This window comes from Aegilops tauschii, chromosome 1, assembly GCF_002575655.3.
Source record: "Aegilops tauschii subsp. strangulata cultivar AL8/78 chromosome 1, Aet v6.0, whole genome shotgun sequence".
Lineage (NCBI taxonomy): Eukaryota > Viridiplantae > Streptophyta > Magnoliopsida > Poales > Poaceae > Aegilops > Aegilops tauschii.
Genome location: NC_053035.3, coordinates 36313604 through 36456436, shown reverse-complemented (window position 1 = coordinate 36456436; position 142833 = coordinate 36313604). Strand labels below are relative to the sequence as shown.

At 47.4% G+C, this 142833-nt stretch overlaps 5 protein-coding genes, 2 long non-coding RNA genes and 1 other non-coding gene across 17 annotated transcripts; 5 read left to right on the top strand and 3 right to left on the bottom strand.

The window, feature by feature from the left end:
* Positions 1–37589: 37589 nt before the first annotated feature.
* LOC120966486 (uncharacterized) lies at positions 37590–41437 on the bottom strand. Of its 3 annotated transcripts, XM_073507148.1 has the most exons (7): positions 41344–41437; positions 41101–41256; positions 40457–41029; positions 39066–39741; positions 38702–38957; positions 38349–38491; positions 37590–38101 (listed from the first exon to the last, which is right to left on the bottom strand). In XM_073507148.1, the coding sequence occupies exons 1-3, from the start codon at positions 41412–41414 to the stop codon at positions 40936–40938; spliced, it is 321 nt and encodes a 106-aa protein (XP_073363249.1). In that variant the 5' UTR covers positions 41415–41437; the 3' UTR covers positions 37590–38101; positions 38349–38491; positions 38702–38957; positions 39066–39741; positions 40457–40935. The 3 variants fall into 3 exon arrangements, 2 of the variants coding, with proteins under 2 accessions (XP_073363249.1, XP_073363244.1); XR_006665788.2 differs by having other exon boundaries at positions 39066–40986; XM_073507143.1 differs by having other exon boundaries at positions 39066–41029.
* A 165-nt stretch (positions 41438–41602) lies between these two features.
* On the bottom strand, positions 41603–45320 carry LOC109783761 (uncharacterized). 5 transcript variants are annotated; one of them, XR_012201515.1, is made up of 5 exons: positions 44762–45320; positions 44480–44538; positions 44233–44328; positions 41948–44096; positions 41603–41760 (listed from the first exon to the last, which is right to left on the bottom strand). It is a non-coding gene; the product is annotated as an uncharacterized lncRNA (long non-coding RNA). The 5 variants fall into 5 exon arrangements; XR_012201514.1 differs by lacking the exon at positions 44480–44538 and having other exon boundaries at positions 41605–41760; positions 44762–44879; positions 44951–45319; XR_012201513.1 differs by lacking the exon at positions 44480–44538 and having other exon boundaries at positions 41604–41760; positions 44718–45320.
* A 5935-nt stretch (positions 45321–51255) lies between these two features.
* Positions 51256–69288, top strand: LOC109783751 (uncharacterized). Of its 2 annotated transcripts, XM_020342348.4 has the most exons (12): positions 51257–51397; positions 51475–51546; positions 51860–52033; positions 52156–52287; positions 53112–53251; positions 53799–53882; positions 54003–54128; positions 54535–54687; positions 55366–55467; positions 68301–68471; positions 68559–68638; positions 68847–69288. In XM_020342348.4, the coding sequence occupies exons 1-12, from the start codon at positions 51343–51345 to the stop codon at positions 68869–68871; spliced, it is 1314 nt and encodes a 437-aa protein (XP_020197937.1). In that variant the 5' UTR covers positions 51257–51342; the 3' UTR covers positions 68872–69288. The 2 variants fall into 2 exon arrangements, with proteins under 2 accessions (XP_073363234.1, XP_020197937.1); XM_073507133.1 differs by lacking the exons at positions 68301–68471; positions 68559–68638 and having other exon boundaries at positions 51256–51397.
* Positions 69289–69939: 651 nt separating this feature from the next.
* On the top strand, positions 69940–84438 carry LOC141020557 (putative F-box/FBD/LRR-repeat protein At5g56810). Of its 3 annotated transcripts, none has more exons than XM_020342349.4 (5): positions 69940–70320; positions 80555–80750; positions 80945–82167; positions 82258–82386; positions 83663–84438. In XM_020342349.4, exons 2-5 carry the CDS (start codon positions 80666–80668, stop codon positions 84056–84058), a joined length of 1833 nt encoding a protein of 610 aa, XP_020197938.3. In that variant the 5' UTR covers positions 69940–70320; positions 80555–80665; the 3' UTR covers positions 84059–84438. The 3 variants fall into 3 exon arrangements, with proteins under 3 accessions (XP_020197938.3, XP_073363217.1, XP_073363218.1); XM_073507116.1 differs by having other exon boundaries at positions 69952–70280; XM_073507117.1 differs by having other exon boundaries at positions 69953–70268.
* LOC109783762 (uncharacterized) lies at positions 70636–71155 on the top strand. Its single transcript, XR_002237753.4, has 3 exons — positions 70636–70734; positions 70829–70902; positions 70983–71155. It is a non-coding gene; the product is annotated as an uncharacterized lncRNA (long non-coding RNA).
* Positions 84439–85128: 690 nt separating the features above from the next.
* LOC109783752 (uncharacterized) lies at positions 85129–86058 on the top strand. The gene is made up of 4 exons (XR_012201511.1): positions 85129–85406; positions 85530–85624; positions 85736–85796; positions 85929–86058. It is a non-coding gene; the product is annotated as an uncharacterized protein (transcript).
* Positions 86059–86492: 434 nt separating this feature from the next.
* Positions 86493–88688, top strand: LOC123494493 (uncharacterized). The gene is made up of 2 exons (XM_073507120.1): positions 86493–87601; positions 87831–88688. The coding sequence occupies exon 2, from the start codon at positions 87918–87920 to the stop codon at positions 88413–88415; it is 498 nt and encodes a 165-aa protein (XP_073363221.1). The 5' UTR covers positions 86493–87601; positions 87831–87917; the 3' UTR covers positions 88416–88688.
* Positions 88689–123222: 34534 nt separating this feature from the next.
* Positions 123223–140454, bottom strand: LOC109783755 (cytochrome P450 84A1-like). The gene is made up of 4 exons (XM_045230435.2): positions 139941–140454; positions 129503–129506; positions 128627–129118; positions 123223–124910 (listed from the first exon to the last, which is right to left on the bottom strand). The coding sequence occupies exons 1-4, from the start codon at positions 140360–140362 to the stop codon at positions 124221–124223; spliced, it is 1608 nt and encodes a 535-aa protein (XP_045086370.1). The 5' UTR covers positions 140363–140454; the 3' UTR covers positions 123223–124220.
* Positions 140455–142833: the final 2379 nt, after the last annotated feature.

Below are 142833 nucleotides of genomic sequence, written 5' to 3'. Positions count from 1 at the left end.
AGTTTGCAGCACCCACCGGAGTACTCCACCATCGCCCGAACCTCCGTCCGCCGGAGATAGTGTCGCCGTCGACGTGGTGCTCTCCGACGGCCAAGTCCACCACCCACCGACGCGGAAGAACACCCTGAACCTCTTGGTACCCTCCGATCTCTCTGCCTCGCCGTGGTTCAACGCCGGCGACCACCGCAGCCTTCGGGCGCCGGCGAGCTCCGTTGGGAGTTTTAAACCTGACGGGTGGGACCCCCCCCCCCCCCCGTCAGCCTCTCTTCTTTCCCCCCCCCCCCTCGAACCGTTTTCTGATAGCGCCTTCGGGCAAAATGCGTTTTCTATTTGGGCTGGCGCATTTCATTCCGAACCGTTTTCCGTTTTCTCAAACAAGTCCCTGGATCTTTTCTGTTTCATCACAGATCAGTCCTTGGACTAAAACCCTTATATCTTTTTAATAAAAGATGATTTTTGATTGATTCTTTTTCTGTCAGTCTTATATTTTTGTCTAGTTTTTTATAGTATTTATTTGGAAAAAATTTGGAACAATTTGTATGCACGCAACGATTTTCACGTTAGTATACGGTTTCGTTATACCGTAGGTTTCGGAGGAGGTGACGGAGCCGCGAACTTCGCCGAGCTAGACTCCGACTTCTCCGAACCAGGCAAGCATGTTTGAACCTTTGATATGATAGGTGTTTTACATGTTTGCTTGAATGGTTTGTGCATGGCATATGAGCATCGGTGAGTTTTACGTTGCATGCAAGGCAACTAACCGTGTGTTTCAAAGTTGCTATGATCTCTGATGAAAGATGACCTGATCATGTGGTGACATGAAAGGTAGTAAGATGGTATTGTTGTAGCATGCCAGTCTTACGTCATCCGTTAAACTCCGACGTTAACGTGGACTGAGCCACGTTACCGTTCCTCCCCTTTCGTGCTACCACATGTTTTCTGCAAAGAATACGGTTTAGTAAGTTGCTAACCTCTTTCCTTGTACACACCAAATAGAGGGGCCGGGATGAGGGTTCCATGGCCCTGGATTAAAGCCAATCATCCGGTCAGGGGGCATGGGTGTTTCCGGTTAGGACCGAGAGGGGGGCACCCCTTAGAGCGTGCGGTATAAATTTGATCCCATGCTACGTGAGGTTGTAGCCTCCCCGTCTCAAAGTTTTTCTTGAACGTTGCCGAGGGTGATTCCTGGCATCGGAATGTTGAATGGGTGTGTACTGGTTAGATGTGTTTCTCCTAAAACACCGTAAACGGAACTAGTCCCTTGTGACTACTGAAATCCGTTGGCTGTGGTTAAATAGTGCAAACTCTGCAGAGTCAAATCCTTCCGAGTCATCGTGTCCATGGTCAAGGACCGTGGCCAACTTATCCATATCCATGTCAGTTCCTATGTCAGTCTCCGTGGTAAATCCCCGGTGAACAAGTTTGAGTGGTAAACCCGGTTAAATTATTACTCTGTGGATGGACTAACCTTTTATTTATCTCGTACCTGAATATTCCCTTGAATGATTTAAATTCATGAGCTGCCGAAATATCAAGTTATGAAATATAAGCCCTTTTATGTGATGTCGCTCAGACGTCCGACTGTGGCACTCTTGTCATTTACTTTTGATATAAGCCCTTTATGTGATGTCGCTCAGACGTCCGACTATGGCACTCTTGTCATTTACTTTTGATATAAGCCCTTTATGTGATGTCGCTCAGACGTCCGACTGTGGCACGCTCGTTATTTACTTTTGATATAAGCCCTTTATGTGATGTCGCTCAGACGTCCGACTGTGGCACGCACTGTCATTTATTTTCCACTATAAGCCCTTTATGTGGTGTCGCCTTGACGCCCGACTGCGGCATTGTTATTTCATTTGTATCCTTTCGAGGGGTCATTCAGACACTCGATTGGCCCTCAGTACTACATTGGGATTTCGGGAGGACTACCGCCCGACTTCCCTTTTTATTTCCCATGCATGGCTATCTCTTTGTCTGAGTGCGGTCTATTACTCTATTCATATGCATCATGTTTACATTTGTTCTATCATATGTCCGAACTATCTTGCGAGTACTTTCATAGTACTCACCTGGCTTGTTGATTTGGCCAGATGTTGACGAAGGCGATCTCATGGATGAAGAGTTTGATAGTGAGTCCGACGCCTAGAGGAGTCCCAGTTAGTCCCGTGCGATCCTGGATATTGGTCACTTGTATTATATACGCTTTCGCCACCCACAATAAGAATCCTCGAGCCTCACTCCGACGCTCGAAGAGCTGTTAGATTCAGGAGTCATGTCACCCACTTCACTGTGATATAACCACAACCGTTTTTTTTTTGTGAGCCAGTAGTTATGCCACCCTATCCGCCTTTATGTGTAATATCGGCGTGCTTGTAATAAATTGTTGAGCAGTCTCCGCTCAACCTTGTATTATATTTAGTACTCCTGGTCTTTCTTCTGTGATCAAGAAATTGTCTACCAGTAAGAAGGATTCTTCTCTACTGGTCCGTAAAAGGGTTCGGTTTCTCAATAAATATTTTTATTGGAAAACCGGTCGTGACACAGCACCAATTCAGCATTTTTAAATGTTATCCTATTTATGAAAAATACCAAATGAATTCTTCTGGTCTCCAAAATATTTGTGGCACTGTATAATATCACCAGGGAATAAAAGGGGTACTTCCCATATTTTTCCAAAGAAAATGGCATGCCCAATATTTTCTTACCCATCTTTGTTTATTAAAAAAACAGAAAAGCAAAGTTGTTTAAATAAAAGAGAAAACCTCCCCTGTATCCCCCACTGGGCCTTGGACTAACAGGCCGGCCCAGCCATCCCACTTCCCCCGGTTGCCTTCTCCTGTTCCCCTTGTTGGAAATATGCCCTAGAGGCAATAATAAATGGTTATTATCATATTTCTGTGTTCATGGTAATTGTCTATTATTCATGCTATAATTGTGTTATCCGGAAATCGTAATACATGTGTGAATACATAGACCACAACGTGTCCCTAGTAAGCCTCTAGTTGACTAGCTCGTTGATCAACTGATAGTCATGGTTTCCTGACTATGGACATTGGATGTCATTGATAACAGGATCACATCATTAGGAGAATGATGTGATGGACACGACCCAATCCTAAGCATAGCTCAAAAATCGTGTAGTTCGTTTGCTAGAGCTTTTCCAATGTCAAGTATCTTCTCCTTAGACCATGAGATCGTGTAACTCCCGGATACCGTAGGAGTACTTTGGGTGTGCCAAACGTCACAACGTAACTGGGTGACTATAAAGGTACACTACGGGTATCTCCGAAAGTGTCTGTTGGGTTGGCACGGATCGAGACTGGGATTTGTCACTCCGTATGACGGAGAGGTATCTCTGGGCCCACTCGGTAATGCATCATCATAATGAGCTCAGTGTGACTAAGGAGTTAGTCACGGGATCATGCATTACGGTACGAGTAAAGAGACTTGCCGGTAACGAGATTGAATAAGGTATTGGGATACCGACGATCGAATCTCGGGCAAGTAACATACCGATTGACAAAGGGAATTGTATACGGGATTGATTGAATCCTCGACATCGTGGTTCATCCGATGAGATCATCGTGGAACATGTGGGAGCCAACATGGGTATCCAGATCCTGCTGTTGGTTATTGACCGGAGAGGCGTCTCGGTCATGTCTGCATGTCTCCCGAACCCGTAGGGTCTACACACTTAAGGTCCGGTGACGCTAGGGTTGTAGAGATATGAATATGCGGAAACCCGAAAGTTGTTCGGAGTCCCGGGTGAGATCCCGGACGTCACGAGGAGTTCCGGAATGGTCCGGAGGTGAAGAATTATATATAGGAAGTAAAGTTTCGGCCACCGGGAAAGTTTCGGGGGTCACCGGTATTGTACCGGGACCACCGGAAGGGTCCCGGGGGTCCACCGGGTGGGGCCACCTATCCCGGAGGGCCCCATGGGCTGAAGTGGGAAGGGAACCAGCCCTTAGTGGGCTGGGGCGCCCCCCATGGGCCTCCTCCCTGCGCCTAGGGTTGGAAACCCTAGGGTGGGGGGCGCCCCACTTGCCTTGGGGGGCAAGTCTCCCCCCTGGCCGCCGCCCCCCTCCAGATGGGTCTTGGCCGGCCCCCCCCCCCTCCCAGGGGGCCTATATAAAAGGGGGGAGGGCAGCAACACAACATCCTTGGGCGCCTCCCTCCTCCCCTACAACACCTCTCCCTCTCGCAGAAGCTCGGCGAAGCCCTGCCGAGACCCCGCTACATCCACCACCATGCCGTCGTGCTGCTGGATCTCCATCAACCTCTCCTTCCCCCTTGCTGGATCAAGAAGGAGGAGACGTCGCTGCTCCGTACGTGTGTTGAACGCGGAGGTGCCGTCCGTTCGGCACTCGGTCATCGGTGATTTGGATCACGGCGAGTACGAATCCATCAACCTCGTTCATTGGAACGCTTCCGCTCGCGATCTACAAGGGTATGTAGATGCACTCCCTTCCCCTCGTTGCTAGTATACTCCATAGATGGATCTTGGTGAGCGTAGGAAAATTTTAAAATTCTGCTACGATACCCAACAGTGGCATCATGAGCCAGGCCTATGCGTAGTTACTATGCACGAGTAGAACACAAAGCAGTTGTGGGCGTAGATGTTGCCAATTCTTCTTGCCGCTACTAGTCTTATCTTGTTTCGGCGGTATTGTGGGATGAAGCGGCCCGGACCGACCTTACACGTACGCTTATGTGAGACAGGTTCCACCGACTGACATGCACTAGTTGCATAAGGTGGCTAGCGGGTGTCTGTCTCTCCCACTTTAGTCGGAACGGATTCAATGAAAAGGGTCCTTATGAAGGGTAAATAGAAATTGGCATATCACGTTGTGGTCATACGTAGGTAAGAAACGTTCTTGCTAGAAACCTACAAGCCACGTAAAAACTTGCAACAACAATTAGAGGACGTCTAACTTGTTTTTGCAACATGTGCTATGTGATGTGATATGGCCAGAAGATGTGATGAATGATATATGTGATGTATGAGATTGATCATATTCTTGTAATAGGAATCACGACTTGCATGTCGATGAGTATGACAACCGGCAGGAGCCATAGGAGTTGTCTTTATTATTTTGTATGACCTGCGTGTCATTGAATAACGCCATGTAAATTGCTTTACTTTATTGCTAAACGCGTTAGCCATGTAAGTAGAAGTAATCGTTGGCGTGACAACTTCATGAAGACACAATGATGGAGATCATGATGATGGAGATCATGGTGTCATGCCGGTGACGAAGATGATCATGGTGCCCCGAAGATGGAGATCAAAGGAGCAAAATGATATTGGCCATATCATGTCACTATTTGATTGCATATGATGTTATCATGTTTTGCATCTTATTTGCTTAGAACAACGGTAGTAAGTAAGATGATCCCTTATAATAATTTCAAGAAAGTGTTCACCCTAACTGTGCACCGTTGCGAAGGTTCGTTGTTTCGAAGCACCACGTGATGATCGGGTGTGATAGATTCTAACGTTCGCATACAACGGGTGTTGACGAGCCTAGCATGTACAGACATGGCCTCGGAACACACGCAATACACTTAGGTTGACTTGACGAGCCTAGCATGTACAGACATGGCCTCGGAACACGGAGGACCGAAAGGTCGAGCATGAGTCGTATAGAAGATACGATCAACATGGAGATGTTCACCGATCTTGACTAGTCCGTCTCACGTGATGATCGGACACGGCCTAGTTAACTCGGATCATGTTTCACTTAGATGACTAGAGGGATGTCTATCTGAGTGGGAGTTCATTGAATAATTTGATTATATGAACTTAATTATCATGAACTTAGTCTAAAATCTTTACAATATGTCTTGTAGATCAAATGGCCCACGTTGTCCTCAACTTCAATGCGTTCCTAGAGAAAACCAAGCTGAAAGATGATGGCAGCAACTATACGGACTGGGTCCGGAACCTGAGGATCATCCTCATAGCAGCCAAGAAAGATTATGTCTTAGAAGCACCGCTAGGTGAAGCACCAATCCCAGAGAACCAAGACGTTATGAACGCTTGGCAATCACGTGCTGATGATTACTCCCTCGTTCAGTGCGGCATGCTTTACAGTTTAGAACCAGGGCTCCAAAAGTGTTTTGAGAAGCATGGAGCATATGAGATGTTCGAAGAGCTGAAAATGGTTTTCCAAGCGCATGCCTGGGTCGAGAGATATGAAGTCTCCGACAAGTTCTTCAGCTGTAAAATGGAGGAGAATAGTTCTGTTAGTGAGCACATACTTAGAATGTCTGGGTTGCACAACCGCTTGTCTCAGCTGGGAGTTAATCTCCCGGATGACGCGGTCATTGACAGAATCCTTCAGTCGCTTCCACCAAGCTACAAGAGCTTTGTGATGAACTTCAATATGCAGGGGATGGAAAAGACCATTCCCGAGGTATATTCAATGCTGAAATCAGCGGAGGTGGAGATCAGAAAAGAACATCAAGTGTTGATGGTGAATAAAACCACTAAGTTCAAGAAGGGCAAGGGTAAGAAGAACTTCAAGAAGGACGGCAAGGGAGTTGCCGCGCCCGGTAAGCCAGTTGCCGGGAAGAAGTCAAAGAATGGACCCAAGCCTGAGACTGAGTGCTTTTATTGCAAGGGAAGTGGTCACTGGTAGCGTAACTGCCCCAAATACTTAGCGGACAAGAAGGCCGGCAACACCAAAGGTATATGTGATATACATGTAATTGATGTGTACCTTACCAGTACTCGTAGTAGCTCCTGGGTATTTGATACCGGTGCGGTTGCTCATATTTGTAACTCAAAACAGGAACTACAGAATAAACGGAGACTGGCGAAGGACGAGGTGACGATGCGCGTCGGGAATGGTTCCAAGGTCGATGTGATCACCGTCGGCACGCTACCTCTGCATCTACCTACGGGATTAGTTTTAAACCTCAATAATTGTTATTTAGTGCCAGCTTTGAGCATGAACATTGTATCTGGATCTCGTTTAATTCGAGATGGCTACTCATTTAAATCCGAGAATAATGGTTGTTCTATTTATATGAGAGATATGTTTTATGGTCATGCCCCGCTGGTCAATGGTTTATTCTTGATGAATCTCGAACGTGATGTTACACATATTCATAGTGTGAATACCAAAAGATGTAAAGTTGATAACGATAGTCCCACATACTTTTGGCACTGCCGCCTTGGTCACATTGGTGTCAAGCGCATGAAGAAGCTCCATGCAGATGGACTTTTGGAGTCTCTTGATTATGAATCATTTGACACGTGTGAACCATGCCTCATGGGTAAGATGACCAAGACTCGTTCTCCAGAACAATGGAGCGAGCAACCAACTTATTGGAAATCATACATACCGATGTGTGCGGTCCAATGAGTGTTGAGGCTCGTGGAGGATATCGTTATGTTCTCACTCTCACTGATGACTTAAGTAGATATGGGTATGTCTACCTAATGAAACACAAGTCTGAAACCTTTGAAAAGTTCAAGGAATTTTAGAGTGAGGTTGAGAATCAACGTGACAGGAAAATAAAATTCTTACGATCAGATCGTGGTGGAGAATATTTAAGTCATGAATTTGGTGCGCACTTAAGGAAATGTGGAATCGTTTCACAACTCACGCCGCCTGGAACACCTCAGCGAAACGGTGTGTCCGAACGTCGTAATCGCACTCTATTGGATATGGTGCGATCTATGATGTCTCTTACCGATTTACCGCTCTCATTTTGGGGCTATGCTTTAGAGACTGCCGCATTCACTTTAAATAGGGCTCCGTCTAAATCCGTTGAGACGACACCGTATGAATTATGGTTTGGGAAGAAACCTAAGCTGTCGTTTCTAAAAGTTTGGGGATGCGATGCTTATGTCAAGAAACTTTAACCTGAAAAGCTCGAACCCAAGTCGGAGAAATGCGTCTTCATAGGATACCCTAAGGAAACTATTGGGTATACCTTCTACCTCAGATCCGAAGGCAAGATCTTCGTTGCCAAGAACGGGTCCTTTCTGGAGAAAGAGTTTCTCTCGAAAGAATTGAGTGGGAGGAAAGTGGAACTTGATGAGGTGATAGTCACCCCTTCCGTACCGGAAAGTAGCGCAGCACGGGAAGATGTTCCTGTGGTGCCTACACCGACTAGGGAGGAAGTTAATGATGATGATCATGAAGCTTCGGATCAAGTTACTGCTGAACTTCGTAGGTCCACAAGGACACGTTCCGCACCAGAGTGGTATGGCAACCCTGTCCTGGAAATCATGTTGTTGGACAACGGTGAACCTTCGAACTATGAAGAAGCGATGGCGGGCCCGGATTCCGACAAATGGCTAGAAGCCATGAAATCCGAGATAGGATCCATGTATGAAAATGAAGTATGGACTTTGACTAACTTGCCCGATGATCGGCGAGCCATAGAAAATAAATGGATCTTTAAGAAGAAGACAGACGCAGATGGTAATGTGACCATCTATAAGGCTCGACTTGTCGCTAAGGGTTTTCGACAAGTTCAAGGGGTTGACTACGATGAGACTTTCTCACCCGTAGCGAAGCTGAAGTCCGTCCGAATCATGTTAGCAATTGCCGCATACTATGATTATGAGATATGGCAGATGGACGTCAAAACGGCATTCCTTAACGGCTTCCTTAAGGAAGAATTGTATATGATGCAGCCGGAAGGTTTTGTCGATCCTAAGAATGCTAACAAAGTATGCAAGCTCCAGCGCTCAATCTATGGGCTGGTGCAAGCATCTCGGAGTTGGAACATTCGTTTTGATGAGATGATCAAAGCGTTTGGGTTTACACAGACTTATGGAGAAGCCTGTGTTTACAAGAAAGTGAGTGGGAGCTCTGTAGCATTTCTCATATTATATGTGGATGACATACTATTGATGGGAAATGATACAGAATTCTTGGAAAGTATAAAGGCCTATTTGAATAAGTGTTTTTTAATGAAGGACCTTGGAGAAGCTGCTTACATATTAGGCATCAAGATCTATAGAGATAGATCAAGACGCCTCATTGGTCTTTCACAGAGTACATACCTTGACAAGATATTGAAGAAGTTCAATATGGATCAGTCCAAGAAGGGGTTCTTGCCTGTATTGCAAGGTGTGCAATTGAGCATGGCTCAATGCCCGACCACGGCAGAAGATAGAGAAAAGATGAGTGTCATCCCCTATGCCTCGGCCATAGGGTCTATTATGTATGCCATGCTGTGTACCAGACCTGATGTAAACCTTGCCGTAAGTTTGGTAGGAAGGTACCAAAGTAATCCCGGCATGGAACACTGGACAGCGGTCAAGAATATCCTAAAGTACCTGAAGAGGACTAAGGATATGTTTCTCATTTATGGAGGTGACGAAGAGCTCGTCGTAAAGGGTTACGTCGACGCTAGCTTCGACACAGATATGGATGACTCGAAGTCACAAACCGGATACGTGTATATTTTGAATGGAGGAGCAGTAAGCTGGTGCAGTTGCAAGCAAAGCGTCGTGGCGGGATCTACATGTGAAGCGGAGTACATGGCAGCCTCAGAGGCAGCACAGGAATCAGTCTGGATGAAGGAGTTCATCACCGACATAGGGGTGATTCCCAATGCGTCGGGCCCGATGACTCTCTTCTGTGACAATACTGGAGCTATTGCCCTTGCGAAGGAGCCCAGGTTTCACAGGTAGACCAGGCATATCAAGCGTCGCTTCAACTCCATTCGTGAAAGTGTTCAAAATGGAGACATAGATATTTGTAAAGTACATACGGACCTGAATGTAGCAGATCCGTAGACTAAACCTCTCCCTAGAGCAAAACATGATCAACACCAGGACGCAATGGGTGTTCGATTCATCACAATGTAACTAGATTATTGACTCTAGTGCAAGTGGGAGACTGTTGGAAATATGCCCTAGAGGCAATAATAAATGGTTATTATCATATTTCTGTGTTCATGGTAATTGTCTATTATTCATGCTATAATTGTGTTATTACCACAACGTGTCCCTAGTAAGCCTCTAGTTGACTAGCTCGTTGATCAACTGATAGTCATGGTTTCCTGACTATGGACATTGGATGTCATTGATAACGGGATCACATCATTAGGAGAATGATGTGATGGACAAGACCCAATCCTAAGCATAGCTCAAAGATCGTGTAGTTCGTTTGCTAGAGCTTTTCCAATGTCAAGTATCTTCTCCTTAGACCATGAGATCGTGCAACTCCCGGATACCGTAGGAGTACTTTGGGTGTGCCAAACGTCACAACGTAACTGGGTGACTATAAAGGTACACTACGGGTATCTCCGAAAGTGTTTGTTGGGTTGGCACGGATCGAGACTGGGATTTGTCACTCCGTATGACGGAGAGGTATCTCTGGGCCCACTCGGTAATGCATCATCATAATGAGCTCAATGTGACTAAGGAGTTAGTCACGGGATCATGCATTACGGTACGAGTAAAGAGACTTTCCGGTAACGAGATTGAACAAGGTATTGGGATATCGACGATCGAATCTCGGGCAAGTAACATACCGATTGACAAAGGGAATTGTATACGGGATTGATTGAATCCTCGACATCGTGGTTCATCCGATGAGATCATCGTGGAACATGTGGGAGCCAACATGGGTATCCAGATCCCGCTGTTGGTTATTGACCGGAGAGGCGTCTCGGTCATGTCTGCATGTCTCCCGAACCCGTAGGGTCTACACACTTAAGGTTCGGTGACGCTAGGGTTGTAGAGATATGAATATGCGGAAACCCGAAAGTTGGTCGGAGTCCCGGATGAGATCCTGGACGTCACGAGGAGTTCCGGAATGGTCCGGAGGTGAAGAATTATATATAGGAAGTCAAGTTTCGGCCATCGGGAAAGTTTCGGGGGTCACCGGTATTGTACCGGGACCACCGGAAGGGTCTCGGGGGTCCACCGGGTGGGGTCACCTATCCCGGAGGGCCCCATGGGCTGAAGTGGGAAGGGAACCAGCCCTTAGTGGGCTGGGGCGCCCCCCATGGGCCTCCCCCTTGCGCCTAGGGTTGGAAACCCTAGGGTGGGGGGGCGCCCCACTTGCCTTGGGGGGCAAGTCTCCCCCTGGCCGCCGCCCCCCCTTCCAGATGGGTCTTGGCCGGCGCCCCCCCCCCTCCCAGGGGGCCTATATAAAAGGGGGGGGAGGGAGGGCAGCAACACAACAGCCTTGGGCGCCTCCCTCCTCCCCTGCAACACCTCTCCCTCTCGCAGAAGCTCGGTGAAGCCCTGCAGAGACCCCTCTACATCCACCACCACGCCGTCGTGCTGCTGGATCTCCATCAACCTCTCCTTCTCCCTTGCTGGATCAAGAAGGAGGAGACGTCGCTGCTCCGTATGTGTGTTGAACGCGGAGGTGCCGTCCGTTCGGCACTCGGTCATCGGTGATTTGGATCACGGCGAGTACGACTCCATCAACCTCGTTCATTGGAACGCTTCCGGTCGCGGTCTACAAGGGTATGTAGATGCACTCCCTTCCCCTCGTTGCTAGTATACTCCATAGATGGATCTTGGTGAGTGTAGGAAAATTTTAAAATTCTGCTACGATACCCAACACCCCTGGCACCGTCGCTACAGGGGCGCGGTCGCCCCGGACCACCTCGCCGTCGACGACGAGGGAGGGGATCAGAGCGCCCCCTCCGGCTCCTCGAGTCCTCCCCACCTACCTCCACCCACTCCTCCCCCCTCTCCTCGCAGCCCCTCCTCTCAGATCATCTTTCCTCTGGCCTCTCCCTCTCGCTCAGATGCCCACCCAAGCATAGCCGCCGCGGCCTCCCTTCGTTGTCTTCGCGGCCACCATGCCTCCTAGGCGGCCTGGCCGTGCTCGTCGGCACCGCCATGGACCGCCACGACCTCTGGTGCTGCTGGTTGGAGCCGGGAAGCTCCACATCGAGCAGATCGAGCCGCCCTCTCTCTTCTCGGGCTCCGACGATCTTCTCCATCTCCGGCGACCTCTGCTGCTCCTAAACTATCGCCGGCATTTTGTTGCCACTCGGTGAGCCTCCGCCTCCCTTTCCCCTGTCTTCTAGCCGTCGTATTCGAGATCTAGCGCACGCTGCCACTTGGACCGAACGCTCCACCGCCTCGCTGTTCGCCGGAGCTACTCCGGTGACCTTTGGACCACCTGTGTGTGTCCACCGAACTCGCCCGCTCGGCGCTCGCGTAGATCACCCCCACGCTTTTAGTTCGAGCTAACACGCACGGCTTCGTCGATTCCGCCGTCGCCCGAAAACCACTGCCGCGAAACATCGACGCCGGCAATGTTCCGGCCATTCCCAGGCCCAAACGTTGGTACCATTCGACGCGCGAGATCGTCAGCTTCCGAACGTGCCCGACCACGGATCAAATGATGCACCATAGCGCGATTCCGGCCATCTCCAGCATTCGGCCGCCGCGGATGGCCTCGCCGGCGTTGCTCCCGCGCCGGCGCTAACCTGGCACCGGCAGGGCCCGCCTCTGGGTCGTTGCCCGTGGGCCCCCTGGACCCAGTTGACCATGTTGACCGTGGTCAACTATGCTGACTGGGCACTCAGTGCCACTAACACACGGGCCCCCCCGCCTAGTTAACCTAATTAAAACATTTTCCTAAATAAAAATAATTAGCTAAACTAATGAGTCACTGACTGGTGGGGTCCACTCACTAATTACTCTGTTTAAATTAAAATGAACTGCTGTTAGCCCACTGCCAATGACAGGTGGGCCCTACTGGTCAGGTTTGACCTGGTCAGTGCGGCTGTTGACTGTTGACGTCACTATGACGTCATGTTGGTGCAATATTTCTTTTCTGTTAAGTCAAATAATTTCTAAAAATACTTAAACTTTGAAAACTCGTAGAAATTAAACCGTAGCTCGGATGAAAATGTTTTCTACATGAAAGTTGCTCAGAACTATGAGACGAATCCGGAAACGCAGTCCGTTTACCTGTCAGATGCCTCTAACTATCTGAACATGGAAAATTCGCCCTCCAGTCATCTGTTTGACACAGGTCCGGAACCGGGAAAACGTTCCCGGTTGATTTCCCCCTTCACCTTTATCGTGTAGCCATACGTTAGGTCACACCCGGCACATCATATTGCCATGTTATGCTTTGTGATGCTTTGTTTGCTTTATATTTACTGTTTCTTCCCCCTCTTCTCTCCAGTAGACCCCGAGACCGATGCTGCCCCTGTGATCGACTATGTCAACAACGAAACTTCTTCCTTTTCAGCAGAGCTTCCAGGCAATCCCCCCCCCTTTGATCATCCCGATATCGCCCATTTCCATTCTCCCATGCTTGCATTAGATTTTGCTACTGTTATTGTTTGCTCCTATTCTGATGCATAGCCTGCTTTTGTAACCTGCTTATTGTTACCTTACCTGCTTATCCTAAACTGCTTAGTATAGGTTGGTTAGTGATCCATCAGTGACCCCCACCTGGTCCTTGTTGCCCCTGCTTCATCATCGACGACTCGATCAACGTGATCGACGACCAGAGCCCGACACCTCGCATCACATCACGCCCCTTTTGTTGCTCGAATCTACAGAGTTACCATCGAGTGACGAGGGTGGAACCTCATACAACCCTCCTGATGAGATCTCTGTAGTGTAGCTATTCGGTCGTGGTCAACGAGGGTGATTTCCTCCTTAACCACTTTCGATACGACTCTGTCGTGCAACCCCTCAAGTGTGAACCTCGAGGGTGGTTCCTCTTACGTTCACCTTGATGATTACATCGAGTGGAATTCACCGGGGGTGATTCCTCGGGTTTTCCCCTTGATGTTTGGACAGACGGATACTTGGACTTTCAATTGTTACTTGGAAAGGCGGGTCGACCCTGAGGGGTACCCGCGAGTGATGTGGAGACGGGTTGACCTGGAGGGTACCCGAGAGTTGAATACGAGGCGTGGCCGGGCATTCTTAGCCCTTGCCGCAAGTCCTCGAGACGGGGCAACGGCGTCACATCTTTCATGAGTCTCTGCTCGTGACCGCACTACCAACACACTAACGGTTTGAATATTTGATCCAAGGGGCCTCTGGCCTGATAGCACTAACCATCACATGGGCATCGTATGGGTGTTCTACGTCGTATGCATCAGCCGAAGCTTAATAGACGTCATGCGACTGAGCGGCGCACGCCGGGTTGGACTGGTAAGCACCTTGTGAGGGAGTCCTGGATTAGGGGGTCCTCGGACGGCCGGACTATATACCTTAGCCGGACTGTTGGACTATGAAGATACAAGATTGAAGACTTCGTCCCGTGTCCGGATGGGACTCTCCTTGGCGTGGAAGGCAAGCTTGGCAATACGGATATGTAGATCTCCTCCCTTGTAACCGACTCTGTGTAACCCTAGCCCCCTCCGGTGTCTATATAAACCGGAGGGTTTAGTCCGTAGGACAACAACAATCATACCATATGCTAGCTTCTAGGGTTTAGCCTCTACGATCTCCTGGTAGATCAACTCTTGTAATACTCATATCATCAAGATCAATCAAGCAGGAAGTAGGGTATTACCTCCATCGAGAGGGCCTGAACCTGGGTAAACATCGTGTCCCCCGCCTCCTGTTACCATCCGCCTTAGACGCACAGTTCGGGACCCCCTACCCGAGATACGCCGGTTTTCACACTGACATTGGTGCTTTCATTGAGAGTTCCACTGTGCCGTCACCGTAAGGCTTGATGGCTCCTTCGATCATCGGCAACGATGTGATTTCGAGTGAGGTTTTCCTCCCTGGACAGATCTTCGTATTCGGCGGCTTCGTACTGCGGGCCAACTCGCTTGGCCATCTGGAGCAGATCGATAGCTACGCCCCTGCCATCAGGTCAGGTTTGGAAACTTGAACTATACTGCCGACATCCGCGGAGACTTGATCTTCGACGGATTCGAGCCCATAACGATCACGACGAGCATGATTTAGCTCTGCCGTCGGACTGTGTTTGGGAGATCACACCTGTAACTACTCCGGCCTTCAATCCGGAACAAATCGCGCCATCTATGGACGGATGGATGGACCCCGCCCCAGAGGCCGCACACTCAGCGGCGATAGCGCCGAATACTGACTTCACCTCGTACGGAACCTGTGTCGCCGGATCCTCGGATTCATCCCCGGCCACAGGCCCCAAACCGCCTGCGTCCATGCCTATCGAACCTGATTGGGCGCCGATCATGGAGTTCACCTCCGCGGATATCTTTCAGCACTCGCCTTTTGGCGATGTGCTAAATTCATTAAGGTCTCTCTCCTTGTCGGGAGAACCTTGGTCGAACTATGTCCGGCTAGAATGGGATGCGGACGGCGAAGAAATTCGCTCCCCACCCACCACCCACTTAGTAGCCACTGTCGACGATTTAACCGACATGCTCGATTTCGGCTCCGAAGACATCGACGGTATGGACGGCGATGCAGGAGACGAACAGGAACCACCGCCCACAGGGCGCTGGACTGCCACCTCATCATATGATGTATACATGGTAGACACCCCCAAAGAAGGCGATGGCGATAAGACAACGGAGGATAATCCCTCCAAAAAGCAACCCAAGCACCGACGTTAGCGGCACCGCTCCAAGTCTCGCCATAGCAAAAGCAGCGATACCGGCACAAGAGACAATAACGCTCCGGATAGTGCCGAAGACGACGATAATCCCCTCCAGCCAGACTTCGAGCGAGAGGATGAACAAGCTAGCCCTCCGGAACAGGCAGCAAACGAAGAATCAGAGGATGACAATTACATGCCTCTCTCCAAAGACAAAGTGAGCCTCGGCAACGAAGAATTTATCGTGCCTGAGGATCCCGTCGAGCAGGAGCGCTTCAAGCGCCGGCTTATAGCCACAGCAAACAGCCTGAGGAAAAAGCAACAACAGCTTCGAGCTGACCAAGATCTGCTAGCGGATAGATGGACTGAAGTCCTGGCAGCCGAGGAATACGAACTCGAGCGCCCAACCAAGAGTTACCCAAAGCGCAGGTTGCTACCCCAACTCGAGGAGGAAGCATTGAAACCTACATCACCAGCGTATGACGCGGCTGATCGGCCACCTCGTGACCGAGACAGAGAGGCATTTCAGCCTGAAAACCAGCCCGCACCCCGCCGCCGCCCAAACAAAAATACCAAGGCCCGGGGCAACACGCGGGACCTGCGAGATGTATTGGAAAACAAGGCAAAACATGCAAGATTGATCTATGGACCACGGGGGCGCGCACCAACACGTGACGATGATCGTCACGCCGGACACACTAAAAGCAAATCCGGCCGAGCCGAACACGGCAGACAAAACTCGTATGAACTGTGTCGTGATATAGCCCGGCACAGAGGCACCGCACACCCCCTATGCTTCACTGATGAAGCAATGGATCACGAATTCCCAGAAGGGTTTAAACACATAAACATTGAATCATATGATGGTACTACGGACCCCGCGGTATGGATAGAAGACTTCTTCCTCCACATTCACATGGCCCGCGGGGATGACCTACATGCCATCAAGTATCTCCCGCTAAAACTCAAAGGGCCGGCTCGGCATTGGCTCAGTAGCTTGCCGGCAAACTCCATCGGAAGTTGGGAGAGCCTGGCAGATGCATTCCTGGACAATTTCCAGGGCACTTATGTGCGACCGCCGGACGCTGACGATCTAAGTCATATAACTCAGCAGCCAGGGGAATCGGCCAGGAAATTCCGGACCCGGTTCCTAACCAAGAAGAACCAAATTGTTGACTGTCCGGATGCAGAGGCCTTAGCGGCATTTAAGCATAATATCCGTGACGAATGGCTCGCTCGACACCTCGGCCAAGAGAAGCCAAAATCCATGGCAGCCCTCACGACACTTATGACCCGCTTTTGTGCGGGCGAAGATAGCTGATTGGCTTGTAGTACCAATACTGCAAGCAAACCTGGCATATCAGAAGCCAGGGATAGCAATGGCAAACCACGACGCAACAAACACAAGCGCCGCAAATATGGTGAAAACGCCAAAAATACGGCAGTTAATGCCGGGTTCAAGGGCTCAGAGCCCGGTCAGCTGAAAGGGCCACCCAAAAATAAAAATCCGGGTCCATCCAGTCTGGACCGCATACTCGATCGCCAATGCCAAATTCATGGCACCCCAGAAACGCCAGCCACCCATACCAACAGAGAATGCTGGGTCTTCAAACAAGCCGGCAGGGCAGGCGCCAAAGATGAAGGGGGGTCTCAAAGCGACGAAGAGCCCAGATCACTGAACACAGGAGGGCAAAAGAAATTCCCCCCGCATATTCAATCGGTGAATGTGGTAAATACCACCCAAATTACCAACTCGGACCGGATATGCACCCTTAGGGATGGCGACTCAACGGAACTAGTCGTCCCACAATATAAACTAGGGCCGGTCACCTTCAACCGCACAAATCGTCCGGTTAACGCCAATCAGGGCAATCCAGCCGCACTAGTCCTCGACCCAATAATAGACGGGTTCCACCTCACTCGAGTCCTTATGGACGAAGGTAGTAGTCTAAATCTGCTTTACCAGGACACAGTGCGGAAGATGGGCATCGATCATTCGGCGATCAAACCCACTAAAGCCACTTTCAGAGGCATTATTCCAGGTGTGGAAGTTAGCTGTACAGGCTCCATTGCCCTTGAGGTAGTCTTCGGATCACCAGAAAATTACTGTATCGAAGAGTTAATCTTCAAAATCGTCCCTTTCCGTAGTGAGTATCAAGCACTGCTCGGACGAACCGCGTTCGCTCGATTCAACGCGGTGCCACATTATGCCTACCGTAAGCTCAAGATGCCCGGTCCACGCGGCGTCATCACGGTTAATGGCAAGGCCGAACCTTCCCTCGGCACCGACAAATACACCACTGCCTTAGCAGCAGAATCAACGAGCAGCACCTTGCAGCCGAACCTCGAGTCGACGTCCAGGCTCCCGGACACCGTCAAGGGACTCTGAACTACTTCGCGGAAGTATAGCCCGGCTCGCCCAGAGCTCAACTAAACACTCCGGCGAAGGCCAGGACAGGCCGAACTCAGCGGCTCAACCGCCCTCTGGCACGTAAATATTTCTTACATTTCCTTCGCAGGTTCACCTTTGCGCCGACCAGGATGGGCTACACGGAGGCAGCCTGAACGCGTAAGGGAATCCTTAGACATTCCCCGCAGTGACCATCCGGCTATATTACGGATCCGCACTCAGCCTCTTCCCCCTGGTCTCAGCAGGTTCCGCAATCATATTCCTTTTTTATCACATTCCTTGTACCCATATGCCTAGACGTACTATTCACATACAACATGTGGATTTATATGACGTTTACCTGCTGTTATTTCTTATTAAATCATTTTGTCAAGTGGCATCCGTACACAGCGATATGCCTTAAATATGCCAGGGGCTTCGTTTTACCCATAACACGGCAATAAAGTCCGAACACCTTCATGGAAGTTCGGCACCCCGAACCTATAGCATTATATGCATCAGCTCTGAATCATGTCTTGGGTCAATAGTTGGGTTTGCCCGGCTCCCATGTTTTGGTACCTTACGTTCCGCTATATAGGCTAAGGTAGCACTGGGAGAACTACTGCGATTGTGTCCCGGTTCTTCCGGACGAGCACCTCAGTAGAGAAAGCCGAAAACTGACTGTCATGATATGGCGAGAGCTGGTCAGCTGTTCGAGAGGTCACAAAATCTTTAAGGATTTCTCCCGCATAATGCCATAACCAATGCAGCGTGCGATGGATCGGTTTTTTCTCCGATCAGGTGCTTATAGAGCCCCTAGTACGGTCTTCCGAACACCAGGGGTTGCGCCTACCATACTAAAGCTCCTATGGCTAAGTAAGAGTGATAAAGCCCTATAGCCCGATTGCCTGGTTTGTTGTGCTGAGCACCTCCTTCGAAGGACCCAAAACTGGGATAAAGAGTGCTCAGGTTTATCCCGAATACCCCCGTACTTCTTACGTGGGGGCAGAAGCCGACGACTGGCCAACTCTCAGGTTTAACATATAAAACGGCCGCACAGGAGGGTAAACTTTTATATAACAGGCGACAAATAAATGACCTTGTTCAAACATTACAAAGGACAACATGATTGGCATTCATGGAAATATAATGTCCTTGGTGCATAGCTCCGTTGCAAGGTAGGATCCTTTCAGGACACTCTCATAATATAATTCGGGCTTGCGGTGCTCCTTCCCCTCTGGCGGTCCTTCGGTCATCAGCTTTTCGGCATCCATCTTCCCCCAGTGCACCTTTGCGCAGGCGAAGGCCATTCGCGCACCTTCTATACAGACCGACTGCTTGATGACGTCAAGTCGAGGGCAAGCGCTTACGAGCCGCTTCACGAGCCCGAAGTAGCTGCTTGGAATCGGCTCAGCAGGCCATAGCCGGATAACCAAATCTTTCATTGCTAGTTCCACCGCCTTATGCAGTTCGATCAGCTGTTTCAGCTGATCGGTAAAAGGCACCGGATAATTCGGTGCCAAATACTGCGACCAGAAGAGCTTATCTGCAGTTTTCCTTTCTTCGGCTCGGTAGAATTGGGCGGCATCTGATATGCTGCGAGGTAGCTCGGCAAATACCCCTGAGAAATCTAGATTCAAAATTAGAAACATAGTTTCCCCCCCCCCCCAAATACTTGCTCTACATGGAAAAAGCCTTACCAGCCGCGATCTTTCTCGCCTCTTGGATCCCCTGCAGGGTGCTTTGGGTTTCCCCCCGGGCATCGCTCGTGGCCTGATGCGCCTTGGTGAGTTCGGATTCTTTCTCCGTTCAACTCTGCTCCAAGGTCTCGCATTTCCTCACGGCCTCTTGCAGCTCCTGCTCAGCTTTAATAACCCTGGCCTCGTGCTTCTCACGAAGAGCCTGCTCAGTGGCTGCCTTTTTCTCGGCCTCGGCCACAGCCTTCTTAAGGGCTTCGACTTCGGTCACAATCCCTAGCGCAAATCATGAAGCTCAGTTCATACTGAAAATTCATTCGCAATAAATGCGAACAAGACTTGTGCATACCTAGTTTATCTCTCAACTGCATTTTCAATTGGCCAAGTTCTTCTGTGGCCCGCTCCAGACTTTGATTCAGCCCGGAGATCTCCGCAGTATGAGAAGTAGCAGCCGCTACAGACACCTGCTTATAACAGAAGAGAAATAGATGCCATTCAATGAGTCTTCCTGCGAACATAAAATTCGATCCTCTGTCCGGTTCTTTCTTTCACCGAACAGTGTATCAGGGGCTACTATCTATGCTATGACACTCTTCGACAACTCATAAAACATATCTCAAAGCCTCTTATAAGGCTAATACAGGCTTCGTTCAGTCCACTCTCAGTCGACTGAATCTTCTCAATCACCGCACCCATAAGGGCACGGTGTTCATCAACGATGAAGGCGTTTTTTAATGCCACCAACAAAGCATCCGACACTTCTAGATGGACAAAGGTCGCCGATGGAACAGGCACGCCCCCTCCAGCCGAGGGAGGCTGCCTGCTTGATTCTGGGGCCGTATAGGTCTCTGGAATCGCATCCGGCTGGGAGCCGAACTCAAGATCGCCCCCTCCGTCAGCTCCCATGGGAATCTTTTCCCCCACGTGTCCGGCCCCTGAGGTTTGACCTCCAGGCGCCGCCTTCACGGTTTTTCCCTTTCCTCCTTGGCCGGGGTCCTTCTGGGACGAAGCCTCGGTGTTATGCACCTGTTTGGGGGAAGGGGCCTTTTGGGGCGTCCCGCTCTCCATAGCATCTGAGCTCAGCGAATCCTCTGATGAGGATTGTTTGGTACGGGACCTCGCCGGACTACAAAAATATGGCTTAGGTTAAAATACTATGCCATGATGAGTCTGGACGCCTAAAAATGTACTCACATTTTATACTTACGAGTTCACCAGGGGCTGGGCCCTGGGATCCCATGCCGGGCCGCTGTCGGCGGCGGCGTTGGACTCCTCTGGAAGAGGAGCCTTTCCCCTTTTGGGTAGCTCGGCCTCCAAATGTACGGAGGTCGTCCTCTTCTTCCCCCCCCCCCCCCCCCGCAGGTGATTCATCTTCCTCCTCCTCCTCCTCTTTGGAGGCGGAATGGGCATCAGAGCCTTCGGATATTGTGTCCGAAGTGCCGCGGCGATGAAGGCCGCCCCGGGTCTTTTTGGCCTCCTTCTCGGCCGTCTTCTTCGGCACCTTGTAAGGCGCCGGGACCAGCATCTTCGTCAGAAGTGGGATGGCCGGTTCTTCGGGTAGCGGGGACGGACAATGGATCCGCTCCGCCTTCTTCGTCCAGCCCTGGGAGAGTTGTATAAAACACGTTAAGCGCTTCCTTTGGGTTATGCGGATAGAAAAGTTTGATAAACTCACCGAACTTGCAGGGCGGGACAGTTGGTACCCGCGGTCCTCGGCGGAGTCCGGCCACGATTTGCCGGACTTCAAAAGCACCTTCCAGATGTCCTTGTGCGAAGAGCCGAAGAGCTCTCGCAGGGTTTGGGGCCTGGCCGGATCGAATCCCCGTAGATTGCAAGTCCGGTGCTGACAAGGCAGGATCCGGCGAACTAGCATCACCTGGACCACATTGACAAGTTCAATGTTCTCGTCTCCCATATCTTTAACGCGCGTCTGGAGCACCGACAGTTCGTCGGACAAAGACCAGTCCAGGCCTTTCTTGACCCAGGATGTAAGCCGCAGGGGGGCACCGGATCGGAACTCGGGAGAGGCGGCCCATTCCGTGCCGCGCGGCTCAGTGACATAAGACCACTGCCGTTGCCACTCCTTGACAGAATCATTAAAGGTTCCCGTTGGCCATATGACGTTGGGCATCTTGCTCATCATGGCACCCCCGCACTCGGCGTGCTAGCCGCCCACCACCTTGGGCTTCACGTTAAAAATCTTCAGCCATAAACCAAAGTGCGGCGAAATGCGGAGAAAAGCCTTGCACACGACAATGAATGTCGAGATGTTGAGGAAGGAATTAGGGTACAGATCGTGAAGATCGATCCCGTAATAATACATGATGCCGCGAACGAACGGGTGGAGGGGAAACCCTAGCCCGCGGACAAAGTGAGGGAGGAATACAACCCTCTCGTGGGGTTCCAGAGTAGGGACGGTCTGTCCTGCCGTCGGGAGACGGTGGCTGATTTTCTTGGCCAGGTACCCGGCCTCCCGAAGCTTTTTGATATCCTTCTCTCGGACGGTAGAGGCCATCCATTTGCCTCTTGCTCCGGATCCGGACATCTTCGGAAGACCTTTTGTGGGCAGAGAAGATGAACGCTTGGGCGCTGGAGCTTGAGCAGAAGGGAATGAATCGGGAAGTAGAAAGCGTGGGTGCGAAAGGGAGTTCTTATCCCCTTATAAAGGCAGCAGGGATTCTGTGCCTCCCCACTTGCCTGGTAAAACCTCTTATTCCCCAAGCGCCGTAATTGATGGCACGGTTGGGTTACCCACACCCGTATTGATGAGAATCCCGTGATAAGGGGACACGATCTCTGCTTCGACAAGACGTGCCAAGGAAACCGCCTCGCGAGATGTGCAGTGGCTGGTTCTGAAAAACGGTTCGAATAACGACCGGGCCGTGGTGTGATGTCATGCTGCAAAATGCGTCAGCAGATTAGATTTGTGGAAATATTATTCTCTCTATGGTGGTATGTGGAATTTGTTTTGCAGAGCCGGACACTATCCTTGTGTTCAAAATCTTCTATGGAGTATTCGGAGGAGGAACCCGCCTTGCAATGCCGAAGACAATCTGTGCGCCGGACTCATCATCATTGAAGCCAGGTTCAGGGGCTACTGAGGGAGTCCTGGATTAGGGGGTCCTCGGACGGCCGGACTATATACCTTAGCCGAACTGTTGGACTATGAAGATACAAGATTGAAGACTTCGTCCCATGTCCGGATGGGACTCTCCTTGGCGTGGAAGGCAAGCTTGGCAATACGGATATGTAGATCTCCTCCCTTGTAACCGACTCTGTGTAACCCTAGCCCCCTCCGGTGTCTATATAAACCGGAGGGTTTAGTCCGTAGGACAACAACAATCATACCATAGGCTAGCTTCTAGGGTTTAGCCTCTACGATCTCGTGGTAGATCAACTTTTGTAATACTCATATCATCAAGATAAATCAAGCAGGAAGTAGGGTATTACCTCCATCGAGAGGGCCCGAACCTGGGTAAACATCGTGTCCCCCGCCTCCTGTTACCATCCGCCTTAGACGCACAGTTCGGGACCCCCTACCCGAGATCCGCCGGTTTTGACACCGACACCTGCCTTTTTAAGGAGCTAGCTAGGTCTGCTCACCGGCCGCCCACGCAACATGCAGGAGTCCCCAGGGCGATGGCCTAAGACCCGTGGGGGCATAGGTTTAGTCCGGCATGCTGACCTCTCTATTAAGCCTAGGTCGGGTTGCGGCGTATTGTTTGGCCAAGGCCGGGCATGACCCAGGAAAGTGTGTCCGGCCGGAGTTAGTCGAGCGTGGTGGTTAAGTTGGTGCACCCCTGCAGGGAAGAAAACATCTATCAATAGCCTGTCCTACGATAACGGGCGCTCGGAGTTGTATCCCGGTCGATACAACTAGAACTAGATACTTGAGGTGATAACTGGATAGTATGGCTCTGGGATTGCTTTCTCGCAGGGAGTCGAGAAAGGATCTCTGGCCGAGGTTGATAACACTACTACTACTTTACTTTATGCTACTCTTATCTCTTCCGATGCTGCAAGATGCTTGGAGCTGCTTGAAGATGCTAGTCTTCGATAGGCTAGGCTTTCCCCTTCTCTTTTGGCATTCTGTAGTCCAGTCCACAGATACAGCTCATTTCATTGATACTGATGCATATGTAGTGTAGATCCTTGCTTGCGAGTACTTTGGATGAGTACTCACGGTTGCTTTGCTCCCCCTTTTCCCCCTTTCTTCTTCTTTCCAGTTGATGCAACTAGATGTCGGAGCCCAGGAGCAAGATGCCACCGCCGATGCCTACTACTACGTGGAGACCGCCGACGACCATGAGTAGTTAGGAGGCTCCCAGGCAGGAGGTCTTGCCTTTTCAATCGTAGATACTTTTGTGTTGGCCTTCTTAAGGCAAACTTGTTCAACTTATGTCTGGACTCAGATATTGTTGCTTCCGCTGACTCTTGTGTTTTCGAGCTTATGTATTCGAGCCCTCGAGGCCCCTGGCTTGTAATATAGAGCTTGTATTATTTTAATTTGTGTCTAGAGTTGTGTTGTGATATCTTCCCGTGAGTCCCTGATCTTGATCGTACATAATTGCATGTATGATTAGTGTACGATTGAATCGGGGGCGTCACAGTTACCGATAGACGAAGACGAAAGAGGGGATGCCTTCCGGGCATCCCCAAGCTTAGGCTCTTGGTTGTCCTTGAATATTACCTTGGGGCGCCTTGGGCATCCCCAAGCTTAGGCTCTTGCCACTCCTAATTCCATAGTCCATCAAATCCTTACCGAAAACTTGAAAACTTCACAACACAAAACTCAACAGAAAATCTTATGAGACCTCTCAGTATAAGAAAATAAATCACCACTTTTGGTACTGTTGTGGACTCATTCTTCATTTATATTGGTGTAATATCTACTGTATTCCAACTTCTCCATTGTTCACACCCCCCGATACAACCCATAGATTCATCAAAACAAGCAAACAACACAAGAAAAACAGAATCTGTCAAAAACAGAACATTGTGTAGCAATCTAAATACTTCGAATACTTCTGTAACTCCAAAATTCTGAAAATTTAGGAAAACCTGGGCAATTTGTATATGAATCTTGTGTAAAAAAACTCAGATCAAAATCACGCTTTTTTGAATTATGAAAATTATTTTTCTGGGCGCAAAAGTTTCTGTTTTTCAGCAAGATCAAATCAACTATCACCGTGAGCCATCCCAAAGGTCTTACTTGGCACAAACACTAACTAAAACAAAAAAACACATCTAACCAGAGGCTAGATGAATATTTATTAAGAAACAGAACCAAAAAAGCAAAAATATAATAAAATTGGGTTGCCTCCCAACAAGCGCTATTGTTTAACGCCCTTAGCTAGGCATAAAACATAGATCTAGGTATTGTCATCTTTGGTCTTTATCTTTTTAGTGGAGTTAAGCTCCAAACCAGGAGGTTCTTTGCGTTTCTCCTCAAATTCAGAAATCTTTATATCTAGAGCATCCAACCGCTTATTGCACAGAGTGATCAACATATTCATGTGGTGGATATCACCACTAACATTCTTGAGAGGCTCAAGAGACTTTTGCAAAATTTTCAATACTTCACACAATTTCACAAAAACTTGAGTTCCCTCTTGGGCAGGGTGTAATCCCTTTTGTGGGGGTGATATTCCTACCACTCCTTATATTACCTCATAAGCAATATTGGCATCAATCTCAATGAAATTTCCTTTAGCAGCGAAATCCAAAAGTTGCCTATGGGACATGCATGGTGAGTCCAACATAAAAATTACGAAGAAGAATTTTAATATCCCCATCTTTAGTGCAGTTGTGATAAGACTCTAACATCCTATACCAAGCATCTTTTAAATTTTCTACTTGTCTCTGTTTGAAGTGAAGAACTTCAAAGTCAGGAGAAAAGGAGGGGTAAAAGCGCTAGTCATAGCGAGGCAAGCAATCTAACACACGAACGAACAAAAAGCAAACGAAAAGACGATGGAAGAAGGGCGAAGAAAAGGGCGAATCTTTTCGAAAATGGTTTTAGAAGTGGGGGAGACGAAAACGAGAGGCTAATGGCGAATAATGTAATGCAAGAGATGAGAGTTTTATGATGGTTACTTGGTATGTCTTGACTTGGCGTCAATCTCCCTGGCAACGGCGCCAGAAATTCTTCCTGCTACTTCTCGAGCTTGCGTTAGTTTTTCCCTTGAAGAGGAAAGGGTGATGCAACAAAGTAGAGATAAGTATTTCCATCAGTTTGAGAACCAAGGTATCAATCCAGTAGGAGAAGAACGCCCAAATCACCAATACCTGCACAAACAATCAAACAACTTGCACCCAACGCGATAAAGGGGATGTCAATCCCTTCACGGTTACTTGCAAAAGTGAGATCTGATAGAGACAGATAAACAAAAGATAAAATATTTTTGGGTTTTTGGTTTATAGATCTGAAAATAAAAGATTGCAAAATAGTAGATCGGAAACTAATATGATGAAAAATAGTAGATCGGAAACTAATATGATGGAAAATAGACCCGGGGGCCATAGGTTTCCCTAGCACTACAGGAAACAGGTAATTTGTCGTCTATGGATCACAGACGGCAAAGACCCAAATCCAGACGGCAAAGAGTTTGCCGTCAGGAAGCAGACAGCAAAGATAAGTCGGCAAAGAATACTTTGTCGTCAGCCTTTTGTCGAGATGACGACAAAGATTTTGCCGTCAGTCAATACAGTTTTGCCGTGTGCCGCAAAAATAACGGACGGCAAAAAACATGTTCTTTGTCGTCAGTCAAAACGTGTGCTTTGCCGTCATCCAGACTAAAGTACAAACGGAAAAGATTGTTTTTCATTTTATTTAAAAGAGTGATGTCCAAGCAGGACACAGGAACAACAAACCAAAACAGGTTCTGCTCACGGAGATTTTGGATTTGACACGGTAGTGCTGTCTTGCATTCATCGTCGGTGGAGTTACAGAGAAGTTACAGAGCTGTCTTGAAAATTTACACAAGGACCCCTAGAAACTAAAAAGGAAAAGCAATCAAGTCCTCCATCGGAGCAACAAGTACTTCACCGTCGGCCGTCCTTCTTCTCGCCGGGGACAATACCACAGGGACACCACTGTCGCCGCCTCGTCCTGCTCACCGCGCCGCTCGCCCGGCCCTACTCGCCGTGCCACCGGATAGCCACGCTCGCCCGCGCCGCTCGCCCGACCCTGGTATCCGCAGCTCCGCCCGGCCGTGCTCGCTGGTTCCTGGAGAGAGAGAGAGAGAGAGGGGGGGCACCGCCGCGCGCTAGTGCAGCGTTGGGAGGCTGACGCTAGAGGGAGTAGCTCCTCTGTAGTGGCCGTCACGTGCCATGCTCGAGGGAATAGGCCATCTCACACCCGAGGGAGTGAGCCGCCACCGCGAGGCATGCTCACCGCCCGTGCGTCTAGCATGCGCGTCCGACATGCTCGTCGCCTGCGCGTCCGGGGGCGACGGGTGACGGGGCCGGGGCCGAAGGCCCGCAGGGGCGACGGTGGACGGGGCCGAGGCCAGCGGTCGGTGGGAGCGACGGGGGACTGGCGCCGAGGTCGGTCGAGGCGACGGGGGCCGAGGGTCGGCGGGGGCGATGGGGTCGAGGACGGCGAGCAAGGTCGTGGCCGACGAGGCAGAGGCCGGGAGAAGAGGTGGCGGTGGGTGCTGGTGTTCTCTAGATCGAGAAGGAGAGAGACGTACGAGAGGCAATAGTGGTGGGGCGTGGGGGTGTCGGGAGGATAAGGTGGAGAGAGGGCGTGGGACGTGGGGCTGGTGGGTTTTGCCTCGTGGGGATGTGCGGAGGAGATTCAGCCATGTCAGTGATCCACGTGATCGATTCGTGGACTTGTGTTTTCTCTTTGCCGTCTGTGGTTTTATTAACAGACGGCAAAGTAAGCAGAAGGCAAAGTTCTTTGCCGTTTGCGTTTTATATTAGAGACGGCAAAGTGAGCTCTTTGCCATCTATAACCAAAATGGCAGATGGCAAAGATCTTTGTCGTCTGTATTTATTTTCACAGACGGAAAAAATTTCTCTTTGTCATCTGTAATATAAAAGGCAGACGGCAACGTCTATTTTGCCGTTACTTTTTCTTTGCCCGCTACTGACGACGGCAAACCCTTTCTCTGCCCCGACGAAATGCTGACGGCAAAGAAAGTACTGATGGCAAATCTCCTGTTTCCCGTAGTGAAATAATACGGTGGGTGAACAAATTACTATCGAGCAATTGATAGAAAAGCGCGAAGTTATGACAATATCCAAGGCAATGATTATGCAATATATATAGGCATCACGTCCATGTCAAGTAGACCCAAACGATTCCGCATCTACTACTATTACTCCACACATCGACCGACTCCTACCTGCATCTAGAGTATTAAGTTCATAAGGAACAGAGTAACGCATTAAGTAAGATGACATGATGTAGAGGAATTAACTCAAGCTATATGATGAAAACCCCATCTTTTTATCCGCGATGGCAACAATGCTATACGTGCCTCGCTACCCCTACTTTGTCACTGGGTAAAGACAGCGCAAGATTGAACCCAAAGCTAAGCACCTCTCCCATTGCAAGAAAAACTAATCTAGTTGGCCAAACCAAACTGATAATTAGAAGAGAAATACAAAGATACCAAATCATGCATATAAAAATTCAGAGGAGATTCAAATAATATTCATAGATAAGCTGATCATAAATCCACAATTCATCGGATCTCGACAAACACACCGCAAAAGAAGATTACATAGGATAGATCTCCAAGAACATTGAGGAGAACATGGTATTGAGAATCAAAGAGAAAGAGAAGAAGCCATCTAGCTACTAGCTATGGACCCATAGGTCTGTGGTGGACTACTCACGCTTCATCGGAAGGGCAATAGAGTTGATGTAGATGCCCTCTGTGATCGAATCCCCCTTCGGCACGGTGCCGGAAAAGGTCCCTAGATGGGATCTCACGGGAACAGAAGGTTGCGATGGTGGAAAAGTGTTTTCGTGGATGCTTCTGGTGGTTTGGGAATATTTGCAAATATATAGGAGGAAGATCTAGGTCAGGGGGTCACCAAGGGGCCCACAAGGTAGGGGCACGCCCTACCCCCCTGGGCGTGCCCTCCACCCTTGTCGCCGCCTCGTGGCTCTTCTGACTTGCACTCCAAGTGTCCTGGGTGTCTTCTGGTCCAAGAAAAATCATCGTGAAGTTTAATTCCGTTTGGACTCCGTTTAGTATTCCTTTTCTGCGAAGCTCAAAAACAAGGAAAAAACAGAAACTGCCACTGGGCTCTAGGTTAATAGGTTAGTCCCAAAAATAATATAAAAGTAGCATATTAATGCATATAAAACATCCAAAACAGATAATATAATAGCATGGAACAATAAAAAATTATAGATACGTTGGAGACGCATTAGCACCGTGTGTCAAATCCGTCCGGCCGCTCCTATGACATTTGAACTTCTTGCAGCGGCACCAGCTTCCTGCAGGGGCATGGCGGGAGGAGACCTGCATGGTACGGGCGAGGCGGGGATCAGGAGTAGCTCGAGGATGGAAAGGGAGGTAAAGGTGGAGAAGGTCAGGGGGCGAAGGGTCACTGGGGGTGACGCACTGGTGCGAGAAGGCACGGCGCGGCGCTCGGACGGTCGTGGCTGCCGAAAGGCATCTGGTGTTCGGCAGCAGCGAGGCATCTGGTGACGACCACAACTGGGCGGGGGGTCGCGGAGAGGCTCTCGTTGGCGATTGGATCCCGGTGGTGGCACGGCGACGCGGGGGTCCGGGGAGGGCGGGCTGCGGCGGGGCATCCGGGGAGGGCGCACGGCGGCAGGGGGCTCGTGGCGGCGGGGGTTCCGGCGAGGGCGCGCGCGGCGGCGGGTTCCGGCGAGGGCGCGCGCGGCGGCGGGTTCCGGGGAGGGCGTGTGCGGCGGCGGGATCCGAGGGCGGCGGCGGGATGAGGCGCTCGGGGGAGGAGAGGTTGCGGGAGGGTTGGGGAAGCGGGTTGGGGCAGGGGTGTTTCTTTTCTTTTCCCTGACGATTCGAGAGTTCGGGAGGATGTCGTCGCAGCTATTTAAGGCGCACCGTGATCCAAGTAGTTATTCTAATCCTGGGATTAGAATAGTGCTAATATATATACCTGAACTTCCCTGTGTAGGAACCCGACCTTCGGGCTATCTTCTCAACCGTGTCTCCCCGCGCGAATTCTTTTGGTCAGTCATGTTTTATGTGATGTAAGTGTAATCTACAAACGGTTTTAGCAACTAAATGCCCGTTTTAAATAGGAATCTCGCTCATTGGCGGATTTGCTCTCGGGTCGTGATGAAACAAGCCTCTATTGCAATTTTACTGCCTGAGTTGGTCGACCTGAACTTCCCCCTGTGCTAGGTTGAACTTCAGCCAACATTGCCCAAATGGGGCTTGCGATATACCGTTGGAAAGCTATGGACATCAGTATCATGACCCAAGTTAAATTTTTGGCAAAATGTAAGCGGATTAAGAGCAGTTTTGAAAATCGTTTTCTCTTCCTACAAAAAACATGAATCATATTTTCGATCGTATTTCTAAACAGTTTATCGGAATGAGGCAAATAATATGGCATTGGAAAGCAGCTGCAAAAACGCTTCTTCCATATGTTGAAAGTTTTCTCTAATTCCCTATGGTTAAAGAGGAATTTAGAAAATCGTAAAATTTTACAAACCGAATAGCCGAGTTCGTATTTTCGATTTCATTTTTAAATGGCTAATCCAATTAAGGCAAATGATATGGCGTTGGAAAGCTTATGAAAATGCGCTACTTTTTCATGTTTAAAGTTTTTTCTAATTTTGAACGGTTTAAAAGTAATTTAGAAAACGGTCAAGTTGCACCGAGTTTGTATTTTCAAGCCAATTTTTTTAACCGTACGTCCGAATGCAGCAAACGATATGGCATTTGAAAGCTTGAGTAAATGCGAAACTTTTCCGTATATATTATTTCTCCCAATTCCTTATTGTTTTAAGTCATTTTTAAAATGGTTAAAACGTATTTTTGCTGTACTTTCTACAAACTTTACCAGAATGGGGCAAATAATATACCGTTGAAAAGCTACGAAAAATGCGAAACTTTTTCATGTTGATCATTTTCTCTGATTCCTAGCCGTTTTCATGGAATTTCGAAAACGGCGGGATCATTTGTTCTGCCTTTATCGCGAAACAAATTCTTCAAAAATGCACCGCATGAAGAACTTGAACTTCTCGGCATGCGTACCTGAACTTCACTCTGTTTTTCACGTGCTTTTTTTGCCCGTAGATCTCCATCCACTCACCGGAACACTCACCGGAATTGAGCAAGTGATATACCGGTGGAAAGCTGCTGTAAACATGTAACTTTCCCGTGTTGATCGTTTTTTCATACTGGCGATGATATTAAAAGTATTTTCATCTAAAATTCATTTACTGTACTAGTTGAACTTCCTGCTGTTTTCACGTTGAACTTCTGTGACGTATTTTCGTTTGTAATTTTCTCATCCATTCGTTAGTGTTACACAAATGATATTCCTTTTGTACAAACCACTCTCATAATAAATTTTTTAACTTTCTCCGACGGAGGACTTGAACTTATAACAAAAAAATAGTCTTTCCTTTTTTTGTTCATTTTTTAATACAAATGCACACCGTGTAGTATGTGAACTTCTGAACTTTTCTCGATTACGTGGAAATATCTGAGTTTTTTATGATTTTTTAATCTGATTTTCTTAATCCTTTTTTTATGAAATTTTGAAGCGCTCTATTTTTAAAAGTTGAACTTCTTGTTTTTTTATTTTTGAACTTCTTGTTTCCATTCTTTAATAACGAGGAAAATCTGAGTTTTCTATAATGATCGAACTTCTCCCTCTTTTTATTATGGACTTCCTAGTTTTATTTCTTAATCATTTTTTTATAAAATTTTGAAGCGCTCTATTTTTAAAAGTTGAATTCCTTGTTTTTTATTTTTGAACTTCTTGTTTCCATTTTTTAATAACAAGGAAAATCTGAGTTTTCTATAATCATTAAAGTGCTCCATCTTGTTAATTTGGACTTCTTGGTTTGCTATTTTTAATTTGAAGTTCCTGTTTTTTAAGAAGCGGTGAAGTTCAATTTTTCTATAAACATTGAACTCCTTGATTATTATAATTTGAACTTCTTGGTTGAAAATCTTTTTGACACGTGAAAAATAACGGTTTTTAAATAGACTCAAATTCTTCTTTTTTTTACTTGAACTTCTTGGTCTTTATTTTAAGAATATGAGAATTTTCATGGACAAACATTTTTTCACTATTACATTTTTTAACTTATTGCTTATCTCATATATGAGACCTTCTTTTTTTCCTTTTTACATATGAATAAAATAAAAGGAAGCACACATCACACAAGCACACACAGAAACACGCGCGCGCGCACACGCACACACAACTACCACATACTTTTGACGTAGAAACCATCTTTCCTACAACCATAAATACAAAACATCATACTAGTTTTTAACGACCATATACTAGCTTGATCGATGCCCTCAATATTAAGTTCTCGTTTGCGCAAAACTGATTTCTCCCTGGTTTTAAGGTAAGCCACGTTTGGGCACCGTAACTAATCCATGTGTTAGAGAAATTGTTGCATAAACTCACAATTTCGCGTTTATGGGAAAACCACTAATGGTCGTTTTTGCACATACTCGTTTTCCGTGAACCAGAGTAACTCGTCGTCGCGCCAGCTCTTCGAATTGTTCATCCACTTCAATTCAACCTAAGCAATCTCTCCCTTGAGCCAGCGAACAATCTGTGCTTCATCCGTGCAGAAGCTGGTACCGGCGTTCATGGCGGCTAGGCGCCGGAGGCGCGTAAGCACGCGTTTGGCCGCAGCGCGCTCTATGGCCTCACACTCAACGAGGAGAGCTCATCTGATGAAACCATCGGTGTGCGCCACGCATCACAGGCTGACGGAGCGCAGCACGACGGGGTGTATGGTGGTGGTGGCGTTGTTGACGACGGGGTTGTGGCCGCTGACGAACACAGCCTAGTCGAACGCGAGGAACAACGCGGCCGGGCGCGACACCTTCCAAAGTGCCCTATGGAAGCTGGCGGATGGAGGATAATTTATCGGAACGGGGCGAATGATATAGCATTGGAAAGCTATCAAAACCGTGAAACTTTTTCATGTAGAGAGTTTGCTCTAATTCCAAGCCGTTCTGAAGAATTTTTTAAAACGGCGAGATCATGCGGGATGCCTCATCGCGGAAACAGAGTTTTCAAAAAATGCACTGTATGAAGAAGTTGAACTTCTGGGCATGTCTATTCGAACTTCTCCATGTTTCCTTTCCGTAATGTGGACTTCTTTGTTTTATTCTTATGTACGCGAGAAATCTGAGTTTTTAATAATTTTTGAACTGCCCCCCTTTTTAAAATTGAACTTCTTGGTTTTATTATTTATTTATGAGGAAAATCTGAGTTTTTTTATATAGGTCGAACTACTTCGTTTTTCACATTTGAACTTCATTTTTTAATTCTTTAGTAACAAGGAAAATCTTAGTTTTTTTATAAACATTAAATTGCTCCATCTTTTAATTTGGACTTCTTGTTTTATTTTTCCATTAATGGCAAAAATCCAAGTTTTGTAAGAAATGAAAAACATTGAACCACTCCCTTATTTTGATTTGACCTTCTAGGTTTTTTTAGAAACAGGGATCATCCTTTTTTATAACTTCAAACTTAAAACAGAAAAATCCTTTTTGTAGAAACGAGGGAGATCAGTGGACTTGAACGGCCTGGTTTCACAGTGTTGAATGGCCTGGGTTCACCAATTTGAACTTCAAGAAAAATTGAAAAATAATTATTTACTCGCCTTGTTGCAAATGAGGGATATCTGGACGTACATCAACTCAATTTTTTCATAAGCCAAATACAGAAACAACGGATCAAGAAAAAAAACACATCTTTAGTTATTCTCTCGGCTTGTTGCCATACCAACAAAGACATGTTGTATCTCTCATTTCTCACCACACTCAACAAAAAAAACCGTAGAAAAACACACTTTTGGGGGGATGGTCGGTGCTCCCTCAAGCTGGGGGAAATAACTATAGGAGAACCAAAACTGATTTTTTTTATGTTGGCACTTCAGCGAACGAAACCACATGCTCCTTTTTTTTCATCAAGTAGGATAACACAACGGACATCGATGGGTGTATGTGCTCATCTTTTTTTCTAGTTTTTGGTGATGTTCGATTTTTGGCCTGCAGATTTGTAGTAGCATAGTAGTGCAAGCATCAACAACCATATTGCGGGGGCGTCGATGACCAAAAGTATGAAATCAAAACTATGAGGCCAAGATCTCGTCAGAGCATGGCAGCAGTGTGGTTCCTGGGGCGCTACAGATGTGAACCTCCAGTGGCGGCATAGTTGAACGGCCCAGAGGTGGCGCCCGTCATGCTGCAGCGGTGGCGCCGATGAAATGAACTTTTTTTACTCTCACATCCATGTTCAGAACACATCTAGAATCAAGCACGAATAAGAGGAACACACCACTAAAATATTCCATGCCCAACGTCCAAGGGCATGAGCATTATGCACTTTACGAGATTATGGTTTACTACTAACTAGCACAACCAGAGCAACTTTAATCCTTCAAGAAGAAAAGAGCAGCTTTACGTACTCAGCAACCTAGTTACCTGAACTTCTGAAGAACAAAAACAAGAACGATGTAGTGTCAGATTTTCAGAGCGGCAAGTTCCTCCAAATTGCCAAACAAGAATCACTTGTGAAGATAGATTGGTAGTCGCCTTAGTACAAACATGCAGAAGTGGTGGCATCGCAACAAGCAAGGCAGCAGAGGGAGAGGAGCACCAGGAACGCCACGCCATTATCATCGATGCTGCCGCGGCTGCACCATTGCATTACCTGAACTTCTCTGTGATTTGTCTCGCGTGCACACTCGTATGAAGGTATTGCGTTCTGCTTCTAGCTTGGTTTCTGTTAACACCGCATGTGGCTCCCGTGTGCACGCGATCACCACACACGCTACGCCCATGAACCGGACACAAGCACGCATGCGCCGTTGGACTGCACAGGCTCACCGGCCGAACTTCATAGGCTGGATGGAGATCCTTCTTCCTTCCAGCTTTGGCGGGGATCCTCCTAAACCACTGTACAACAGCGGCTGCAGCACGGCCACACGATGGTGGGTGAAAGGTGCAGGCCGGGGAGCGACGCACTGGCCAGCATCATCGCGGGCAGAGGAATCTCTTGACCTGCCAAGTTGTACTGCCCGAACTGCACATCTTCAGTCTTCAGGCGCCCACTACCTCCTGCCACGTCCTCCGATCCTCTCTGCAACCTGGGCGATGATGCATAGAGGGGGTGCACCAGCGCACCAGAAGTAGGCGGGGCAGTCCGGTTGAAGCAGAGGCGTCCAGGAGATCCGGTGGGGCGAGCGTCGGTGCGTGGTGGCTACAGGCGGCGTCGGGATCGGTCTCTGGGTGGATCCGTCGGAGGGGGTGGCGCAGCGGCCGTATCCGGCAGGCGAAGGCGGAGCGACGGCCGGATCCAGAGGCCGGCGGCGGGAGGCACGTCGGGGACCGGGGAGACAGCGACAGGAGGCGCGTCGGAGCCGGGGGACGACGGCGGGCGGCGCGTCGGGGCTGAGGGACCGGCGGACGGTCGTGGCGGCGGGAGAAGGTCACGGGCCATGGCGGCGTGCCGGGAGGAGGCCGCGGCAGGATCGGGAGAAGGTCGTGGGGTGGATCGGGGGAAGGCCGTGGGGAGGAGGTGGGCAGGTGGGTCGGGCCGTCGGGGGATCTGTCGGGGCGAGTTGGGTTTTTTAGTTCGGGAAAACCTAATCGGGCTTTATATAAGGGTTATAAAGGGGCTGTGATCCAAATAGTTATTCTAATACCATGATTATAATAGTGTTGTCCTATATATATAGAGAGAAAAAGAGAGCGCGCCACATGCTCATGTTGGGATATGGTCCACTTCCTTTCCCTCTAAACATTTTCATCATTTTGGTTGTGTGAAGTTTATTTCCTCTTTTAGATGAATCTGGACCACTTTCTCATGTGCATTGGCATTAGGCCCAGCCCGTAGCCTGGCATGCCTGCACCGTGTCATGTGTCAGTGTTCAAGCCGCCAGCAAAGAGTCCCAGCCCACGAAAGGTTCTCAACATGCGATCAGTTCCTTGCGTAGGTAAGGTTTGTGCATTTTCTTTATGGTTTATATTTTCGGCTGTGCTATGCTAAGGTTGTGGGCTGGGCTATTTCCGTCTCGTTTCTCTCTCCCTCACTCAGTCCTTCTCCACTAAAAAAAGCATGTCCCTCTCTCTGCCTCATTCTCCATCTTGTATATAGATGTTCTCAGAAAAATAAAGAAATCTTGATCTAGATCCCACCGCCCCAATCCTCTCCCTTCTCCTTCAAGCTTTGTTTGGTAGAAGTGGATTGGGAAGGTTTGGGGAGGGGGGATTTCAGAGGATTGGGTGAATCCCTTCCTTTCACCCAATCATCTTAAAACCCCTCTTAAACACCCAAACCCCTCCAGGCACAATTCCCTTCATATGAAAAACTTGTTTGGCAGACATGGATTGACATATTTAGATAAGATAGTGCAAACGTCTAAAAATGCAATCTTTCCAAGTAAAACGACATCAAATTATGCAAGGAAGGGCAGTGGCACATATCAAGTGAATAAAAATAACATATAACCGGAAAATTCGTTTTTGAGCTCGAGCTCAGATACTCCTGAAATCCAGGCCTTCTACTCTTCTTGAGATCAGCGCTGTATGGTGTATTATGTGTTGTATCTCTTCCGTATGTTCATTGGAAATGAATTTGGGCCAGCACATCTATTACTGGTTGGTATCGTCATGTGCCTTCCGGTCCATTGGACCGACCGACGGCCCAACAATTTTCCTGAGCCGTGTCGTGCCGTCAGGCACTACCGCCCCGATCCCCAATTCAGGCCTTCTCCATGGCTGCCTCTGGATCCTCGTCCTCCGCCGCCCCCCGGAACCAGGAGGTCCTCTTCGTACCGGAATGGGAGCCTCAGGACCGGCGAACTCCGAAACCCACCGTGCAGGTGCAGGTGTATGTGTATCCACGCGGCGCGTACCTCCGGTGGTGAGTGACGTGAGGCAAAACGGATTTGCTGCCGTGGCGAGCAAGGTCTGACATGTGCGACGATCACTGGACGCCGTCTCCGTCGTTCAAGTCGACCAGGTGGACGTCCGGGTCGTCCGTGGTGGCCTCCAGGATGGCTTGGTTGGCGGTGAAGTGCGCGAGCTTGACGAACGGCGCCAGCTTTTGCAGCATCTAGTACGCTCTGTTGGCCGGCGCCGGCCAGGGCTATCCTGCACCGCAGGCCCAGGCGATGCAACAGGACAGGCGATCGAATGAGCTCCCTGTTGCACCGTATCTTCCAGAAGGTCTGCTATCGAGGATGTCGTCAACCTTGGCCATGATCGCCTAGGCGTGTATCAAGTCCCAGCCGCAACTTCTATGGCGCCGGCCAGGACGATGTCTCCTAAGCTGCTCTCCTCGGGAACTTCTCCTGGGCTACCACCACCAGGTTGCCATCGGAGAAATCATCTTGAAGCAAAACATCAGCATCTTGGACGACTTCCATTATCGCCAAGAACTTGTGAGGATTGCCCTGGTGCATAGTGGCATTATCATGGGGTGATACTAACTGAGGAGGCCATACGAGACAGATGTTTTTTTGCATGTTGTGTGGATAAAGAGAGAAGAGGAGAGCAAGGATATGACAGCGCCTCCATTTCTGTCGGTGTTGATTGCCCTGGTCTGTGTGGTTTTCACAATGCTTATGCAGTGCTAGTACCATTCCTCATGTGATGGGAGAGTCTCATGTAAGCTAATTTATCTGACCTAAGCTTCAATGGGAATATTCATCTATTTATTTTTCTGCACAGTTACATGTCCACAAAAACTAGAACAAGACACTGTCATTTTTGCTCAAATAGCAAAAATCAAAGAAAAATCAAGATGCAATCCCATGAAGAAACTACATTAGATCCGTTTAAGCGTTAACTAATTCCGGCGGAGGGAGTATATGTAATCATGTGCACAAGACACTGTTCCGTTGCCATTTCATAACTCAGAACCAGAAAACATGTTCAAGACTGAATATTCACTCAAAACCAGGCCAACTACAGTCATCCTTCCTTTGTGGTAAGTAAGTAAAGTCTGATCCGTCCCTTCAATCTTTGAAAGACCTCCAATGTCTTCCTCACATCATCATCAGCCTGCAGCGACTTATCTTGCCGCAAATGTTCTTCACGGTCCTCTTTGTGAACAGTACCTTCTCCATTTATCCAATTTCTTTTGCAATGATGTTGTACACTTTACCAAGATTGACATTATTTTTCCCACAACTTCTTAATCAAATCCTTGTACACATCTATATACTTGTGTGATGGCCAATGAACTTTCTCCCCATTGTTAATCAGCCGCGCGCAGCAACTGTATCAATGCTGGGCACTCAGATATGTAGACCCACTGTTCTCCACATCCAGCTTCCACTACATTGCACAAATCATATCAGGTCACCAGCTAAGAATTCTTGCAATCCCCACTTCCCCGGAACAGAAAGGTTAAGAAGACAAATTGCTATCATTAAAGCAAATTACTCATCGAACACCCACATACAAATACAATCTCCTGCATGGATTTTGTGCTGTCCGCATTGAGCATGCTCTTACCATATCTAATACGAAAGCCTATCTCCCACGAATATACATGCAAATTATTAAAAGTTGTACGCCTCACCTAGTGAGTCGAAGGTTGTACCAAGCTCAAGCTTAATTACACTCTTAGTTGGTTCCTCAGCAAACTTTCAGATTGACTACTCCAGAGCGCTCATCCTCAAAGCACAGGGAGTTCTGTCCGGTGGTGCACTGCCCAGTCTCGGCCTGAAAGAATATACCGCCGTATTTATACAGCAAATCGTTCAAAAAGCACACTCACTGCATTATCAACAAATCTACTATGTACTAAATATCGAATCCTCCCATTTCCCAATAAAAAACGATGCAATACCAATTTGGGGACAAATTCATCACCAGAAACTTGTTAATAAGAACACAGCCAAATTCAGATGAAACTACAATGGAGCAGATTACCTGTTTGTCCATCCTGGCGCCTCAGGATTAACTTTCCCTGTTGACTGAATCGACTGCGTCGGCGAGGCATTCTTCTGTCGCCGCACTTCCTCTCTGCTCCTTGGAGGGCCGCGCTCACCAACTAGTTCAGCTCATCCAGATGCACCATTAGATTCGTCCCGCACCGGCCTTTCCACATCTCTCGGCGTCAGCAACATCAGCGCCACCGGTTCTTGGTGGTTCAGGCTGTCCACAAAATTCCTCCCGCAGCTAGAACCTGTGGGCAGAAGGGGGATTGTCGCCGGCGAAAAACAACATCAGTCAACCGAGGGTCGAGTTCACGCAAGGATTAGCTGTAGTACAACACCGGCAGGCAAAATCTCACCTGTCCACCGAATCCAGCAGAAACTCCAGCGGACCAGCCCCTTCCTTCATCCGCGCTCGCCAGAGTCAGCAAACACCTGGTTGGAATGAACTGCTCCGCTCGAGAACCACCGTCGTTCTCAGCAATTTTTCCAAGTCCGACCCCCACAAGCCACTGTCTGAGTCTGACGGCTCGGGGACATCCAAAACGTACTGTACCGAGGCTCTGGAACTAGCCGTCACGGCGCGCATCGGAATCAATTCGAAACGACGAACCGCGGAACAAAAATGGCCAAGCGTATCGCACTGTTCTCCCTGGTATTCCTACCGTATCATCTTTTTCCACGGGCAAACACTGCCGAGTCAGAATTGCTTTCCAGCATCCCAATGCACCAGTGAACGCCCATGATTTCGAGTGCAGCTGAGCACGGGCACCAAATCGCCCCTTCCCATATAACCTCACTTGTACTTGCTCCTAGAATATGCAAAGTAGCAAAACTAATGGCGTCACCTACAAAACAACAGGTCCTCACAATATTGATACTAGCTAGTGCTATATTGGCCAAAACAACAGGTCCTCATCACAATATTCTGTTACAACCAAGTTTAACAGAGGGTGGTATTGTCGTTGGCAATTGAGATCTTTCCATGCTAGCATCTAACTCCAACCAGGAAAGCAACAAATACTCGTAATAACTCTGCAAGAAAACATTGATCTTGAGTCCACATAAAAAAGAGCCAAAATAACAACATCATCAGCACACACATCTGCAAGTTGGAAACTGCACGGCTCACATTAAGCCCCAACAAAATACATGGGATTTCTTATTGTATATCCTGGCCCAAATACACATAATTCAATGTCTATTCTTGTGTGAAAGAATTTTGTATGTGATAAATTCTACTATAATATCTACTGTTCAGTGTGTAGGAAGTTAACTGATGACTGAAATGAGCATCAGCAAGATGCATTAGTCAGCATAGTAACAAGGTGCTTTGAGTAAGTCACTTCGAGTAATTGAATAGAAGAAAAGGTGCAAATCTCCATGAGACATGCCCAAGATTACTGTAACTACAATATGACCATTTAAATACTTTAGGCAACAGTCCTACTGAAACTAAATCACTTGAGCATCAACCACACACATTATACAGGAAGGACTAATAAATATGACATGAAATAGAACCCAAGCCTCATACATGACCTCATCAGGCCACCCTAGTTTGGTTTGATGACCAGAATATACAGAGTCGAAGTGACGTCGTCAGGCCACCCTAGTTTGGTTTGATGTACAACACTCGCTAATTGCAACCAAATACACTCTATGAGACTGATCCCATCAGCCAATTGAAGCAGGATTTGAGGAATAGGGAATACCAAAAGAAGATGCTAATAGGAACAAGGTAGCTTACCTTAGATACGTTGAGGCAACTCTACCATTTCGCTCTGAAGAAACACGACAGCACTCTCTTCAGCTTCAGCGGCAGAATTGAGAAAGATCTACTCAGCATTTTTGAACACTTTGTAGGCAGTGGCTCTTTCGCCGCGTTGCTTGTTTTCCATCTTGTGCAGAACAGCAATGCACTTGCTGATGGAACTCTTGGGCATTTTTTGACCCTGGCAACAAAGCAGACTCCTCCTCCGCTTGCTTTCATTTGATCTCCACATACTGTGCCATCACTTCCACCATTGGATCATCACGCTTCTTACCCTTCTTTAATTCCTTCACAGGCTTCTTATTTGAAGCAGCACCACCTCTTTGTGTAGCATCTCTTGGCTCTTCACTTTGCACACCATCTCTTGCACCATCACTTTGTGTAGCATCTCTTGAAGTTGATGGTATCAATATCCTTTGCAGATTGTCCCTAGGACCAAAGGCTAGCTATCTTTCTTACAGGCTGCCCTCAAAATCCCAATGTCTTCCATTTCCGTTGAGATAACCCTTATGAATTGTCAGATGATCCAATTGAGGTGATATTGACAAACTACAAAGTGTTAATTTCATTAAAAAAATGCAACTTACTGCAGGAACCAAATTGCAGTACCAAACTCTCACCTGGATTCGAGATCGTTACATGAGAACCTCGCCCGGTGGTCACAACTCACAAGAGCCCCGGCATCCCCATCACTGGTATCATCTTCCTCTTCCGGGTGGTCTTCCTCCTCGACCCGCATCACAAAGGCCTTCTCCCCCATGTTGCCACCGCTAGCCCTAGATAAAAACAAAACAACAAAACAAGTACAGTCAAATGCATCCGCAAATCAACCAAGCGTAAACTGCGAGAGTGACGCGAGATACCACTCCGGCGGCTGCTTGAGGGGCGTGGGCGGCGCGGAGCGGCGGGTGGCTTCGAGTGCGTCGCCGAGCATCCAGCTCGGGCGGGGGTCGAGCGCCCTGGGGTACCGCAGCTCCAGGCCCGCGAATGCCCTGCAAGGAGGGGCGGCAGGGAGGAGGGTCAGTCCCGAGGAACACCGGCCAGATGGACGCGGCGCGGGTGAGGAAAACGGGGATGCGGGGATTACATGGTGGCGGTCGTCGCCAGCGAGAAGGGCGCTCCGCCTATAAGGCCGGCGTCGTCTTCCTCGCGCGGAGCTGCCGGCGCTGGCTTCCTCGCGTGGGATGGCCAGGCCAGGCCAGGCGGCCGCTCGGCGGCCTTCCTTCCTCGGCGGCGCCCTGCTCAACCCTTTGCCCCAGATTTAACAGAGAAATTCCTCTCTGCAATCGAGCGAGAGGAGGAGTTAGCACCGTGCCCCTGCAGTCAGCCGCGTCCCCTCGTGCTCAGGCCACCGCCGACCCACAGGCCCACGGGCCCACCGCGCGCCGTTGCAGAAGAGAGAGGGCGGGAGAAACGGGAGGTCGGGGAGAGAGAGAGCGCGGGATGAGACAAATGAGGAGGAGCTACCTGGGTCGCCGCAGCCACCGCCGTCGTCGACTCGTCGCCCTAGGTCCGGCCCGCCGCCGCCTACACGGTCTGAAAATTTGGTTTTCTTTTTTTTGGGACAAGTCTGAAAATTTCGTGCAGAACTGTGCACAGTGCCCCGCGTCGTGTGTGTTTGGCATCGGTGTGTTCTTTTGTCGGCCCGTTTCGCGTCGGGCGGGGTTTGTCATGTTTTATGGGCCTTTGGGTATGTGGGCTGCGTTCTGGATTTCAACTGTTTTATGTGACTAGTAAGCTTGCACGTGCAATGCACGTCTGAAATATGACTAAGAGAACTTCATAGAAATTAAACGAATACACAATGTTTTTATTCTTGAACAAATACAAGCAAAAAAACTGTGTATGACGATAAATGAGTAGGAGGGGGTTATGGATCTTGCTATCTTCTCTCATGTTCCTTGTGATCTCTGTTGCGGCCGTGGTGGTCGGGATGTGATTTATATACTGTAGTCACCAAAAAATGTGGAAAATGATGAATTGACGACCGTGACTGATGTTTAATTATTTTCTTGTCACACAAACATGTTGGAAAACAGCAGTATACAAATGCAGCCACAACAACACCACGGATATTCGTCTAGAAATATGAGTTTGCTGCAAAATTGACTGATCTTCACCACTGTCAATTACTGCTACAAATATAATGAACATGCACAATGAGAATCAAAAGTTCACCTTATCACGTATAGAAGTGGCACTTGGATTAAGAATCTGAAACATATGCATGCATGGTACCAATAACGATTGGCAGACAACGTATACGAACAAATCTTGCTTACTTTATTCAAGATATTCAGAGAAGCATGTACTGAATTTTAGGTGCATTTTCCATGGATTGTCAAAGAGATTCTGCACAGTTCTTCCATTCAAATGGTCTAGAAACTAAAAAAAAATGCAGTAATCCATTGGCATAAATGCCCTACATACAATCTCCTCAAATCTTGCTTGGATTCAATCCAGCATATTTGGCATCTTTCATGCTTTGTAAAAACAAATCTTGGCCTATCGATGGATGTAGGAATAGCTACAACAATTGACATATCCAGCAGAAAATATTGATTGGCATCTTTCATGCTTTCTAATTATTTTTCTTGGGTGTAGGAAGAGGAGATAGGGCAAATTATAACATATAAAAATCCAATACCAATTGGCAGGCCAACATTCAGAGAAGCATGTACTAATTTAGCTTGTAGAAATTCAGAGAAGCATGTATTGAAGAAGCTAGCTCACGGGAAAGCATGTCGCATGATTTGATGCAGCAATTGCAGAAGAAATAACCAGTTAATCACTGACTCAATTTAGATTAAATGGGAACTATACTGTATTAAGTTGGCGAGGGGGAAAAACAATAGAGTTAGTCACTTTCAGTGTACATGAACAGTGCAGATATGCTACATCAATGTATTGATTCTATCTCTTGCTAACATCAGTATAAGTGTGCATCGGAACATGTCATGGATTTCCATATTCTGATTAGCCCCATAATAGTATTCTCCAGTTATTAATACACTTCAGAAATATATAATAGGCATTACATTTATACAGAATGTATGATAATTCAATCTGCATTGAGTTACAAAATTACAGTTGATTTTGTTTGTTTAGAAATAAAGGTACAATCAACTGTAATTAAGCATTATATGAAACACAAAAACTGGCATTGTACTGACACGGTGGCACGCTAAGGACATGCTACTTGCAAAACAAAGTAAATGAAAGTAAATCAGAACTAAAATAATCTCAAGCGGAGAGCTGAACGACAAAGTCAATACACTTGACCACGCTATAGTTCTCGAATGACCAAACTAAATTGAGATGTTTGAAACAACAAAACAGCCAGAACGGTGAGCAACACACCTAAAGCACATCACAACATGAGATCGGTCATCTGCCAATTCTCAGCTTTTTGCTTCCCGAAGAGCTATGGTAGCATGTTGCTGGAGATCCAACAGCAGTATCATCACTCTGTTGGCTGAGACATGCAGCAACATCCAACACGCCTATCAGGCTTTGCTGCACAGAGAACTTTGATGATCCAGCTGACTTTAGGACAATGGTTCCCATTGCTATCTTGTCTTAAATCAATTCGTTGATGCAACCAAACCTTGTCAATCTGCAATACATCATATTAGCCCTCTTGATTGATGCAACCAAACAAACTACAATACACCATAAATTGACTGCAACTCCAAATAAGAAAATGTTCAGATAGAAAAAGACAACAATGAACTTGAGATCAACGTTCTTGCCTACACTTTGTCAATCTCCTTCGGGTCTTGTTGACGCCTTCGAGAATTCTAGGCACTTCACGCGGAGGAAAGCAACATTCAGGCAAATCTCCATCGCTACAACAGTACATCCACCAAGTTAAAAAAAAAGGTTCCCAACTCGCCTCCACTGCTCTACAGCAAACTCAAAAGGAAAATAATGGATTCACACAGCTTTAAAGTAGGCTATTGTGAAAGGAAATCAAAATTGAATTAGAACACAACTTACAAAATTAAGGTAACTGGGAGATATGACAAAAATCCTGAAATTCTCATAACATTTGTACTCTGAATGACAACAAAAAAAGAAAAAAAATCTGAATAACAACAGTAATTGGAAGGATAGAACAACATTAGCTTTAAATAGAATTAGCTAGTTGAGGCTGCAAGAACAACATACAAAGCTAGCATGGCTCTAGCAACTAACAAAGTACATTTTATGCAAGCACGCCTGACCAGCTACGGACCATTTAATCGCTGGTGCTGAAAGAGATAACTCTGAAACGCAGACCTGCACGTCTCCTTGCATCCTTGGCTATCCGTGTACCTCCCCTTTGTCTGGATGGTCTTCTTCATGTTGCAGGGGCCACCGCCCTTGGGGCTCACTGACTGTCCATTAGCTCCTGCTCCTGCTACACGACATCTCCAACCATGTTAAAAAAATGCAAATGATTCAAGATCGAATTAGTCAAGGAGTGACCTGATTCTTATGGAATCAATCTACAAATATGATCCCTCTTTGCAGATGCAAATAACATCTTTCCGCATTGTACAATTCTTCTTCTACAAGCACTCATGAGAGTTAAAAAATGCATCCATGCACCGTCTCTTTGCAGCATTGTGACAACAGTGGCACTTGCAGCAGGAAAACATATGCAGTTTTAAGAACTATACAGTATGACAATTTTATAATATGATAAAATCAATGTAAAAAATGAACAGACACTATAATTAAACTGAATCTAAATGAATTTGATCAGACTTTAGATAAATTTTCTTGATAATCTATTCCGAACGTGTAGAGAACGTCCTAATACAAGTACATTAGCGGGGTAAATCCCAAGCTTTCATAGAGCACTCGCATCGGTGTGTTCTTTTGTCGGCCCGTTTCGCGTCGGGCGGTGTTTGTCCTGTTTTATGGGCCTCTATTTTGGGTATGTGGGCTGCGTTCTGGATTTCATCTGTTTTATGTGATGAAGTGTGTACGAACTGTTTCATTTTCAGTTCTTTTTAATGGTATATATTGTCTCAAAAAGAAAGTTATTTTTAATGGTACTCCCTTCGTCCTTGAAAAAATGTATTTCCAACTTTGTTGGAGAGTTAAACTATCTCAAAGTTTGACCGAGTTTGTGCAGAAATATATCAATGTTTGTGAAACCAAATAGGTATATGATGAAAATATATTCTATCATGAATGTAATGCTACTAATTTGATGGCATAAATTTTGATGTATTATTGTATAAATACGGTCAAACATAAAAAAATTAACTTTTCAACAAAGTTGGAAGTACACTCTTTCAAGGACGGAGAGAGTATGTCTCAAAAAAGTTCTTTTTAACGGTGACCATCTTGAGGATTTTAAACCGACCTGTGGGATTAGTCACGGAGATCCCATCTTGCCATATCTCTTTTTACTTGCAGCAGAAGGATTGTCATCATTGTTGAAGTTGAAAGGAAATAACACAGATTTAACTGGGGTGAAGGTTGCTTGTTAGTCATCGATGGCGGTCTTCTACTTATGAAGGCTAGTACAGTTGCGGCTCATGAGGTGATGCAGGTGTTGGATCTTTATTGCAAAGCTTTAGAGCAGCCCATAAAACCTTGACATATCCTCTCTATATTTCAGCAAGGGAGTATCGGGTGAATTGAAGGAGGCAGTCAAGCTTGCTCTTAACGTACAATCTAAAACTCGAAATGAGAAGTACTTACTTGGGCATGCCCACATATGTTGGGAAATCCATGAATGGCGTTTTTAAGTATTTGAAAGATTGAACGTGGAAGAGGGTACAAAGATGGATTGAGATGATCCTATCAATGGTTGGGAAGGAAGTTATGATAGTTTGTTGCACAAGCATTACCCACTCACTCGATGGGGTGTTTCAAATTACCCAGGGACTTTGTGATAAATTGTCAAGGCAATTTTGGTTGGGTGCAAAAGAGGGCAAAAGGAAAATAGCGTGGGTATCTTGAAATGATGTGACGCAACCGAAGTGTAGGGGGGAGGGGGGGATTGGGCTTCAGAAAGATGGAGCTATTTCTAATTTCGCCTTGCTAGCTAAACAAGGGTGGAGATTGATTCAGGATCCTTCAAATCTTTGTGCCCAAATTTTGAAGGCGATGTAGCTATCCCAATGACGATTTTTTTTAACTGCTCAGCTAGAGGCGAGACCATTAAAAATTTGGCGGTCAATTCAGACGAGTAGAGAAGTACCAAAACAGGGCCTGGTTGGAAAGGACAAGTGCTGGACAGTCTACACACATATGGATAGATAACTGGATCCCAAGAGAGTCCATGATGAAACCTATAGTACACTTAAAACCGGACCAGTTATGGTGGCCGAGCTGATCGATCTGGTGAACGTAGTGTGGAGGAAAAAGGTGTTAAATGAGCATATGATGAAGCTTGATGCAGACAATGTTTGACACATTCCTTTGGCCACTATAGTTTTATGCAGGCTGTTGGGCATGGAGTCATGAGAAAACTGGGATTTTTTCTGTGCGCTGAACGTACATAATGTTCATACATACAAAAAAGAGAAGGGAAGCGTGTTTAGATGGATTGTTGGGAAACTCAAATATGGCCAAATGTGACGCCCGGATAATTAAGCTACAGTAATTCCCTGCAAATGAGGCCACGTCACCGCGATTACTGTTGCTAATCTCATGATGATTCAAATCTCGTTCAAAGTCAAATTCAAAAACAAGTCAAACAAATAAAGTTTCCAAAAGTTAAAACTAAAATGTTCAAGATGGGTCAAATAAATCATGAGTAATTATGGTGGAGAAACCACATTTTGGTAAAATAGTTAGATGCTCAAAAATAAACAAAACAATAACAAAAACAAATAAATAAATGCCTTTTTCAATTAATAAAATATTAACTAAGTTATTTAATTTCCCAAAACTATTGGGGCAGTGGCATGTTTATTAAAACTAAATTAGGTACAACTTTGGTATTTTACAAAACTATAATAAAATAAAATAAATAAAAGAAAACAGAAAAGAAATAAAAGGAAAATAGAAACCAAAGAAAAGAAAGGCAAAGCCCCCTCCCCCTGGGCCATTCGGCCCAACTGGGCATCCAGGCCACCAGGAGGCCCACCCCATTCCCCCTTATCTCCCCGAGCGACCGAACCCTAGCCCAACCACCCCTACGATCCCCCACTCTCCCTCGTCTCTCCCCCACCTCTCGATCCCGATCTGGATCGGGAAGGGGGGGATCGAACCCGGCGACCCCGACGCCATCGCCCCGGCGCCTCGCCGCCCTACGTCGCCACCTCACCGGCGCCGCTCCCCTGTCGCTGGACCTCGTCTCCTCGTTCTCGACCTCCTCCCCACGCCCCATTGCCCGTGCCCTACTCCTCCTCTGTGAGCTCCCCCACCCTCCTCTCTCTGCCGTGGCTGCGCCCTCTCCCCCGCGCTCGGCTCCGCCACCTAACTTCGCCCGCGGACAGCCGCACCCGGCCAACCCCGCGGCGCTCGCGCCCTCACTGCCCCGCCGCTTGCCGCGCGCGCCCACGTTCGGCCACCGCACGCATAGCCGCGCCCGCGCGTGACCGCGCCCCTCTGCTCCTGCCACGCGCGCGTCGTCGCCGCTCGTCGCGTGCCGCGTCGCCAGCTCCGCCCTCCAGCTGCTCGCGCTCCGGCCGCCACCCGTGCTCACCGCCGCATGGCCGCGCTCACGCGCACCCCTGGCCGCACACGCCCCGCACCGCCGTCAACCACCTGGCCCCGCGCCCGCTCGCTCCTGCTTCTGCTACTCTGCTACTGCTGCCGCTGCGTTTCCCTGGCGCCTGCCTCGCCGTGGCTTCCACTGGGCCACTTCCCCGCGGCCATCCGCCGCGCTTCACCCACTGCTGCCGCTCGCCGCCGCCCAGCCTCACCCGCTCCGGCCGCCGTAGCTCCTCTCGCCTGCGCCCGCCAGCGCCCCGCCGTGGCCGCGGCCATCGCTCGATTCCGCCCCGACGGGCGCCCCCGCCAGCGCCCAGACGGGCTGGCGCCCGTGGCCCGTTAGTCGTCGCCCGCTAAGCTCCCCAGGCCCACTGACCAGGGGCCCCACGCCCCTTTTCTATACAGAAAGGATTTACAAAAAAAAGAAAGAAATAAATAAATTTAATTAATTATTTAACTTAATTAACACCGTTTAATGAACCTAATCACTTAATTAAACAAACTAGTTCTGATTAGGTAAACTGAGTCAATGACAATTGGGACCCACACGTCAGTTTGATCAGTCAACGGTCACAGTTGACTGCTGACGTCATGCTGACGTCAGCAAACACTATTCTGGATAATGTTGAATTAAAATGATTAAATAAATGCTAAAAATGATTTAAATCCTTTAAAATCAATATAAAATAAACAGTAGCTCGGATGGAAAAACATTGTACATTAAAGTTGCTCAGAACGACGAGACGAATCCGAATACGCAGTCCGTTCGTCTGCCACACATCCCTAGCATAGCAAACACGCAACTTTCCCCCTCCGGTTCATTTGTCCAAAAACGCAAAACACCGGGAATACTTTCCCGGATGTTTCCCCACTTCGCGGGTATCACCCACTACTGCGTTAGGTCACCTCTAGCACCGCGTATTGCCATGCTACGCTTTGTGATGCTTTGATTGCTCTGTTATTTATTGTGTTCCCCCTCCGTTATTTCTTTCCGGTAGACCCCGAGACTGCCGGCGACCCCCAGTTCGACTACGGTGTTGACGATCCCTCCTTCATGCCAGAGCAACCAGGCAAGCCCCCCCCTTGATCACCAGATATCGCCTATTCTTCTCTATACTGCTTGCATTAGAGTAGTGTAGCATGTTACTGCTTTCCGTTAATCCTATCCTGATGCATAGCCTGTCATTGTTGCTACAGTTGTTACCCTTACCTGCTATCCTACTGCTTAGTATAGGATGCTAGTGTTCCATCAGTGGCCCTACACTCTTGTCCGTCTGCCATGCTATACTACTGGGCCGTGATCACTTCGGGAGGTGATCACGGGTATATACTATATACATTATATACATGACACATGTGGTGACTAAAGTCGGGTCGGCTCGAGGAGTACCCGCAAGTGATTCTGATGAGGGGGCTGAAAGGACAGGTGGCTCCACCCCGGTAGAGGTGGGCCTGGGTTCCTGACGGCCCCCGACTGTTACTTGTGGCGGAGCGACAGGGCAGGTTGAGACCACCTAGGAGAGAGGTGGGCCTGGCCCTGGTCGGCGTTCGCAGATACTTAACACGCTTAACGAGATCTTGGTATTTGATCTGAGTCTGGCCATTTGGTCTATACGCACTAACCAGCTACGCGGGAACAGTTATGGGCACTCGACGTCGTGGTATCAGCCGAAGCTCTTCTTGACGTCAGCGACGGAGCGGCGCGCGCCGGATTGGACTGGAACGCCTGCTAGGCTAGGTCTACTTCCGGCCGCCCTCGCAACGTGCAGGTGTGCAATGGGCGATGGGCCCAGACCCCTGCGCGCATAGGATTTAGACCGGCGTGCTGACCTCTCTGTTGAGCCTAGGTGGGGCTGCGACGTGTTGATCTTCCGAGGCCGGGCATGACCCAGAAAAGTGTGTCCGGCCAAATGGGATCGAGCGTGTTGGGTTATGTGGTGCACCCCTGCAGGGAAGTTTATCTATTTGAATAGCCGTGTTCCTCGGTAAAAGGACGACCCGGAGTTGTACCTTGACCTTATGACAACTAGAACCGGATACTTAATAAAATACACCCTTCCAAGTGCCAGATACAACCCGGTGATCGCTCTCTAACAGGGCGACGAGGAGGGGATCGCCGGGTAGGATTATGCTATGCGATGCTACTTGGAGGACTTCAATCTACTCTCTTCTACATGCTGCAAGATGGAGGCTGCCAGAAGCGTAGTCTTCGACAGAATTAGCTATCCCCCTCTTATTCTGGCATTCTGCAGTTCAGCCCACTGATATGACCCTTTACACATATACCCATGCATATGTAGTGTAGCTCCTTGCTTGCGAGTACTTTGTATAAGTACTCACGGTTGCCTCTCTCCCTCTTTTCCCCCTTTCCTTTCTACCTGGTTGTCGCCACCAGATGCTGGAGCCCAGGAGCCAGACGCCACCGTCGACGACGACTCCTACGACACTGGAGGTGCCTACTACTACGTGCAGGCCGCTGACGACGACCAGGAGTAGTTAGGAGGATCCCAGGCAGGAGGCCTGCGCCTCTTTCGATCTGTATCCCAGTTTGTGCTAGCCTTCTTAAGGCAAACTTGTTTAACTTATGTCTTTACTCAGATATTGTTGCTTCCGATGACTCGTCTATGATCGAGCACTTGTATTCGAGTCCTCGAGGCCCCTGCCTTGTATTATGATGCTTGTATGACTTATTTATGTTGTAGAGTTGTGTTGTGATATCTTTCCGTGAGTCCCTGATCTTAATCGTACACATTTGCGTGCATGATTAGTATACGGTCAAATCGGGGGAGTCACACCAAAGAGGAAAAAATCGTGGACAAGTATGTGGAGAGTTTTCCAGACGCCACACAAAAACTTTGAGCTTCTATGGTGGACCATATCCAACGTCGCATTGATCAAACGACAATGATCTAGATTTTGGCTGCGCCGATGTTGTCAAACATGTTGATAAAATTAACTTAATCATCACTGAAGAAGAGGTCGATAGAGCAAGTTCAAATCCGGAATTCATATTTCGAATGAAGTCAGAAGCAAGGCCGTGGGCCCGTGGCCGTCCCTCGGCTTTCGGGTGTGGGCCTCCTACTGGGTCTCACTCTCACCCGCCCATTTCCCGCCCTTTTCACCCCCGGCACATTCCAGAAGCTTCTTCCCTGCCACCACCACCGCCGCCGCCGCCGCCGCCGGCGAGGAGAGGGACGAGGATGGGGACCCGTGCCCTTCCGCTCCCTTGCCAATTCGAGCTCCTCCTCGGCGAAGGTACGTAACCCAACCCACTCGAATCTGCTACACCTCTCCCTCCGCCGGCCTTCCAACCCTTGGATTTGCTCGCGCAGACCGCGACAGGTGGCCGCCGGAGGCCAGGTTCATCGAGGCCGCCCACCTCGGCGACGTCCGCGGCATCAAGGGTAAGGCCCTCACCTCCTGCGTCAGTTCGCTCCCTCGCTACATTCGGGGGCTTAGGGTTTTGTCATCGTGAGGTGAGGCTTCCGATCTGGCCGCGGAACACCGGCTCCCGGATGTCGATTTCGTCCGTGATTTAGGCTCGAACGCACGCCCGGGCTTGATGATTCCTCGGGGGATTTTTCTCGTTGCGACTTGTGGCTGAAATTGGCAGTTCTCAAGAAGTATCAGTGACGATTTCTTCCGGATTTGGGGGTAAAATTGGCCCCTTTCTTCCAAAATAAGACTGTACTGTACACTTCTTTGTGTGAACTTCAGAGATTGCAAAGGAGCTGGACGTGCACGGGAACGGGATCCCGGTGACGGTGGCCAGCACGAGCTACATGGGCATGAACGCGCTCCACGCCGCCGCCGGCCGCGGCAGGCTGCCCGCGTACCAGTACCTCGTCGAGGAGGTCAAGATGGACATTAACAAGCCTGACACCTCCCAGGGTACGCAATTTGTTTGTTTTCAGTTCACGCCTGTCTGGTTCTAAACCCGTAGTTTCGTGACTCGATCATCATCAGTTATAACCGGGCTGTCTGCAATGTGCTTGTGTGGATTTTATTGCTAGATTATTCACCCGTGGAGCATGCCGTTACCTACGGCAACCTTCCTGCCGTCAGGTACCTTCTTGATCAAGGCGCCGATGTGCATCAACAACGTTCAGGAAACATCAGTCTTCTTCATTCAGCTGCAGCTCATGGTATAAACACAAGGATCCTCCCTTCATTGTTACTTTCCTCTGTCGCAAGACTATGCCTTAGCTTCATGCTCAGGTTGCCTTGCTCCCTTGTTTTGTGCTGGACCTTTTTATGTTCGAGCATTGTCTTGTGTTATACAGATCATGCATGTAGCATCAGATGTTATGTTGGAGAACCTTTAGCTGAATCTGGAGGGAATGCTATCACGATAAATATAAATTGATTTATTTTACCAAGCCCAGCCAACCTAATATAAACAATTTTCTTGTTGCCGTAGATAAATTAAAACATGGCTGTTTTTTTTTTAGGAATATGGCTGATATTATTTGCTTCTCATGTCCAGCGGCTTCTGAATAGCGATTAGCTTTATGAAACTCTAAGCATAGTTGTCATATTAGTTTGGATTTTCTGCTCACATTTGTGTAAAAAGTACATGTGGCATCGTGTTGTGACCAATTTATTTTGGCACTGCACTATTTATCCTTATAGTCTGTGGAGCTTCTCTCGGGATATCTACTTCATATGGTATTTTGTTTTAGCCATTGAAACTAGTTTCCCAAGAAATGCCTGCTTACGTAGTATGATATGCAAGTTTCCTGGGTATCTGTTTCATACACTATTTTCCTCACAAATGGTGTTCATTTAGTATGATTACCTGCTTCTTATGATATCTGTTTATGGCAACTCCTTCCATGTGTCTGTCAGCGAAATGTGAACCAACAAAGTTGCTTCCCACCAATAGTAATTGAAACTTTGTTGCTCAAAAACGTTTTTGGTCATATACTGTTCATAGTGTTATGACCTTCCTTTTCTTTTCTTTTTTCAGGGCACTGTGAAATAGTAAAGTATCTTCTCTCTAGAGGAGTGGATATTGATGCACAATCAATTATTGGGACACCACTCGCTTTTGCTGCTCAGAAAGGACATGCTACTGTTGTGAAGATACTTTTGCAGCACAATGCAGATGTAATGTTCAAATCTTCATTTATCTGTTGTTGGCTTTCAACTTCATTTCTCTCTTTTGCTAAAGTTTTGCTACATTCTCAAATTGTTCCCACCTGTACTTGAGGCCATTATTCGTTGGTGACTAACCATGGCATGCCAAAAGTTAGGAACGTGTGACTTAGTTGGTTATACGTTTGGTTCGCTGGCAAGAATCCTTTCCTACAGCTGTGGTCCTATGTGTCACTGGCTCACAAATGCATGGAGGGTTCCCGTTGGCTTGGCGTAGTATGGCACTTCGTAGGCATGATTAGTAAATATTGGCAACCTTCATAAATCAACCAAATAGGCCCTGCTCATAGCTGTTAATGTGTTAGCCACACGAGGCATGCTAGGACCGCTGACCCACACAACAATTCTGAGGAATCAGTGGGAGCAAAGGGACATATAACTTTTATAAGCTACACTCTCAGAAAAGAAGTATCGAATCAGCTTTTTTCCCTTGCAAATTCAATCTTTCTTTTGGAACTGTCATATTTTGGCATGAAATTGAATCTCTAATTTTTTTCAGCCCAACAAGGGTACTCGTATTCTTGGACCTTTAGACATGGCGTTACACAAATCTAATGTGTCTTGTGCGAAGCTATTGATTCAGGTATTGTATCCTCTTTTTGCTGCAGTAGGAATGTAGATTTCTATAAACTGATGTTCGATTTAGTCATTTTTGTATTCACAACTAAACAAATGATTGGCTTTTCATTCTTGCATCTGATAGGGTGGAGCTAATGTGAGCGGTGCTGGTCCTTGTTATAATCCCTTGGTAACGGCTGCAGAGAAGGGCTTAACTGAAGCTATCAAGTGCTTGTTGGAAGCTGGTGCAAATCCAAATGTTCTTGACCAGGTCAGAATGCTCATTTTGTCACATATTCTTGTGTCTTGCTTGGCTTTGTAGTGATATGCAACAACTATACGAGTTATGCGAGTACACCTACATGATGCTATATGTAATATAAAAATAAAAGGCTGTGCTAAGTTAGCTTTCTTACATAAGCGTGCTACTGTTTCGACTTGTCTTATACTGATATGCAACGACCGTAACTGTAGGAGTTATGATGCAAGTAGACCTACTTTATGCTATCTGCAGTATAAAAATAAAAGGCTGTGCTAAGTGAACTTTTCTGAATAAGCTTGTTACAGTTTCACCACTTCTCCTTTATGCCATCTCTTTGTAAGTTTGTGCATGAACATTTGCTTATTTCTTAATGTTGAATATTAATTTTTGTAAAGCTTCCGTTGTTCCTCAACAGTTTGGTAGATTGCCAATAGAATTGGCTGCTGAGTATGGTACACGGGAAGACGTTGAGATGCTCTTTCCTTCCACCTTGCCAATTTCAACTGTGACAAATTGGAGCGTTGACGGTATCATTAGTCATGTGAAGATGGAAATCAAGCAGCTTGAGGTATGTCACGCTAGCAAATTTTCTTTGCACTCACAACAATTTTGTCCCATGTTAACTCTCTACGCAATGTTGGCATCGATGTTTAGCTAAAACTTCATAGATCAAGAACTAGTCAATGCGCCCGTGTTTTTTATGTGCCTGCTTTGCGGTCTAAGATCCGTTCCTGAAAACTCATCTGATGTGAATGATGCTTTATTGGATAACTTATTTTGCTTGCAGTTAATTCATTAACAGGTGTACCAATTAATTTTCTTAGAAAGCTCTCTTACTTCATTTCCAGTCTGTAGCAAGTGACAACTAGGATTTCAAATCTCTCATTGATGAAAACTGTCTCTTGTCTTTTTCGTTGAGGTTGAAACTGTTAACCTGTATATTATACACGTTATATCTGTACCTGTAATCATTTGTAATCCTAGTCTTTAGGCTAGTCCTATTCCTTAGGATCCACTACCGAGTCATGCTACATGCCTTTCTCCACGGTAGTTAGTTAGACCAGCTCTATACATGTAACGGGACATGTAGTGTAAACATTACACACTGAATATACAAGTTAGCTTCAACTGTTTCTTGAATTCATTCACTTAACCTTAATGTCCTTTCTAGAGCATTGTTTCTTCCTGACACACATTAGACCTCTTATTAATATGTATACCTGACCAAGTTATTATGTTTGCCCAGGATGGCAATTTTGTCACAACGATGGTGTCTGACCTGAAACAACAAGGGGATGACGCATTTAAGAAGCAGGATTATCTGAATGCATCGGTGTTCTACACACAGGTATATTCTCGGGCCTTTTATTCCTGTGTAAACTGTAGGTACAGGCGTACAGCCGGGAAACATGTTCCTCCATTAGAATTGAGTTGATTTATAATTAATATTAATTGACCTTGGCAATGTCTAAAACTTGACAGTTACCTCGATCGTAATGCTAACGCATGAACCTGTTGAAAGACTAGTCACTAGTTGTAACACCCCGAGACCGACGCTCCAGACGCCTTCCATGTTTTCGTTGTAGCTGCTTTAATTATTTTTGCTTGTTGCATTTCATCATGTCATCATGTGCATTGCATCCACATGTTTTCATAAAAATCGTAGTCGTTCGTGGTTGCCGCTTCTCCTTTTGTCTCAGTTGACCTTTTGTCAGGCCTCTTTGTCATTGTCGACCTCTCCCAGACCCCTCGCGCGTGTCCGAAAACCTGCCTGAACCTGAACCGTTCAGTCGTGACCGATGGGTCCGGATCATCCCCAAACATCCCTAAAATATCTTTGGTTTCTTATTTGGACTCCCCCAACCTTAAATTTCTTGGCCATTTGATTACAATCGTAGGGACGAGATAGCCCTACCCTAATTCCGTGCTATATATAACGGGTCCAACCCTAGATCCTAGGACGACTGTCCCATCCATTCCTCCTCCCTGCCGCCACTCTTCCTGTCTCTTCCTCCTCGGGTTCATCCCCAATCCAAAATCCTCCCTCATTTTCAGTACCAGACCAACCCAACGCCTCCTCTGCCTTGATCCCCTCCTCCCGAGCCACCTCTCCCGTCCATCCCATCGGAGTCGCAACTCCCGTGCCCCAGTTCATCCCCTCGAGCAGCAACCAGGAGCCCGAGCTCCTTCCACGCTCGCGCTACCAAGTCCCTCGACGGGCCCGAGCCGGAGCTCGCCTCTGCCGGCAGCAGCAGCTGCACCCCCACCCCGTGACCTCCTCCTTCCCCGAAGACCAGCCAGCGGGCCGCCCCTTGCAGGTCATCCCCGCCCTGTGTAGGAGATATGCCCTAGAGGCAGTAATAACAGTTATTTTGTATCTCCAAAGTTTGTAATGAATGTTTAGCTTCCATGCTATAACTGCAATGATTCCCGAGTCTGCAATATCCACGAGGCTCGGAGGGAAACTCATGTGCACGTGTGGTATACTAAACGGTAAAATGTATTCCTAGTCTTGCCTCTAAGACTGGCTCATGTATTGCATGATGATCCTGTTTTCCTGATCATGGGCATGTCTATGCTGGCAATTCTGAGGGCGCGATGTTGGTAGAACACTTGTGTTGAATCGACCCAAATTGATGTTAAGCTATGAGATACCTTCGTCACAAGTTTATGGTTAATATCATTGAGATAGTTAATGTTTGCATAATTCCTTAGACCATGAGAGTATCAAGTTCCTTCGTGCTTGCTTCGTGAACTTTGGGGTTTGTTAAACGTCATCCGTAACTTGGTGGCTATTACGGCAGCTTTCGGGTTCACGGAAAAGTATAGGAAGTAACAAGATAGCTCAAGATTGGGATTTGCTCCTCCGACGATGGAGAGATATACTCGGGCCCTCTCGGTGTAACGGTATCCATCATCGTCTGGCCAGACACATTGCGATTTGATCACTGGGATGCCGGAACACGGAAACGAGAAAAGAGAACAAAACCGGTAACGAGGTAACTTGCATGGTTGACAAATTGTTCGTCCATGGGCATGCAATAAATCTCACCTCGGGTGTTTGTGACATATCGCGAAGCAACAGGAATAGCTCACTGCAACTGGAGGTTCACTCGAATATTCATTCGTGTGGGTATAGGGGTCAATATGGGTGTCCACGGCTCCGATGTTGATCATTGATCGGAAGGGGTTCCAGGTCATGTCTATACTTCACCGAACCTATAGGGTCACACGCTTAAGGGTCATCTATCTGCTGAATACTAGACAGGGAGTCTGAGAGAAAATCACCGAAAAAGTTTCGGACACCGAAAAGTTTCGGACAGCGGAATCGTACCGCAGAGAGAGGTCACCGGATAAGTTTCGATGATACCGAAAAGTTGTTTCGGGATACACCATTAAGTCAAATTGGTTTCGGCACATGCCTGATAATTCTTGGAGGATGCCAGAATCATTCTGGAAGCTTTTTGGAATTTTCTGAGATAAAAACCGGAAATGTTCCGGAGCTGCCGGAGCCACTTCAGATGCGTTTCGCAGATGAAAATCACTAAAACCGGAATTGTTTCGGAACGCGTTGAAAATCATTTTAGTGGGTACTGGAAATGTTCTTAGCCCACATAAATATTTTCAGTTCGATCAGACGCTGAAAAATGTCGTCGTGAATAGTGAAAATCAGCTTTATGGTTACTTTATGGAAAGCCACCTTTTGGGGCTTTGCTCCAAAAGATCTTGGGGATGACATGGATGGATAGGACCCATTTTTTGGGCCCCTCATGGGGGTGTGGCCGGCCACATGGGGTATCCCCCCTTGGGGACCCTTTTGTTCATTGGTTTCACTTCTAGGTCCTTGTGGAAGGACTTCATTCATGTGCATTTTGGGTTTTTGTGTGAAACTACCCTACCCCTTGGGATTTCCTATAAATAGAGGTGGAGGGGCAGCCCTCCACACTCATCCCTTGCTCTCATACACATGCCATGCATTATCTGGCTTCCTCTCTCCCTCCCACGAAAAGAGTTTCGTAGAGCCGTAAGGCTGTCTGGGTTCCGGCAGGAACTAGTTCTGGACGGCGAAGCCTTGCCGGATAGCTGACACCGTATGTGTGCAACCCCGTAGAGAGATTGTAGTTTCGATCTTTTTCCCGAGGGGCTGTTCGAGTGTCCTCCCGAAGGGCTATCCGAGTCTCCGTCCGAGTTTCGAGGGTCCTCCCGAAGGGCTGTCCGCGACATTGTCCGGGGGACTGTCCGACCGCCTCCCGAAGGGCTGTCCGGAGAGGGAGTACATCCTCGCGGTTGGGAGGTTGTAAATCCTAGCTGCGGGGATCTACACCGACGATCTACACCGACTCTTCTTCCGCTGCGCTTCGAGTCGGTACGGATCAGATCAAACCTTGTATGCAGTCTCCATAGTGGTCCTGGGCGTGCTCGCTATACCGAAAATTTTCGTTTTCTGTCGCGTTCCCCTACAGTGGCATCAAGAGCCGTGCTATGCGTAGATGCAGGTTATGATCTAGAATACATGGAGATGTATGGGTATTGCATAATATAATTTTGGAGTAGATGAGATCTATTGCTGAAAATTGTTTATGCGGGTGACAGATGAAATCTGTTACCCGACGTTCTTGCTGCTTCCCTAGAATTTGCGTTTGCTCAATCTCGAGACAGCATGGTGGAATTTGACAAAGTTCTGGCAATCCGTGATCCTGATTGATCATGGAAGTGCTATCAGTTCTTTGGGTTCTGCCATAGTCAAAAGAAAGATGAAATTCGCAGATGAAAGGGCATTGCAGATATGATCTGCACGGGGGTCATGCGTATGACGAAGTTTAGTATGGGGCTTGAGATTTAATTATCTCGTGTTTCATACACCCCGAGATGTTAATCTAGCAACTTGAATAATCATACTTGATGATAAAACGTTGGTAGCTGCGGTTTAAGTCAAAACCTTAGAAGCCACGTAAAATAAAATTTTGCATAAACCGATTAGAGGCGTCTAACTTGGTTTTGCAGGATGTGCATGTGATGTGGTATAGCAATGCTCATATTCTATTTGATTATGTATGAGATGACTATATGATGTAACTAACATGACCTGCGTGTCATGATTCTGCATGATGGCTGGAGCCATATGATTGCACTTTAATGACCTGCGTGTCAACCTTAAGTAACGCACTTATTTTATTAGCTATAGAGATAGCAATATTATCTGGTGCATCGACAAGGTGGTGGCAATCTTCGCGAAGGTGAACACCGACGCAAATGCCGAAGACGAAGAATTGAAAGACTTCTCCGTCAGAAAGAGGCTATACCATATCATGCTATTATGAATTGCCTGAGATGTTTATCCCTCTTGATGCACCCTTCTTGATTGTGCGGTAGTCGCTTTTATTAGGGTGATCTCTCACTTCAAATATCAAGTAGTTAGTGTTCTCCCAAGTGCAGCACCGTCACAACATCTATCCTTTCGGGGTGCACCATGGATGCATGGGTACGAACGATTGGAGAAATGTAAGGCGGGTGAGGTCAGACCTCGCAGCAAGATCACTTGGTTTTCTTGACGTTCATGGCAGGATCGTCCTGAGCTCGGAACACACACATCGAAAGATGAACAAGAGTCACATAGAGATGTGATCGGCAAGTTGGCCTACCAATTGAAATCCTCGTCATGAGATGATGATTCTATGACGTTGAATTGATATTTGGATCTTGAATCACTCAAAATCAATTTTGAGAGATATTGATTTGAGTGAGAGCACACTTTAGAATAAAAATGTTTATTCACTAGTGCAAATTTCATTATAAACAAAAGTCTAAGTGAAACTTGTGTTTTCCGTTGTAGATCAAATGGCTCGCAACATCGCGTTCAACTTAGGCCCGATGTTAGAGAAAGAGAAGTTAGCTACGACTGGAAACAACTATGCGGACTGGGTCCGTAACCTGAGGATTGTCCTCAGGAGCGCTAAGAAATTGTACGTGCTTGAAACTGCTCTTCCAGCTAAACCGGCGGCAGATGCACCGGTAGATGAACAAAATGTCTGGGCCACTAAGGACGATGATCACAACTTAGTGCAGTGCCTCATGCTAGCTTGCATGACTCCAGGGCTTCAAAAACGTTTTGAATTCCATAAAGCCCGTGATATGATCCGGGAATTGGATGCTCTGTACAAGGAAACCGCAAAGTCTGAGCGATATGATATCATGAAGGCTTTGATGGATTGCAAGATGGCTGAGGGTAGTTCAGTTGGTGAACACGAGGTCAAAATGATTGGCTATTCTGAAAGGCTTAAGGCCCTTCTACTTCCACCTGGCCATATGATGGACATGTTGCTTTCTTCACTCCCCCCCGTCTTACGACGGTTTTGTCATGAACTACAACATGACAGGGATGGAGAAGACACCGGAAGAGGTGCTCGCCATGCTGAAAACTACAGAAGGAGGACTGCGGAAAAATCGCAAGCAAGTGTTGCTTGTGAATAAAACCGCCAGTTTCAAAAAGAAGAAAGGCAAGCCAAAGAAGGGCAAGGGCGCCGGTAAGACCGGCTCCCAAAGCAACTCTAAGGGCGGAGCCAAGAATGAAACTGAGTGCTTCTACTGCAAGGGCACAGGACACTGGAAGAGAAACTGCAAGAAGTATCTGGAAGATAAGAAGACCGGGAAAACCGGGAAAGGTATAATTGTTATACAGGTTAATGTCATTGACGTTTTGCTTCCTAGCAAAAATTCTAAGTCTTGGGTATTTGATACCGGATCGGTTGCTCACATTTGCAACTCGATACAGGGGCTTCAGAAGGTGCGCAAGCTGGCAAAGAATGAAGTCGTAATGCGCGTCGGGAACGGCACTGGGATCGCCGCTCAAGCCGTCGGCATTATGCCTCTACGTCTCCCTTCAGGATTTATCTTAGAACTAAGTAACTGTTATTTTGTTCCACTGTTGTGTAGAAACATTATCTCCGGATCATGTTTAGTACACGATGGGTATTCGTACAAGTCTGAGAACAATGGTTGTTCACTTTATTGTAAGGATATGTTTTATGGATTTGCACCCATTGTTGGGGGCCTTTTCATACTAAATCTTGAATGTGAAAATGATGTCTTTAACGTGAATGCCAAACGCCTTAAGAAGGCTGATACCACCACCACTTACTTGTGGCACTGTCGGCTTGGCCACATCGGAAAGAAACGTATGCAAAGACTCCAGAGAGATGGAGTTTTACCGTCCTTTGATTTTGAATCATTTGACAGATGCGAAGCTTGTCTGATGGGGAAAATGACCAAGACGCCGTTCACGGGTCATCCTGAACGGGCGGGTGAATTATTGGAAATAATACATAGTGATGTATGTGGTCCAATGAGCACAGCCGCACGGGGTGGGTATTTCTACTTCGTGACTTTTACTGATGATTTAAGTCGGTATGGCTATATCTACTTAATGAAGCATAAGTCGGAAACCTTTGAAAAGTTCAAAGAATTTCAGAATGAGGTAGAAAATCATCGTAACAAAAAGATTAAGTTTCTGCGGTCTGATCGCGGAGGCGAATATCTTAGTCATGAGTTTGGCCAACATCTGAGTGACCGTGGAATCGTTTCACAGCTTACGCCTCCCGGAACTCCACAGAGAAACGGAGTATCGGAAAGACGTAACCGAACCCTGTTGGACATGGTAAGGTCGATGATGTCTCTTATAGATCTGCCGATATCTTTTTGGGGTCATGCACTAGAAACTGCCGCTCACACACTAAACAGAGCACCGTCTAAGTCTGTTAAGACGACACCACATCAGATGTGGAATGGGAAGAAACCCAGTTTGTCGCATCTTAAAATTTGGGGATGTGAGGTACATGTAAAACGTTTACAACCTACCAAACTCGATCCCAGATCAGACAAGTGTAACTTTGTAGGTTATCCAAAAGAAACAATTGGGTATTCCTTCTACCTACCCTCCGAGCACAAAGTGTTTGTAGCTAAAAGCGGAGTCTTTCTTGAGAAAGAATTTCTCGTCAAAGAATTAAGTGGGAGGACAGTACAACTTGATGAGATTAGTGAATCTTCGGTAACTGTTGATATGGCTAAGGAACCGGAAGAAATTCCGCTCATTATCCCTGCAACTGAGCCGGAAGTTGTCGCATATGATGCGGAGACTTCAGACAATGTTGTAACTGAACCGCGCAGATCAGGTAGGGCTATCCAGCCACCTGAATGGTTTCATAATGAAATCTTCATTCTTGAAGACGATGAACCTGCGCACTACAAGGAAGCGATGGCGGGGCCCAGCTCAAAGGAATGGCACAAGGCCATGAAATCCGAAATGGAATCCATGTACGAAAACCAAGTTTGGAACTTGGAAGAACTTCCTGAAGGCGTAAAGCCGATTGGTTGTAAATGGATTTTCAAAAGGAAGACAGACGCGGATGCTAACATTACTATCCACAAAGCTAGACTTGTCGCGAAAGGGTTTACACAAGTTCCAGGAGTGGACTACGACGAGACTTTCTCGCCGGTAGCTATGCTTAGGTCTGTTCGGATATTACTAGCAATTGCTGCTTATTTCGATTATGAAATATGGCAGATGGATGTCAAAACGGCTTTCCTAAATGGAAACCTCAAAGAGGATGTATACATGATATAGCCAGAAGGTTTTGTCGTTCATAAGGATGCTGGAAAGGTATGCAAACTTCAGAAAGCCATTTATGGTCTGAAGCAAGCGTCAAGGAGCTGGAACATTCGTTTTGATGAAGTGGTCAAAGAATTTGGCTTCATCAGAAATGACGAAGAATCTTGTGTTTACAAGAAATTTAGTGGGAGCGCAAAAGCATTTCTAATCTTGTATGTGGATGACAATATTATTGATTGGAAATGACGTGAATTTTCTTAGCGACATAAAAGACTCATTGAAGAAAAGTTTTTCAATGAAAGACTTAGGCGAAGCGGCATATGTATTGGGCATCAGAATCTATAGAGATAGATCAAAACGCCTGATAGCGCTTAGCCAAAGCACGTACATTGACAAGGTGTTGAAAAGGTTCAACATGGGGAACTCCAAGAAAGGCCTACTCCCCATGTCACCTGGCACAGTGCTTTGCAAAAATCAGAGTCCTCGGACTCTGGATGAGCGAGTACAAATGAATGATGTTCCATATGCCTCGGCAGTTGGTTCTATTATGTATGCCATGCTATGTACAAGACCAGATGTTTCCTATGCGCTAAGTGTTAGCAGCCGGTACCAAAGTGATCCAGGGTTGGAACACTGGGCCGCAGTCAAGGGTATTCTTAAGTACCTCAGAAGGACCAAGGATTTACTCCTTGTGTACGGAGGTGATGAAGAGCTCATTGTAAGTGGTTACACTGATGCAGGCTTCATGACTGACCCAATGACTTCAAATCTCAATCAGGCTATGTTTTCATATTGAACGGCGGCGCAGTTGATTGGAAAAGTTCCAAACAAAAGACTGTGGCGGATTCTACGACGGAGGCGGAGTATGTTGCCGCTTCAGAAGCCTCCAAGGAGGCGGTATGGATCAAGCAATTTCTTGAAGACCTTGGTGTGGTTCCAAGTGCTCTGGACCCGGTGGAAATCTATTGTGATAATAGTGGCGCCGTGGCTCAGGCAAGGGAGCCAAGTTCGCACCATAAGACAAGACATATTCAACGCAAATATAAACTCATTCGACATCATGTTGAAGAGGGTTTAGTGAAAGTACGCAAAGTTCACACGGATCTGAACGTGTCAGACCCGATGACAAAGCCTCTACCCCGAGCAAAGCATGAGCAGCATCGGATAGCCATTGGTGTTAGGGAAGCCATGTAACTGGATTATGACTCTAGTGCAAGTGGGAGTCTGTAGGAGATATGCCCTAGAAGCAGTAATAACAGTTATTTTGTATCTCCAAAGTTTGTAATGAATGTTTAGCTTCCATGCTATAATTGCAATGATTCCCGAGTCTGCAATATCCACGAGGCTCGGAGGGAAACTCATGTGCACGTGTGGTATACTAAACGGTAAAATGTATTCCTAGTCTTGCCTCTAAGACTGGCTCATGTATTGCATGATGATCCTGTTTTCCTGATCATGGGCATGTCTATGCTGGCAATTCTGAGGGCGCGATGTTGGTAGAACACTTGTGTTGACTCGACCCAAATTGATGTTAAGCTATGAGATACCTTCGTCACAAGTTTATGGTTAATATCATTGAGATAGTTAATGTTTGCATAATTCCTTAGACCATGAGAGTATCAAGTTCCTTCGTGCTTGCTTCGTGAACTTTGGGGTTTGTTAAACGTCATCCGTAACTGGGTGGCTATTACGGCAGCTTTCGGGTTCACGGAAAAGTATAGGAAGTAACAAGATAGCTCAAGATTGGGATTTGCTCCTCCGACGATGGAGAGATATACTCGGGCCCTCTCGGTGTAACGGTATCCATCATCATCTGGCCAGACACATTGTGATTTGATCACTGGGATGCCGGAACACGGAAACGAGAAAAGAGAACAAAACCGGTAACGAGGTAACTTGCATGGTTGACAAATTGTTCGTCCATGGGCATGCAATAAATCTCACCTCGGGTGTTTGTGACATATCGCGAAGCAACAGGAATAGCTCACTGCAACTGGAGGTTCACTCGAATATTCATTCGTGTGGGTATAGGGGTCAATATGGGTGTCCACGGCTCCGATGTTGATCATTGATCGGAAGGGGTTCCAGGTCATGTCTATACTTCACCGAACCTATAGGGTCACACGCTTAAGGGTCATCTATCTGCTGAATACTAGACAGGGAGTCTGAGAGAAAATCACCGAAAAAGTTTCGGACACCGAAAAGTTTCGGACAGCGGAATCGTACCGCAGAGAGAGGTCACCGGATAAGTTTCGATGATATCGAAAAGTTGTTTCGGGATACACCATTAAGTCAAATTGGTTTCGGCACATGCCTGATAATTCTTGGAGGATGCCAGAATCATTCTGGAAGCTTTTTGGAATTTTCTGAGATAAAAACCGGAAATGTTTCGGAGCTGCCGGAGCCACTTCAGATGCGTTTCGCAGATGAAACTCACTGAAACCGGAATTGTTTCGGAACGCGTTGAAAATCATTTTAGTGGGTACTGGAAATGTTCTTAGCCCACATAAATATTTTCAGTTCGATCAGACGCTGAAAAATGTCGTTGTGAATAGTGAAAATCAGCTTTATGGTTACTTTATGGAAAGCCACCTTTTGGGGCTTTGCTCCAAAAGATCTTGGGGATGACATGGATGGATAGGACCCATTTTTTGGGCCCCTCATGGGGGTGTGGCCGGCCACATGGGGTATCCCCCCTTGGGGACCCTTTTGTTCATTGGTTTCACTTCTAGGTCCTTATGGAAGGACTTCATTCATGTGCATTTTGGGTTTTTGTGTGAAACTACCCTACCCCTTGGGATTTCCTATAAATAGAGGTGGAGGGGCAGCCCTCCACACTCATCCCTTGCTCTCATACACATGCCATGCATTATCTGGCTTCCTCTCTCCCTCCCACGAAAAGAGTTTCGTAGAGCCGTAAGGCTGTCTGGGTTCCGGCAGGAACTAGTTCTGGACGGCGAAGCCCTGCCGGATAGCTGACACCGTATGTGTGCAACCCCGTAGAGAGATTGTAGTTTCGATCTTTTTCCCGAGGGGCTGTTCGAGTGTCCTCCTGAAGGGCTGTCCGAGTCTCCGTCCGAGTTTCGAGGGTCCTCCCGAAGGGCTGTCCGCGACATTGTCCGGGGGACTGTCCGACCGCCTCCCGAAGGGCTGCCCGGAGAGGGAGTACATCCTCGCGGTTGGGAGGTTGTAAATCCTAGCTGCGGGGATCTGCACCGACGATCTACACCGACTCTTCTTCCGCTGCGCTTCGAGTCTGTACGGATCAGATCAAACCTTGTATGCAGTCTCCATAGTGGTCCTGGGCGTGCTCGCTATACCGAAAATTTTCGTTTTCTGTCGCGTTCCCCTACACCCTGCTCTCCCTTCTGCTTCCCCTGCCCCGCTCTTCTCCCGGTGCCCTCTCTCTGACCCTCGCTTTCTCTCCTGTCGTTCACAGGAGGCCGTCGCCATGGGAACCGTGGTCGAGTTATCCGCCGAGCCCTCCACCAACCACGCCGCCGCTGCCGGGAACATGGTCCCCACGGCCGGATCCGTCCCTCCCCGCCATCTTCACGGCACCACACCTCTGCACCTCCGCCATGGTTCCTGCCCGAGCTTCCAAGTCCCCGCGTCCGCTCCATCCCCTGCCGCATGCTGCGTGGGTCTCGACCTGGAGGCCTGCCAAGCCGCCGCTCCTCTGCCAGCTGACCCTCGCCGTCTTCCGCGCCAAGTCCCGACGCAAGCGCAGCGGCTCGCGGCGCCCTGCCTCACATCGTCGTCGTCTAGAGCCACGAACACGACGACCGCCCCGCCCCCGTTGACCGTGCCTTGAACCGCCCTGGGCCGCCTCTGCAGTCGCCTTTGTCGAGCCGCGCCTTACACGGGCCGAAACTAAAAGTGGATCAGGCCCAACAGAAGGAAAAAATGAGGCGTTGTGGGTGGCCTCACCATGGGCCAAGGCCCGGCTGGACAGAGGTGGCCGACTGCAGAGGCGGCCCCGGGCGGTTCAAGGCGCGGTCAACGGGAGCGGGGCGGTCGTCGTGTTCGTTGCTCTGGACGACGAGGATGTGAGGCAGGGCGCCACGAGCCGCTGCACTTGCGTCGGGACTTGGCGCGGAAGACGGCGAGGGTCAGCTGGTAGAGCAGCGGCGGCTTGGCAGGCCTCCAGGTCGAGACCATGCGGCAGGGGATGGAGCGGACTCGGGGACTTGGAGCTCGGGGAGGAACCATGGCGGAGGAGCAGAGGTGTGGCACCGTGAAGATGGTGGGGAGGGCGTGGGGACCCTGTTCCCGGCGGCGGCGTGGTTGGTGGAGGGCTCGGCGGATAACTTGACCACGGTTCCCATGGCGACGGCCTCCTATGAACGACAGGAGAAAGAGCGAGGGTCGGAGAGAGGGCATTGAGAGAAGAGCAGGGCAGGGGAAGCAGAAGGAAGAGCAGGGCGGGGATGACCTGCGAGGGGCGGCCCGCTGGCTGGTCTTCGTGGAAGGAGGAGGTCACGGGGCGGGGGGGGGGGGGGGGGGGAGGGGGTTCAGCTGTTGCTGATGGTCGCCGGCGGAGGCGAGCTCCGGCCCGGGCCCGTCGAGGGACTTGGTTGCGCGGGCGTGGAATAAGGAGCTCGGACTCCTGGTTGCTGCTCAAGGGGATGAACTGGGGCACGGGAGTTGCTGCTCCGATGGGATGGACGGCAGAGGTGGCTCGGGAGGAGGGGATTGAGGCAGAGGAGGCGTTGGGTTGGTCTGGTGCTGAAAACGAGGGAGGATTTTGTATCGGGGATGAATCCGAGGAGGAAGAGACAGGAAGAGTGGCGGCGGGGAGGAGGAATGGATGGGACCGTCGTCCTAGGATCTAGGGTTGGACCCGTTATATATAGTAGAGGAATTAGGGTAGGGCTATCTCGTCCCTACGATTGTAATCAGATGGCCGAGAAAATAAAGGCTAGGGAAGTCCAAATAAGAAACCAAAGATGTTTTAGGGATGTTTGGGGATGATCCTGACCCATCGGTGACGACTGAACGGTTCAGGTTCAGGCAGGTTTTCGGACACGCGCGAGGGGTCTAAGAGAGGTCGACAAAGACAAAGAGGCCTGACAAAAGGTCAACGGAGACAAAGGGAGAAGCGGCAACCACGAACCCACAAACGACTATGAGTTTTATGAAAACATGCGGATGCAATGCAGATGATGACATGATGAAATGCAACAAGCAAAAATAATTAAAGCGGCTACAACGACATGGAAGGCGTCTGGAGCGTCGGTCTCGGGGTGTTACACTAGTGAGAGCATCTCGTTGCATGTATGGAGTGTTATCTTTAACAGTGTAGACTAGAGAATTTTCATGCCTAGAGCTAGTGGTAACCAAAAATGGTGATAATTAAGTTTAAATAAATAAATACATAAGAGTGGCAACACATTAATCTCCGCTGTTCGTTTTGTTGTGAGGAATTTCAGGTGCGAGTTGATCTTCTATCACAGTTTAACTCCTCGGTTCTTGTAGCTGTGGACCAAATGACAAATTATTGGTCTAAACTGAGCAGCATTTCTGGAAGGGAATGTGGCAAGACCAACAATTTTTCACTGTTTTGTGTGCTGCAGGCTCTGAAGATGGATAACTTTGACGCGAAGTTGTTATCAAACAGGAGCCTTTGCTGGCTTCGCATGGGTAATGGGGAAAGGGCTTTTAGTGATGCACATGAATGCACAAAGCTTTGCCCGAAGTGGGCAAAGGCACACTATCGGCTAGGCGCAGCTTTTATGTTTGTGAAGGTGCAGTGGAATAGTTGAGGCTGAAAATTATGTTGCTCCTTTCATATCTGTTGTTTGATTCCAAAAAATGCGCTTTCCTTTCCTTAGGATTATAACGGTGCCTATCAGTCTCTCTCGTGCGCTTTAGAGCTGGACCCCGAAAGTAAGGAGATCGAGAAATTGTTCTGGTAAGAGATACTTCGTCTTCTTGTGTTTTGTTGAGTGCTTGGTAGAATCCAGTTCTTTTCATTGTTCTGATCAGTTCATAAGAGATAAAATCTGTCTCGCTGTATTTTCTTGAGTGTTATTTGTCAGCAGTTACATGTTTTGGGTGTTTGCCATCTTCGGTAGAATCCAGTTCTTCATTTCCATGTTCTGATCAACTGATCCTTGCAGGGAGACAATGGAACTAATGAGTTAGCTGCTCCACGCCGACAACAGAGAGAAGCTCACGCGGAACGGGAGGATCTTTACCTGTTCTCTCGAGCAAAACCGCTTAACTTTGAATTATGGTGGCCTTTTTTCATGTAATTCGTTGACCGCAGCAGCAGAGCAAAACACGTTACTGGCTACTTATTTTGAGTTTTGTGAAATTTGCATCCTGTTTGTATGGTAGAAGTGTGGCAGTGGATGATGAATTGAATTGGCCAAGTTAGAGTGAAATGTTTGGCACTTGTAAAAGATTGTGGTGTTGCATTTGCCAATTCCCATATTTTGCACTGTCCAATCTCTGTACCCTACTGAGTATGTAAACCCGAGTATTTTTGTGATTTGTATTTGCCAGTTCCAATGACTTGTTGATGATCCTTTTCAAAAAATGATTTGTTCATGATACTAATTCTTCCAAGCTCTCAAACTTGGCATTGCAGTATTCTTTTCCTGTGAAAATGCTTGCTGATCTCTGACCAAACCATTTCATTTGCTTCCTTTTGATAATTTCAGAAAATCGAAGACGGCGGCCGCCTTTAATGTTCCTAAGGTGTAGAAAATCACATTAGTCCTGGTGAAGATTCTGTTGATGAGCCTGGCCCTGTTCGACCGTAGCTCGGTTTAATCTTGGTAATCTATTTAAATATGAATGCTGGGGTTCGACACATAATGTGTGATTAATAATAACTGAAATGAATTAGTGTTTTGAGATCTGATTGTGTCCATACAATTTTGGCTTTTTAAATCTTGATGAAATATTCTAATTCTTGTTGATGATATATATGCATGTAAAGATGGCATGTGAACTTGGAGAAATCCTGTGTACCTAAAACTGAAAGCACGCCGAAACTGGATCACTAAAAAATAAAACAAAAATGTACACGAACAGAATTCCCCTGTGTTTTTTTAAACCCGATGTATATTCAGACCCATCCATTCTATCTATTTTTTTTCTAGAGCTGCAATACTAAAATTCTGTTGCCGCATGGGACCCACTCATCAGTGAGTGATCCTTTTTTATTATTTCTTTCTTTCCTTTTCTTTTTCCCCTTCTCCCACGCTTCATCACTAACCTAAAAAAAATTCTTCCTCACCATCGAGTAGAGCGCCGCCGCCGCCCCTCCCCTTCCCGGCCGCCGCCGCCGCCCCGGCGCCCCACCCTTCCCTCAAGTACCGCCGCGTACCGGTCGACCATCCCCTCCTCTCCATTCCCGGCCGGTGCTCGATTCCAGGGCCCTCGATTTTTCCCCATTCCCGAAATCCCCAACCAGACCAAACCCTCCCGCGTCTCTCTCGCCAGCCATGGAGGCGGCGGCGGCGGCCGCCTCGGCTGCAGCGGCGGTTGCCAAGGACGCGGCCTTGGCTGCTTCGGTTGCGGCGGCGGCTGCTGCCAAGGACGCGGCTCAGCCTGGACGACACGAGCAAGCTTTGCGGCCCGCTCGTGGCCCGTTCAGGACCGGACCGTACGGTCCAGGCCCGGTAGAAAAACATGACGGTCCGGGCCCAGAAATACAGACCGCGAAAAGTTCGGTCCGGTCCGGTCTTTAACTGGGCCGACCGAGCGGACCGATGGTGCAAGGCCCATGAAAAGGCCATCTGGCTAGACAGAGCGAGCGACCCCCCTCCCCTCGTTCCATTCCCCCTCCTCCTGGGTCGATTCCCTTCTCGTTCTCCTCACAGCGCCTCCTCCTCTCCAATCCCTAACCCTAACCTGTCAACTTCTCATCCTCAAACTAGTTTGTCAACTTGTGTCGTATTAGATGACTATAGGAGTTCGTTAAAACCGGTTATGGTGGAGGCATTAGTTTGTGGTGCAAGTTATATCAAGGGTGCTCACGTTGACTTGAATCTGGTGGTATGTTTGCCATCTTTTCCTTACCTTTTTCTTTCTTTCTTTTTTGGTCTTGTTGTATGTGATGTGAGCATTTTTCTAACTTCCACACTTGTAGCCGAGGGATGAGAATGAAGAGGAAGATGTTGAGAACATCAAGTTACCCATTGTGGTGGAGGAGATCAACGATTGGTAACCATTCTTCCTACATGTTTCACTTGTCATATGATACCAAATATTATTTATGTGAATGTTGCTTATCTTACTTGTAGACGTTTATCATGTGGATGTTGATCGCTATTTTGGAGATGAATGTCAAAGTGATCTTTCTCATGTGAAGGCTACTTTTGCATTTCTGTTTTGTTGGAACTGTTGGAAATATGCCCTAGAGGCAATAATAAAATGGTTATTATTATATTTCCTTGTTCATGATAATTGTCTATTGTTCATGCTATAATTGTGTTATCCGGAAATCGTAATACATGTGTGAATACATAGATCACAACGTGTCCCTAGTAAGCCTCTAGTTGACTAGCTCGTTGATCAACAGATAGTCATGGTTTCCTGACTATGGACATTGGATGTCATTGATAACGGGATCACATCATTAGGAGAATGATGTGATGGACAAGACCCAATCCTAAGCATAGCACAAGATCGTGTAGTTCGTTTGCTAGAGCTTTTCCAATGTCAAGTATATTTTCCTTAGACCATGAGATCGTGTAACTCCCGGATGCCGTAGGAGTGCTTTGGGTGTACCAAACGTCACAACGTAACTGGGTGACTATAAAGGTACTCTACAGGTATCACTGAAAGTGTCTGTTGGGTTGACACGGATCGAGACTGGGATTTGTCACTCCGTATGACGGAGAGGTATCTCTGGGCCCACTCGGTAATGCATCATCATAATGAGCTCAAAGTGACCAAGTGGTTGGTCACGGGATCATGCATTACGGTACGAGTAAAGTGACTTGCCGGTAACGAGATTGATTAAGGTATTGGGATACCGACGATCGAATCTCGGGCAAGTAACGTACCGATTGACAAAGGGAATTGTATACGGGATTGATTGAATCCTCGACATCGTGGTTCATCCGATAAGATCATCGTGGAACATGTGGGAGCCAACATGGGTATCCAGATCCCGCTGTTGGTTATTGACCGGAGAGTCGTCTCGGTCATGTGTGCATGTCTCCCGAACCCGTAGGGTCTACACACTTAAGGTTCGGTGACGCTAGGGTTGTAGAGATACTAGTATGCGGTAACCTGAAAGTTGTTCGGAGTCCCGGATGAGATCCCGGACGTCACGAGGAGTTCCGGAATGGTCCGGAGGTGAAGAATTATATATAGGAAGTCCAGTTTCGGCCACCGGAAAAGTTTCGGGGGTCACCGGTATTGTACCGGGACCACCGGAAGGGTCCCGGGGGTCCACTGGGTGGGGCCACCTATCCCGGAGGGCCCCATGGGCTCAAGTGGGGAGGGGAACCAGCCACTGGTGGGCTGGTGCGCCCCCCTTGGGCCTCCCCTGCGCCTAGGGTTGGAAACCCTGGGGGTGGGGGGGCGCCCCACTTGGCTTGGGGGGCAAGCCACCCCCTTGGCCGCCGCCCCCTGGAGATGGGATCTCCCAGGGCCGGCGCCCCACCAGGGACCCTATATAAAGGGGGGAGGGAGGGCAGCCGCACCACAGCCCCTGGCGCCTCCCTCTCCCTCCCGTGACACCTCTCCCTCTCGCTGAGCTTGGCGAAGCCCTGCCGAGATCCCCGCTACTTCCACCACCACGCCGTCGTGCTGCTGGATCTCCATCAACCTCTCCTTCCCCCTTGCTAGATCAAGAAGGAGGAGACGTCTTCCCCAACCGTACGTGTGTTGAACGCGGAGGTGCCGTCCGTTCGGCGCTCGGTCATCGGTGATTTGGATCACGACGAGTACGACTCCATCAACCCCGTTCACTTAAACGCTTCCGCTCGCGATCTACAAGGGTATGTAGATGCACTTCTCTCTCTCGTTGCTAGATGACTCCATAGATTGATCTTGGTGATGCGTAGAAAATTTTAAATTTCTGCTTCAATCCCCAACAGTGGTATCAGAGCTAGGTCTATGCGTAGTTTCTATGCACGAGTAGAACACAAACTTGTTGTGGGCGTAGATGTTGTCAATTTTCTTGCCACTACTAGTCTTATCTTATTTCGGCGGCATCGTGGGATGAAGTGGCCCGGACCGACCTTACACGTACGCTTACGTGAGACAGGTTCCACCGACTGACATGCACTAGTTGCATAAGGTGGCTAGCGGGTGTCTGTCTCTCCTACCTTAGTCGGAACGGATTCGATGAAAAGGGTCCTTATGAAGGGTAAATAGAAATTGGCATATCACGTTGTGGTTTTGGCGTAGGTAAGAAACGTTCTTGCTAGGAAACCTATAGCAGCCACGTAAAAACTTGCAACAACAATTAGAGGACGTCTAACTTGTTTTTGCAGCATATGCCTTGTGATGTGATATGGCCAAAAGGATGTGATGAATGAAATATATGTGATGTATGAGATTGATCATGTTCTTGTAATAGGAATCACGACTTGCATGTCGATGAGTATGACAACCGGCAGGAGCCATAGGAGTTGTCTTTATTTTTTGTATGACCTGCGTGTCATTGAATAACGCCATGTAAATTACTTTACTTTATTGCTAAACGCGTTAGCCATAGAAGTAGAAGTAATCGTTGGCGTGACAACTTCATGAAGACACGATGATGGAGATCATGATGATGGAGATCATGGTGTCATGCCGGTGACGAAGATGATCATGGCGCCCCGAAGATGGAGATCAAAAGGAGCAAAATGATATTGGCTATATCATGTCACTATTTGATTGCATGTGATGTTTATCATGTTTTACATCTTATTTGCTTAGAACGACGGTAGCTTAAATAAGATGATCCCTCGCAATAATTTCAAGAAAGTGTTCCCCCTAACTGTGCACCGTTGCGAAGGTTCGTTGTTTCGAAGCACCACATGATGATTGGGTGTGATAGATTCTAACGTTCGAATACAACGGGTGTAAGCCAGATTTACACACGCAATACACTTAGGTTGACTTGACGAGCCTAGCATGTACAGACATGGCCTCGGAACACGGAAGACCGAAAGGTCGAGCATGAGTCGTATAGAAGATACGATCAACATGAAGATGTTCACCGATGTTGACTAGTCCGTCTCACGTGATGATCGGACACGGCCTAGTTGACTCGGATCCTGTTTCGCTTAGATGACTAGAGGGATGTCTATCTGAGTGGGAGTTCATTGAATAATTTGATTAGATGAACTTAATTATCATGAACTTAGTCTAAAATCTTTACAATATGTCTTGTAGATCAAATGGCCCACGTTGCCCTCAACTTCAACGCGTTCCTAGAGAAAACCAAGCTGAAAGATGATGGCAGCAACTATACGGACTGGGTCCGGAACCTGAGGATCATCCTCATAGCTGCCAAGAAAGATTATGTCCTAGAAGCACCGCTAGGTGACGCACCCATCCCAGAGAACCAAGACGTTATGAACGCTTGGCAATCACGTGCTGATGATTAATCCCTCGTTCAGTGCGGCATGCTTTACAGCTTAGAACCGGGGCTCCAAAAGCGTTTTGAGAAACACGGAGCATATGAGATGTTCGAAGAGCTGAAAATGGTTTTCCAAGCTCATGCCCGGGTCGAGAGATATGGAGTCTCCGACAAGTTCTTCAGTTGTAAAATGGAGGAAAATAGTTCTGTCAGTGAGCACATACTCAAAATGTCTGGGTTACACAACCGCTTGTCTCAGCTGGGAGTTAATCTCCCGGATGACGCGGTCATTGACAGAATCCTTCAGTCGCTTCCACCGAGCTACAAGAGCTTTGTGATGAACTTCAATATGCAGGGGATGGAAAAGACCATTCCTGAGGTATATTCAATGCTGAAATCAGCGGAGGTGGAGATTAAAAAGGAACATCAAGTGTTGATGGTGAATAAAACCACTAAGTTCAAGAAAGGCAAGGGTAAGAAGAACTTCAAGAAAGACGGCAAGGGAGTTGCCGCGCCCGGTAAGCCAGTTGCCGGGAAGAAGCCAAAGAATGGACCCAAGCCTGAGACTGAGTGCTTTTATTGCAAGGGAAGTGGTCACTGGAAGCGGAACTGCCCCAAGTACTTAGCGGACAAGAAGGCCGGCAACACCAAAGTATATGTGATATACATGTAATTGATGTGTACCTTACCAGTACTCGTAGTAGCTCCTGGGTATTTGATACCGGTGCGGTTGCTCATATTTGTAACTCAAAACAGGAGCTGTGGAACAAACGGAGACTGGCAAAGGACGAGGTGACTATGCGCGTCGGGAATGGTTCCAAGGTCGATGTGATCGCCGTCGGCACGCTACCTCTACATTTACCTACGGGATTAGTTTTAAACCTCAATAATTGTTATTTAGTGCCAGCTTTGAGCATGAACATTGTATCTGGATCTCGTTTAATGCGAGATGGCTACTCATTTAAATCCGAGAATAATGGTTGTTCTATTTATATGAGAGATATGTTTTATGGTCATGCCCCGCTGGTCAATGGTTTATTCTTAATGAATCTCGAACGTGATGTTACACATATTCATAGTGTGAATACCAAAAGATGTAAAGTTGATAACGATAGTCCCACATACTTGTGGCACTGCCGCCTTGGTCACATTGGTGTCAAGCGCATGAAGAAGCTCCATGCTGATGGACTTTTAGAGTCTCTCGATTATGAATCATTTGACACATGCGAACCATGCCTCATGGGTAAGATGACCAAGACTCCGTTCTCCGGAACAATGGAGCTAGCAACCAACTTATTGGAAATCATATATACTGATGTGTGCCGTCCAATGAGTGTTGAGGCTCGCGGTGGCTATCGTTATGTTCTCACTCTCACTGATGACTTGAGTAGATATGGGTATGTCTACCTAATGAAACACAAGTCTGAGACCTTTGAAAAGTTCAAGGAATTTCAGAGTGAGGTTGAGAATCAACGTGACAGAAAAATAAAGTTCTTACGATCAGATCGTGGAGGGGAATATTTGAGTCACGAATTTGGCACACACTTAAGGAAATGTGGAATTGTTTCACAACTCACGCCGCCTGGAACACCTCAGCGTAATGGTGTGTCCGAACGTCGTAATCACACTCTATTGGATATGGTGCGATCTATGATGTCTCTTACTGATCTACCGCTCTCATTTTGGGGCTATGCTTTAGAGACTGCCGCATTCACTTTAAATAGGGCTCCGTCGAAATCCGTTGAGACGACACCGTATGAATTATGGTTTGGGAAGAAACCTAAGCTGTCGTTTCTAAAAGTTTGGGGATGCGATGCTTATGTCAAGAAACTTCAACCTGAAAAGCTCGAACCCAAATCGGAAAAATGCGTCTTCATAGGATACCCTAAGGAAACCATTGGGTATACCTTCTACCTCAGATCCGAAGGCAAGATCTTCGTTGCCAAGAACGGGTCCTTTCTGGAGAAAGAGTTTCTCTCGAAAGAAATAAGTGGGAGGAAAGTGGAACTTGATGAGGTGATAGTCACCCCTTCCGAACCGGAAAGTAGCGCAGCGCGGGAAGATGTTCCTGTGGTGCCTACACCGACTGGGGAGGAAGTTAATGATGATGATCATGAAGCTTCGGATCAAGTTACTGCTGAACTTCGTAGGTCCACAAGGACACGTTCCGCACCAGAGTGGTACGGCAACCCTGTCCTGGAAATCATGTTGTTAGACAACGGTGAACCTTCGAACTATGAAGAAGCAATGGCGGGCCCAGATTCCGACAAATGGCTAGAAGCCATGAAATCCGAGATAGGATCCATGTATGAAAACGAAGTATGGACTTTGACTGACTTGCCCGATGATCGGCGAGCCATAGAAAATAAATGGATCTTTAAGAAGAAGACAGACGCAGATGGTAATGTGACCATCTATAACGCTCGACTTGTCGCTAAGGGTTATCGACAAGTTCAAGGGGTTGACTACGATGAGACTTTCTCACCCGTAGCAAAGCTGAAGTCCGTCCGAATCATGTTAGCAATTGCCGCATTCTATGATTATGAGATATGGCAAATGGACGTCAAAACGGCATTCCTTAACGGCTTTCTTAAGGAAGAATTGTATATGATGCAGCCGGAAGGTTTTGTCGACCCTAAGAATGCTAACAAGGTATGCAAGCTCCAGCGCTCCATCTATGGGCTGGTGCAAGCATCTCGGAGTTGGAACATTCGATTTGATGAGATGATCAAAGCGTTTGGGTTTACACAGACTTATGGAGAAGCCTGTGTTTACAAGAAAGTGAGTGGGAGCTCTGTAGCATTTCTCATATTATATGTGGATGACATACTATTGATGGGAAATGATATAGAATTCTTGGAAAGTATAAAGGCCTACTTGAATAAGTGTTTTTCAATGAAGGACCTTGGAGAAGCTGCTTATATATTAGGCATCAAGATCTATAGAGATAGATCAAGACGCCTCATTGGTCTTTCACAAAGTACGTACCTTGACAAGATATTGAAGAAGTTCAATATGGATCAGTCCAAGAAGGGGTTCTTGCCTGTATTGCAAGGTGTGCAATTGAGCACGGCTCAATGCCCGACCACGGCAGAAGATAGAGAAAAGATGAGTGTCATCCCCTATGCCTCGGCCATAGGGTCTATTATGTATGCCATGCTATGTACCAGACCTGATGTAAACCTTGCCGTAAGTTTGGTAGGAAGGTACCAAAGTAATCCCGGCATGGAACACTGGACAGCGGTCAAGAATATCCTGAAGTACCTGAAGAGGACTAAGGATATGTTTCTCGTTTATGGAGGTGACGAAGAGCTCGTCATAAAGGGTTACGTCGATGCTAGCTTCGACACAGATCTGGATGACTCTAAGTCACAAACCGGATACGTGTATATTTTGAATGGTGGGGCAGTAAGCTGGTGCAGTTGCAAGCAAAGCGTTGTGGCGGGATCTACATGTGAAGCGGAATACATGGCAGCCTCAGAGGCAGCACAAGAAGCAATCTGGATAAAGGAGTTCATTACCGACCTAGGGATGATTCCCAATGCGTCGGGCCCGATGACTCTCTTCTGTGACAACACTGGAGCTATTGCCCTTGCCAAGGAGCCCAGGTTTCACAGGAAGACCAGGCATATCAAGCGTCGCTTCAACTCCATTCGTGAAAATGTTCAAAATGGAGACATAGATATTTGTAAAGTATATACGGACCTCAATGTAGCAGATCCGTTGACTAAACCTCTCCCTAGAGCAAAACATGATCAACACCAGAACTCTATGGGTGTTCGATTCATCACAATGTAACTAGATTATTGACTCTAGTGCAAGTGGGAGACTGTTGGAAATATGCCCTAGAGGCAATAATAAAATGGTTATTATTATATTTCCTTGTTCATGATAATTGTCTATTGTTCATGCTATAATTGTGTTATCCGGAAATCGTAATACATGTGTGAATACATAGACCACAACGTGTCCCTAGTAAGCCTCTAGTTGTTTAGCTCGTTGATCAACACATAGTCATGGTTTCCTGACTATGGACATTGGATGTCATTGATAACGGGATCACATCATTAGGAGAATGATGTGATGGACAAGACCCAATCCTAAGCATAGCACAAGATCGTGTAGTTCGTTTGCTAGAGCTTTTCCAATGTCAAGTATCTTTTCCTTAGACCATGAGATCGTGTAACTCCCGGATGCCGTAGGAGTGCTTTGGGTGTACCAAACGTCACAACGTAACTGGGTGACTATAAAGGTACACTACAGGTATCTCTGAAAGTGTCTGTTGGGTTGACACGGATCGAGACTGGGATTTGTTACTCCGTATGACGGAGAGGTATCTCTGGGCCCACTCGGTAATGCATCATCATAATGAGCTCAAAGTGACCAAGTGGTTGGTCACGGGATCATGCATTACGGTACGAGTAAAGTGACTTGTCGGTAACGAGATTGAACAAGGTATTGGGATACCGACAATCGAATCTCGGGCAAGTAACGTACCGATTGACAAAGGGAATTGTATACGGGATTGATTGAATCCTAGACATCGTGGTTCATCCGATGAGATCATCGTGGAACATGTGGGAGCCAACATGGGCATCCAGATCCCGCTGTTGGTTATTGACCGGAGAGTCGTCTCGGTCATGTCTGCATGTCTCCTGAACCCGTAGGGTCTACACACTTAAGGTTCGGTGACGCTAGGGTTGTAGAGATACTAGTATGCGGTAACCCGAAAGTTGTTCGGAGTCCCGGATTAGACCCCGGACATCACGAGGAGTTCCGGAATGGTCCGGAGGTGAAGAATTATATATAGGAAGTCCAGTTTCGGCCACCGGGAAAGTTTCGGGGGTCACCGGTATTGTACCGGGACCACCGGAAGGGTCCCGGGGGTCCACCGGGTGGGGCCACATATCCCGGAGGGCCCCATGGGCTGAAGTAGGAAGGGGAACCAGCCACTGGTGGGTTGGTGCGCCCCCTTGGGCCTCCCCTGCGCCTAGGGTTGGAAACCCTGGGGGTGGGGGGGCGCCCCACTTGGCTTGGGGGGCAAGCCACCCCCTTGGCCGCCGCCCCCCTGGAGATGGGATCTCCCAGGGCCGGCGCCCCCCAGGGACCCTATATAAAGGGGGGGAGGGAGGGCAGCCGCACCACAGCCCCTGGCGCCTCCCTCTCCCTCCCGTGACACCTCTCCCTCTCGCTGAGCTTGGCGAAACCCTGCCGAGATCCCCGCTACTTCCACCACCACGCCGTCGTGCTGCTGGATCTCCATCAACCTCTCCTTCCCCCTTACTGGATCAAGAAGGAGGAGACGTCTTCCCCAACCGTACGTGTGTTGAACGCGGAGGTGCCGTCCGTTCGGCGCTCGGTCATCGGTGATTTGGATCACGACGAGTACGACTCCATCAACCCCGTTCACTTGAACGCTTCCGCTCGCGATCTACAAGGGTATGTAGATGCACTCCTCTCTCTCGTTGCTAGATGACTCCATAGATTGATCTTGGTGATGCGTAGAAAATTTTAAATTTCTGCTTCGATCCCCAACAGGAACCTTTCAAGTCATGAACTATCAATTGTCACTGCTAGCTTGGAGATGAACCTCTCATTTGTGTTATGTTCAACTTGTCAATTGACATGGACTTGGAATTGTCATTGCAAGTTTGTAATCGTGTCGTTCTATGATGATAAGATCTTATGTTTGTGGATGTGATATTTGTGCTTAACCTGATTTATGCCATCTTTCCTGTCAAAATGAGTTTGTGGATGTCCAAAAAACAAAGAAAATGCTGTCCAAATTTAGTTATTCTTGCTGTCCAAATATAGTCCAGTGCTTGCTGTCCAAATTAGTTGTTTGTGGCTGTGATATTTCTGCTGTTTCGGTCCAAGCTTATCTGAAAACTGTAGTGATCACTGATGACTTGTCATATTACATCCATTAGTAAGCTTATCACTATGTAATGCCTAAATAGTAGAACACAGCCTAGGTAGTAGCTAACAGTAGTGTTGTTGTTGTTGTACTTTTGCTTAATTTACTCTCCAAAACCAGCAGATGCCTAAACATACACTGTCTGGCAATAAATAGGACCTAAAAGCAGTAAATATACACTGCGTGACAATAAATAGGACCTAAAAGCTGGCCGGTCCATTCGGTCCTCTCGGGCCTGACCGAGCTGGCACCCCAACGGTCCGGTCCCAGAATACCAGCTCGTTGTACAGCTCGGTCCGGTCCGGACCGGACCGCCGGCGGCCTGTCCAAACGCCGGCTCGGACCGGGACCCGACCGGCCCGGACCGTGTCCAGGCTGAGACGCGGCGGCGGCGACGGTGACTGCAAAGGAGGCGGCTGTGGCGGCTTCGGCTGCGGCTTTAAACGCCAAGGAGGCAGCCGTGAGGGCCTCTGCTGCGGCGTTAGATGCCGAGGAGGCAGCGGCTGTGGCGGCGACTGCGGCGGCGGCAGCTATGCGAGCTTCCCAGAAGCGTAGGTTTGCGGATGTGGCGTTGGATGTGGAGGAGGCAGCGCCTGCGGCTGCGACTGCAGGGCAGGCGGCTGGGGCGATAAATGCCGAGGTGGCAGCGCCTGTGGCGGAGACTGCAGGCCAGGCGGCGACAGCTATGCAAGCTTCCCAGAAGAGTAGGTTTGCGGATGCGGAGTTGGATGCCGAGGAGGCAGCGCCTGTGGTGGCGACTGCAGGGCAGACGACGGGGGCGATAAATGCCGATGAGGCAGTGCCTGTGGCGGAGACTGCAGGCCAGGCGGCAACTGCTGCGGCGGCAGCTATGCAAATGCAAGCTTCCCAGAAGCGTAGGTTTGTGGATGCGGCGTTGGATGCCAAGGAGGCAGCGCCTGCGGCGGCGACTGCAGGGCAGGCGGCGGGGCCAATAAATGCCGAGGAGGCAGCGCCTTTGGCGGTGGCGACGCAAGCTTCCAAGAAGCGTAAGTCTGCGGCCGTGGCGTTAAATTACAAGGTGCCAGCGCCTGACACGGTGACTGCAGTTGAGGTGACGGCGGCGCCATTGCAAGCATCCAACAAATGTAAGTTCCAGATCATCGATGTGGACCAAGATCCACCACAGAGCAGAGACGTCGATGATGCGGGGAGTGTCGATCACATTGGCCGCCTCCCGGACGCCGTACTCTGCAGTATAGTCTCTCTTCTCCCCACCAAGGAAGGTGCCCGCACGCAGGTCATCTCTCGCCGGTGGCGTCCGCTCTGGCGCTCTGCTCCTCTCAACCTCGTGATGAACCAAGAACTCAACAGCAACAACCACAATTTGGGCGACTTGATTCCAAAGATCCTCTCTGTGCATCCTGGCCCCGCACGCCGCTTCTCGCTCTGCCTCTCTAATAGCAAGTATCATGGCAAGATCAAGGGCTGGCTTAGTTCCCAAGCCCTGGACAGGCTACAGGAGTTTGAGCTCATCCCCGAGCGTTGGTTCGACGTCAGGGGTATTTTCTACCTGCTGCCATCGTCTGTCTACCGCTTCGCGCCCACGCTCCGTGTGGCCAAATTCGGCGCCTGCCGTTTCTCCAATTTGATTGTGAAGCTGTCGCTCAAGTTTCCGTGCCTCAAGCAGCTCACCCTGGATAGAGTCACCATCTCGGAGGATGCTCTCCACAGCGTGCTCTTTGGCTGCTCTGCCTTGGAAAGCCTTGAGCTAAATAAAAATTCTGGCTTTGGTCGCCTCTGCATCAGCTCCCAAACTCTTAAGAGTATAGGCTTTTGCACTAACCAGTTTAGTGTCCCTTTCCAAAAGTTGGTCATCAAGGATGCCCCGTGCCTTGAGAGATTGCTACCACTTGAACCACGGGTTGGCCCAAGGACCATACGGGTAATCTCGGCACCTAGACTGAACATATTGGGTGTGCTCTCTACAAGCATAACAGAACTTCAGCTTGGAACCACAGTTTTCCGGGTAGCAGCAGTCTTCATCCATTGCTCATTCAGCATTCATATATGCAGGCTGTTTTTCTTATGAGTGCACTTGTTTTTTATGTCTTTGCAGAGTATGATTGCTGTTGGCTTGACAACCAAAATGCAGAGCGTGAGGGTGTTGGTTCTTGACTACACTAATCTGGATATAGTGGTTAACTTCCTCAAGTGCTTCCCCTGCTTAGAGAGGCTGCATGTCTTTGTGAGTACATTAACATAGCTGCTTGCTTTAGATGTCAAAATCAGAATTTGAGTTGCTGTTTTATCTAGCCAGTTATCGGAGTATTTGACAAAAAATTGCCACATTAGGGGTTACCGTCCCACAGAACTACCACATTCAAAAAAGTGACTGATAACTACCAAAAAATTCTAATTTTATGACAAAAAACTACCATATTTGAAAAATGACAGGTTTAGACGATTTAAACACGTTTATGACATGCGGGACCCACCCGTCAGGGGTGACGTGGCGGCACGGTCAACCTTGTTTATTTTGACCGTAGAGCGTTATGACAAGTGGGGCCCACACGATATTCTTCTTCCTCCTCTCTGTATCCTGGAGGCCACGGGCGCGGCGACCAAGATCCACATCGTTGACTTCGGCATCGTGCAGGGCATCCAGTGGGCGGCGCTGCTCCAGGCGCTGGCCACGCGCCTCGAGGGGAAGCCATCTCGGATTCATATCTCCGGCGTCCCCTCGCCGTACCTGGGGCCACAGCCCAAGAAGCACGTGGATTCGGTTGCGGTGGGGGAAGGCGGAGACGGCGCGGCGCAGGGAGAGGCGCTGGAGCTCGGCGTGGCGGTCGGCGGCGAGGCGCATGACGAGCTCGAGCCTCGCCTGGCGGCCACGGATCCGGGGGCCGGCGCCGGCGGCAGGGGACGGGGGCGGATGCGGCGGGTCGCCACCGTCGGCGCCGCCCTGGTCGTGGTCGCGCGCGGCCTCCATCTGGACCTGGACCCAGTCCCGGACGAGGCGTACCCGCTGGCGCTCGATCTCGCCGAGCCACCAGTCGGCGTCGGCGGCGGTGCCCGAGATCCGCAACCAAGCGGGACTCCGAGGACAGGGCGACGCTGGAGCGGTGCATGTTCGGGGAGCGCATCCGCAGAGCCGTCGGGCCGCGTGGCCTCCAGGATACAGAGAGGAGGAAGAAGAATACCGTGTGGGCCCCACTTGTCATAACGCTCAACTTAACGGTCAAAATAAACAAGGTTGACCGTGCCGCCACGTCATCCTTGACGGGTGGGTCCCGCATGTCATAAACGTGTTTAAATCGTCTAAACCGGTCATTTTTCAAATGTGGTAGTTTTTAGTCACAAAATTAGAATTTTTTGGTAGTTATCAGTCACTTTTTTGAATGTGGTAGTTCTGTGGGACGGTAACCCCTAATGTGGTAGTTTTTTGTCAAATACTCCCAGTGTTATCGTATTGCTAACCTGTTGGTAACTTCTTTTGTATTATTTGTTCTCTCCATTTCCAGTTCCGGTTCCAGAAGATGAGTTATAATAATCGGGGGGAGTATGACCCACCGGAACCGATTGAATGTCTTGAGCTGCATCTCAAAGAAGTATTGTTTAAGAATTATGACAGCACCGTCCCTTTGTGTATTGACTTCGCCAAGTTCTTTGTTTTGAATGCGAAAGTGCTAAAGGAAATGAAAATCACATTGCCTTACCACCGGCAGTACAACTGGTTTGCTAATCAACACCGGCTGCTGCGGACCAAAGATAGAATTTCTCAAGATGCTCGGATTGAACTGAGATGCGGCAATAATGTTTATTTCAGAGACAACAGGAACACCCATGATTTGTCAATGGCTGATCCTTTTGACGTGCCCTCCAGCGGATGCAAAAAGTGCAGTGGATCCCCATTTTGAAGATTGCCTTGTCTAGTGTTCAAAGCCCAACTTTATGTCGCTGCTTTTGTTTCTAGCCTGACGCTCAAAGATAGGATCTACTTCACTCAGTGATGGAATGTTTTGTGGCCTACTCAGAATTATACCTGGTGGCGGAGGAGGTGGTGTCTAAGCTCAGGCTGCAAATCTGAACTTGCCGCTTGAAGGGGTTTGTCAGTAGTTTATTTTATATGTGTTTTTGTGCTTGTTTAGATCTGTAATGCTTAGTTAGTTGTGGTAATCTGTTTTGTTGTTTGGTCCTGTAATTTAAGCTGCTGACAGAAGCAGCTAGTACTATTATTATCTACTGTATCCTATAACTCGCTTTAGTGAAAAAGGATGTTTCATGCCTTCTGTCTCAAATTTATCCCTTTGCAATTCATGACAGAATGTTTGCAACCTTGTTTCTGCTAGTTTCAGTGAATAATGCATCTTTGGTTTGTAGAAGTGTTTATTTATCATTTCTGCTTTCAGGTGATAATTTGGTGTCATGAAACCATGTAGTGGTCTAGCTTACTTGATTTTTCCTTCTCTGCATATACGCAATAATATTACTTACTGATTTGTGCTGCAGCATCTATACTCATCACATTGGTTTTTAGGCCGCCTATTAGTTACTGTAGTATATATAGTTCAGCAATATGGATATTTTTCTATGATCGTATCTCTGTATGTCTATATGGTGTATCTCTATATGGTACAGGGGTATACGGTATTACCCTTAGTTGGCACTTGCCCGTAGTGACCTTGCATCGGCAACAAGAAGCTATTTCATGTTAATAATTAGTATTGGCAGCTACTGGTTTTTGCCAGCTTTGTAATTCCTCAAGAAATGTTTGGTCTGTTACACAGTTTTTGTGTGTTAATAATCCTTTTCCGTTTGGTAATTTCATTGTCATGGTTATCATTACCAGCCTGCATACATACGTATATCCTCTGTTTTTTTTTGAGTGATCTGGGTGTTGTATTCATTTAATGAACACATGCCACTTTTGAAGTCATACAGGCTTGAAAACACACAGGTTGAACCTGACACCTGCCCCGTTCCGTTAGCTTGCTTGGATTTTTTTTTTTTGAGTTGGCTCTGCATCGAATTATCCATTTTCGTCTTCATTCATATCTATACTGCAGCACTAGTAACATGCTCTGTGGGAATGGTTTTTTTATTTGAGCATCCTATACTGAGGCAAAGCACATTTTGTGATTTTCTTCTAGTATTAACCAGCAATACCTGCTTAATGTTTCCATGGTAGGGTGAGGCATTGAGCAGTGCGAATTCAGAGGCGTAGCGGCCTCAACATAGGGGATCAGCTTACTGGCAGGTGAGAAGGTAAGGAACCTGGTCATATGATACTGTGATGTACACGAAAGCGCGGCACTGCCAGCTTCAGCTATATATTTTGGATATTTATCTTATTATTAAGCTATGGACTGCTGTCACGTGCATCAGCAGGAAGCTGTGAGATCATCATGTGAAAGACACGAAGGAAGCTGTGATGTTTGACGAGGACACTAGGTTTTCTGGACGAAGAAGATGAAGCTGCAACGGTAAGCAACTCTAGCTGGCCCTGATGGTGCAACATCGAAATGCTTAGCTAGTAGCTAGGTCTACCTGTCGCACAGCTGATGAATTGTTTGTCGACCAATCTGGTTCAACAGGTGGAATGTGTTAAGATCTGAAATGCAGTTGACAGTGAGATAAGAGTTGATACCTGCTGAGGTTTGTTCCACTCGAATCTCTGCCGATTAATAAAGCGAACCAGAATTGGATTTCGATGCCCCGTCACTGGACCGGCAGTATGATTTCACTCCGATGGTTTAAATTCTCACAGTATGCTTGTATTAGGTGCAGTAGAATTCCAGAGATTTAAGGAGGATTATTTGATGGGATGCAGACAAATGATGCGGGTTGCTTGAGGTGTGGAATTCTATACTATCTCCGTAACTAAATATAAGACGTTTTTGCAGTTCAGTAACATGTACAGGCATGGGTGTGTATGTATCGAGGTCACATCCCAGAAATGTGTGGCTTGGATGGAGTCTGAAGATGGAAACTGGGACCTGAAATTGAAATGCAAACAGCCAAACATGATGTTTTATTACATACAGATACAGTGCATATATATGATCCAGGTTAACCTGGGAGTTTGCTGTTTCTTTTACTGAAACTCCAGGGCTGCTGCACATTAGAATAGATGCATATCGCTCACCGCGTCCAACTTAGGATCATCCAGGTTAACCTGTTGCTGTTTGTAAAAAGGAAAGAAAAAAGAGACATTCCTCATCTCTCAGCTTCCCCGGCAGGGGTTGCTGCATGCTGTAAGGGTGTGTTTGGTTGTAGAACCAACTAGAATGTAATGTAATGGTTCTAGAATAGAACGGTTACGGTGTTTGGTAGAGCTAATCAACGAGGGCCAGGAACGGGTCTGTCTGACCCGTGCCGTTCTAGTTGACTGAAACCAAACACACCCTAGGCCGCCGCCCACCTATTTTGACGAACAACCCGGCCCTTCCTCCCACCGACAGCCCCGACCAACAACAGAAAGGGCACTGATGAAAGGAGCCCACCTGGTCTCGGTTCCCTCCACGCGGCCCAGGAGGCGACCTGGTCAAAACGAGTAAATAGCATAAAACTACTAGTTTACAGGCTAGGGTTCCAAAAAACTACCACTTTTTAATTTTTCTCAGAAAGCTACCGAACGCGCGGTCCGCTGTTTCAAAAAACCCAAACCTGCGGTGACTAGCGATTTAACCCGTTTCCTGACGGACCAGGCCCATCTGTCAGCCCACGTGGCCACGCGCGCTCACGGCACGGCCGTTAACGGCCGTTAGCCGACCGGCCCGGTAGGAACTGGGGTAAATATACCCGCTCGGTCGGTCGGGCGCACCCGCTCGCACACTCTCTCGTGCTCGCTCGCTCACTCCCCTGCTCTCACTCCCCTGCTCCAGTACGAGCTCGCCGCCGCTCGCCGTCTTCGAGGCCGGTGGCCGTCGACCTCCTTGCCGCAATGCCTTCCTGGAACGACGAGGAAACCAGCTCGGAGGAGGAGTGCGAGGTTGTCAGCATGGACATGGGACTTATGATAAGTTCTTTGCCACCTAGGGTTAGGGTTAGGATTAGGTGCTAGTAGCCCTAGGCTACAGCCATGGATGTTGCTGAGTGTAGTGTTGTTGTTGTGTGTGTGATACCGTTCTTGATTAGTGAGGGTGGGGTTTGATTGTAGGATTGAGGTAACCTAGGGTTCATCTCTGTACAGTGTTAGGGTTCATGCTGATTTGGAGATTTTTTAGTGATCAGGTTTAAAGAACAGTGCTTGTTGATTCTGGTATTGAGTGGAGATTGAAACCAGTGTTTGTTGGTTATTATGGTTGCAGGAGGAACCAGACACCACTGTGGAGCCCCTTTTCTGTGGCCAACTTGAGCTTGCTCATCCCAAGTGCATTCTGCACCAACTGAGGCCTATTAAGCGTGTTGCTTTTGAAGGGCCTGTAACAGGAAGGCGTTTCTATGGCTGCCCAGTCCAGGTTAGATGCCCATTAAGTTTTCTGTTATGGATGTTCAGTGATGTTTGATATGATGCAGCATTTTGTTTGATATGACAGTCACATATGTATTTTTGTCACTTTGGTAACTTAATCATGGCATTGTAATAACTTATTATATCTCATTTATGTTATTCATAGTTAGAAAATCTCAAGTTTATCAAGTAGGTTGTAGAGTGGGGCCATAGTCTTATCACATTTACAAATGCAGGAAAATGGTGTGAATTGTGGTGTTGTAGAGTGGGTTGATGGGCCTTGGCCAACTGTTCTTCAGAGATGTTTGTGCAAACTATGGGAGATGTTCCATGAGCAGAACTTTGGAAGGGTACAGGACAAGGAGAAGTTTGAGAAGGAGTTGGCCAGGCTTAAGAGTGAACATGAAAGGGAGTTGACCAAGCTTAGGACTGAAAATGACAAGCTTTGCATTGAGTACACCAAGCTTATTGATGATGTATCCAAGATGTTTGATTGGCAGGATGGTAGGGTGGACAAGAAGGTGTACCAGAAACAAGTGGAGGAGGAAGAACTTGAGAAGAAGAAGAAGGAGCTAGAGGAGAAAGCTATGTTGGAGGTGCAGATGGAAAAGCTCAAACTTGCAAAAGAGCAGAGGTGTATTTTGCAGAGCCAAGCTGATATCATCAAGAACACCAGGAAGGCTATGAAGGCTGTTGAAGTTGACAGAGATGTTCTTAAGAAGGAGAAGGCAAAGCTTGAGCTTGTTGTTGCTGAGCTACTGAAAGAAGGGTATGGCAGCAAGGAGAAGTTAGAGCAAATCAAGGCCATCCTTGAGTCTTGAACTTGTTGTGATATGTTGGTGAAGTAAGTACATCCAAAGGCCTTTATATAAGGATGTGGCCTGACATGACTGCAAGTGATTATGAGTGTACATTTTGGGGGAATGTGAAGTTTAACCTAGTGCAAGAACCTTATTTCCTATGTTGTTAAGTTGTAATGGATCACCTATGGTATTAAGTGTTGTAATGGATCTCCTATGCTATTAAGTAGTGGAAATGGATCTCTTATGCTACTAAGTTGTGGAAATGTAGAATGTATGCTATTAAGTGTTCAACTTGATCTTATATCTTTTATATGTTATTTGTTAGCCTACTAATATTATTTGTGTGGGTAATTGGGCTTAGTGGCCCACTAGTCTTTGACCAAATGCAACCCTAGGCCTACTAAACCCAACCCCATCCATCTGTCAATATAAACCCCTCCCCACCCCCACCCTTTCCCAGTTACTCCACTAGCCGCCACCCAAAAGAAAACCACAGATGGATCCTAACATGGGAGATGTCACAGAGGAAGAGGGGGAGGCTGTGGAGGTTAGGACAGCAGCAGCAGCACAGAGGAGGAGGAGGAGGCGCAGGCAGAGGGCACTAGAGGCGGCCCAGGATGAGCAGCAAGAGGAGTTCAACCGCCGACTCTCCGACATGGTACTGGAGAAGTGCAATGATGAAGAACTAGAGCTGGTTTTCACTGGCGGCAGGGGAAGGTCATTCATGGAGATCATTAGGTGGGCAAGGATGAGGGCAGTCATGGCTCCTCATCCAGCAACTAGGGCCAAGTGGGTCCGTTTCTTTGAGCGCTATGACTGATATGTCAATCTCATCTCATCCATCTATATACCTATCTATCTATCTTGCTATCTATCTTTCTAGCTATCTGTAAGTCAATTTGAGAGAGAGTTTTGGTAGTATTTGTGAGATTTGGATGTAATCTATGAGACTATCTTTCTATCTATGTAACATTTGGATGTTTCTGAATAAATGTATGCATTTGGTCAGTTATGTATATCTCAGTATCTTATAATGCACTTGGTCAGCAGCACCATCAATTTATCAAGTGTTGAATCCACATATAGATAAAAGTTGCAGATGAATTGAAGTTGCAGACAAGTGCAGAATCCACATAAAGTACCATATTACAAACCAAATCAAACAGTGCAGTATCAAGTACTTAGTGAGGCAGTGTTATGACAAACCAAATCAAACAGTGCACTTGCATACATAACATAGGATAACAGAGGAGTTCAACCACTTCAGCTAGTTACCACTTGCATAAAAGTAATCTTTCAGCCTCCCAGATGGCTTCCTGACCCTCTTTGACCCATCCTGCACAGCACTTGTAGCAGATTGTCTAGGAGCAATGAAAGATCCATTGCCAGCTCTATTGGCAGCAGCTGACCTGGTGTTCTTTGCTGGAGAAGACCTTGATGACCTTGTGTTCTTTGCTGGAGAAGACCTTGATCCATTGCCAGAAATAGTTGTGTTCTTCTTCTTGGGAGGTGGTACTAGTGTTGAAGAAGAGGTGTTGGGCCTGCTCTTCTTGAGAGGTGGTGGTACTGCTGTTGTAGCTGGAGCTGCCCTTTTCCTTGACCTAGAAGCTGTCTGTGTTGACACATTTGTTATTGGAGGAGGAGTTGGTGCAGGTGCAGAGGCAGCAGGTACCCTTGGTGGCCTTTGTGCAGTTGCAGCCATTGAAGAACCAGCCTCAGAGTAGTTTGCTCTATTTTCCTACACAACAATATTAGTTAGAACTATTTTCCTACAAATGAAATGAATGTAACAATGCAATGAATGTAACAATGGAATGAATGGACATACCTGGTGCTTGTTCAGCCTCATCTGGAACTTAGGTTTCAAAGGGACACCACAATTGTTGATCCTGTGCCCTTGCTTCTTGCAGTTGCTGCATGTCACTGTACCAATCCTAGAAGTATCCTTTTTAGCTGGCACCTCAAATAGGCCTTTCCTCCTGGCAGTTTGTTTTTTACCTTTCTTTTCTCTAAAAACAGGGGGAGAAATATCATCACCAGGTGTATGAGGCCAATGGTCAGGACCTGGCACATGGAATATTATGTGCTTATATGTTTCACAATACATGGGTTTCTTGAAGAAAGCAGAAACATAGTCTTCAGGGTGTATCTTCACTTTCTGCATTGCAGCAATGGCATGACTACAGGGGACAGCTGTCATGTCCCACCTCCTACAGTCACAGGTCTCATTGTTCAAATTAACACAATATGTGTTTTCAGAGCTACTAGTGACCTGCCATATGCCTGGCCCTGCCATGTATGCTTCACAATATTTAGCCCACTTCTTCCCCTCTTCTAAAATCTCTGAATAAGTAGGTGTGATTTCCCATCTGCATGTCTCAGTCTTCTCTCTGATCTTCTGAAACTTAATCATCAGCTTTGTTCTTATGCCCTCTAACATAGTCCTGATTGGTTTGTTCCTAACATCCAATATCATTCTATTGAAAACCTCACTAAGGTTGTTTACTAACAGGTCTGTTTTGCACACAGTGTCCATTTTATACCTAGCCCATGTATGCTCTGGTATCTGTGACAACCACTGCCAAGCTTCTAAACTTTCTTTTTTCAAATTCTCCATGCCTAAATCATGTCCATGTTTGGTACAGGAATAGGCAGCCTGATCTAAATGTTTCTTAAGTTCCTCTCCTCTGAAACCAGCAGATTGAAAATGGGCATAAGTATGTCTAAGACAAAACCTTTGTGGAGAGTCAGGGAATACATCATCTATTGCATTCAACAATCCCTGTTCAATGTAGTGTAATCTTAAGTGTTACTACTGAATAACATTATACTCATGGCAAATGTAAAGGCAAATGTAAAGACTAGGTTCAGAAAAATACCTTCTGCCTGTCAGACATAATTGTGTATTTGCCAAACTTATTGCCAGTTCCAATGACTGTTCTCAACTGTGTGAGAAACCATGTCCAACTGTCTGTCTCTTCCTTATCAACAACACCAAAAGCTATTGGGAAGATGTTATTGTTGCCATCCCTCCCTGTAGCTGCCAATATCTGCTGACCAGTGCTTAGCTTGATGAAGCAACCATCCAGACCTGCTAACATGATAACATGAGTGCCTAAGTACATCAATGTTTAAAAATCATATAAATTTCTGAATACTTACCTATAAATGGCCTGCATCCATTCAGAAAACCCTCCTTGCATGCAAACAAGCAGTAAAACATATAGTGAAACCTTGGGGTAGGAGCTGGGTTAAGTGGGTCCTCATGTGTTGTTACTATGCACCTACTGCCAGGGTTAGTATCTAGCACACACTGCAGGTAGTCCCTTATTCTGTGATACTGGAGTTTGTGATCTCCTTGCACAACCTCAACTGCTTGCTTCCTTGCCCTATATGCCAAGCCTTCAGGCACATGCACACCAAACTTCTTCTTTGTGTATGACATAATTGTGTCAACACCAGCTCCAGGGTTGGATCTGACTGTATCCTCACAAACCTTAACAACCCAACTGACTGTCACCTTTGTGTTCTCTCCACTTGCTCCACAAGTGTGATCCAGGTTCATCTTCTTGATACTGAAAGTTGCCTCATGAGCTATCTTGGAGGCAACTATGTAAAACTCACAACCATGTTTTCTCTCAGAGCACCAAGCAATAACCCTAGTTGGTTCATTTCTGTGATACTCAAAATTCCTAAGAGTCCTCACATGAAAATTTCTAAGTGCTTCTCTGAACTCAACTACATTTTCAAAGCACAAATGCATTGAAAACTGCTCATGTGCATCAGGCCTTTTTGGATCATACCATCTCCTCTCCTTCTTCTGCTTCTTCCTACTCTTTCTTCCAAATGGCAGCCTTGGTGCATCCTCTTCATCACTTATGCCAAAATCACCTGGAAAACAGTACTCATCAGCTTCAGGGACATAATCTTCAAACTTGTTGTGCTCAGGCTCACTGTGAGACTTGCTAGTTGGGCCAGGTTTTCTAACTGGCTTAAGCTTTTTGGCTGCTTTTGTAGTTACAGCAGCAGGATCCACTACTTCTTCATCTTCATAAACTATTGGTTCTTCCTCCCAAAACTCAGAAGGTTCTGAGTTAGCTGCACAATAGTGCTCTGCAGTATCAGTGCCAGCCTCATCTTCACCCCTACACCAAGCTTTGTAAGAAATTTTCTCCCCTCTGTAATCACCCCTAAAGAACTCAAAATCTGAAGATGATTTGTCATCTTCAACTTCATCTTCTTCCTCTGGTACATCTTCTTCTTCTTCATCTGCTTCTTCTTCTACATCTTCTTCTTCCACAACTGTTTTCCCCTTGTTCAAATTGCTGCTTTGCTGTGTGTTCATGTAGGGCTCATCAGGGGTTAAAGATGGCAAGCTAGCATTAGAGGCAGGGTACAGAACACCTTCTTGTGAAACTCTGTAAACAACAGGTTCACCAACATGATCAATGGGGATCTGTTCCTCATCAGTTGGGCTTGGATCAGTAGCTTTTCTGACACTGATGTTCAGTACCTTCTTATCAACAAATAAGTCAAGCATTTCCTCTAATGCCTCCTCAGTATCCAGGGCCTCCACACCCTCCAGCCCCTTTCCCTCTTCCTTTACATAAGTCAGAAATGCATCCATGCCATAGCCCTCCAACTCAACCAATGCTAATATGGTCAGATAACTGATATCTGAGGAAACTGAATACTTTTTCTCCATATTATCTATTCCTTGAAAATGTAGCCTCAAGTCCCAAATCTCATCATCTAAGCTGTAGGATTAAATTGACAAACAATTATTTTTTAAGTCACTGAACATTACTGAACTTTCTTCAGATATCAAGAACATCTATGCACTGACCAAATGAACTAACCAAATGCACTTTCTTCTACACTGACTTAACCAATAAAATACAGTAGCATGCCAAGAACAAACAATTACTAACCCTAGTTCTAATTTGAACTAAAGCACATGGAAATTTTAACTAAAGGACCCAGAAACATTGACCAGTCCTTAACTCACTCCACCAAAGGACGACGCCCAATGGTGGCCGCCTGCTGGATCAGTGTGGATGCGCTTCGCCACTGCCCTAGCCGCGCGGACTTCCGGATCTGAGCTCGCCGGATCCACATGAGCTGCGGGCGGTGATGGCTGCTGCGACCGCTGCGCCGGGAAGCTCGAGCTGCCTAGCCATTTGTCCACCTCTGAGTGTCCACCACCCTCCTGGCCGGTGCCGCCTTGCCTCAATAGCTCGCCGCCGACGACATTTGGCTGCGCCGCCGCCGTCGCCCACCTAAGTCACCGCGGGGGAGAGGAGGGGGAGTGAGAGAGTGTGTGGCCCGACCGCCCACTTTGGTTCCGACCGGACCGGGTCGGCTAACGGCCGTTAACGGCCGCGCCATGAGCTCACGTGGCCACGTGGGCTGACAGATGGGCCCAGTCCGTCAGGAAAACGGTTAAAACGCTAGTCACCGCAGGTTTGGGTTTTTTGAAATAGCGAACCGCGCGTTCGGTAGCTTTCTGAGAAAAATTAAAAAGTGGTAGTTTTTTGGAACCCTAGCCTGTAAACTAGTAGTTTTATGCTATTTTTGAAACACGAAAATTCATGGACCGCGAGTCTGTGAGCCCTTTAAAAATAGGGAGCACAGTGATATAGACGAAGATGATTAATACTCCTAGTAGAATAGACGGAGACGAGCAGCAGCCGTGTCGGTAGCAATAGAGTGTGCAACTCGTGCGATGAACCATGTTAAACGAACACGAAGATGGCCGTGAAGAATGGTTGTTGACAGGCACTAGTAGAAAACAGGGCTTTGGTTCGGGCCTGGCCAGCCCATTAGTCCCGGTTCTTCACGAACCGGGACCCATGGGGGCATTAGACCCGGTTCATGGGCCCAGGGGGCATTGGTCCCGGTTCGTCTGGATCTATTTGTTCCGGTTCTAGGCACGAACCGGGACCAATGGGCCGCGCTCCTGGCCCACAGCCATTGGTACCGGTTCGTGCCTAGAACCGGTACAGATGGGGGGTTTAGTTCCGGTTCCTGCCACGAACTGGTACAAATAAGTTGCCTATATATACCCCTTCGCCGCAGCAGAGCACTCCACATTGCTCTGTTTTTGCTGGCCGGCGAGGGGAGGGCATTGGGTGCTCTAGCTCAACCTCCTATGCACACGAGGTGTTCGATGAAATGCCCGAGCCACACTAGTTAATCTTTCTCCTCTTGAAGCTCGACCTCGGAGCTCCATTTTTCCCGAGATTTGTCTAGGTTTAGCGGTCCGTCACACCCCGTCCCCGTTTTCACCGCCGTCGATCGCCCGCGCCGATCTCGTCGCCGGCACCACCGTGGTGAGCCTCTTGTTCTTATCTTTTTTCTGATTTTCTTACTTTAGATAGATACTTGTCTGATTTTCTTACTTTAGATAGATACTTGTCTGATTTTCTTACTTTTGACACACATAATTATATATAATGCACGCAGATGAACCGGCAATGGATGTATGGTGACAGACACACCTCCGAGTACATTAAGGGCGTGCATAATTTTCTCGATGTGGCTGAGGCAAACAAGCAGAATGGTTTTATGTGTTGTCCATGCCCTAAATGTGGGAATACGAAGTCTTACTCTGACCGGAAAATCCTTCACACCCACCTGCTTTACAAGGGTTTCATGCCACACTATAATGTTTGGAAGAGGCACGGAGAAATAGGGGTTATGATGGAAGACGGCGAAGAAGAAGAGGACGATGACAACTATGTGCCCCCTGAATACGATGATGCTGCAACGGGGGAAGCTGGTGAAGATCAAGAGGAACCAAACGATGTGCCCGATGCTGCTGCTGAAGATCAAGAGGAACCAGACAATGTGCCCGATGATGATGATCTCCGCCGGGTCATTGTCGATGCAAGGTCGCAATGCGAAAGTCAAAAGGAGAAGCTGAAGTTCGATCGCATGTTAGAGGATCACAAAAAAGGGTTGTACCCCAATTGCGAAGATGGCAATACAAAGCTCGGCACCATACTGGAATTGCTGCAGTGGAAGGCAGAGAATGCTGTGCCTGATAAAGGATTTGAGAAGCTACTGAAAATATTGAAGAAGAAGCTTCAAAAGGATAACGAATTGCCCGATAGTACGTACGCAGCAAAGAAGGTCGTATGCCCTCTAGGATTGGAGGTGCAGAAGATACATGCATGCCCTAATGACTGCATCCTCTACCGTGGTGCGTACGAGGATTTGAACGCATGCCCGGTATGCGGTGCATTGCGGTATAAGATCAGACGAGATGACCCTGGTGATGTTGACGGCGAGCCCCGCAGGAAGAGGGTTCCTGCGAAGGTGATGTGGTATGCTCCTATAATACCACAGTTGAAACGACTGTTCAGAAACAAAGAGCATGCCAAGTTGATGCGATGGCACAGTGAGGACCGTAAGAAAGACGGGAAGTTGAGAGCACCCGCTGACAGGTCGCAGTGGAGAAAAATCAAGAGAGAGTACTGGGCTAAGTTTGCACGTGACCCAAGGAACATATGGTTTGGTTTAAGCGCGGATGGCATTAATCCTTTCGGGGAGCAGAGCAGCAATCACAACACCTGGCCCGTGACTCTATGTATGTATAACCTTCCTCCTTGGATGTGCATGAAGCGGAAGTTCATTATGATGCCAGTTCTCATCCAAGGCCCTAAGCAACCCGGCAACGATATTGATGTGTACCTAAGGCCATTAGTTGAAGAACTTTTATAGCTATGGAATGGAAACGGTGTACGTACGTGGGATGAGCACAAACAGGAGGAATTTAACCTGCACGCGTTGCTATTTGTAACCATCAACGATTGGCCCGCTCTTAGTAACCTTTCAGGACAGACAAACAAGGGATACCACGCATGCACGCACTGTTTAGCTGACACCGAAAGTATATACCTGGACAAATGCAGGAAGAATGTGTACCTGGGCCATCGTCGATTTCTTTCGACCAACCATCAATGTCAAAAGAAAGGCAAGCATTTCAAAGGCGAGGCAGATCACCGGAAGAAGCCCGCCACGCGTACCGGTGATCACGTACTTGCTATGGTCAATGATTTACACGTAATCTTTGGAAAGGTTCCCGGCGGACTAGCTGTTCCGAATGACGCTGAGGGACGCGCACCCATGTGGAAGAAGAAATCAATATTTTGGGACCTACCCTACTGGAAAGACCTAGAGGTCCGCTCTTCGATCGACGTGATGCACGTGACGAAGAACCTTTGCGTGAACCTGCTAGGCTTCTTGGGCGTGTATGGGAAGACAAAAGATACAGCTGAGGCACGAGAGGACCTGCAACGTTTGCACGAAAAAGACGACATGCCTCCAAAGCAGTATGAAGGTCCTGCCAGCTACGCTCTTACCAAAGAAGAGAAGGAAATCTTCTTTGAATGCCTGCTTAGTATGAAGGTCCCGACTGGCTTCTCGTCGAAAATAAAAGGAAAAATAAATATGCCAGAGAAAAAGTTTTAGAACCTAAAGTCTCATGACTGCCACGTGATTATGACGCAACTGCTTCCGGTTGCATTGAGGGGGCTTCTACCGTAAAACGTCCGATTAGCCATTGTGAAGTTATGTGCATTCCTCAATGCAATCTCTCAGAAGGTGATCGATCCAGAAATCATACCAAGGCTAAGGAGTGATGTGGTGCAATGTCTTGTCAGTTTCGAGCTGGTGTTCCCACCATCCTTCTTCAATATCATGACGCATGTCCTAGTTCATCTAGTTGACGAGATTGTCATTCTGGGCCCCGTATTTCTACACAATATGTACCCCTTTGAGAGGTTCATGGGAGTCCTAAAGAAATATGTCCGTAACCGCGCTAGGCCAGAAGGAAGCATCTCCATGGGCCATCAAACAGAGGATGTCATTGGGTTTTGTGTTGACTTCATTCCTGGCCTTAAGAAGATAGGTATCCCTAAATCGCGGTATGAGGGGAGACTGACTGGAAAAGACACGCTTGGAGGGGACTCAATAATATGCAGGGACGGATATTCTTGGTCTCAAGCACACTACACAGTTCTACAGAACTCTACCTTGGTGACCCCGTATGTCGATGAACACAAGAACAGTCTGCGCTCCAAACACCCGGAGGAGTGCGACGACTGGATTACATGTGAACACATCAGGACTTTCAGCAGTTGGTTCGAAACACGTCTCAGAGGTGACAACACTGTTTGTGATGAGCTATACTCGTTGTCCAGGGGACCATCTTCGACTGTATTGACTTACAAAGGATACGAGATAAATGGGAATACATTTTACACGATCACCCAAGATCAAAAGAGCACCAACCAAAACAGCGGTGTCCGCTTTGATGCAGCAACCGAGAGGGGAAAGGACACATATTATGGTTACATAGTGGACATATGGGAACTTGACTACGGACATGATTTTAAGGTCCCTTTGTTTAAGTGCAAATGGGTCAATCTGTCAGGAGGCGGGGTACAGGTAGACCCACAGTACGGAATGACAACAGTGGATCTGAACAATCTTGGGTACACTGACGAACCGTTCGTCCTAGCCAATGATGTGGCACAGGTTATCTATGTGAAGGACATGTCTACCAAACCAAGAAAAAGAAAAGATAAGGAAGCTAATACATCATACAATGAGCCAAAGCGCCACATAGTTCTTTCAGGAAAAAGGGATATCGTGGGAGTGGAGGGCAAGTCAGACATGTCCGAAGATTATGAAAAGTTTCATGAAATTCCTCCCTTCAAAGTCAAGGCGGACCCAAGCATCCTGATAAATGATGAAGATTATCCATGGTTACGGCGCAATAAGGAAAGGACACAAGCGAAGAAAAACTGAAGACATTCTGTCCACAACTATTATGATGATACCATGCCAACTTTCAACCTTTTCGTAGTTCATTTGAAATCCCTTTGTAACGGACGAGTTTCCGTATGAAATCCTGATACTTCGAAAGAGATTGTCCGTTTGGTACACGAAGTGCATCCAGTTTTTGCCGTAACCCTCTCAACTTTCTTGCACATGCTATGTGGATGAAATGATGACACCATGCCAACTTTCAACCTTTCCAGAGTTCATTTGAAATGCTTTTCAATTTTAGGGTCTTATAGCTCAAAATAATCAGTAAATGCATGAAAACTAACAAATGAAGTCAGAAAGGGTTAAAAATTAACGATGTGGATTTGAATGGTGCATTTTGAACACACAAAAAGTCAGGAGTTCAAATAAGTTTAAAAAATGAAATCCCTTTGTAACGGACGAGTTTCCGTATGAAATCCTGATACTTCGAAAGAGATTGTCCGTTTTGTACACGAAGTGCATCCAGTTTTTGCCGGAACCCTCTCAACTTTCTTGCACATGCTATGTGGATGAAATGATGATACCATGCCAACTTTCAACCTTTTTAAAGTTTATTTGAAATGCTTTTCAATTTTAGGGTCTTATAGCTCAAAATAATCAGTAAGTGCATGAAAAATGGTGCATGAAAAATAACAAATAAAATAAATAAGTAATTAGAAACAAAATAATATAAACTTTAATAAAATATATAAGTAGAAACAAAATAAAATAAACTTTAATAACATAAATAAAATTTATGAAACTAAAATTATCAAAGTATTTTCTGTTCAAAACATTATAAGCAACCTCTAGTATTATTGAAACTAAAATTATATAAAATTGATGCAACTAAAATTATCGAAGTATTTTCTGTTCAAAATCATTAAAAGCAAAAAGAATTTTCATAAAGAACTTTTTTTGTTAGAAACTTTAATAGCAAAAAGAATTATCATAAAGTAAAATAAATACGTAATTAGAAACAAAATAAAATAAATAAGTTTTTTGTTGTAAGTAGAAACAAAACAAAATAAATAAAGCAAAAAAGAAAACAAAAAACAGGCAAAAAATAAAAAATATGCCACCTACTGGGCCACCAGGGCCTGAATACGACTAGAAACCCATCGATGGGTCAGGATTCAGGCCCGCAGAAGGCCCAGTAGCCCCATCAGGCATAGCAGTGACAATTAGGCCCATAAGCCTGCAATGGAGAGGAGCTCGAGAGGGGTGCGGCAGTGGGGCTTATAAACCACTGCGCGCCCCTCTCAACTAGCGAGGTGGGACTAAACTTTCGACGCGGCCGCAGCAGCACAAGGCCTTTGGTCCCGGTTGGTGGCACCAACCGGGACTAAAGGGGTGAATTGGTACCGATTCGTGGCACTAACTGGTACCAATGCCACCCTTTAGTCCCGGTTGGTGCCACCAACCGGGACCAAATGCCTCTTTTCAGCGCATTCGTCCCAGTTGCTGTCATGAACCGGGACCAATGCTTCATCTATATAACTAGCACTTGTGAAATTTTTTATTCAGTTCGTCTTCCCCGCCCCGACGACGCCGCCAGGCTGCCCCTCTGCGCCTCGCCGTCGCCGTCGTCGCCCCTGCCTCCGACGCCGTCCCGCGCCGCCCAGACGCCGTCGCCGCCCCGCGCCCCCCAGACGCCGTCGCCGCCCCGCGCCCCCTGCCTCCTTGTCGCCCATCGCCGCGCCCCTCACCGTCGCCGTCGTCGCCCCCTGCCTCCTTGTCGCCCGTCGCCGCGCCCCTCACCGTCGCCGTCGCCGCACCCCTCACCGTCGCCCCGTGCCCTGCCTCCTCGTCGATCGCCGCCCCCTTGCGCGCAGTGAGCTCATATGAATTTTCCTAATTTAGATGTGTAGTTAATTTAGATGTGTAGTTAGTTGAGTTGTTGTAATTTGTTCATAAATGAATATGCAAAAGTTAGAATTTTTTTCTGTTCATAGATTTTTTTGGTGATATTATTATTGAATAATGAAATCTTTGTGTGTTCATATATATGCAAAGAATATGTCAATTTTTTTCATAGAATTTTTATGATTTTTTTCTGTTGTAATTTTGTTCATAGAATTTTTATGATTTTTTGTTGTTGTAATTTTGTTCATAGAATAAGAAGAGAAAGTGTTTAATAGAATTAGTTAGAAAAATAATAGAACTAGTTAAACTAGTTTATTTTTAGTAAGTACTACTTTATTCTATTTATAGTAAGTGCTTAGTAGTTGAACTAGTTGATTTAATAAAACTAGTTTATTTTACTATAGAAGTAATTTATTTTTAGCAAGAAAATTAATAGAACTAGTTTATTTTTTTAGTTAAAGCAATTATTCCCGCATCGACGTCGACGATGCCAATCCCGCATCCTCGTCGTCGACTCGGCGGAGGAGGCCGGCTTGATCAGAGGGGCCATGTCCGGGATTGGGCTCCGCCGGGCTGGTTTTGGGAGGTGCTACCTTCCGGGGGCGTAGGTTGGTGAGGAGCCAGCCCGTCGTTGACCCGATCCTTGTTTGGTGGCGGTCGCGTGGGCCGGTGACAGTGCCGAGGCTTCCGGACACCGCGGAGGTGGTATGTCACCGTGTCAGTGAGGAGGACGAGCACGTCCGTCGCTACATGGTTGCGTTGAAGGGCAGGTTCGACAATACCTGGCAGGTTCTTCAGGGATCTCACTGGAGCTATGATCCTGTGATGGTTCCTTCTCTTTGGGTGTCCACCGCCTGCGCCGATACCTGTCGGGCGCTACGGTTCTAGCTGTACTAGCGATGCTATATGTATTCGAGGTGTATTAGTGATAATATTCGATGATGTACGGACGCATGGAGATGATGTAGTTTTGCTTATAATTGAATGCATCCTAATTTGAATACTACTTTATTTTGTGATTTGATTTTGCTTATTGAATGCTCAAATAGGAAAACTACTCCTACTTTGAATGCTAAAATTGGAGAGCACTATGCAAGGCGTATGCATATGATTAGTTGATAGCTTATAGGGTTTTTGTTTTCGCAGAAATCTAGGAGCCCCCCTCCATCATCCCCGCCGTCGTCCCCGTCACCGACCCCCTCCGACCTCGAGGTGAGACCTGCCACGAACCGGTTTTAGAAAGATAATTAAACGATATTTCGGGTTGACTTTAAGTCTGTTGAGTCTCCACCATATATGAGAGGACGAAGAATCCCGACTGTTGTCGTGGGGTAGCTTCTCCTTCGTTCCCGTGTGCTAGACAATTTGGTGTAATGCACTCGGGAACGAAAGGAGGAGCTACCATCACCGACGGTCGCAAATGTCAGAGAGGAATCAGTGAGGGAGAGTTCCACCATATATATATGAGAGGACGAAGAATCCCGACTGTTGTCGTGGGGGTCGCTTCTCCTTCATTCCCGTGTGCTAGACATTTTGGTGTAATGCACTCGGGGATGAAAGGAGGAGCGACCATCACCAACGGTCGAATGTATACACCACGTGAGCTGAGAGTTTTCAAGAAAAGACTCGACAGACCGATAGTCAACCCGTGATGAATAATAATGATCTAAGTTAGGTTTTTAGTACATATATTTAATTGTAGATGTTTAATATATGAATTATGAACATAGGAAATATCGTACTCGGACGACGAAAGTCTCCCGGGGGAGTGCGACTGGTGCCACGACGACCGAGGTCTGTGCGATAGGCCTCACCTGGACGAAGATCGGCGCTTCAGCATTAAGCTGGAGGAGACCTTCGATGTTGAAACGGTACGCAACGACGACAAGTGTTATTTTTTCGTAATTAAGCACTACTTCAAATATTTCAACGTGTACTTTTCATCTTTTACAATTCGACTAGCTTATGCCATGCCATGCAAGATGCTATGTCTTGGAGAGGATGGGTTTTGAAGACCATGAAAGTTTTGAAACAAAAAAAATTCACCAAAGGACCCATCATGGTGTGGATTTTGAAGTAAAGTTGTACAATTCCCAGAGCGTAACCCATTTTGGTTGCAAAAAATGGGAAGCACTTTGCAAGATGTATGATTTTGATGAGGGTATGCTTGTCACCATGGATCTTGGTGATCCTGAAATTGAGCAAGACAATATGGACATTTGGGTCCTTGTTGATACGCCTCCAATTCTACCGCTATGTGAGTTTCTCAAACATAGTTATTAGCTAATTTATATTATTTATTTCAAAATAGTTGACAGCTTATTTTGATTGTTCAAACAATGTGCAGAACATGGTAGGCAAAACCCACTACACCGATGGCTCCGAATTAACTTATTAGGAGAAAAATCATCTGGTCGGATTTTGTAATGATATTGAGAATTACAATATCTACAATCAAATTCCTCAACATTATCGTCAATACATGCCACTAGTGCACGTGTTGAACTACGGTAACTACCATGGAGATACCCTGGTAAGATTTTTTACTATTATGACATCCGTGCATCTTTTGCATACTTCTAAAACTAGTACATCATTGCTAACTATGAAGTTATTACTATGTTTTTCAACAGAGAATCCCAGAGGATTGTGTGCCTCATTTAATGTATCAGATTGGCAGCCTTCGTGTTTTGAACATATATCCAGGTCATCCTACGAATCTCAACTGTCCATACCGGATTTCTCAAAGAAGTGGAGACATGCTAATCAAAAAATGGAAAAAATGTATGGACAGTCGTAAGGAGGTTCTTGGAAGCAAAAGGAAGCGAAGCGCAAGAATTGGAGATAGAATGATCTCCATTCTCCATAATGGAGAGTCAGGGTCTATATTGTTTTATGCTATTTTACCTTAAAGAGGGTATTTAGGTCCTACCTAATACTGATGATCATGTGCTAAGAACAATTAAGTAGGGTTGGTTCAATGACTATGAGGATGATGATCGTATGACTTGTTATTAATAACGAGTAGAAGTTGTATGATGATGATTAGTAGGACTTGTTATTATATATGATGATGCATGATGCGAGCATGAAGAGTTATTATATATCAGCGGGTGAAATAAACATTGATTGGATTAAAGTGAAGGCAACATGCCTGTGCTGCATGTCGAAAGTAGTACAATCCAAACTTGATCAAAGTTAGGATTAATATTACTTTCGACATGCACCACATGTTGCCTTCGCTTCAATCTAAGCCATGTTTAGGCATAGCAGTAGCGTTGGTAAACCAAGCACGGAGATATAAGAGAGGACATTTCTCTCTATTAGCTAGCTAATAACAACTAAATTAACCCCCAAAACCCCTAAACCAGCCCCTAAAAAAAACAAAAACTTCAGCTCCAACCAGCTGCTGACGCGTGGATGCCTTTTGGTCCCGGTTGGTGTCACCAACCAGAACCAAAGGCCCCCCTTCCTGGGCTGGCCGCAGCGGCCACGTGGAGGCCCATCTGTCCCGGTTCGTGTAAGAACCGAGACTAAAGGCCAAGGGCATTAGTAATGACCTTTTAGTCCCGGTTCCAAACCTGGAACAAAAGGCCCTTACGAACCGGAACAAATAACCCTTTTTCTACTAGTGAGGCCAGCCCCCCAAGTCGGTTCCATTGTCCGTTTTAGAAGAGGGCTCCGTGTAAATGGGCACAAGTAGATGCGTACTAGTGTTGTAGCTAGCCAGTAATGTTTGAGAAAGGAGGCAAGCCCAGATATTTGAAGAGACTGCCTGCCAAAGCTTTAAGCAGATGGTTTTCAAGGCAAACTCAGCATGTGTTGTGTTATTACACAAGTAAGCTTAGGATGTAGTACTTGATATGATCGATTTATGTAGCACAAGAAGCATCTTAGGAACATGAGAGGTCTTGATGACAACAGAAAAATGCCCATGGAATAGGGAACATGCAGAATGATAGAAACCTCAAGAATCCCACAAGTTTGGAAATAAGCCGACGACCAGGACGCAGTATTTATCCTCGAGACCAGCAGTGGAGATTGCCGGATCAGACAACAACACGGGAGGCGTGCACGTAGGAACTCCAGTCGGTCTCGGCTGTATCAGAAAATCGATCCGCCTTGGATCGACGGATTGCCTGGACGTGCGGCGGCATGCACGATGTAACCCTAACTAAACTATGCAGTTTATATACTATTCCCCCGTTCTTAAATATAAGTTTTCTTACAAGATTTCAATATAAACTACACACGGAGCAAAATGAATAAATCTCGCTCTAATCTCACGGAGCAATGGTAAAAGATGGCGCTTGCCTGCTCAATCTGCCAGATCCGATGGCTCGCCAAGATCCGCCGGCCGACGCGTAGTAGCGCGCATATAAGAAGCGGAACTCCTGAAAAGTCTGTTACCAAGCTAATATTGCCGTTAGTCTATCTCTTATCTCGCCCTTTTATTCGCTTTGTACTGCACACGCCCCTATTTTTTCTTCTCTCGACTCCTTCCTTGAGCGGACGCTCCTGCATGCAACCACCAAGTGCCGTATCACTTTTTTTTTTAGAAAAAGAGGATGACCCCCGGCCTCTGCATCTGGGAGATGCATACGGCCACTTTATTGATTATTCTCGAGGACCGTACAAAGTATTACAACAATGTGCCTGAATCCACCATCTTGGCAACATATGCCGCTACTCCTATCCAATATGATGAGGGGGTGTTAGCTGGGCCACTACCCAAACAACTCACCTAAGCCTAACATCAAAAGCCGGAAGCCGAAACACATTCGGAAGCCCCAGCTGAGCCACATACCGGGTCTGGGGCACAATCCGGTCAGACGCACTCGTGTGTCGTCGCCGCCATCTTCCACAGGTCCGTCTTCAGATCATATTGAGGCTTCTACCTTGTCTGGCCACTCTGCCATCGACGTCCCCATGACGCCAGACAGCTTCCTCCTCCTGCACGAGTTCATCTCCGCGCATCAGACGCCGAGTCTCCACAGCACCATGCCGCCGAGATCCGCCACCATCAATGTGAAAGATGAAGCACCGCTCCGCCAAAGTCGCCGTCCTCTAGTCCCTCGAGCCCGTGTGCACCTCCAAGAATGACGCCCCCAGGAAGGAAACGACACCAGAGAGCCGCCGTCATCCGATCTACTGATCTAGGGTTTCCCCCGGAGGTAGCAGAGAGCGGCCTTGAACTTCTCCACGACGATGCCTTCAGGAAGGGAACGACGCAGACAGCGTCGCCATCGCCGGCCTTGGCAATAGCCAATAGCAGGTTTTCACCCAGATCTGATCGAAGACCTCCATCTCTCGTGCACGGGTCCCCGCCATCCTTGCCGGAATCTGGAAGATCCCGTAAGCCAGATCTCAGCAGGGAGAAGCCCCCCCCCCCCCCCCCCCCCCCACCGAGATCCGCCGGCCGAGCAGGGGAGGCCGAGGCCGCGCCCACAGGATCAGATCCGAAGACCATGCCCGCGCCGCCGCCCCGGAGTCGGCCCCGCGTGGCCATCGGCAATTGATTTAACTTTTGTTTTCCCCTCTATTTAGTTACCATGCTCATCCAAGCATTCATATGCATCGCACTTGTTTTGCGCACATTGATTTAACTTTTGTTTTCCCCTCTATTTTGCGCCGAAGAGTTTTTTTTACAGTATATTAGACCGATCTTTACCTAAGTACGTACGTCTTCTCTCTTCGCCCAGCTATAACTTCTTGACTGCTCCTACATGACTAGGACATGCAGTTTTCCATTCAGATATCATATGAGGATGGTATCTTTTCGAACGTATATGTGATCAAGCATCCTGTTCCAGCTTTAGGCGTTTTGGTTTCATGGTTGGCGTGTGCCAGCAAGAACTTACCCGCAAAAAAGAAAAGTCTTATAAGGACTTGTCCGAAAACTGTTATGTATTTTCATTTAGATTTTTTTTACTATATGTATATGACAAAAATTTGTCATGAGTGTCGTTCCGGCAAGTTCTTATATGGGTTACAACCACTGAGACAAGCAAGAATGACATGTACTCCCTCTGTAAACTAATATAAGAGCGTTTAGATTACTATTTTAGTATTCTAAATGCTCTTATATTAGTTTACGGAGGGAGTATGTATTATGACGAAAATAAGATTTCTTTCCGGTTGACCATTCGGCAAGTCCCTACGTGGGCTTGGTCTGTCATACAAGTACGAAGACAATTACAAATGACACGTGTATATTTGCCAAAAGTATGATCGTTCAGGTAAGTCAACATGTGGGCTTGGTCCCCGCGGACAGCCGTTGAGAAAACTATAAGCATGAGAGTAATGTACTCCGTTCCTAAATATAAGTCTTCGTAGAGATTTCACTACGGACTACATACAGAGCAAAATGAGTGAATCTACACTCTTAAAATGCATCTATATACATTTATATGTGGTCCATGATAAAATCTCTACAAAGACTTATATTTAGGAACGGATGGAGTATATAGCTTATGCTTGGATCTGTTTTTTTACACTCTCATGTGTTACCCTCCTTTTTTTTGCTTTACAGGGAAAATATTAAATGGTCGGCCAACAATAGTTGCTCGCATAGCTAACATACCGTTCCATTTTTTTCTTTTAATTTAACTAATTGTTCCTTCCAGACATAAATATGCCAGCGTATTTATGCTATGCCTTTTGCACTTATAGATGGCACATGATCAATCTCCAAATAAATTATCAATTTGTCAATTAGTTGAGCAGCATTTATATGAGCCTGATACTAGCGACGAGGTTAATCCGCATAACTTGTCCTTTTGCCCTCAACAATCTCTATCAAGCTCCACCATTGTAGACAACAGGTACTAACACATGCAGATATGTCGTGTCATCCTCGTGGCTGCAATTTGGGGCCTACTCTTAGTGATTATTCTTTTCATCCAGTAGCATATATACCTAAATCTGATTATAAAGCCTACACCCTATGAACCAGGATGGTAGCAAAAGGTCTGGTTTGGGACAGTCACACAGTCGAGTATGTTCTCATCCCAAAGGCTATGTTGAATGGGGCATCGCTATCATAAATTATTGTTCATTTTGTTTCAAATGAGGAGAGAACACAGGCTATATACATGGGGCCATTTAATGCTCCCATGGTGAATATGAAGTTTTGGAAAGATGTGTTATAGAGACCAATACTTTTCCTTTTTCATCTGGTGAACACACCGTGATCCTATTTGACATGTTTCCAGTGTCGGGCCTTCCTTTACTTGGAGATCCATCCGAAGAAAATTTTCCCACAATAGATGATCTAGAACTTTCCAGGCTTATGTTCCCTGATTTCTTATCTGGCCTTTTATAAGAATTCTTTCAGCTCAATCGCGAAAATGGAATTTAACTTTTAAAGTTTGGTCTGACCATTTACATAACAAACAAGAATGCACTTTGACTTTTATCTCTCTTCGAGAAAAACACATGTATGCCGCAGCCTTTATTACCATCTATCTTTGCTCGTACATGGTTGTTCATGGGGAATGAGGGTCTGCTAGTTGGCGATCTGATCTAAGTTGAACCAGATCGTCTCAAACACACCAATAGTGAAAACGTTGAATTCTTCACTTGCTACTTTTCTGCGCTTCGTGGTGCAGTAATAATATTTTCATGTGAAGCACAGATGAGTGGCTTCTTCCGTCACTGGGGATAGTACATTGTGTTTTGGTCACCAGTGCCCCCAACCTTGGGCTCCTCAAGAAATGGAACTAATAAGTTGGGCCATGCAACATTGTTGCCGCAAATACAAGCCTCTCCGTTATGTCGATCTTGTGATATGGCAAGGCCACGAATGATCATAGGAGAAAATCTATGTTCTGAAAGACATCATCAGAAGTTGCTATCATATTTGAAGATGCACAACTCACCAAACTATCTTGTAGGGTGGCGACATTTGCGACAACCATTTTCCTTCTCTTCTGTCATGCTTTTGAGAAGAGATCCGCATCATTAGTCTCCTCATTAATCATTTTCTCAAAATGCGATGGTAGTGAAAAGAAAATTGTATGGAAACTTAACTTTTTTAAGATGTACAACACCCTTGATCATTAGTCTCCTCATCAAAATGCGATGGTAGTGAAAAAAATTGGTTCGCTAAATTTTGAGGATTCTTCTGGCATTTTTGGCTGAGGAAGTTCTATGAGACTTAACTTCTTTAAGTGTGTGAAAAGGTCACCAATTTCTTCTACGGGAAAAGAATACTCCCTATTTTAGTGCTCGCTGAGAGTTGTCTTCCTAGCAACTTGTGTACCTTTTTCTTGGTTTCTTGTGTAGCGGAGCCCGAGCTAAAAGTGAGAATCCGTCATTGTCGATTTCATGGCTTGTGCTGACTTGGGATTCATTGGCAATTTCTGTCGTCAATCACTTTTCTCTGCAAGCTTGTTGACTGTCATTTTTGTTCGATCGAGCAACAAGTTTCATATAGCTTTCTATACCTGTAGTCTTTGAAGCTAACCCCTCAAAGGTGATGAGTGGATTATGTGTGCACATACGCACTGCTTTCAGCTCGGTGATTGGTTGTGGGCAGTGTAGACTTAAGTTTCTCCATCTACTTATGAAATTTGATGCCTTCTCATTAAGTCCTTGCTCTGTTTGGGTTAGCTCAGCGATGCCTAGAGACATGTGGGTACTACAAAACCGTGCGGGAAAAGCATTTGCATCTGCTCTCTTTTTTTAATGGAGCTTGGAGCTAACTTACTATATCAAGTGAAAGCAGCCACAAACAATGTTTGCTCGAACTGCCTTATAGGAGAAGCTCCCCACTATGAGCGGTATCCTGACAAGCCGCGAGGAAGTAGAGAGGTATCCTCACAATGGGGAACTTCTACTGAGACAGTTCGTGCAAACATTGTCCGGGCCGACTTTCACTTGGTATAGTAAGTTAACTCCAAGCTCCATCAAAACATGGGAGCAGATGCAAAATGTTTTTGTTGAGTCGTTCTATAGTACCTAGAGAACTGTAGGAATCACCGAGTTGACACAAACAGAGCAAGGATTTAAATAGAAGGCAACTTATTTCATAAAAAGATCGAGAAACCTAAGGCTGCACTACCCACGGTCAATCACCGAGCCAAAAGCAGTGCGTGCATGCACAAATAATCTATGCTATGAGTGTCGGTGTCAAAACCGGCGGATCTCGGGTAGGGGGTCCCGAACTGTGCGTCTAAGGCGGATGGTAACAGGAGGCGGGGGACACAATGTTTACCCAGATTCGGGCCCTCTCGATGGAGGTAATACCCTACTTCCTGCTTGATTGATCTTAATGATATGAGTATTACAAGAGTTGATCTACCACGAGATCGTAGAGGCTAAACCCTAGAAGCTAGCCTATGATTATGATTGTTGTTGTCCTACGGACTAAGAGCATCTCCAGCCGTTCGGCCCCCCAGGGCGCCTAAAAAGAGCGGCCTGGGGGCGAACCGGCGCTAGCTCGGCCCCTGGGAGCGACCTAGCTCCCAGTCACGCCCCCAGGGTGCGGAAAATTCGAACTCGGTTGTTCCCGCTCATCACAAAAGACGCCACAAGTCCGGCGATCACAAGGCACAGTTCGGCGATCGGATGTAGTCTGGCGTACAAAAAATAGAGCGCCACAAGTTCGCGTGTGCGCATCACTCGGCGGGGTTGGCCTCAGGCGTCGGTGGAGTCGGCGTGCGCGGGCTCGGCGGTGTCGGAGCTGCTTCGGTGCTGGGCGGTGTCGGCGCAACTTCGGTGCTGCTGGGCGTCGTGGATGCGTCGTCACTTGGGCTTGGCGTGGGCGTGGGCGTGGGCGCGGGAGTTGGAGTCGCCGTCGTCGGCAGCTGGTTCAGGATGAGGCTGCGCTCCGCCATGTACCACGCCTTGAGCTTCTCGTCGGTGCTCTGGAGCATGTCCGCCCCGCCCATCAGAAAAGCCAGGCCGGTGTTCCTCTTCTTCGCGGTGACGTTGGTCCGGAGCAGGTCGAGCTTGATGGCACTGTTCGTCAGCAACGACGACCACCGCGCCGCGGTTTTCTCTTCACGCAGGACGGCCCGGGCTTGTGCGTTGGCGAGGCAATGCTCGATGGACTCCTGCACCCGCGCGGTAGCCGCGTCGGCGTGTTTCCCCTTCTTGGCCCCTTTGTTGCCGTCCGGCCGCCCCTCTGACGCGCCCGGAGTCGGCGCGTCCGGCTTGTATGTCTCCTTGGCCTTCTCGAGGGCGCGTCTGGCTTGTATGTCGCCTCGGCCTCCGCCGATGCGGCAGCCGCAGCCGCGCGCGCCGCGTTGTCGCGGGCCTTCTTGGCGATGGCCCTGTTCTGCCGGTCGGCGGTGACAACCTCCCGTCGCTGAACTTCCGCCCTCCACTCAGCGTTTGACATGCCCGGTGGCTTGGACGGTGGCGCCCTCGGCTTCCTCTGCTTCGGCTGGGCGACGGAGGCGGTCGCGGTTGCCGCCGCGCGGGGGACGACGTACTTCTTCGGTGGCATCGCGGCCGGCTGGGAGGCGAGCGGGAGGGAGATTGGCGGGAGGAAAGGAGAAAATGAGAGGGAAGTGGGGGAAAAGCGGGAAGAAACGGCGGGAATAGGCGCCGGACTCGCCGACAGGGCGGACCCACGCGCCCTTTTCGCTTGTGCCGGCGCCCCAGGCGCCCCCAGGGCGCCGGGTTCTGCCTGGGTCCGCCGGCACCAGTTTCGGCCCGAGCCAGCGAAAAACGGGCTTCTGGGGGGGGGGGGACTGGGCCGTTTTTTCGGCGCCGGCGCGGCAAAAACGCCTGGGGAGGGCCTGTTGGCGGCGCGGTTGGAGATGCTCTAAACCCTTCGGTTTATATAGACACCGGAGGGGGCTAGGGTTACACAAAGTCGGTTTACAAGGGAGGAGATCTACGTATCCGAATTGCCAAGCTTGCCTTCCACGCAAAGGAGAGTCCCACCCGGACACGGGACGAAGTCTTCAATCTTGTATCTTCATAGTCCAACAGTCCGGCTGTCCGAGGACCCCCTAATCCAGGACTCCCTCAGTAGCCCCTGAACCAGGCTTCAATGACAATGAGTCCGGCGTGCAGATTGTCTTCGGCATTGCAAGGCGGGTTCTTCTCCAAATTCTGAGTACCTGTCGAGTAGTGTCCGGCTTCCCATAAATGTTGCACTCCTTGGCTTCTGCGCCCAATAATGGCTATCCTCCACGTGCCGAGCGAATGCGAGAAGTCGGGGCGTTTTTACACTTGCCACCCTAACCATGTGAGTAAATCGTCTATTTAAAGAGACGGGGGTCCTCAGATCCAGATCACACCATCCTCCCACAGCGAGTATCCATCGGAGCGCGCCCGGAAAAGTCCATCCCATCATGGCCGGCCATCACAGCTCCTCCTCTCGCTCCCGTAGCCCTAAGCCAAGCAATTGGAAGAAGTGTTCCGTCCCCCATAGCCAATTAGTAGAGTTACAGACCTAGGGGTTTCTCCCTCCAGCGTATATGGTCTCCGTTCGAGCCGGACTAGCCACTTACAACGGCGGGGAGCAAGCGGAGAGCTTTCCCAACCCATCCATGGGGGAGCGGGCATGCCTTGTCCCTTATTTATTAAGGGGACTTGGATTTCCAATCCACCCGTTCCTCCACGGGCTCCTGGAGTTCTACGGCCTCCAGCTGCATAACTTTACTCCCGCCTCCATATTACACATCGCTGGCTATGCCGCCCTTTGCGAGCTGTTTCTAGGCTGCGAGGCTCATTTCGAGCTATGGAAGAGGCTATTTTGCCTCGTACCCCGTACACAGGAGGGGTCAATATATCAAGTGGGCGGAGCCGAGATATGGCGCATCGCCGGGACCGGATACCTGTCCGGTATTCCGAAGAAGGCATCCGAAGACTGGCCTTCGGAGTGGTTTTATATGGAGGACGTCCCCCTTCCGGACCCTATTCGGATGGGCCTTCCTGAGTTCAATAACGCCCCTTTGAGGAAACGTCGCAGCTGGCGCCCTCGGAGCCCCAGGAGGAAGATAACGGAGAGGTCCTTTACCTGATGGGCCGGATAAAAACGCTGGCCAAACCAGGATTGACTATAATCGAGGTTATGTCAATATGTATAATGCGGGGGGTGCAGCCACTCCATGTGGCACTTCAATGGAGAAGACGATGCCACCCGCTGCGGTCGTAAAGGACCGGACTCCGTCGCTGCTCTAGCGAAAATACTGTCCGATTTATATAAAGGATAGGAAGAGGAGTTCATCCGCATTAAGCCACGGGATGGATTCTCCATGTACAACCCCCCAAACTGGGTGAGTTGCTACTTTTTACTCCGATCCTTCCCGCATTCTTCGTCATAAGTATTTACCTTGCTATTTCATAGCAGGAACTGCGAAAAGCTGTGAGGGAGGTCCACAACCCGTCTCCACAACCAGAGGACCCTGACCGGGCCCTCGACCCCGGACTCGAAGAAGATCCGGACACATTTGTGGAGCTCATCGACAGGACGTTCTATCAATTAAGCTGCGATGGTGCCTTGGTGGCCATCATAGCCGATTATCCTGGACTGCTCCCTGCATCGCATGTAAGTAATGTAGGGGAACGCAACAGAAAACAAAAAATTCCGACCTACGCACCAGCCCAGGACCACTATGGAGACTGCATACAAAGTTTGATCTTTTTCGTTACCGACTCGTAGCGCAGCGGGAAGTAGAGTCGATGACGATCTGCGGTGCAGATCCCCGCAGCTAGGATTTACAACCTCCCAACCGCGAGGATGTATACCCTCATCTGCTCCTCAGACAGCCCTCCGGGAGGCGGTCGAACAGCCCCCCGGACGGTGTCGCGGACAGCCCTTCGGGAGGACCTTCGAAACTCGAATGGTCACTCGGACAGCCCTTCGGGACGACCTTCGAAACTCGGACGGTCACACGGACAGCCCTTCGGGAGGCACTTCGAAACTCGGACGGTAACACGGACAGCCCTTCGGGAGGCACTCACGAACTAAGACCGAAACTACGATCTCTCTACAGAGTTGCACACATACGGTGTCATCTATCCGGCAGGGCTTCGCCGTCCAGAACTAGTTCCCACCGGAACCCAGACAGCCTTTCGGCTCTACGAAACTATTTCGCTGGGAGGGAGAGAGAAGCCAGATCATGCATGGCACTTGTATGTGAGAAGGGATGATCCTTTAGGCAGCCCCCTCCACCCCTATTTATAGGCCAAGCCCAAGGGTGGCTTCTCCAAGAAGCCAAGGGGGGAAATACCAAAAAGGCCCTCAAGGTGGCTTCTCCAAGAAGCCAAGCAAAAAGCACTTTCACTATTCATGACGACATTTTTCAGCGTCCGTTCGAACTGAAAATATTTATGTGGGCTCAGAACATTTCCAGTACCCACTAAAATAATTTTCAAAGCGTTTCGAAACAATTTCGGTTTAGTGTTTTTCATCTGCGAAAAGCAAACAAGAATGTGTTTTCACTATTCATGAAGACAATTTTTCGCGTCCACTAAATCCGAAAATATTTCTGTGGGTCTTAGAATAATTCCAGTACCCACTAAAATGATTTTGGATTCGTTCTGAAACAATTTCAGATTAGTGAATTTCATCTGCGAAAAACAGCCAAAGCGGTACCGGCAGCTCCGAAACATTTTCGGTTTTTATTTCTGAAAATTCCAAAAAGTTTCCAGAATGATTCTGCCACCCTCCAAGAATTATCAGGCATGTGCTGAAACCATTTTGACTTAATGGCATACCCCGAAACAACTTTTTCGGTTTCACCGAAACTCATCCGGTGACCTCTCTCTGCGGTACGATTCCGCTGTCCGAAACTTTTCGGTGTCCGAAACTTTTTCGGTGATTTTCTCTCAGACTCCCTGTCTAGTATTCAGCAGATAGATGACCCTTAAGCGTGTGACCCTATAGGTTCGGTGAAGTATAGACATGACCTGGAACCCCTTCCGATCAATGATCAACATCGGAGCCGTGGACACCCATATTGACCCCTATACCCACACAAATGAATATTCGAGTGAACCTCCAGTTGAGGTGAGCTATTCCTGTTGCTTCACGATATATCACAAACACCTGAGGTGAGATTTATTGCATCCCCGTGGGCCAACACTTTGTCCACTATGCAAGTTACCTCGTTACCGGTTTTGTTCTCTTTTCTCGTTTCGTGTTCCGGCATCCCCATGATCAAATCACAAAGTGTCTGGCCAGACGATGATGGACACCGTAACACCGAGTGGGCCCGAGTATATCTCTCCATCGTTGGAGGAGCAAATCCCAATCTCGAGCTATCAAGTTACTTAACATACTTTCCCATGAACCCGTAAGCCGCCGTAATAGCCATCCAGTTACGGATGACGTTTAACGAACCCCAAAGTTCATGAAGCAAGCATGAAGAAACTCGATACTCTCATGGTCTAAGGAATTATGCAAACATTAACTATCTCTGTGTTATAAACCATTAACTTGTGACAAATGAATCTCTTATCATAACATCAATCCGGGTCGATTCAACACAAATGTTCTCTTAACATTGTGCCCTCAAAATTGCTGGCATAGACATGCCCATGATCAGGAAAACAGAACCATCATGCAACACTTGAGCTAGTCTTAGAGGCCAAACTAGGAATACTTCTTACCGTTTATTATTCCACACGTGCATATGAGTCTTCCTCCGAGCCTCGTGGATATTGCAGACTCGAGAATCATTGCAGTTATAGCATGGAACATAAACATAATTATGAACTCAGAGATAAATAATATCATTTATTATTGCCTCTAGGGCATATCTCCTACAAGTAAAACCGGAGTCCCAACTTCCGAGAAGGATCCCTTTTTCCGCACTTCACCTACCGCACACATATGGTGTCTTACAGGGAAGGTCCTCGGGACGCCATGCCGAACCCGCAGTGACTCACCAACAAGGGGCATCGAAACCGGGTAGGCTTAAAAGGAAGGCGGCCAGGACTGAGACGCCGTCGCAGAGGTATGAAAAAGGACCCCGCTCCATGGTTGCCGTCTTTTAAAATATAATAACGTCCATGGTTCCTGGCAGGAAAAACGCTCGTCGGACCATATCCGGAGAGCCCGCCGGCCACGCCGCCACCAGCCGGGCTCCAGAGCCGGACTTAGAGGCAAACGCTAACATGGGGCCAACACCGGATGTTCCTCCTACAGAGGATGCGGATAGGCTGCCCGCTACGAATTCCGAAGTGGAGAGTGCCATGAATCACAGGCGTCGCCGGGCCGTACTCCGCGACGCTTGTTTCTCCCAAGAGGCGTTCGATGCCTTCAACTCAGGAGACGCGTACATCCGAGCTGCTCAAAATGGTCTTGCCAGAGCCACGGACCAGTATGTAAAGGATATATGGGTAAGAAAATCTAATAATTATGTATATCAGTAGCCCCTGAGACTTGAAATAGTTGGCACAACTGATTTAAGGATCATTGTTTGCGTAGGTTCTTACGGAGAAGAATACCCCGTTGTCTCAAGAGCTGGAGGAGTGCAAAGCCCAGCTACGGGCCGCAGTTGCCGCAATGAAGGAGTCCGAGAAGGCCCCATCTGGTAACACTTGTTTCTATCGAAAAGAATGACATGTACCAGTTAGTATTCGGCATGAATGCAAATCTAACAATAGATTCTGCAGATGATCCCGGAGTGAATCCGGAGGTCGTGCAAGGGGATGAGCAACATGCTCAACGATAGCTAAAGGCTGGCGAGTGCGTGCTTACGCAGGTTAGGCGGGAGAAAAACGATCTCCAAGATGCCAATACCCGGCTGGGCGTTGAACTGAAAGATGTTCGGGCCCAGCTTGCTGACTCCGTAAAGGAGAATAAGAGGCTTCGACGCGGCATTTTTAGTAAGTGCTTGAACGAACTTTTATAGAGTTCGGCGAAGAAACCGGCTAACAGAGTTATACCCGTAGGTATGCTGACGGGTCGTCCCGCAGAGGAGATGCCCGGGTCTGCGGGTGATCTTCTGCCCGAGCTCTTACAACTGCACGAACAATTTTGGCAGGTGATGCAGGGCGTTGCCCAGGCCTTGTGGCCATCCGCCTCCCTGCCAGGAGGCATGGGGGAGCTCGTAGAGATGCTCAGGGGAGCGCGGCGGCGTTTCCGATTATGGAAGATATCTGCCTGCCGACAAGGTGCAAGGGAAGCCTGGGCCATGGTGAAGACTCGATATACCAAGGCTGACCCAAACAATATGGCCGAAGTCGGACCTGTGGGGTCTGACGGGAAAGAGATCCCTGCCAGTTTGGTGTATGACCAGGTGAAATTAGCCACAAAGTATTCCCAACAGGATTGTCGGCTAGACAACCTGTTGGATGGTATAGAAGAAGAATTTAGTCAGTCTAAATGACTGTGTACTTCAAGTGACATATATTGTCCCTAGCCGGATTGTAAATCATTTGTCATGGCGGACCTTTTCACTTCGACCCCCGGACCCGACAGTCCGGAGTGTATCCGAATACCCGCTCAGTTATGTAAAAACCGGGGTACGCGTGGAAACCAGGCGTAGGGGTCATAAGTGCTTGAACAGACAAGTACCCAACTAGCTATGTTATATTACATGGATAGTAAGAAACATCTTCCAGGGAGAATAGTTCCGCTAAGGGTTCCTTTCCCTGGGTACGCATGCATTAATGTGCATGTCCGAACTGCGAAAAGAGACGCAGGATATAAACATCTGGGGGCATGTATTAAAATAAAAGTCATCTTTTGTTCACCGACCGAATATTCCCTTAAGAACGCTAGCTTTCGGCTTCACCCAGTCTGAGGTACACATCCGGCTGACCTGGCAGTAACAATCGCAGAGGTGCTCCCCTTATGCCCTATCCGAATTAACGGGAACATAGGGCATAAACACAAGAGCCAGGCAACCCAGGTTGGCCAAAACTTAAGTCATATCGATGCATATAATGGCGAAGAAAAGGTACATGTGGAAAAGTAACACATGTGCGGGGGGCATAGAGCCCGGAACATAGTTATATTAAGCTTCTATATAAGAAGCCCCCAGGTATAATGAGCACGCCTAGCGCGTCAAGATTGTGTAGTCAAGACACATTTTAACCTTTTAAGGCCGTAAAGAAAAAGGGAAGAAAGAAAGAAAAGACAGATAACGGATATATAAAAAATTGACGGAGGTAAGGAGACGAACACAGAGTCCGGCACTAGGCGTAGAACCTTCAGAGTCTGGCTGCGTTCCATGGGTTTGGCTCGAGTCGATTGTCCGGTGCATCCCGCAGACGGTACGCTCCACCACTAAGAACTTTGTCAATAACGAAGGGACCTTCCCATTTGGGCTTGAGCTTGTTCTTTTTCTTCTCCGGTAGGCGTAGAACGAGTTCGCCAACGTTATAAGTTTTGGCCCGTACTTCTCTGCTTTGGTACCGTCGAGCCTGTTGCTGATAGAATGCGGAGTGGGCTTTTGCCACGTCACGCTCCTCCTCCAGGGCGTCCAAACTGTCCTGCTGATCAAGCTCGGCTTCTTTCTCTTCGTACATGCGCACTCGGGGTGAGTCATGAATGATGTCGCAGGGCAGTACCGCCTCTGCGCCGTACACCATAAAGAACGGTGTGTATCCGGTAGTGCGATCGGCGTGGTCCGCAGCCCCCATAGTACGGAGTCGAGCTCCTCTACCCAGTGCGTATCTGATTCCTTCAAGGATCGCAATAATCTGGGTTTAATGCCGCTCATGATAAGACCATTTGCTCGCTCGACTTGACTGTTAGTTTGCGGGTGATAGACAGAAGCATAATCGAGCTTAATGCCCATGTTGTTGCACCAAGTTTTTACCTCGTCGGCTGTAAAGTTCGAGCCGTTATCGGTGATGATGCTGTGGGGGACGCCGTAACAGTGTACAACCCTGGATATGAAGTCTATCACTGGTCCGGACTCGGCCGTTTTAACTGGGTTGGCTTCTATCCATTTGGTGAATTTATCCACCATGACCAATAGGTATTTTTTCTTATGGCTTCCCCTTTAAGGGGTCCTACCATATCAAGCCCCCAGACCGCAAAGGGCCAAGTAATGGGGATTGTTTGGAGAGCGGTAGGTGGCATATGGCTTCGGTTTGCAAAAAGCTGGCAACCGACGCATCGTTGAACGAGATCCTGTGCGTCTGCTCGGGCCGTCGGCCAGTAAAAACCTGTATGGAAGGCCTTGCTTACAAGGGCCCGAGCTGCGGCGTGGTGGCCGCCAAGTCCAGCATGAATTTCTGCCAAAATTTGCCGTCCTTCCTCTTCGGAGATGCACCTTTGAAGTACTCCGGTATCGCTTTTCTTATAAAGCTCTCCCTCGTGGACCTTGTAGGCTTTAGACCGCCGCACAATGCAACGTGCCTCGTTTGGGTCCTCAGGGAGTTGTTGCCTAGTTAGGTAAGCCAAGAAGGGTTCTGTCCACGGGGCGATGACAGCCATAATCACGTGGGCCGAAGGTGTTATTTTGGTGGCAGAGCCTCCGATTATGTCAGAGTGTTCGGGATCTGGGGTTGTGTCCGGATCCGGACCGTTATTGCCGGTCTCCCCTTCCAACACCAGGGATGGCTTAAATAGCCTTTCCAAGAAAATATTAGGTGGGACAGGGTCGCGCTTAGCACCGATGCGGGCAAGGATATCCGCCGCTTGATTGTTTTCTCGGACCACATGGTGGAATTCAAGCCCCTCGAACCGAGCTGACATTTTGAGGACGATGTTGCGGTAAGCCGCCATTTTTGGGTCCTTGGCGTCAAAGTCTTCATTTATTTGAGATATTGCGAGGTTCGAATCCCCACACACCTCTAGGCGTTGAATGCCCATGGAGACTGCCATCCGGAGACCATGCAACAGGGCCTCATATTCTGCTGCATTGTTGGAGTCTGTGTATAATATTTGGAGTACGTATTGGACTGTATCTCCGGTGGGGGATGTCAGGACGACGCCTGCCCCCAGACCAGCCAGCATCTTAGAGCCGTCAAAGTGCATTATCCAATTGGAGTACGCGCTGTACTCTTTAGGGAGTTCGGCTTCTGTCCATTCGGCGACGAAGTCAACCAGTACTTGTGACTTAATGGCTCGCCGTGGTTTGTGTGTTATGTCGAACGGGAGGAGCTCAATAGCCCATTTAGCAATCCAGCCCGTGGCATCGCGGTTATTTATTATGTCATTGAGTGGTACTTCAGAGGCCACCATAATTGAACACTCTTGAAAGTAGTGTCGTAATTTCCGGGATGCCATGAAGACCGCGTATGCTATCTTTTGATAATGTGGGTACCGTGATTTGCATGGAGTGAGGACTGTGGATACGTAGTATACCGGCTTTTGAAGCGGAAACTTATGTCCGTCCGTCTCTCGTTCGACGACGAGCACTACGCTTACAACTTGGTGTGTTACCGCTATATATAATAGCATTGGTTCGCCGACATTTGGCGCGGCCAAGATGGGGTTGGTGGCCAAAACGGCTTTTATTTCTTCCAATCCGGCCGTGGCCGCATCCGTCCACTCGAAGTGTTCGGTGCGTCGAAGAAGGCGATAAAAGGGTAGTGCCTTTTCTCGTAATCGGGAGGTAAAGCGGCTTAAGGCAGCCACGCATCCAGTTAATTTCTGGATTTGCTTGAGGTCTGTTGGGATAGCCAACTGTGACAGAGCTCGGATTTTAGCCGGATTTGCTTCAATTCCTCTACTGGAGACGATGAAGGCCAGGAGCTTTCCGGCAGGCACGCCGAAAACGCATTTTTCCGGATTGAGCTTGATGTCATATGTTCGGAGATTATCGAACGTGAGCCTCAAGTCGTCTATTAACGATTCGACGTGTCTAGTTTTAATGACCACGTCGTCTACGTATGCCTCCACTGTTTTGCCGATTTGTGTTTCCAGGCATGTCTGAATCATGCATTGATAGGTTGCACCGGCGTTTTTGAGCCCGAAAGGCATGGTGTTAAAACAGAACGGCCGTATGGAGTGATAAATGCCGTTGCGGCTTGATCGGACTCCGCCATCTTAATTTGATGGTATCCGAAGTATGCGTCGAGGAAACACAATGAGTCGTGTCCTGCGGTAGCGTCGATGATTTGATCGATGCAGGGGAGGGGGAATGGATCCTTGGGGCAAGCCTTGTTAAGGTCCTTGAAATCGACACATAGGCGCCAGGATTTGTCCTTCTTTGGTACCATCATCGGGTTTGCTAGCCAGTCCGGATGTTTTATTTCTCTAATAAATCCGGCCTTGAGTAACTTGGCTAGCTCTTCTCCCATGGCTTGTCGCTTAGGCTCAGAGAAACGCCGAAGAGTCTGCTTGACCGGCTTGAACACCTTTAGAATGTTAAGGCTATGCTCGGCCAGCCTGCGTGGGATTCCTGGCATGTCTGAGGATGCCGGGCGAAGATGTCCCAATTCTCGCGCAAGAACTCTCGCAGTGCGGCGTCTGTTGTGGGGTTTAGCTGTGCCCCGATGGATGCTGTTTTTGTAGGGTCCATTGGGTGGACCTGGAATTTGACTATTTCGTCCGCTGGTTTAAAAGAGGTGGACTTGGGTCTTTTGTCGAGTATCACGTCGTCCCTGTCCACTGTGGAGCGCAACGCAGTTAGTTCTTCGGCCGCAAGGGCTTCGGATAACGCCTCGAGGGCTAGTGCGGCGGTTTTATTTTCGGCGCGGAGTGCTATGTCCAGATCACTAGCTAGAGTGATGATTCCATTGGGCCCGGGCATTTTGAGCTTTATGCACCCGTAATGGGGTATAGCTTGGAAGATCATGAATGCCTCCCGCCCTAAAAGGGCGTGGTATCCGCTACTAAACGGGGCCACTTGGAATGTTATTTCTTTGGACCTATAATTCTCCGGCGTGCCGAATACCACATCTAGTGTGATTTTTCCCGCACATCGTGCCTCCCGACTAGGGATGATTACTCTGAAGGTCGTGCTGCTTTGCTCGATGCGGCTCTTGTCTATTTCCATTTTTCGAAGAGTCTCCACATAGACGAGGTTTAATCCGCTGCCACCATCCATGATCACTTTAGTAAGCCGTAAACCGTCCACAATTGGACTAAGGACCAAGGCGGCTGGTGCTCGGGTTGTTCGGAATTTAGGTTCGTCACTGGCATTGAAGGTTATAGCCGTATTGCTCCATGGATTTATTGCTGCCATGTGGCAGGCTTTGGCAAGGCTGCGGAGTGCTCGTTTGCGCCTATTATTTAAGGCGAAGGTCTCGAAGACAGTCAATACTGTATTGTCATTTTCCATGGGATGGTGCTCTGTGGTGTTGTGGAGGAGGAGATCCTCGCCACTCTTGGCCACCTGCCGGAGTATCCAACATGCTCTGAGGCTGTGTGTTGGCATGGTATCTGGTGTACTGTGAATTTTGCATGGCCCATTGAGCCATCCCTCCAATACAGTTCCATGCCCTGTAGTGGGCTTTGGTTTCTTTGTAATTTGATCGGGTGACTTACGAGAGTACACCCTTTTAGTTCAGACGGGGTGGGGGGGGGGGTCTAGTGAGAGCCGGAGGATCCCAGAATTTTGTTTGGGTTTTCCAGGCGCTTTCCATCGCACAGTACTTCTGTACTATGGCCGCCAAGTTAGCGAAGTGTGTTATGTCACGGCGACTTATGGCGTTGAGGATTCCCTTGTCCGTGCAATTTTTGCAAAAGAATGAAATTGCGTCTTCCTCGCGACAGTCCTTGACCTTGCTCATTACAAGGAGGAATCTGGCCCAATAGTGATGTACTGTCTCTTGGGGCTCTTGTCTAATGTGGGAAAGATCACTTATATATGGGTGGGTGGGTAGATTTAGGTCCGAACCCTGACCCGATCTGAGACCCAGGGGAGGAGGAGTTTCCGAGCTTGGCAGTTCGGGCTCCGGGATGTTGCCCAATAGATCTGGCCCGCTGTCTGATTCTAGGTTCAAAGCTTGGGCCATGTCCTCCCATAGACGGGTATCCGGCTCGGAGAGCTCTGGAATCTGGACATAGTTTGTCCTCAAGGTAGAGGAAGAATCGCTGCGTTGCTCCTCCACCACCGCTATCTGATGGGTGACCGGCGGAGAGTAAATCTCCCTTTGGTCGGGTTTAAGCCCGATCCGATCATAGTCCGTAGCGACTCCCAGGGCGGCGATACGATCCAAGAGCTCGTTCAAGGAAGAGAGCTCCATTGGATCCATCTGCTCGGTGAATACCGAGCCGACGTGGAGGATGTTTTTGATGACCCGAGAAGTCATCGTCGGCGCAACGGCCGAACGGGCGGTCATGAGGAAGCCGCCTAGTCGGAGAGTTTGGCCTACAGCCAGGGCTCCCCCCAAGGTGATGTTGTCCTTGACAACAAGACGAGCCATCCAGCCTTATCGTGATGGCACAATGGAACTCTCAATGAAAGCACCAATGTCGGTGTCAAAACCGGCGGATCTCGGGTAGGGGGTCCCGAACTATGCGTCTAAGGCGGATGGTAACAGGAGGCGGGGGACACAACGTTTACCCAGGTTCGGGCCCTCTCGATGGAGGTAATACCCTACTTCCTGCTTGATTGATCTTGATGATATGAGTATTACAAGAGTTGATCTACCACGAGATCGTAGAGGCTAAACCCTAGAATCTAGCCTATGATCATGATTGTTGTTGTCCTACGGATTAAACCCTCCGGTTTATATAGACACCGGAGGGGGCTAGGGTTACATAAAGTCGGTTTACAAGGGAGGAGATCTACATATCCGAATTGCCAAGCTTGCCTTCCACGCAAAGGAGAGTCACACCCGGACACGGGACGAAGTCTTCAATCTTGTATCTTCATAGTCCAACAGTCCGGCCAAAGTATATAGTCCGGCTGTCCGAGGACCCCCTAATCCAGGACTCCCTCAATGAGGTAGTTGTACAGATACAAGAAGTAGGACCCATCACCTTTCAGGAGTTATCTTTAAAATCTATAAATATAGAGAACTATATGCGGCTCGTTGCTCATCGAACAAAAACGACAGTGAAGAAGCCCACAGACAAAAGTGGTCAACTAAAGAAATTGCCAGCAAATCCCAAGTCAGCACAAGCCATAGAAACGACAATGGTGAATTCTCACTTTCAATCCAAGAGAGCTGTGCCAGGGAACCAAGAAAAAAGAAGTACACAAGTTGCTAGAGGCCAACTTTCAGAGACGTGTAAACATGGAGTATCCTTTTCCTGTAGAAGAAATTAGTGGCCTTTTTACAGGCTTAAAGGGGTTAAGTCTCATACGGCTTCCTAGGCCCAAAAGGCCAAAAGAAGTCTGAAAGTCCAATGAACCAATTTTTTGTCATTACCATCGCATTTTGGGCCATACACTCAAAGATTGCTTTGTCGTAAAGAACATCATCTATAAAATAATTGACGACGGGACTATGGATGCGGATCTCCTCAAAAGCACGACGAAGGGAAGGGAAATGGTTATAGCAATTGTCGCTACCCTACAAGATGATCCAGGGTGTTGTACATCTTGAAATACAAGAGAAACTTATGATGATGCAGTACCGATTCCAAAATATGGAGAGGCTTACATTTCCTGCAACAATGTTGCATGGACCAACTTATCATCTTCTCGAGGAGCCCAAGCTTGCGGGTGGCGGCCGACAAAATGCAATGTACTATCCCCTATGACGGAAGAAGCCCCTCATTTGTGCTTCACACCAAAGTTATATCAGTGCACCACGAAGCACATGAAATAGCAAGTGGAGAATTTAACGTTCTCACTATTGGTGTGTTAAGACGATGATGATTCTCTCTACTTTTCTCAATAAGAACCATTAGAAGTCGGTTAGGTTCAACTTAGATCATGTCGCCAACGATCTACCCAAGAGATCTGGCGATCAACTATTCGTGGGATTAGGCTGGAGGTGACGAATCTACCGGATGACACGCTACTCCAACTCTTCTTCCGCCATGAGCAATGTGCGCCTAGTGGTAATCACGTGATCTATCTGCTAAACATGCTCCAGGGTGTTCGGCGTGGTTTTTTTTATGCAACAGTTGCACTCCGCGTAGCCCAACAGTAACAAATCACATACAAACAACTTCTCAAAAATATGTGTGGTAGGAGTTTAAAGTTTGTGTAATTAATCATAAAACATCACCAGATGCTTAATTGTAACTTAAGGATGCACAAAGATAGTCTGGAATCCCATTCTTCTTCTTCTGTAGGCTTAAAAGACAAAAGGAAAAAAAAATGTGAGATAAAACCAGCAAACTCTTACAATAGCGCCATGACAACCTCTCAGTCAAACACCACCTACACTGGCGAACAACGTCGTCTGACGCGTGGAGTCGACATTAGTGACAAAAAGGCAGGCAAGTCGTGGGGTTGGCACAACGCAGAGCCTAGTGGCACGTGGTGCAGTGAAGCCGAAGATGTCGGCCATGTCAAGATCTGATGGCTTCATGCCATCAGGCAATACCCAGCTGAAACCATGGGCAAGCTGCACGACGATGAGCTCGAGCGAGTATAGGCCCAACGCCATTCCAGGACACGAGCGGCGGCCAGACCCAAACGGCAGGAATGCGAAGCACCCACCCATGAAGTCAACCCCGGTGGCCTCCCCTTCACCCGGCATAAACCGTGATGGTCGGAATGTGTCAGCGCCCTTCCACGCCTTGGCATCGCGGCCCATGGCGAAGACGTTGATCATGACGCGGGAGCCCCGGGGCACAGAATAGCCACCAACGACGCAGTCCTCAGCGGTCTCGTTGTGGAGCAGCGGGAATGGCGGGTGTAGTCGGAGTGTCTCCTTGACGACGCACTTGAGGAAGGGGAGCTTGTTGAGGTCTGAATCATCCACGTTCCGGTCAAGACCCACCATGTTGGTGATCTCCTTTTGCAGCCGCAGAAGGTCATCAGGGTTGTGCATCATCTCCGCCATTGCCCACTCGACTGCTGTCGCCACCGTCTCCGTTCCGCCAAACATCACGTCCTGTCGTCCATACACATACATGCGCGCAACCGTGTGACCGCGTTAGTTTGTAATAAGATCATACTCTTATGACTTTCTCACAGTACATTAATCGGAATTGGTAGTGTCAATCAATTGAGAATTGATTACATCTCAATCGATTGGAAATTGGCTAAATCTCAATCAATGCTATGACGATCTGATTTCACTTGTAGATTTGTGCGGATTTTGTTTTTGAATTTTTATTTGTTATTTCCGTTTGATTCTTCTTTTACCTTTTCTGCAGTTCTTTCAGAAAAAAATCATGTGTTCCTATATCTGTCTATTTTTCGAGCGCAACTATAGTTGCACGTTCATCACCCGACGCTCAACTACAGTGGCACATTGTGTTAAAAAAAACAATGGCACATCCTTCCATTGGTCCCTCAACTACAGTTGCATATCCATCATCAGTAACGTGCACTATAATTGGTTAAAAAGATAGACGTAGGCACGTTTCACCTGATATGTTCTACAATTTAATGTATCAAATAGTTGTTCTGAAAACAATGAAGACCAGGGGTAAGAAAAAGGAGAAATGTCCGTTACATAACATCTTTATATACATATTGAACGAAAAAGCATAAAAAGTACACTTTTCTAGTCCAATCTATCAATAAAAAATGTGCAAAGTACTTATATATTAGTTTTTGCAATTTGAAGGTACTGAGCACCCGACAAATAAGAATGAAGAGAAAAAAATTTGTAACCGATATAATGTGGGAATGGTTAAAATGAAAATAATACTCATTATTAATATATCCTTGATTTCCAATATATTTGGCTTTCAATATGTGTACTTGCTCTTTTAACAATAATTTTATACAAGTAATAAATATGTGATTATAATTATTTGGTATTTTTGTGCATCTCGAATATCTGAGACCCTTTCCGCAAAAAAATAAGACAAAAAATATAAAAACAATTAGAAAGGCCCATCACGGACACGATATAGCCCACCAAGCTGCTACAAACTGAAAAGAAAAGCACCACAACCCAATTACACCCCCCCGTCGGCAATGGGTACCCATTACCCGCGTACCTGACAGCTAAAACCCTATTAGGATAAAGGTATGGAACAAAAAATTACCCATGGATATATAAAATAGGGAAATCTCAAACCCATTGGATGGAGTGGCCGGGTACGGGTATGGGATCGTGTAACACATACCCGTGTACCCATGTACCCTTACAAAATATGACAAATGAGCCTTGGTATTTTGGTTGAACTTGTTACAATGGTGCAACTCTATTGTATTGCTTATTTCGTGACCTTATGTATGTCCAAAGTATCTCTAACTTTATCATGAGTTTGTAAACTTAAAATGTATGACTATGTGTTGTTGTTTTCATGTGTTCTTGTTTCAGCAAATTCTATCTTTTATTTAGAATATATATGATGTTGTTTATGGTATGTTGTTTCTTATAAGTATGTAATGTTGTTAATGATGTGTTGTTGTTTATAAACTATGACTATATGTTGTTTTTGACCGTGTGTTGCTCAAGTTGGCATGTTGCAAACATGAGTATTTTTACCCACGGGGGTACCTATTTACCCTGTTGGGTGACGGGTATGAAAAAAATAATACTCGTGGACGAGTATATGTACTTTTTTCTTTGCGGGGTAAAGAAAGATTTCATTACTTAAGGCGGCGGTGAGCCATACACAAGTTTATAATATCAGTTAGGTCTGATGCCAACCACACCCGTTGCTAGGGGTGTCGCGTCCGTAGGCAACAAGAGTGTGGCAATCAATGTTTTGGAAATGACTAATATATGTAATGGAAATGTCCCTGAGATCCTCAAAAATCAACTCAAGAATCTCTGCCTCACCTGTGACGAGTATGTGTACTTGTGATGGATAAGCTCAGAGGAGACAGGTAAAGGTATGGATTGGAGACGCTCTACACGTACCCAAAGGTAAAGGTATGGATTGGAGACGCTCTACACGTACCCAAACCTGGCGGGTGTCATCCCTAGTCCTCACGCCCGCTAAGCACGGATATTGATGTCTCATTGCGAAAGAGTTGACTATGACTTAACTAATGACATACTCCTACTTAACGGATCAGTTTTTTTAGCATGTGGAGAGTGGCAATATTAATCAGTGAGTATACAATATTCCTATATAAACTAATAACTGAAGGGCAATGATAGGCGCCGGCGGACCGGCCCAAGCTTTCGGCCGGTCCGCCCCCAGCCATTCGATCTGGTGATTTCCTAGCCGCCCGATCCCCCTTCTTATCCTCTCCCCCAATTGCCGCTTTGCCTCTGTTTCTTTGAAAAAATGGCGGATGTCCCCGTCAGCCAGCCCCCAGCCGCCCCTCCCCTTGCTTCCCTCGTCGCTGATGGTCACTGCCTTGCTGTAGACGCTCGCCGTCGCTGCCGGTAACAAAATCCCGTCCATTTTGCAACAAAAATCCCTTCGATGCAGCTCTGACGCCGGTCGGTTCCAGTGTGTGGATGCCATGGCTACAGCATCGCTCGAGTCATCAGATCCCGCTCGCCATCGTCATCTACTAGCACCTCGTGTTCCAGACTTCCAGCGAAAAAGCTCAGCGAACAAAAAATCTCCTGTGGTCAGTTGAAGCACAACAGAAAGCCGGTTCCAGCAAAAATTGACACTGGTTCCAGCAAACAACCATAGCAGCAAAACTCCAAAAAAGATCTGATTGTAGCAAAGGAATAGCCGGTTCCAGCAAAAGTTGACACCGGTTCCAGCAAAAAAAGCATAGCAGAAAAATCCTAGCAGTCTGATTGTAGCTAAGTAACTAGCTGGTTCCAGCAAAAATTACGCTGGTTCCAGCAAAAACCAAGTCGCCGGTGAGGCACGCTACGATTCCGACACCAGTGGGCTCGTCGCATTGCCGGTTGCAGCAACTGCAGATGCCGGTTCCAACAAAAGTCCTTGCCGGTCGTAGCAAAACGATGATGCCGATTTCCAGCGAAAACAAAGGGATTGGTGGGTTGGACCAGAACAATCCAAAAAGATGCAACCAGCTAGTGGAAAAGGTACAACCAGCAACCCAAAAAGCTACAACCGGCGTCGCAGCAGAAAAGCAACAGCCCGTCATGGCCATCTCTCCCGGGCTGCACAACCACCGCAGCAAGCAGCAGGCATCCCGTTGCGGCACCTTGATGCTGCGGCATGGGCCGCGGGGGGGGGGGGGGGGGGGGTAGGAGGAGAGGTGGGGAGAGAAATAGGAGATGCCCGAGCAGTTGATTAGATTCATGGCGCGGCGGCCGGCTTCTCGCTGCAAAAGGCAAGGGGCAGCGAGGGAGAGGAGGGTGGAAGATGCAGCCATGTGTGGTCGAGCGTTGAAGATGACGGGAGGGATGGGGATAAGATCGCTGAGCGGTGTTGGGTCCCACACAGGCACGTGGGGCGCAGCGGATTGATCTACGTGTTTTGAAACGTACGATAGGGCAATCGAACGAGCCGCGTGCGACCGGCCGAGTCGTTAGCCGGTCGTCCGGCCACAAATGTTTACCATAACTGAAGGGGTAGAAGTATTGATGGAAAGTTACGTAAAAGTTTGTGTTAGTCTTTGTAGGTGTAGGTTTATCGTAAGTGAAGTTCACTATAAAAAAAACTACTCCTCTGTCTCATAATGTAAAATATTTTTTGACACTACATTATGAAACGGAGTGAGTAGTACTTTAGTAACTAATTAGAGGCTCATTGTAAGTGTACTTACCATGATGATGGCCTTGATGTTGTCACGGGTGAGGCTGAGCGTGTTGTGCAGGTCATCCCCGCCGTCGCCAACGGCCATCTTCGATTTCACCTCAGGGAGGAACGCAAGCATGTCGTCCACCATGTCGGCGTCGATGTCGTTAGGGTTCTTGCTCCTCTTCATGTGCCCGTCGATGATCTTGTCAATGAACTCGTCGAGGGCGGCACGCGCGGCGCGGAGGCGCACGTTGATGCCCTGTGTGTCCGCCCAGCTGAGCCACGGGATAAAGTCGCCGATGCTGAATGCGGCGAAGAGCTGGGAGAACTCCTTGATGATGGCGATGAACTCGTCCTGCTTCCCGCCGTCGCCGTCGCCGGTAGTGCCGAACGCGGCGCGAAAGGTGACGTTCTTGGTGAGGTTAAGGATGAGCTCGCCGAGGTTCACGGACTCGCCGCTCCGCCGGGCCACGGTGTGGACGAGGGCCGCAGACTCGTCGCGCACGGCGAGCCACCACTAGTAGAAAAAGAGGCTTCCATACGCCCCCATTAGTCCCCAAAACAATCGAACCGCGACAAAAGGGGCCTTTAGTCGCGGTTCGGGAGGAGACCCGCGACCAACTATCTGGGCCCAGCGCGCTCGGTCGACAGCTGGCGGACGGGAGGGGCTTTAGTCGCGGTTGGCCTGACCAACCGGGACTAAAGGTCCCCGAAGGCCTTTAGTCGCGGTTGGCCAGGCCAACCGGGACTAAAGGCCCATCCAGCTGGCGGACGGGAGGCCTTTAGTCGCGGTTGGCCTGGCCAACCGGGACTAAAGGTCCCCGAAGGCCTTTAGTCGCGGTTGGCCAGGCCAACCGGGACTAAAGGCCCATCCCTATATATAGGACTCAGCTCACTTCACTTCACTCAGCTCACTTCACAATTTTCAGAAGGGGGTGGTGGGTTTGTTTTTGGTTCCTCCTATGCACACAAGGTGTTCGATGAAATGCCCGAGAGCCTGAAACAAACATGATATGAAGTGTCCGAGCCACACTTGAGCTTTCTCATTTATTTTTCCTCCGCGATCGCGGTTAGCAACTTGAACCTTTCATGTGTCATTGATAAAATATGCATGTGTGTAGTTCATTGTTTAATTTGTATTATTTCTAGCTAGTTAGTTTAACAAATGCATGATGGTTAATTATATACTTTATATAATAATAATGCAGATGAATCGGCAATGGATGTACGGTCCCCGACTCTCCGGCGAGTTCACTACGGGTTTGAAAGATTTCCTCGTAGTGGCAAATGCGAACAAGCAGCAAGGTTTTATTATCTGTCCATGTGCCGTCTGTAAGAATCAGAAGGGTTACTCCTCCTCAAGAGACGTACACATGCACCTGCTTCGGCACGGTTTCATGCCAAGCTATAATTGTTGGACCAAGCATGGAGAAAGAGGGGTTAGAATGGAAGAAGATGAAGAAGGGGATGATATCGATGACAACTATCATGATCATTTCGGTGATACTTTCATGGAGGATGATGCTGAAGGTGGGGAAGGGTTAGGTGAAGGTGAAGAAGAGGCACATGATGAGCCCGCTGATGATCTTGGTCGGACCATTGCTGATGCACGGAGACGCTGCGAAACTGACAAGGATAGGGAGAATTTGGATCGCATGTTAGAGGATCACAAAAATTCGTTGTATCCAGGATGCGATAATAGTCTGAAAAAGCTGGGCTGCACACTGGATTTGCTAAAATGGAAGGCACAGGAAGGTGTAGGTGACTCATCATTTGAAAATTTGCTGAAAATGTTGAAGAATATGTTTCCGAAGAATAACGAGTTGCCCGCCAGTACGTACGAAGCAAAGAAGGTTGTCTGCCCTCTAGGTTTAGAGGTTCTGAAGATACATGCATGCATTAACGACTGTATCCTCTACCGCTGTGAATACGAGAATTTGAATGAATGCCCTGTATGCACTGCATTGCGTTATAAGATCAGAGGCGATGACCCTGGTGACGATGTTGAGGGCGAGAAACCCAGGAAGAGGGTTCCCGCCAAGGTGATGTGGTATGCTCCTATAATACCACGGTTGAAACGTCTGTTCATGAACAAAAAGCATGCCAAGTCGTTGCGATGGCACAAAGAGGACCGTAAGTCCGACGGGGAGTTGAGACACCCCGCTGATGGAACGCAATGGAGAAAGATCGACAGAGTGTTCAAAGATTTTGCAGCTGACGCAAGGAACATAAGATTTGGTCTAAGTACTGATGGCATGAATCCTTTTGGCGAGCAGAGCTCCAGCCATAGCACCTGGCCCGTGACTCTATGCATCTACAAGCTTCCTCCTTGGTTGTGCATGAAGCGGAAGTTCATTATGATGCCAGTGCTCATCCAAGGTCCAAAGCAACCCGGGAACGACATCGATGTGTACCTAAGGCCATTAGTTGATGAACTTTTACAGTTGTGGGCCAGACCTGGTGTACGTGTCTGGGATGAGCACAAAGGAGAGGAATTTGACCTACGAGCGTTGCTTTTTGTAACCATCAACGATTGGCCTGCTCTCAGTAACCTTTCGGGACAGACAAATAAGGGATACAATGCATGCACGCACTGCTTACATGAGACTGAAAGTGTACGTTTGGTTAATTGTAAGAAGAACGTGTACCTGGGTCATCGTCGATTTCTTCCCCGAAATCATAACGTAAGAAAGAAAGGCAAGCATTTCAACGGCAAGGCAGATCACCGGCCGAAGCCTGCGGAACGTACTGGTGCTGAGATATTTGATATGGTCAAGGATTTGAAAGTCATCTTTGGAAAGGGTCCTGGCGGACAATCAGTTCCGCGGGGAGTTGACGGGCACGCACCCATGTGGAAGAAGAAATCTATATTTTAGGAGCTAGAATATTGGAAAGTCCTAGATGTCCGCTCTGCAATCGACGTGATGCATGTTACGAAGAATATTTGCGTGAACCTGCTAAGCTTCTTGGGCGTGTATGGGAAGACAAATGATACAAAGGAAGCACGGCAGGACCAGCAACTTTTGAAAGACCCAGATGACCGGCATCCGGAATGGTTTCAAGGTCGTGCCAGCTACGCTCTTACCAAAGAAGAGAAGGTCATTTTTTTTGAATGCCTGAGCAGTATGAAGGTTCCGTCTGGCTTCTCGTCGAATATAAAGGGAATAATAAACATGGCGGAGAAAAAGTTCCAAAACCTGAAGTCTCACGACTGTCACGTGATTATGACGCAATTGCTTCCGATTGCTTTGAGGGGGCTCCTACCGGAAAATGTTCGAGTAGCCATTGTGAAGCTATGTGCATTCCTCAATGCAATCTCTCAGAAGGTAATCAATCCAGAAGATCTACCACGGTTACAGAACGATGTGGTCCAATGCCTTGTCAGTTTCGAGTTGGTGTTCCCACCATCCTTCTTCGATATTATGACGCACCTCCTGCTCCACCTAGTCGAAGAGATTTCCATTCTCGGTCCTGTATTTCTACACAATATGTTCCCCTTTGAGAGGTTCATGGGAATATTAAAGAAATATGTTCGTAACCGTGCTAGGCCAGAAGGAAGCATCGTCAAGGGCTATGGAAATGAGGAGGTAATTGAGTTCTGTATTGACTATGTTCCTGACCTTAAGCCGATTGGTATTCCTCAATCGCGGCACGAGGGGAGACTAAGTGGAAAATGCAAGATAGGAAGGAAATCCACGATATGTATGGACGGTCATTCTATGACTGAAGCACACCACACAGTTCTGCAAAATTCCAGCTTTGTGGCTCCGTACTTCGAGCAACACAAGAAAATTCCAGCTCGGACAACCCGGGGAAGCCTGAATCCTGGATTAGAAAGGCCCACATGGAGACTTTCGGCAGTTGGTTGCGAAAACATTTAATGAATGACAATGATGTTGGAGATCAGCTGTACATGTTGGCCAAGAAACCATCTTCGACTATAACGATTTTCCAAGGGTACGAGATAAATGAGAATACATTTTACACCATCGCCCAAGATAAAAAGAGCACCAACCAAAACAGTGGTGTCCGCTTTGATGCAGCAACCGAGAATGGGCGAAAGGTCACATATTATGGTTACATAGAGGAGATATGGGAACTTGACTATGGACCCTCCTTTAAGGTCCCTTTGTTCCGGTGCAAATGGTTCAAGCTAACAGGAGGTGGGGTAAAGGTGGACGAGCAATACGGAATGACAATGGTGAATTTCAACAATCTTGGTTACCTTGACGAACCATTCGTCCTTGCCAAAGATGTCGCTCAGGTTTTTTATTTGAAGGACATGAGTAGCAAACCGAGGAAACGGAAAGATAAGAAAACGATCAGTAAATCATGCGATGATCCAAAGCGCCACATTGTTCTTTCAGGGAAAAGAAACATCGTGGGAGTGGAGGACAAGACAGACATGTCAGAAGATTATAATATGTTTGGTGAAATTCCGCCCTTCAAAGTGAACACTGACCCAAGCATTAAGTTAAATGATGAGGATGCTCCATGGATACGGCACAATCGTAAGCAAGCAGGGACACAAGGGAAGAATTGATGCATAATAATTTATTGTACCAAACTTTGTATTTGGTCGATGAACTGAATGATGTATCAAACCTTTTGTCAAACCTTCAAGGGATCGATGAACTGAATTTTTTGATATATTATTTGTATTTTTAGATTTTAAAATGAATTAGTTTTATTTTTCTGATTTTTTTGATATATAATTGTATTTTTAAGATTTTAAAATGAATTAGTTTTATTTTTCTGATTTTTTTGATATATAATTGTATTTTTAAGATTTTAAAATGAATTAGAAACAAAATAATATAAACTTTAATAAAATATATAAGTACAAACAAAATAAAATAAATTTTAATAACATAAATAAAATTTATGACACTAAAATTATCAAAGTATTTTCTGTTCAAAACATTATAAGCAATCTCTAGTATTTTTGAAACTAAAATTATATAAAATTGATTCAACTAAAAATATCGAAGTATTTTCTGTTCAAAATCATTGAAAGCTAAAAGAATTTTCATAAAGAACTTTTTTTCTTAGAAACTTTAATAGCAAAAATAATTATCATAAAGTAAAATAAATAAGTAATTAGAAACAAAATAAAATAAAATAAATAAGTTTTTTGTTGTAAGTAGAAACAAAACAAAATAAATAAAGCAAAAAAGAAAACAAAAAACAGGCAAAAAATAAAAAAATATGCCACCTACTGGGCCACCACGGCCTGAATACGACTAGAAACCCATCGATGGGCCAGGATTCAGGCCCGCAGAAGGCCCAGTAAGCCCATCAGGCATAGCAGTCACAATTAGGCCCGTAAGCCTGCAATGGAGAGGAGCTCAAGAGGGGAGCGGCAGTGGGGCTTATAAACCACTGCGCGCCCCTCTCAACTAGCGAGGTGGGACTAAACTAGCGAGGGGAGCGGCACAATGCCTTTAGTCGCGGTTGGGGAGGCGGACCGCGACTAAAGGGTACCCTTTAGTCGCGGTTGTTGTCCCCAACCGCGACTAAAGGGTCTTTCTGCGCGGGAAAGAAAGCAGCGCCAAAACCCTTTAGTCCCGGTTGGGGAGGAGGACCGCGACTAAAGGTACCCTTTAGTCGCGGTTGGTGTGGCCAACCGCGACTAAAGGGTACCTTTAGTCGCGGTCCTCCTCCCCAACCGGGACTAAAGGTTCGTCTATATATACTGCACTTAGCAGTTTCCGCCACTTCCCATTCTCCTCTCTCGACGCCGAAGGCCTGCCCCGACGCCGATCGCCGCCCGACGCCCTACCCCGACGCCGAAGCCCTGCCCCGACGCCGACGCCGACGCCGAAGCCCTGCGCGCCGCCGCCCCCGTCCCCAGTGAGCGCCGCCGCCGCCCGTGCCCTGCGCTTAGCCCTCCGCCGCCGCCGCAGCGTGCCCGTGGCCCTTGCCCCGCCCTTGCCCTTGCCCGCCGCCCGACGCCCTGCCGCCCGCCGCCCGCGCCCGCCGTCCGCTGCCCCTGCCTGCCGTCCTCCGCGCGCCGGCAGAAGAAGAAGAAGGAAGAAGAAAAAGGAAGAAGAAGAAGAAAGAAAAAGGAAGAAGGAAGAAGAGAAAGAAGGAAGAAGAAAACAAAAGAAAAACAGAAGAAAAACAAGAAAAAGGAAGAAAAAAGGAAAAAGGAAGAAAAAAAGAAAACAAAAGAAAAAGGAAGAAGAAAGCAAAAAAAACAAAAGAAAACACAAGAAAAACAAACAGAAGAAAAAAGAAAAAAGGAAAAAAGAAAACACAAGAAAAACAAACAGAAGAAAAAACTGAAGAAAAAAGGAAAAAGGAAAAAAGGAAGAAAAAAACAGAAGAAAAACAAAAGAAAACAAAAGAAAACAGAAGAAAAAGGAAGAAGAAAAAAAGAAGAAAGAAAAAGGAAGAAGAAAAAAGGAAGAAGAAAGAAAAAGGAAGAAGAAAAAAAGAAAACAAAACAATAGAAACCAAATGAAAACCAAAAAGAAAGAAGAAAGAAAACCAAATGAAAACCAAAAGAAAGAAGAAAAAAAAGGAAGAAGAAAAAAAGAAAGAAGAAAGAAAGAAGAAAAAGGAAGAAGAAAAAAAGGAAGAAGAAAAAAAGAAAGAAGAAAGAAAGAAGAAAGAAAAAGGAAGAAGAAAAAAAGAAGAAAGAAAAAGGAAGAAGAAAAAAAGGAAGAAGAAAAAAAGAAAGAAGAAAGAAAGAAGAAAGAAAAAGGAAGAAGAAAAAAAGAAGAAAGAAAAAGGAAGAAGAAAAAAAGAAGTAAGAAAAAGGAAGAAGAAAAAAATGAAAACCAAATGAAAACCAAAAGAAAGAAGAAAGTAAAAGGAAGAAGAAAAAAAGAAGAAGAAAGGAAGAAGAAAGGAAGAAGAAGAAAGAAAGAAGAAAGAAAAAGGAAGAAGAAGAAAGAAAGAAGAAAGAGGAAGAAGAAAGGAAGAAGAAGAAAAAAAGAAGAAAAAAGGAAGAAGAAAGAACCAAATGAAAACCAAAAAGAAAAACAAAGAAAACAAAACAAAATACTTGGCAGTGCTCAATAATCTTATTTTTTAATTCCTCCTCCTGTATGTCCCCTTAATCTTATTTTTTAATTCCTTTATACTTAAAGAATTTTTACTACATGCAGGAGTGACATATGGCGGACGATAGAGCCGAGCCGCTTAGGGATCCGGAGGCTGAACGTTATCTAATGGGCATCATCAACAACGAGATTCCTTATGTGCCAGGCTCAGAATATGAGCAAGAAGAGGATGTAGTCTCTTCTTTTCTGAACCTTGAAGGTGGAACAGAGATTGTCGATGATCAAGAAGGTGAAGGAACGGACATTGTCGACGGAGGTCAACCGTCAACAAACGACGATCTCAAATTGCAAGTAGCAACCACCTCCGGCGAGGTATATATATACATTGAGCCTCTCGTGATACAAACTTACTGAAATGTGAATACATATGTATTAACGCGCGCGACTCTCTTTCTTTTTTTAGCCCTCCGGATCGAGTACGACAAAGCATGGCAAATCCAAGGCGATGAAAACAGGAGAAACATATGCCATTGAGTTTGTCAGTGAAACTGGCAAGCCCCTACAGCACACCTCAAAGTTTATCAACCAATGCAGAGTCGTTGTTAGAGACAACGTCCCGATCACCGTCCAGGAATGGAAGGAGCCAAAGAAGGCACGTATTGGTTTCAGTTTTGTCGACAAGAGAACGAAAAAGGATTGCTGGAGAAAGCTTATGGAACATTTCATTCTACCTCCGGAATACAACAAAGTCGATGAATTCGGTAACGAGGTTCCGGGTGGACGTCAGAGGAGGAGGCTAGTTAAAGAGTTCGCTCTTCAGAAGATGGGCGAAGCATTCCGGAACTTCAAGAAAAATTTAACCCGTGACTATGTCAACAAGGGCAAGACTCCGGATTTCAATGGACAACATGAGAAACTGAAAGATGATTGGATAGAATTTGTGAGGCAAAAGCAATCGGAGCATTTCAAGGAAATATCGAAAAAAATAAGGATAATGCGAGTAAGAAAAAGTTCCATCATATTATGGGGCCAGGAGGATACCGCCTTTCGGAGCCTAGGTGGCAGAAGATGGAGGAGGACCGAGGGTGCGAGCAATCCCTCTAGGTACAGAGGGATGGGACCCAAGGGCCAAAGGCTGGTGGTACGGGCATGGGGGATCGCTAGACCCGGAGACAGGGGTGTGTGTTCACCGGCAGAGACAGTTTGCTCCCACCCAAGCCCTTATTGACGCAATGACCCAAGCTCAAGAGGGCTTGATCAAGTTCAACAGAGAGAAAGACGCACTGACAATAGCCCTCGGGAATGATGAACACGGAGGACGTGTACGAGGCAAAGGCAAAGTTCCGTGGAAAGTAGGGTTTTCCCAGGACAATGACCCGTACTGTTACAGAAGCCGTAAGAGAAAGGCGGACCGGGATGCAGATCTTATGACGAAGTTTGCATCGGAACTCCATGAGTTGAAGCAGACCGTGCATGAACTAGTAAAAGAAAAATCGGCTGCAGGGCCGCATGAAGATCATGAAGCGGATCGCGGAAGCCAGCAGCGGAGAAGCAGCGTGGCTTCCACGGATGCCCCGCCTGGTGCTAGTGCACCGATGATCGAGATTCGTGCACCGGAGCCTCACTACCCCGTGGATGATGTAAAGGAGATGAAAGAATGTGATCTGCATTATCCCGTGGGGAACGTTTCCACGAAGGTAGCTAGCGGCAGTGCTTTACCCTGTACACCTGGAGCACTCCACCACAACAACCCCATTGCATATGGCTATGCTCGTGTCACGGTGGAAGACATAGTCCAAGGGTTTGAGGACCTGGAGATTGACAAACCTACACCCGAAGGGGAGAGAAGACTTGGAGATGTCAAGCGCCAGTTCATTCTATGGAAAAAGAAGTACATAGTGTTTCCAGGCGAGGCGCCAAGGCTAGCAAGTGCACCCCCTCCGATGGTGGTGGTGGTGGTGGTGGTGGTGGCGGTGGTGGCGGTGGTGGTGGTCGTGGTGGTTCACCTACACCTCCTTCACGCCATTCGACGCCGTCCCCCGATCCACAACCTCCGGTGGGTACGACGCCCCCCAATCCTCCTCCGGCGGGTACGACGCCCCCCAATCCACCTCCGGCGAAGAAGCAGAAGCAGGCGGACAGCAAGGAAACCCGCTCCTGGACTATTAACCCGGACCCTTATGTACCTAAGACCACAAGGGTACCGGAGCCATCACTGAAGCCTCTCCTCCCAAGGCCTGGGGAACTTAGTGAAGCTGAAACCAAATTGGCCGCGTCTGCTGATTATGAGAAATGGAAGGCAGATATGAAGGCGATAAAAGAGCCTGAGCCCAAGCAAGTATTCACTGAGAAGCAAAAGAAGTGGGCGAAGGATTTTTTGACGACACAGTCCCAAGCCGAGCTGAATATGCCTGACGACTATGGACATGAACTTCGTAGGCAAGCAAAAATATTGAAGGAGGAGAAAGAAGAAAGTAAAAAAAGCGGGAAACAAGTTGACCAGCTCGGGATGCAGAAGAAACAATCGATCTCCCCGCTCATAGTGAAAGCCGGTCCGGAAGAGGACCCCGAGATCATAGCAGCTGCGGCAGCACTTGGATTGACTGTAGCGAGTGCCATGAGACAAGCGTCCGAGATGGGTTTGACTCTTCGTGCCTTCTTAGGCCTTGAGGATGCGCCAGTATGTGAGATAGCATTACAATATGTGCGGAATGGGCCTCTCGTCGAGCCTGCGCGGGAGAAGAGTCTACCGCCACAAATGCGAAATCTGCTACGTTGGTACAAGCAATTCATAACATGAGCCGACAAAGAATATATTTATGCGGATGTTACAGAGGAGCATCACATCAAACGGTACTCTGTACAAGTTCATATGAGTGAATTGTTCCAGCTGTTCAATCTGCGCGACCTCGACAAATCTATGCTGAGTTGCTACGTTCTGTAAGTGATTTATTTCTACCTCATCTCGTTCTTCATTGCCTGCACTATATATATATATATATATATATATATATATATATATATATATATATATATTGTCCTAACTATATTGTTGCGTACGCTATTATGCAGATTGAAGATTTGGGAATGCAAAATAAGAAACATCCATGATGTTGGGTTCATTGACCCACATATCGTTAATGGACATGTGTTACAATATCACCCCGAAGACGTGGAGAAAGACTTGTACAAGTTTCTTAGAAAGCATCAACTCAAAAGTCATATTCTATTTCCTTACCATTTTGGGTGAGTGTTTCTCTCTTGTGCCCATTCTCTTTTGTTTACTCCATGCATGGTATGTCTAATCGATGAGTTATGCATGACTGTGCATGTAACGTGTCCGCAGGTTCCACTGGATTCTGCTAAATATTGAACTTCACACCTCCAGAGTTCTAATCATGGACTCTATGGATTCGGATCCAAAGCGTTGGGCCGACATGAGAAAAATGCTGCAAAAGTAATTATTTTCAATCATTTGAGCTCTATATCGATCGTTCTCTTTCGTTCATTTCCTAATATCAAGTAACTAATAACTCCCTTGTTCATTTAATTTTCTTTGCCCTGTAGGGTTTGGAGACGGTTCTCAGAAGAAATTGTCGGTGAATTCAAACATGAGCTAGATTTCAGAAGGTTAGTTAATGTGGATAAGCAGCCACCGGGGACCAATCTATGTGGATACTATGTTTGTGAGAACATCCGGAGACTAACCTCTGAGCGAAAGGCATCGGATAGCGTGCGGAACGCGACGGATAACTTGCGGAGGAGGCTTAGTCCAGAAGCTCGCTTCCGACCAATTCAAGATGAATTAGCAGGATTTTTCTTGAGGGAAGTCATCAATCCTAAAGGAGAACACTATACCGAGGACGCAGACATTTATATGCATACCCGAGATTGAAACTTGTTCGAAGTTGTATATGGTCCTCCATCCTAATTGTGTATGGAAACTTGTTCGAAGTTGTATATGGTCACCCGAGATTGAATATATATTATATATTCCTCTTGAATTCTTCTTGTTTGAAATTTCATATGCATGTATATATATAGTATCGTAGAATATGGGTACTGAAACTTCATCAAAATTAAAACAAAACACAAAATAAAATATAAAAGAAATAAAACACTACAAATTAAAAAGAAACCAGGTTTAGGGGGGCAAAACCCTAAACCTGCGGACGAGGCCTTTAGTCCCGGTTAGCCACGAGAACCGGGACTAAAGGTCCTCCGCCCCGACGGACCCCTGGCGGCCACGTGGACGGGCCTTTAGTCCCGGTCAGCCACGAGAACCGGGACTAAAACTTTTAGTCGCGGTTCGCAACAGCCTTTAGTCACAGCCGGCGCCGGCTGAAGAGCTTCGTCACGCACAGCTTGCGCATCTGGTGCCAGAAGGGCCCGCAATGCGCGAACGCCATATCGGCACGGTTGTACGTGAGGTAGGTGCTGGCGATGGTCGCCGGCCGGTTCGAGAAGGCGCCGTCCTGCGCCTGCAGCACCTCCTGAGCGTACTCCGGCGTCGACACGGCGATGGCGTGGAGCTTGCCGAGGCGGAGGTGGAGCAGGCCGCCGTACTGCTTCGCCAGCTCCAGGAGGCCCCGGTGGGTCAGCTGGTCCATCATTAACATGTTGCCCACGATCGGCAGCGCATATGGCCCCGGAGGCAGCGGCGGTGCCTTGCCTCGCTGCCGCCGCTGCAGCACGACGAAGGCCACCGAGGCAACGAGCAGCCAGCTCAGTGGATCTTGGAGCCATTCCATGGCGATCTTGGCTAGCCATTGGTTGATGCTCGAACTAGCTAGAAGCTCTAACTTCTATAACCATAAGTGAGGGTGCCCGGGTTTATAGATAGTTGGAGGCAGTAGGTGAGCCTGAGACGAGAGACATTTTCAGATTTAGATGAGACATGCGGCAGCACATTTTCTCATGTTTCTTTCCGTTGACAAAGGGGTAGATTAAGGATATATAGGGCATAAAAAATACAAATGGTACGCGAAGGCTGGTGTATAGTACAACGAAGATGATTGGAGCAAATTTGTAAGAAATGATGCATATTTGCAAACTTGTATGCATGCTTTCCCAGAAAATTGTTGGGCACATACATGTGGTACCTCTGTTTCTAAATATTTGGACAGCAAAAACATCTTACATTGTTTAGAGAGGGAGTGCCTTTGAAACTAACTTGTTCCTCAAAATAAATTGTCCAAACCCATGGTTCGTTCAATAAAAATATAACATAGTATTAAACCCAAGTACGTAAGCCAAAAACAAAAAAACAACATATAACAAGTCTCTAACTAAATCACACATTTGGCGAAGGGTAGATTATCATAATTTTGTTTGGTTTAGTCACTTAACATATTTTCCCTTATGTTTATCTGCATCGGGCATGACTACTTAGAAAACATAACTAGCGGGAACACATAAGAGAAATTAAATGATTCCCCGCGTCTTGTTGCAGGAACACTCAGCGGCATACATATAGCTATGAACTGTTGTTGTTGCACCACGAACACAAACTGTGCTAACTTAGAAACTTAATGGTTTGGGGAGTATCAGTAATAACTTAAACATGTATTTAATGAGAAGGGTTAATATTTGTATTAGGTCCACACGTCATACAGTCAATTGGAATGCCCTTACAATAGTTTCTTATTGTAACAAACTACGGACATTGCAAGAAGAAACATCTAAATGTCTTCTTATATAAACACGACATGAAGACCAACCCACACTACGATCAGAGACCTTTAACGAAACTGTGTGCGATGCCATATTCGCAAACGGTGGTGTAAAAAAACCGTCAAAAAGATGCAAAACGTTTGCGATGGAGGATGCATGAAACACGGTTCAGATTTTAGTTGTGTGTGCGATGCAGGGCATACGGTTCAGCTCAATTAACAGTTTGCGATGAGGAGGAACAAAAGAAACGGGTAGCCAGATGAATGTGTGTGCGATGTACAGAATACGGTTCACTCAGATGAACTGTCTGTGATTAGGCAACACAAAAGAAACGGTCAGCCAGATCAACGTGTGTGCGATATACGGCATGCGGTTCACTTGGATGAACTGTTTACGTTGAGACATGAGAACAGAATGGTTCAATTTAACAAGGTGTGTGTGATACACGGTAAACATGTCTGTAATAAAAAACGTGTGCGAAGACCGATAACAACACAAACGATTACTGCTAACAAGCCGTGTGTGTTGTGAGCAAACGATTGCTGGTATACAATTGTGAGTGATTGATGAAAACATCACCGACGGGTTCCATTGTTTAGTCCGTATGTGATGTGATTTTCTTTATCCGCACAACATCTACGCTTTGTCTACAGAGCATCAACATATATACTTAAAATGACAGCATTGCATAACCAAATTAAGCATACAATTACACACGTGATTACACATGTAACATTTCCACACACCAAAGTAAGCATTCACATGCATACTAAAGTAGGAGAAACAAGGATCTAATCATCTACTTATTGTTGTGACGACGTTTGCTATTGCTCTGCTTCCGGCTAGATCCCTGGCCGTTTTGGGGAAGGAGGCACTTCCTCATGTCAACGATTCGCCTGCACATGTCGTAGCTCGTGTACGCCTCCTTGGGCGCGTACACGATGTGAGCTTTGTCGAGTTTCTCCATCCAGGCCGAGTGCCAGGCACGCTTGTCCTTGTTGCATGAATCCTTCATGTCTCTGTAGTAGGGGTCGATGATGGCCTTGGCGAGGTGAACCAGTGAGTCCTTCTCATGCTCCTTGCTGCCCCAGATCTTGTATTGACCATGGATGTCGACAAGATTCTGGCAGGCGATGCCCGAATTCTCGAGCGCCTTTACATCGTTGGTGATGTCCACCATAGCGAACATGTAGTGGGGGCTGTTGACAAACCTGACGAAACGCTCGCAAAGCCTTGTGGCCAGACAGTAGTGGTAGACGAGGACGAGGTGGCGCACGCACATCTGGGCGACGGCGGCCTTGGGACGAGACCTGGCACGAGCGCGGGTGTACTCGAGGTCGAACCCGACCACCTTGTACTTCTCCTCAGCAAGCAACATCTCCATGATGTGGATGGAGTGCTCCACCCAGACCGGGTCGTTGGTGTACACCACCGAGAGGTCCATGAACCTTCTGTGGGTGTCCAGCACGGCACGCATGGTGAACTGCTGCTCGTCGTCGGCAGCCGCTCGGAGCGCCATTGGAGCCGCGCAGGATACCCTCAAAGAATT

Excerpts from the sequence above, each read along its gene's own strand:
- LOC123494493 (XM_073507120.1), top strand. The coding sequence starts at position 87,918 with ATGTTCCATGAGCAGAACTTTGGAAGGGTACAGGACAAGGAGAAGTTT.
- LOC120966486 (XM_073507143.1), bottom strand. The coding sequence starts at position 41,414 with ATGCTCGGCGACGCACTCGAAGCCACCCGCCGCTCCGCGCCGCCCACG. Across the intron at positions 41,257-41,343 it reads CTCAAGCAGCCGCCGGAGTG|GGCTAGCGGTGGCAACATGG; the intron begins GTATCTCGCGTC and ends GTTTTTATCTAG. Across the intron at positions 41,030-41,100 it reads TGTAACGATCTCGAATCCAG|TTTGTCAATATCACCTCAAT; the intron begins GTGAGAGTTTGG and ends AACACTTTGTAG.
- LOC109783751 (XM_020342348.4), top strand. The coding sequence starts at position 51,343 with ATGGGGACCCGTGCCCTTCCGCTCCCTTGCCAATTCGAGCTCCTCCTC. Across the intron at positions 51,547-51,859 it reads CGACGTCCGCGGCATCAAGG|AGATTGCAAAGGAGCTGGAC; the intron begins GTAAGGCCCTCA and ends TGTGAACTTCAG. Across the intron at positions 54,688-55,365 it reads TGGAAATCAAGCAGCTTGAG|GATGGCAATTTTGTCACAAC; the intron begins GTATGTCACGCT and ends ATGTTTGCCCAG.
- LOC109783755 (XM_045230435.2), bottom strand. The coding sequence starts at position 140,362 with ATGGAATGGCTCCAAGATCCACTGAGCTGGCTGCTCGTTGCCTCGGTG. Across the intron at positions 124,911-128,626 it reads ACATCAAGGCCATCATCATG|GACGTGATGTTTGGCGGAAC; the intron begins GTAAGTACACTT and ends TATGGACGACAG.
- LOC141020557 (XM_020342349.4), top strand. The coding sequence starts at position 80,666 with ATGCCGAGGAGGCAGCGGCTGTGGCGGCGACTGCGGCGGCGGCAGCTA. Across the intron at positions 80,751-80,944 it reads CGTAGGTTTGCGGATGTGGC|GGCAGACGACGGGGGCGATA; the intron begins GTTGGATGTGGA and ends TGGCGACTGCAG. Across the intron at positions 82,168-82,257 it reads TTGGAACCACAGTTTTCCGG|AGTATGATTGCTGTTGGCTT; the intron begins GTAGCAGCAGTC and ends ATGTCTTTGCAG.